Below are 121,493 nucleotides of genomic sequence, written 5' to 3' on the forward strand. Positions count from 1 at the left end.
AGCTTCCATTTCAGCAGAAGCAGAAGCCATCCAATGTCATGCAAGATCAGCTTTCTGCTGTAGAAGCTCAGTATGTTTTCAGGTAAGCTTAGCTTTCTGCTCCTCAACCAAGACCTGTAATTAAGAATTGAGTGATCATAGAGCCTGCTATCAGCCATTTTGTGCCATTAACCAGTATTCTTCTTGCTCACACTTCTTGGGCATACAATTCCAACATTTGCTAGAATTATTTAAGAAGTTGTAGGTTCAAGCCCAACTCTATGATTTAAGTACAAAAATCAAGGCTTACTTTCCAGTATTGAGGGAGTGATGCACCACTGGAATGTTGTCATTTGGATGTCCATTGACTGAAAAAGATACCATGGCACTTCTTTAAAAATATATTTTTATTGAAGATTTTTCCCATTTTTACAAACAACACAAATCCTCAAAGATTGGTGCAGTACAGCATAATCATTTTTGCACATATACATACAGAAAGAGACAAGAGGGCAACAATGTAATAGGTTTGGATTATTCATTATTCATTACAAATGGTGCCTCCAAGGATACAAACAATGAAAGGATGTTTCAGAGATGGGGGAAAACAGGATAATAAGATAAAGCCATGAATACATTGCATATCGATGCACGCCCTTGCTTATAGGATACTAGAGACAGAACCATGTAACTTACATTCCAGGATTTTTAAAGTAGGTATTGCATATTCAGCCAAGGAGACACAAGTATAGAAAAGGTTGATCAGCCGAAGATTCTCACACCATGCCTAAGCACACATCAAAGTATGCTGTAGAAGGGTTTAGACTAGGGATTACAGTGTGCCTTATGTATATCATAAAGAATCACAAAGTGCCTCATATATATTTTATATATTTATATATATTTTCCAAGGGTTTTGTCTGAATAGACACATATATAATCATTGGTAGTGAATTTTGAATAAGAATTGTAGATTTAAAATGTATTTTCAAATGTCTTGTTAACTTTGGCCAAGATGCAGCCTGTCCCAAAGCATAATGGGAAATGGGCAGAACTAGACAGGACACATTCTTTGGAAACAATAAGGTACAGAATATATTCTCTATTATCAGTAGGAAACCATGCAGCTGCAAGCTGCCAAGGTTTTAAAAAGAATGGAGGTATTTAGCTTCTAGTTGCAATGAATAGAAGCATTCAGCTTCTACTGATAAGGGATAGCTAGCAGGCAGAGGGAAATGACTCCCTTTCCGTTCCCATGGTTTGCAGGTGGTGAGGGCAATCCTTGAACCTACCAGATATACGTAGGTACGGTTGCTAGGCAATGGTGGGGCGGGGGGAGAACTTCTGGGTCCGGTTGATCAATTAATTCCCAATTCTGCGAGAAGGTAGAATGCTATTGGCCAAGATAAATAATGTACTGATGTAATTGGATCATCTAGTTTGGATGATAGGTTGGGCAGGAGAAAGAAACTTTCGAAAAAGTATATCTGTTTTACACATGTACTGTAACAGTGAAGTTGGAATCTCCCAGCTGTGTCTCTCCCAATGCATATTGGTCAATAAAGAACATCTTTAACTGCATACTATCTTTTGCAAGTCTTTGCATTAGCTGAGTTCAGCTCAATACATGACACCAGAGGGAAGCCCCTTCTTACAATACTTACCCATCTCCAGCTATATCAGGGGTGCCAATGATACAAAACAATGTATTTTCCCGGGATATGTGCTCTGTCTGCACCTTTACAGGGGTCCATCGGAGATTCTTCAACCCTCAAATTTACAAAAATACAGGAGCAAACTACATTACATCAATAGTTCTCGGGGTGGTGGGGGGTGGTCCTCACCAGCTATGAGGATTCATTGGGCCATAGCCACAACCTCTGCACCAAAACACCCACTCCCCACCCGCAGTGGTACTACTCATATTAACAAGATATAACAAGAATAAAGAATACCACATCATATATACCATTATAAATGCATGGATTACAAAAAAAACAGATAGATATGGTATAGCCCAAATGCCACACAACCTATCCAGTCTCTAACACCCTCAAGTTCTTTATGGATATTAAACCCCCATTTTGTGTCTATATAGTAGGATCAAATCTATGTCTTAAACTTGGAGTAATTAAAGGAATACACTGAGGGATGCATTCCATTATAAATTATAAATGACAAATGAATGTCCCTAGTTTTCAAAGGATAACAGGCAAAATTTTCCTCAGTATTCATATACTAGATCACCCTTATGAACATGATAAATAACATCACAAAATCATATAAGGAGTGTAACCACAAGGGATAAAGTCCAGATTAGCAATGAACTGCAGATTATGGCTGGTATTTTATGAGCTCGCTTGGCCAAGGCTCGTAAAATCCCGCCCAAGGCCAATGGAGAATTCTGTTCTGCGAGCCGCGCCTGCCCTGATTCTGGGGCGGGCGTGGTGATAACATTTTGGCCTATGACTCCAAACTATTGCCATCCACAGAGTTTAGAGAGGCCAAAGCCCCTGAGTCATTCAGTCATTCAGTGAGTAAAGAATCTGGGCAGGCAGATGCAAAAGGCAACTTATCAATCTGGGGTCAACATCTTCCTCAGTTGCTTCTACCTCCTCAGCTTTGGAAACTGCTGATTGCCTTGAGTCCACATTAACCGCAGGTATCCCTCGATCAGTATCTGGCTTACACAAGTCCACCGCAGGACACACCTGTTGGTCCTCTGTATCAAGCCCAACTCCTTTCCTCAAATGATTCACATGTTTTGTTGTACGGTGACCAACAACATATGAGACTGGTCCCGTTCTTTCTACAATTTTGCCAGTCATGCATTTCTGGTCAGAATTAAATCATCAACCTGGAACATTCTGTCCCCTTTTTTTCAAGTCATGGTTTTCTTTCTGGGAGGTTTACCCAGCCTCCACCTTCCCCGTCAAGTCTGAAAATACCAAATCCAAGCGGTTTGTAGGCGGTATTCCATTAATAATTCAGCTGGCATAACCCCTGTGGAAATGTTCCGCATGTTATTATTATACAATAACAAGAAACTTGCCAATCCTATCGAGTGACCTTTGAACTTACCTTTTCACGGCTGCTTTAAATGATTGCACAGCTCATTCTGCTAAGCCATTAGAAGCTGGATGGTCGGGGGCTGACCAAACATGGCGTGTTTGACCTGACAAATTTTTGAAATTTCTCCACTGTAAATGCTGTGTCATTGTCCGGCACTAAGACTTCCAGGATGCCATGGATGGCAACAATCTGCCAAAATTGTCAACCGTGGCTGCGGTCATTGTAGACATTATCAATTGGACATCCAGCCTTTATGAATTTGCATCAACCAAGATGAGGAACATATATGCCTCATGAATGGTCCTGCAAAGTCTATGTGCAAACTTCATCACTGTTGACTCAGCTACTTCGTGGAGATGCCGGCGTTGGACTGGGGTAAGCACACTAAGAAGTCTCACAACACCAGGTTAAAGTCCAACAGGTTTATATAAACCTGCTGGATTTTAACCTGGTGTTGTGAGACTTCTTACTCAGCCACTTCCACAGATGCATATTTGTCAGTGGCAGCAATGACTGCTGGGCTTCACAACTTGGACAATGGCTGACCATTCTTTTGATTTTTTTATCCATGCATGGCCACCAAATGTAACTTTGGACTAGTGCTTTAATCCTACTTCGTCTGGGGTGTGCATCATGCAATTTCTGTAATAAAAGTCATTGCCCCTGGGTGGCACTATAACATGAGTAGAATAACACATCATCCTCACATATCATCATCACCCTCCTAACTTTTGACAACACTGGGTACCGTGCGATTCAAGTTTTTGGTTGCGATCTTATCAGCTCGCCATCAGTCCATCAGCATGGTGAGCCAGTGAGATAGGGTGAGAGACGGAAAATTGGGTTAAATTTTTTTTGTGCATTCTGTCCTGCCTGCTTCATTCTGCACCATGCTTACAAATGACCCTTCCTCTTGCAGTGGAAATATGTGTAATTTATGCACCGGCAAGTTTCTCCCCCTCACCGCAATCAAGCTCCCATTCTTGGTGCTAGACTCCCCTTCTCAGGATCTGTTGTGCCTCACGCGGGCTGTTCTATGTAGAAGCTGCTTCCCACCACAAACAGATCACCTTGTTAGGCACGCCTTGTAGTTCAGTTACACATTGCTCAGTGCATTCAGTCACCTGGGCCATCTCTATAGCTATTTCCAGAAAAGATTTTAGGCTCAGCCAGCAGCTTCTTTTGTATTGTGAGGCTTTCGATTCCACAGACCAAACTGTGTCTTAACATGGCCCCCGAAGTGGGGCCAAATTTCCAGTGCTCTGCTATCCCTTTCATTCTGGCCATGAACCCAGAGATGGTATCTCCTGGGTTCCTGGCAGTGGAATGAAATTTATACCTCAACATGATGATTGGAGGTCGGGGCTTAAAATGATTTTTGACCAATTTCACTATCTGGTCAAAATGTCTGGAGCATCAGGTGATGTTAGGCTCCTCAATATACTGTACGTTTGTGGGCCACAGACTGTGTATGGTGTCACGTTTCATTTTCCCTCTGCTGTGATCTCATTAGCTACAAAGAAATAATGCAATCTTTTGTGTATTGACCCCCCAGCTCTCAACTTCTGGGTCAAATGGCTCAATCTTCTTGATTAAATACATTTTTACGGTATCTGTACCTTAGCTTTGATGAACACTCCACCCCCCCCCACCCACCAACCCCCCCCCCCACCCACCAACCCCCCCCCCCACCCACCAACCCCCCCCCACCCACCACCCACCACCCCCCCCCCCGCCCGCCCGCCACCCCACCTCCCCCCATTGAACTGCGATTTCCCGATGATTGACATAGATTTTCCTTGTCACCATCATAGTAAATTTGAAGACAACTCATTGTGGCTTCAACGGGAATGGTTTTGACTAATATTTGTGGCCCTCCTTGCCCCCTTAAAGGATTCACATTAGCACAATTATCACATTGCTCTTCATGGAAGCTTACTTTGTTCAAATTAGCTGCCACTTTTTCTACATTACAACAGAGGAGACTTGTCAAAAAAGCTCTTTATTATCTGCAAAGTGCTTGGGATGTCCTGTGGTTATGAAAATGCAAGCCTGTCTTTCTTTATCCTGGGTACCATGTTGATCAATGTCCTTTGCACCCTCTGAGTCTTCATCCTTAATTCCCAAGTCATCAACACTCTTCCTATTATGCTTCTCAGCGTAAAATGATAATGCATTGTCAAAAGATACATAATTGCTCCTTTAATGACCAGGTTAAAAGACTTCCAATATTTACAGCCAACTAGATTAGAAACATCTGTAATATGTTCAATATTGTGTATAAGATTTTGATGGGTATAGATAGAGTGAATGCAAGCAGGCTTTTTCCGCTGAGGCTAGGGGAGAAACAAAACCAGAGGGCATGGGTTAAGGGTGAAAGGAGAAAAGTTTAAAGGGAATATTAGGGGGGGCTTCTTCACGCAGAGAGTGGTGGGAGTGTGGAATGAGCTGCCGGATAAAGTGGTAAATGCGGGGTCACTTTTAACGTTTAAGAAAAACTTGGACGGGTTCATGGATGAGAGGGGTGTGGAGGGATATGGTCCAAGTGCAGGTCAGTGGGACTAGGCAAAAAGTGGTTCGGCACAGACAAGAAGGGCCAAAAGGCCTGTTTCTGAGCTGTAGTTTTCTATGGTTCTATGGTTCTATATGCCATTCATTATTTTCTATTTTGGATGGATGCAGGATGTGAGGGCGATCTTCCTGGCTCGTAACACTGATCAACATGGTGAGCCAGTAAGATTGTGCAAGAGGCGAAGAATCGGCTTTGCACCTGGTTTCTTGCCTCTCACGATCTTACTGGCCATGTTTTGCCGATGTAATCAGCCTTGCATCCAGGAATGGTGTGAGGCTGATTTTAATATTCATTTGGTAATTTAAATATTATTAGTGAGCGTAGGATGCAATCGTCTGGGCTCACTTTCCTTAACAGCCTCATTGGTAGAAGTTCCTCAATGAGGTCCAGATGTTATGGCCTCGCTGGTGGGACCAGAGGCCATTGAGACATGGAAGGTGGTCATGGGCGAGCTGGACAGGTGGCAACATGGCGCTGCCAACCTTGGATCATAGCACTGCCCACTGATCACACTGAGACTACCAGCCTGGCACCCTGGCAATGCCAACTGGGCAGTGGGCAGTGCCAAGGGGTGGGGCCTAATGGGAAGGACGGGGCAATGATGGGGGCAGGGCAATGACATGGAGGCAGGGACTACTCTGCATTAGGGATCAGCCAGTGCGAATATCGGGCTGCAATCGGTGGTGGGGGGGGGGTTAAAGGGGCAGCAATTGGCCATGGGGTGTATTGGGGCAGCAATCGGTCGGGGAGGCCAGCGATCGGCCAGGGAGGCCAGCGATTGGGGAGGGGGGGTGATGTCCGATGGTGTGGGAGGATGATATCTGGGGGAGGGGGGTGCAGGGAATGACAGATCTCTCAGTGACTGTGTACATTTTACATAGTATATTGAGAGATCAAGGTGCATGTGGAATTGCGCACCTCGCAGCCAGCAGCCTGCTTCCTGGCAAGAATCCATCCACTCCCTCTACTCGCATGAAACAAACTTTGCCTGTTGTTTTGTACTAAGTGCCATACGATTGCGTCTGGGAGCTCACATTCACTCACATTTTCACTCACATTTTCATGCTTATTTGGCACTTAGAGGTTTTTTGGTAAGATCCACCCTTATATCTATAAAAGAATAGAAAAGTACCACTAAACATGAACATGTTCTTGCAGCATGTGCTAGGTCAGGTTCAGTTTCCAATTTGTTCTTCACAAGTTGAAACAACACAGACTAGGCCGTGTAGCTAGTATGAAAAACTAATGTTCCTGCACGAGCTTTGTATCAATTAAGGTCTCAGTGTGCATCAATAGTGTGTTATAGATTGGGGAAGGGTGAATTTAAAACAGCCTTGATTTATCTTGTGACCACCCACCTGTAAACAGAAAGTTGTTTTTGATTTTTGATTTCCTCCTTTTTAAGCAGTGATCTATTTTCCCCTCCCACTGGCACGGGTCTCCCCTATGCATCCTAACCCGACTGCCGCTCCTCACCCCTGCATTCCTAACCCGAATCAAACCGATCTGACCCGCCCCTCAGGCCCAACCCAAGCTAAAGCCTACCTTCCGACAGGCCCAATACCCCCCTACCCATCCCAACACCCCGCCCCCCCCCATCCTGACCCAATCCACCCGCCACAACCACCACCCTCCCTACCCAACCCCACCCCACCCCCACTAACTTTAAGCTCAACCTGACCTGAGCACCTTTAAACCCCATGAGCACCTTTAAATTTATCTGGTTTATAGCAGCTAGTGTCATAAAAAAGGGGACATGTCCTTCATTCTAACAGAGCTTGATGTCGATGCTGTGCCGAGAGAACAGCTGTCCTGCTGGGATCCTGCCCGGTCTGAATTCAAAATCTGGTGAGACAAGCATGGAAAAAGATCCACAGAGCTAATTGGGCACAGAGTGGCAATCTGATGTTGATTTGCACTCCAAGTTAAAGTCCATATTTACTTCCATGTCTGCTCGGCATGACTCGCCCCCACCATTGGAGAAAAAAAATGAATTCTATTTAATTTTTTTGGTATGTGATCTGATGAAAGAAAAACAGGAAGTGAAAAAAATATACATGCATTCTCTCATTCATACTGGCACATCAGACACACCATTATCATACAATCATAGAATCTCTACAGTACAGAAGGAGGTCATTCTGCACATCGAGTCTGTACCGACCACAATCCCACTGAGGCCCTATTCCCATAACCCTTATTTACCCTGCTAATCCCCCTGACATTAGGGTCAATTTAGCATCGCCAATCAACTAACCCACACATCTTTGGACATCTCAGCAGGGGAAATGGCAGTTCCCTGCTGCATGTTTTTGTGGGATAAACCCTGGATAGGACATCGGCAAGGATATTGTCTGGTCCTGGGATTTAGGAAAGTTTAAGTGATTTGGGAGGATTTGAAATTGATCTGTTTGGGGGAAGTCTATTTGCACTGCAGTTCTGACTCCCTTCAGTTGGGGGTTAGGCATTCCAATCTCATGATTAAATATCCTTGAAAGGTTTGGGGGTTTCACAGGGTGGTTATCTGGGGGCAAGTGATGGCCAAGCTGCTCTGAGCGATCTGCAAGAGAATACTGGGCATCTCATTCTGTGGGTGTCAGGCCCTGGGACCATAGAGCTGAGCTGCCCTCCTCCAGCTTAGCTCCTGCCTGTTCACTTTGCTAACCTCGGGCTTCAGCTGTGGGTAAAGTGAGGATCAGGTGAGTCAGGTGTTTTAAAGGGATCGTGGCCTCTTTAGGGGCTTGCAATTCAGAGTCCGGCTCAGACGCTCGCATAACTGGAGTGTTCCAGCTTCTGTTGCTAGGTGTTTTGGGTTGGTACGGCAACAGGCCAGCAGTTGGCTCCTAAAATTGGGCCAACCTTTCTCAGCCTGGATGGTAGGAAGATGGCCTTCTGGCAGGGCCTCTCCCACATCCAACCGGATAAGTCAACAGTGCTGTAGCCTTGTTGGGGTTAATGGATCATTGCAAATAGGGTAGTTAACCCTGTCCAGTCACCTTGCAATTCTGCATTATGGTGGGTGAATATGGGGTTCAGTCTGGTTGAGGTCCTTCTGCTCATCAGTTGGGGTTAGGTTTTGATCTTTTGGGATACCACTGCCCTCTGCTGGACGGTCAGTTCTTGCTGTAACTCCCAGAGTTTCTCCAACTAAATAAGGCATCCCCTTACTTTTTCTGGACCAATTTGGGAACTTTTCTAGTCCACATTTTAATTTGCCATAAAGCTACTGGTTAGGTCAACAAATAGCTTGTGAGTGGTGTTCTCCTACCTTGTTCCATGTCCCTTGGAACACTTCTACCCTCAAGTGGAGGGGCAGTTCCACTTGCACTTCTTGGTTGCTTTTCAGTTGAGGGAGGCCTCTCACTCCCAATGTGCTCACCTACCTGAGAACTCCCCCGTGGTCCCTATTAACCATCAGAAAGAAAGTTTCTGCTAGCCATACATCGGACAAATCCTTTTCAGGCTTAATAACCGCCCTTCTCTCAAGCTCTTTGGCAAATGGGGTATCTCCCTCACTATATCTCCCCCTGCTGCATGACTTCTCTGGTCCCTATTTAATCGGGGTTACTTGGGGAATTTATTTTAGATTCTAGGGGCCTTTTCCGGACCCCTTTAAATTTTACTGGCTTGGCTATGGCCTTGCAACCTATGAGCTCGAGGTCTATGAGTGCTATTCCTTTTGTGCCTTGGGACCATCCCCAACTTTCTGCCCCTCTGCAGATTTCTGCTGGTTGGCATTGGCTTCTCTTCTTTCGCTGGCTAGCATCTTGCTGCCAGCCAGCCCATTTCCAAGAGGAAATCGATTCCTGCTAATGGTAGTTTAGGACTACTGTCACAGGGCCTGAAATAAGGTCACATTCTAGGTGGACCTTATGGAGGGGTGCAAACGGGACCTTCCTCCCACTGCAATGATCAGTGCTTTGGCCTTCAGGAAACTCACGGCGGGTAGTTAAAGTTTCTTTTTAAGATTAAGGATTGAGTGGCCTCTATGTGCCAGAGCAGTACCATGGACCTCCTCACGTTTGGGATGGGTAAGGGGACACTGTTACTGAAAGGACAAAACTTCAGAAGTTCACTGGGAGTTTGTGCAGCTCAGACAAAACACAGTACCATGTCTTCCAAAGGGTAAGTCTCTGCAGCAAGTGCCCCTACCTGCTCTGTGGCGCCACCCATTGGGGCATCCTTCAAGGACTACTCATATGAAGCCCAACTAGATGAACTAGCTTGCACACAGTGTCCAGCATTCAGGTCTAGAGTGGCCTATTTTGTTGTAATGCGAACACCGCGGCCTCCGGGTGTTGTCTTTTCAGGGTGCCTGGGGATTTCTCGCACTCTTTCATGTGTTATTTTCTGGGTGGGAAGGCCTTTTCTATCTAGGTCGCCCTACTTATTTTTCCAATTTTCATGGGAATGGTTTGGAAAGAATCTGCCCAAGTTTCCAGACCTATGGGTAAGATCATAGCTGTCCACCATGATGGCTGCATTCCTGGCTGTGAGGATTCTCTGTTCCTTTAGGTGTATTCACCGGTTGGTGGGTAGGCAATTTTTGAATTTCTCTAACAGTATTAGCTCACAAAATCCATCGTCAGTGCCTCAGAGTTTTGAGGATGTTATCCATTGGTTGCCATTTGTTTTAGCCATTCAAACTCAATGGAGGTTTGGGTTGGCTTTTGATGAGCATTATGGTAGTGTGCCTCTGGGCTAACTCTTGGGCACTGTGGATGACAGCCTCGGTCCATGTCTAATTCAGGGACACATTGGGAGGCAGAGGCAGCTTGGAGTAGAACTCTTGGGCTTTCCCTGACAGTAGCCCATGAATTTAAAAAGGCTCTGCTATCTGAAGGCCATTTTAGCTGTATTGCCACTTTCTCAAAAGTGGCAAAAACTGATTCCATGTCACTCTCTTCAAATTTGGGAATAAATCTAGCATACTTGAGGGTGTCAGAGAGTGGTTCCTGGTTAGAGGGATAAGGGGTGCTACTGAAAGGGATTTTCCTTCACGCTTCTAATTGCCTGCTCTCTCCATCTTTGAGCTGTGAGTTCCATTTCCAATTTTCAGAGCTGGAGTTCTCCTTCCCTTTCCTGTTCCCTTCTTCACTCCCTTTCTCTTTCCTTCCTGAGCTTCCCTTTTCTTCTCTCTATTATCCCCTCCTGACATCCTAGCTGTAACCTGAGCTTTCTCATCTTGAAATTGGCTCGGGGAGGGATTCAGGGTCACGATTGTGCTCTGCATCAAAGTGCTCTACTGGTAACATGAGATTCAAATTTCTACCAATGACTGGATCTGTTCACATCTTCTGACTTTGCTGGGTAATTTTAACTGCCTCTCTGTAGCTACAGCTTTCAACTATTCTGTGCCAAGGGCTGCCAAAGAGGGGAATTCTCCCGTCCCGCCCGCCACGGGAATCGTAGCGGGCGGGGAGTAGACCACGCAAAGGTCATTGACCTCGGGCGGGATGGTGACACAATGGTTAGCACTGCTGCCTCACAGCGCTAGGGACCCCGGGTTTAATTCCTGGCTTGGGTCACTGGCTGTGTGGAGTTTGCACGTTCTCCACATGTCTGCGTGGGTTTCCTCCGAGTGCTCCGGTTTCCTCCCACAGTCTGAAAGACGTGCTGGTTAAGTGCATTGACCCGAACAGGTGCCGGAGTGTGGCAACTAGAGGATTTTCACAGTAACTTAATTGCCTTACTTGTGACTAATAAAATAGACTTTTTTGATTCTCCAGTTTTGGGGTGAGTGTGGCTGGAGAATCCCACCCAAAATGTCACCGTTTGAATTTCCTGGCTGAACAAATACCCGGGCATCAAACATTGCCATTTTCAGGTAAAAAGGAATTTGCTGTGGTAAGTTTCTTTTATTTTATAATTTGTTCCAGCCACCAAGTTTTCCTCTTAGCTTCCAATTAGCTCTTTTATATCGGATTTGGCTGGTCTCATAACTTGGACTCTGGTCAAACTGAAATAGGATTTTCCCAGACTTGAGCTCTCAATTTCTGTTACAGACAAGAGGAGATTTGATTTTAAACAGACCTGATTCAACTGTGATCACCTGTCAGTGAGCAGAAAGGTGTCTTGGACTTTTGATTTCCTCTATTATAAGTGATGGTGTATTTTCCCCAATCCTTCCGTTTCGTAGTGATCCAAACCTCTATTAATAATCCCACAGCAAACTCGAGATAGGGTTCATATATTTTACGCACATTCAAAATGCCTTTTTTTTTGCATTCATTCAATCATTGAGGGGAAAGGGAAATGAAGAGTTACAGGGCAAAGACCAGACAAAGTAAGAGTTATTGTTTCACATGAGTCCAGAATCAATAGTCCAACGGTGTATTCCTTCAGAGAGATTAGCAGGCTGATGCTGATGTAAGGTAATGCATTTATCCAGTAGTGCTGACTACCATGATAGAAGCACATAAAGATAGATTAGTCTTTAAGTAAGCACTGCTACAGAAGTTTAGGTGTTCTCAAAGAAACAGTGTATACGTGGGCCAAGCAATATAAACCTGGACAGTCCTTTAGTTCTGCCGTTGTTTTGTTGATGAAAGATGGTAGACTGACTCTTTCAGCTTCACAAGGCAATATTACAGGTTCTAGCAGCTTGGTGGATCATGTGATACAACTCCCACTTCTTCCCCTTCATTTAAGCAAAGGATATATATTCTTGGTCCAGATTAATTGAATAGAATCATCATAGAATCCCTACAGTGCAGGAGAAGACCATTCGGCCCAGCAAGTCTGCTCTGACTACAGTCCCACCCAGGCCCTATTCCTGTAACCCCTCACATTTACCCTGCTAATCTCCCTGACATTAGGGTCAATTTAGCATGGAAAATCAACCTAACCCGCATATTTTTGGACTGTGGGAGGAAACTGGAGCACCCGAAGGAAACCCACGCAGACACGGGGAGAATGTGCAAACTTCACACAGACAGTGACCCAAGCTGGGTATCAAATCCAGTTCTTGGCGCTGTGAGGCAGCAGTGCTAACCACTGTACCACCTCTTGAGATGGTGAAATTTTCATCCATTAATGTACTTACCAGAGGTTTCAGGGTCCTTTTGTCCTCACAGGTGGGTCCATTGGCCAGGGCTTTACCTCAGAAATGCAAAAAGGGCCTTTGTGCATCCTTGGAATTTCTTTTTGACAGTCACAGGGGGAACTGGCACATCTTTAGAGATAGCAATGATATGGCTTTTTGAAGGCTAGAAATTCCTTTGGTGTGAGTCGTAGCCAGTCATGGCTTCAGTCAGTGTAAAATCTTTGTGCATTATGTTAAAAAAATATAAAGTACCCAGGATGATACAGATGCATATATTTTCTTTCAAGTCTTCTTGGTATAACACATGTGAGGTCACATCTGTGATAAATATATACACATTTGTTTTGAAATTTTCGCACAGTAGCACAGTGGTTAGCACTGCTGCCTCACAGCGCCAGGGACCCAGGTTTGATTCCTGGCTTGGGTCACTGGCTGTGTGGAGTTTACATGGTCTCGCCGTGTCTGCATGGGTTTCCTCTGGGTGCTCCAGTTTCCTCCCACATTCTGAAAGACATGCTGGTTAGTTGCACTGACCCGAACCGGCGTCGGACTGTGGCGACTAGGGGAATTTCGCAGTAACTTCATTGCAATGTTAAGCCTTACTTGTGACTAATAAATAAACTTTACGTTACTTCTGCAACTGTTAAAATATTGGCTAGTAAAAATTATTGATTCACTAAAATTTTTTGACTCGTCATATTATACAACCCACATAATGTGGGAAGATGGAATTGAGGTAGAAGACCAGCCATGATTTGGTTAAATGGCAGAGGGGCTGAATGGCCTATTCCTGATCCTATGTTCCTACATTTTCCATCCCCGTAACTTTGTTGTGCTCCCACTCTGCACATTCCTGAATTCAGTTTGAATGTACGGCCAAGTATATTGGATGACTTAATTGCCCATTTTACACCATAATGCATTTTTCATAATCCATTCCGTATAGTTGTAGAAAATGAACAGAACCTATAACATGATAGGTTATGGACTTATTTTTAATTGTATTACATTGATCTATTAAAAATGTAACTATTTTCTGGACGCTCAGAAAATGAAAAGAAGTAGTGTTCTTGACTATCTGGGAACCCAGTTAACATCAGCCTTGAAATAATAACAAAGGAGTACTTTTTAAGTGGTCAGAAACAATTAACAAAGAGTTGTATCTGGCGACCTGGAGTGTGGGGGAGGCTTGCTAACAGCATGTAAATGATGCATTATGAATCTGCAAAGAATGCAGTTTAAATATTAATAAAATGTTTGCAATCAGGCAGCAGTAACCTTGACTTTTATGATGGATATTATTTCAAACATTCCATAGGTTGGTGTATAATGTGTTAAGTCTTTTGTTGTTCCCTTGCTGCTCTAGATCGTCAAACATTTTGGGGCAGAGTCCATTTTGGGTGCAATTGGATTATTGCGGACAAAATATGTTTTAAATTTCAGTGGTTATGCTAGGTGAGCGGTTTTCCATTAAAATTCATTTGTATAATCAAAAACATAAATCTTAAATGAATCAATGCAATTGGGCAGCATAATTGGGTATAGTTTTTTCATTTAGTTTACTTCCATTGAAGTACATTCATTGATTAATTTGAGACTGGTAACCTGGTGCAGTTTTATTAATAGAGGTTTATCACCAAAGTAAGTATTGTAATAAGAATGTTTACTACTTCATCAGTGAGTAACCTGATTTTAAATAACTGAAGATGACTTTAAAAAACATATATTCAATCATTTAATAGTTTCATTGCTGTACCCGCTCGTTCCTTAGTGTAAGGGGGAAAAATCCTAATAGGTTTTTTTTCCCTTACACTTAGTAAATTAAATGTTTTGGATACAAATAAACATGTGCGCTTAAGATAATGAAAGCAATTTGAAGAGTCTTCCCGAGCTTCAGCAATAAGTGGAATCTTACAATTTTGCTTTCACATACCCTAAGGTTAGGGCTTCCCATGGACAGATCTTTCACCCTCAGTCACAGCAATGTAACCTCAGTCATTGGAGATAAGCTTCACTAACATAGTGTAAATGGAAAGTAGGCCTCAGCTGCATAGTGCTCATATCTCAAGCACTGTCGGTCATACTTAATGAAAAGGAAGGTAAGGAACTGTCCACTTTGTTCCCTTCAGCCTCCATAATAGAATGGAAAAAGCTTCAATTACAAGGGCAAGTTAAAAGTTTATTTAAAAATATTGAAATTGTGTTGGTAAAGTTGACATGAAAAAATCATCAAAATGTAACTGAAACAAAGGACTGAACCTCAACTCCCAAAAACGGATTGGTTGGGGTTGACTCTGATGTTAAAACTAAAACTCTGAAACCGAACCCTAGTTCACCCACCTCTGGGTTTAAAGGAGGCTGGACAAGGGATGGCCAGCCAACCCACTACCAGAAGGCCAGATTCCCAATTAAATATTTCAATGGGGCAGGCGCTTAGCCCCATTTTATCTCAATGAATCAGCTTACATTATGATGAAGCCTGTTCTTATTCACAAGTTGCTGCAATTGGAATGCTTTGTAAAATCCCATGTTTGGGATGTTTGACTGAAGCTTTGATTTGTCCCAGTAACTTTCCAATCCTGGAATTTGTGATGTAATGGCAGTAATTTTGAATCTTGCCATCTGAATACTAACCTGGCAGAGTGAATTACCTACCCTTTTCCAATTTCATTCTGTTCAAAACAATTTGGGGACGATCTGTTTCATCAGATTACTGTCCAGGTGCCCAAGTTGAAAATAACCTCCCGTATTTACTGATATTATATTCTTCCCTGGATACATGTGAAATTACAATGGAATCTCATGTGACATAAATTAAGCTGTTGCATTCGGGGAGATAATTGTTATCTTTGCCACTGAAGATGGGAAGAGGTAATATTTCGCCCCTTATTCAGCCTGTTTGTAAATCTTCTGGTTTCCAGAGCATCGGAAGTTTCCTAGAATCTGTGCCACAGGAACCCTTAGAAGTCCCAATGCAATGTCTCGATGAGAATTTCCCAGGAAGTCTGAACTTCTGATGGGCAATTCCCCTGCTCCCTGGGACCCTCTGAAAAAGTATACAACTCTGATTTAGAGTCAGAGACTTCAGATGGTTGTGACTTAGTTACCTGAATAGTTACCCAGGAACTGTTAGACAGGAGAATCCCAGTGTAACTCCCAAGTAACTATATAACTGATCTCTCCTCCCCCCATCCCTGCTCCCTGCCAACTGATCTGACTTTCCCTCTTCTGCCCTCCCACTGCCCCCCCCCCTCCCCCTCCCCCCCCCCCCCCACCATTTCCCATCATCCTGCCGGACGTCCCCCTGACCTGACCAAATTCTCCATTCTAACTTGCAATGGGGCAGTCACGCATGAGATCGGAGAATCCCGCCCATAGGCTCTAAATGGCAATGGAAAAGTCAAGATTGGAAGCACCGCAATGGAGTCAGTGGACAATTTCAAGTACCATGGCTCCATGATAAACACCAAAGTTACATCCATGAATGATATCCAGGTTAGATCATCGACAGCAAGTGGCGTGAGCATTGATTAAGTGGCATCTGGAAGTTCAAAGCATCAGCATGAAGCTGAAAAAGTCATGAGTGTGGAGTGTTGATACCATGGATGCAAGTGTGAAACTGTAAAGAAAGAGGATGAGAGAAAGTTAAAAGCTTTGGAAATGTGGGAATGATGGAGGGTGCTCAGTCAACTGATAGACAGAAAGACAAATAATTGTGTTTGGTCAAGAGTAAAAGTTTAGGAATTGAAAGGATCGCTAAGCATAGTTAGAGGGAAAAAGACAGCCACGTACGGACACTGGAAACAACAACTTGACAGTCTGGGCCTGGCTACAACTGTAGGAGAAATTAAGTGCAAATAGAGAAGTGGAAGAAAGAAAAACAGATCATGGATAACACTGAGATGTGGACTGAAGGATGGCAGCCACCCACCGCTGCTGAGACAACAGAGGGCTGGCAGCTCAGCAGACTCATGGTGCCACGGTTAGTGTTGACCATTGCTGAGGTTGCAGGAGCAGGAAGAGGGTGCGTTGATAGTCAGGCCCCTTGAAGTGGTGTCTGGAGACACTAGGGCCATGCATGGAGGTGCTGGTGATCAACTGTTGGAGTTGTTGATGGTAGGCAGAGACATTGCAATAGGGATGGCCATTGCTGCCAGCGGAGTCCCTCCATGAGCCATGAAGTAACCAAAGGAAGGGCCCCCCACTCCCTGAAGCTCAATAGGACGGTACCAGGTTCACTCGATGGTTCCCCCATGCAGTGATGGGCACCCCGCCACTGGCAAATGCCCACAAAGATTGGGGGAGGCTCTTAAATGGCTACTATACAGCTCAATAGGGCGTCCTAGATGATAGCACTTTTGCCAGCTTTCCTGCTGCTGGCAAATGGCATGGCAGCAGGAAGACATTTGGCATGGCTCCCCACACCACCACCCCAATGCCTCGCTGTGCCATTTTGCCAACCTTTCTTTCTCCCAGCCAACGACCAAGGGGCTGGTAAAATTTCAACAAATAATTCTTGCCTACTCCATGTCTCATTTCTACAGGGCATCACGCCACTGCCAATGGATCAGCTACCACCGGCACCTCTTTCCACATCTTCAACCAGAATATACGTTCACTTGTGAACAAAGCCCTTCCCACCCATGAGGCTATCATGGAAAACTGCATCATTATCAAAGCTTTGATGAAACTTGGTTGAGTAACGATGACAGCTTGCCCCTAAATTAAACCTTTCCAACTGGCTATACCTTCCATCAATTGCCCTACTGAGACCATCACACCTTGCTCTATCTCCTGACTCTTCAGATCTGGGATAGACTGTATAAGTCACAACTGGGTCCTGCTCTCGTCTGCCAAAACTGTTCACTAAGATTTCCCAGGATGTTGCCTAGTATGGAGAGAATTAGCTATGAGGAGAGGTTGGAGAAACTTGGTTTGTTCTCACTGAAACGACAGAGGTTGAGGTGACCTGTTAGAAGTCTACAAGATTATGAGGGGCGAGGACAGAGTGGATAGTCAGAAGTTTTTTCCCCGAGTGGAAGAGTCAATTACTCGGGGGCACAGGTTTAAGGTGCGAAGAGAAAGGTTTAAAGGAGATGTACGAGGCAAGTTTTTTTACACAGAGGGTGGTGGGTGCCTGGAACTCACTGCCGGGGGAAGTAGTGGAAGCAGATACAATAGTGACTTTTAGGGGGCGTCTGGACAAATACATGAATAGGATGGGAATAGAGGGATACGGTCTCTGGAAGGAGGGGGTTTTAGTTCAGAAAGGCAGCATGGTCAGTGCAGGCTTGGAGGGCCGAAGGCCTGTTCCTGTGCTGTAATTTTCTTTGTTCTTTTATTCCAGGATCATCCAGGAATGCAGAAAGCTCCTAACCACATTTTCTCCAGTGCACACCATCTCCTGAAACCAATCTACTCCTTTCATCCAAGTGTGAGAAGCTTGCAGACTTCTCTGTCATTAATATTGAGGTCATGATGTGGAGATGCCGGCGTTGGACTGGGGTAAACACAGTAAGAAGTTTAACAACACCAGGTTAAAGTCCAACAGGTTTATTTGGTAGCAAAAGCCACACAAGCTTTCGGAGCTGCAAGCCCCTTCTTCAGGCGAGTGGGCCCCCACTCGCCTGAAGAAGGGGCTTGCAGCTCCGAAAGCTTGTGTGGCTTTTGCTACCAAATAAACCTGTTGGACTTTAACCTGGTGTTGTTAAACTTCTTACTATTAATATTGAGACCTACTGATCAGCTGCCTCTATTACTTCTCTTTCTTCCACTAGTACACTGACCATTCTTCTTCTTAGGCTTCCCTCACCCTTGTCCTGAACTTGTATCTTTCTCTAGTTTCCCTTCTCATGCTCTTCCAAGCTCATCTTGTTCATGGGACCCATCTTCTGCTCCCTTGAATATTTTCCCATTAAATTACTGACCACCACGCTTCCCTTCCTGGCTCCTCTATTAGCTGAGATTGTTAATGGTGTTCTCTCCTCAGGTATTGATGCACAGAGAAACAGGTTTGCAGGAAGAACTGGAGGCGGTGATACACACCAGTGATACACACCAGTGAGTCAGTGTACTGAGAAGCACTTGTAGTCTGTGAATGAAGAGCTAAGTAAGAAGTCTCACAACACCAGGTTAAAGTCCAACAGGTTGGACTTTAACCTAGTGTTGTGAGACTTCTTACTGTGCTTACCCCAGTCCAACGCCGGCATCTCCACATAATGAAGAGCTCAGCCAGGGAGCATTTGGATTGGCCAGGAAACCTTCCCAGTCCAGTACAACTTCACCCAGTGGGAGAAACTGAAGGATGGTGGACGAGGCACCAGTAAAGGGTGTGGTTACATTGGCCAGTCTTGAGCTGTAAAGACATCTATCTGTAAGAGTTCCAGCCAGAAAAAAATTGTTGAGATAAGGTAGGCAATGCAACAGGCATTGTTTTGATGGCTTGGATGTGAGGTTTAAAGCTCAACTCGGGTTCAGATTAAAGGAATAACCGAAAAAAGGGGATAAAATCAGTGGCAGTATTTGGTATGTTTGTGAAGGTGGTGGAAGCTGAGTGGTGACACAGATACAACAATTTTGCTCTTTCTAATGCTGTCCTGGAGGATGTTTTAACTCATCTAAGACGTCATGTATGCACGGCACAGTGGCACAATGATTAGCACTGCTGCCTCACAGCGCCAGTGACCCAGGTTCAATTCCTGGCTTGGGTCACTGTCTATGCAGAGTCTGCATGTTCTCCCCATGTCTGCACGGGTTTCCTTTGGATGCTCCAGTTTCCTCCCACTGTCTGAAAGACGTGCTGTTTCGGTGGATTGGCCATGCTAAATTCTCCCTCAGTGTACCCAAGCAGGCGCCGGAGTGTGGCGACTAGGGGATTTTTACAATAACTTCATTGCAGTGTTAATGTAAGCCTACTTGTGACACAGATAAATTAACTTAAATTTAAACATGATAGGCAGTCAGACAGCAGGAAGCAATTTAGAGAAATGGCAGGGTGGTAGGGGTAATTTTTGTCTCACTGTCACTCTATTTGTGCCTAAATATGGGGTAGTGGAGGGACCAAAATTACACTGAAAACAACAATGTTCATCCATTGGGAATTTTGCGAAGGTTTCAATCTAGGTGATTAAAACTGCTGCTCAACGTCAGCAAGGTCCTACTGAATGCATGCTCATTTGCCCATGTTGCTGCCAAAAGTTCTTTCCCCAGCTACAAGCCATTGTAAGTAACATGGAGATTGTCCACAATTATTAAATGGAATCGTAGAACCCCTACAGTGCAGAAAGGCCATTTCGCCCATCGAGCCTGCACCGACAACAATCCCATCCAGGCCCTATTCCTGTAACCCCCTGTATTTACCCTGTTAATCTCTCTGACACTAAGGGGCAATTTAGCATGGCCAATCAAACTAACCCGCACACCTTTGGAGTGTGGAAGGAAACCGAAGCACCCGGAAGAAACCCACGCAGGCACAGGGAGAACGTGCTAACTCAACACAGAGAGTGGCCCGAGGCCAGAATTGAACCCGAATCCCTGGCGCTGTGAGGCAGCAGTGCTAACCACTGTGCCAACATGCCGCCCTTGCAGATTCTTAATGGATTCCTATCTGCTCTTAACTAAAAGAAGTGAATATTTTGGGATACATGTTGCCTGAATTACAGTATAGTTTTTGCTACTTGAAATGATTTCAAATGTGGTATAATATTCTAAGGTTTTAAGGGTTTTCTGGCAATGCAATCTTTTCTTCATGGGAGTCCAACCTGGCAAGAGGCTTAGGAACAACATCTGCAGGAAGAAGGAGAAAATAGCATTATGGCTGCAATAAAAGCAAATAAAAAGAGTGCTTGTAGAAAACCTTCCCTTCTTATCAAGTTTTATAGGCCGAGGTTAACATACCTATCTTTGATGAATTGCATGTCTCCAGGGATCTATAATCAAATTTTATCACTTCCTGCAGTCAACTATCACAGTTAGTAGAACATTGCGTGTTGCAGGCGAGGCCACTGCAGTTGTGAACTTCTTGGCCTCATTGCTGGGTCTATTGGTAACATCAGTTAGTCTGTAGTTCATGCTTGCATTAAGCAGGGAAATAAGGTCCTGTTTACCAGAGGAAAAGCTTTAATCATTTTCAACTGTAATACTTCTCCAGAATTTTTGACATTTTAGAATATGAGTTTGCCCTCCAGTTGCCTGTTTTCTGGGCTGTCCCATCCACAGCATTTGGTCCTTCTTCCCTGAATCAGTGTATCACCCAGGTAAGACCCTCCTAACTCACTTTCCATGCCACCTGGGGTGCTGATATTTCTGCTGATGCTCGCAAGTGTCAGAGAAAGTAGCACTGTATCTTTGAGAGGTTCTTGCTTTCAGTCTGTGTGACGGCAATTTTCAAGTTATCTGAAGATTCTTGAAAAAAAGGAGGCAAAGTTAATCATGAGTTTGTCATACTGAGTTTGCAATTAAGTGAGTGAGAGAGTTAAGTAGAGAGGCTGGAGGATGCTCAAACACAGTATTTGGTCTCCAGCTGGCATCTCCAATGAAGTCTGCCTCTGTCTGTCACTGATGTCAGTGGTACCCTCATCCATCAGCCCTGGCGCCTATACAGAGGTAGGACCTCCTGCTGTCCTCACATGCTTCCTTCCTTTGTGTGGCAGCTCTTCCTGCAAGGAGGAAGTGTTGTTAATCTGTGCCCTGTTTTCAAATGCTTTGAGTTGTCCCGAGGTCATGAAAGTCATTATATAAAAGCAAGTCCTTCTTTATTAGCACTGGCACTCGCTGATTGAATTTCAATGAAAATGGCCAAGACACTCTGCCAACTCCATCAGATACGCAGGGTGCACCCCACATAACCACTGCACACCACATTTGGAAAGCACCAGCAAACATTTCCAGCCTATTCTCCATTTGAAGCAAGCCAGATTGGCGACATCCTGAAGACTGACACTTTGTGTGACACCTTTGAAAGACCTCACTTCAACGTGGTTCCGTGGGATAACTCCAGCACCAGATAGTTTGACAATGTTGAATAGAGGTTGAACATGCATTGCCCAAGGCAGTTCAGGATGTCCCGCCTTATTTGGTGCTGGAAGACATTTCACATTCACTGTATGGTCACTGCACTTGTCGTTTATCGTTATCTTTCAGGAGGAGAGAAAATAAATCATTCCATGTTGAAAGTGGTGAAGAGGGTTTAAGTGAGACCCAGCGGAAGGCGCCCAAAGAGGAAAAACAAGAGCAAAGAAGATTAATCGACTGGGTGTTAAGTCTATCCGGGTGTTGCTAATATTTTGGTGCAGACAAGAGTTGGGAGAATGTTGTCTGTCGCCGCAGCAGCAGTGGCAGGAGCAATCGCCTTGTTGGTCCTCCTGAATCTCAGCTTTCCCTCTCTGTGTGACGATGTCCGCTTCATGCTCAGAGCCAGCAAGTTCGGCATGAAGTTTTTCAAAGTTTACCTCACCAAGCGGGTGCCGACGGTGCTGGACCGCTTCGCGCAGCGGGTGGAGGCCACCCCGCACAAAACCTTCCTGCTGTTCGAGGGCCGCCCGCACACTTACCGCGAAGTGGATGCTCGGAGCAACCGGGTGGCTCAGGTCTTCCTGGAGCGGCAGCCCGGCCTCAGGGCGGGAGACACGGTGGCGCTGCTCATGAACAACGAGCCCGACTTCGTGTGCGTCTGGTTCGGCTTATCCAAGCTGGGCTGCGCCGTGGCTTTCCTCAACACCAACCTCCGCACACGCTCTCTCTTGCACTGCCTGGCCAGCTCCGGGGCCAAGACCCTGGTCGTGGGCGCAGGTAAGGAAGGATTTTATTTAAATATAAAAGCAAATTACTGCGGATGCTGGAATCTGAAACAGAAAATGCTGCAAAATCTCAGCGTGTCTGACAGCATCTGTGGGGAAAGGATAGACATGATGTGGAGATGTCGGCGTTGGACTGGGGTAAACACAGTAAGAAGTTTAAACCAGGTTAAAGTCCAACAGGTTTATTTGGTAGCAAAAGCCACACAAGCTTTCAGAGCTCCAAGCCCCTTCTTAGGTGAGTGCCAAGGTTTCGAGTCAGGATGACTCTTCCTCAGCGCACAAAGAAGGATTTTTTGTTCCTTTCTGGCACCTCTAGCCTCCTCAGAATGGCCCAAAGTTGTTGACAGTTTAAAGTTCTTTAAAGTTTATTTATTAGTGGCACAAGTATTCTTACATTAACACTGCAGTGAAGTTACTATGAAAATCTCCTAGTCGCCACACTCTGGCGCCTGTTCAGCTATACTGGCCAATGCATCTAACCAACACCTCTTTCAAACTGGGAGGAAACTGGAGAATCCGGAGGAAACACCACACAGACACAGGGAGAACCTGCAGACTTCGCACAGAAGTGACCCAAGCTGGGAATCGAACCCAGGTCCCTGGTGCTGGGAGGCAGCAGTGCTAACCACTGTGCCACTATGTTGCCAGTCAGTGAAGTACTTCAGTCTAGTCACTGTATTAATGTGGAGCCTGCAGCAGCTAATCTGCGCAGCATCTGGTCAATGACCACATCATGCCTTGTGTTGGACGAGGTATGAATGCTAGCCAGGATACTGGGGAGATCTCTGCTTTTCTTTGCATGTTGCCATTGAACCTTTGACATCTACCTGAGCTGAGAAACAGGAACATCTTGTTCAAAAGATAAGGCTTCCCATCCATGTAGCAGTATCTCAGCATTGCACTGAAGTATCATACATTATGTGGTCATGTCCCTTGACTAAGGCTTGAACCCAAAACTCTTTGATTCAAACTGCTCCTCCTTCCTTTGCTTGTTCTTAAACATTGAAGAAGACAGTCAAAGCATCATCCTGTTTCCTACAGTCAGTTTCTTTCGGACTGGTGAGGGCACGTTTTGTTCAGATTGGTGATCCTGATTTTTTTCAGGTGAGACTTCTTCAGCAGCAGTTGGGCCTCAAGGGTCGGAGGTGCTTTCATGGAAGTTCTCCACCTGAGGAGGTTGACCCCGTATAAGGATGTCTAATTTACATTGTTTCAGAGTCACTTTTAAACTGTTTTTATATTGCTTCTATAAAAGCAAAATAACGTTTCAACGTTAACCGTGTTTCTCTCTCCACAGACGCTGACAGACCTGCTGAGTTAATCCAGCAGTTTCTGTTTTTATTTTATATCCCTTTTGCTGCCCACCATGAGATTGCTTCCCAGTTAGTAATGTCCCATAAAAGATTTTCCATCAGAGTGACTTCAGAAACTTCCACCACATGATCAAACCAATATTATTATGCCTTCATAATTAAGGCATCCCTTCCTGGTGTATTAGCTTTTGCTTTAAGAGCTTCAATGTCAGGAATCTTGGCTTACCATCTGATCTTCATTAGTTACCTCAAGCAGCTGAGGCAAAAGTGATTCTGTTGTTTAGTTTGACATTGTGTTAGTGTTGCATAGAATTTACTTTACAGAAATGTTCACGTTTCATAGACATAGAGCAGGATGATCAGATCAACAACCCTCTATACTTTGAGCTCGGTCTGCAGGCTGATGCCTTTCTTGTTCCTGGCTTCCCCAAAAGCTGAATTGGCTTTGGGGCTTCTGTTGGATGTTTCTGTATCAATATGCACTATTCTGGCCCAGGTGAATCTGTGCAAAGTCTTGAAGTGTGCAAGAATGTTCCCTATGGTGGGGGTGTCCAGAACTGGGGGTCATAGTTTGAGGAGAAACTGAGCTGAGGAGAACTTTCTTTACCCAGAGGCTGGTGAGTGTGTGGAATTCACTACCACCGATGTAGTTGAGGCCAAAACGTTGTCTGATTACAAGAAGAAATTAGATCTAGCTCTTTGAGATGAAGGGATATGGGAGGAAGGGGGAATCAGGAAATTGAATTCGATGATCAGCCATGATCAAAATAAATGGTGGAGCAGGCTCGAAGGGCTGGAAACCGGCGGGAAGGCAAGTAAGTAATTTGAATCTTTTTTAAATGGATAGTAAATATGTTTAGCAGTTCATTATCGGAAACTTTCAGGTCCTGATTGAATCTCCCACCCTGCCAGGAGTACTTCATTCCAGCGGGGTTTACACCAGATCTCCACAGGTGATCCCGCTGAAATGAAGGGGGGCAATCGGGGCCCCTCGGGCAGCGGGGGCGGTGGTGCCCCATGGGCATGGGCATGGGCACCCTGGCAGTGCCAGCCTATGCCCCCTGGCACTGCCCAAGGGATGAAGTGCCCATGCCCAGGGGGCACCTTGGCATTACCCATTGGCCAGTGCCAAGGGGGCAGGGCCCTATTGTGGGCGGGGCCGAGGGGCAATCAATGGGGGTGGGGGGTTCTGCTGCCACTCTGCATGGTGAATGGATTGGAGGGAGGCCAGCAACTGGGGTGAGCTGGGGAGCGGTGGTCTGCCGGGGGAGGGGGGAATCTGACCCCGGGGGGGGGGAGCGGGGTGAGGGGTGGTGGGGGGATCACCACTGCTGGGCAGATGGGCTGGACACCGGAGCGCTCCGAGATTGGGGGGGGGGGGTGGGGGGGGTGGTCAAGGCTGGCCAGGGAATTGTTGTGGGGGCTGCAATCGGGCCATGGTGGGGGGGGCTAGAGGGGCAGCACTGCGGGGGGTCCCGGGTTGGCCAGCGATTGAGCTGGCCAGCAAATGGGGAGACTGACATATCGTAGCCACTGCGCATGCGCAGAGTTCCAGAGCTGTCAGACTCCAGCGCGAATAGGCTCTGCCCCCCCTCCCCCCCCCCCCCCGGGGGTGGGGGAGGTGGGGGGGAGAATGATATTCACGACTGGGACCTCTGCAGTGCACAGAGTGTGGAGATTCGGGTGAGAAGCTGAACTGAGATAAATCGGGATTTAGAACAGTTTTCCCGCCAATTCAGCACTTTTGGGAGAATTGCGGCCTTTATTTCCCAGAAAGCTTTTGAGACTTGATTTAATTGAAATTTTCAAAATGCAATTGTTGGAGTAAAAGTGAGACGCTGCCAGAGGGAATCCCAAAATTAAAAAATACAAGATGGTTACCTGGTACAAAATGGACTCTGTGGAAAGACATTAAGCTGTGCTGACTTAGGCATAGACATTGCACAATGAGCTAAATCCTGTTATTGTCTAAATTACTGCAGGAAATAAACCAGACCTTGAGGTCCAAATGTTCACCTTAGCTTAAGATAAAGCAGAACCGAAACAATGAGTTTTGTTAACGAGATCAGTCGTTGATAGGGGGGCATAATCGGCTAACGATGTGATAACTGCTAATGCCTGTACTTGTCGACTCTTCGAAATGTATAATGATGTGATAACTGCTAATGTCTGTACTTGTCGATTCTTTGAAAAGTATAAAAGAAGCTCAGCTGCCATTTTAAAATTGAGAAGGTGACTGCGAGCCCTGCGGAGAGCCCAGCGCTTCTCCCAAAGCTTTGTCCGATAAACTGCATGTTGAATCTTTAAATCTGACTCCGAGTGGTGATTTTCCCACAACACAATCAATAGATTTTTATCAGTCCAGAGTACTAAAAGTTTCAGAAATAAGGCAGTAGATGGACTTACGATTCAGATCAACCTTGATGTAACTAAAAGGCAGAGCGGGCTTGAGGGGATGAATGGTTTCCTCCTGTCCATATGTTCTTCACACGATTTAGAAATGTATATCTCTTACTTTCTTTGACATGTTTGTAGAGAATGTATATTTTTGTTGCTGATGCCAACATTGGACAACTTAGATCCTAGATTTAACTTGACTTAGTAGATCCTAACTTTGTTTTGTTTTAGAAACCGTGGAGGAAAGTTTCTGGACACATGCATTGGAGTGCTGATGAATTTTTAACATAGAAAATAAAATATTCATCAAAACTAGAAACAAAACGTTGGAAAGATCTCAGTACAAACACAAGAAGATGATTTGTGTTATGCCAAATCAGCAATATCTTTACAATTTCCCAAAAAATGGCAGTGTCAGGTTCTGACTAAAAACCAGCATGTTTCTCCCCAGAGAAACAAACAGTTTTTCTCTCCAAATCTTCTGACACTTTGTCAAAACAAAAGCAAGGAGCGTGTTTTGCACTGTCATTCTTGAGGGGTGAGGCCTATGTATATATATGTGTGGGGGGCAGCATGGTGGCACAGTGGTTAGCACTGCTGCCTCACAGCAGCAGGGACTGGGTTCAATTCCAGCCTCGGGTGACTGTGTGGAGTTTGCTCTTTCTTCTCGTATCTGCGTGGGTTTCCTCTGGTTTCCCCCCACACTCCAAAGATGTGTGGGTTAGGTTGATTGGCCATGGTTAATTACCCCTTAGTGTCAAGGGTCAGCAGGGTAAATACCTGGGGTAACGGGGATAGGGCCTGGGTGGATTGTTGTCGGTCCAGGTTCGATGGACCGAATGGCCTCCTTATGCACTGTTGGGATTCTATGATTCTAATTCAATTTAAAAACTATGCATTGTTTTTCACAATGTGTCATTTTTTCAGACAAGATATGTATGTAAAAGGTTTGAACGTAGTGCTCACAATATGCTTTAAAATCCTATTTTGTTAGAAGTAATTGTATCAATTAATGTAAACCTAGAATCAGAACTTTTTGGCAGTTCATGGGATCAACAGCTTAAACTTTGTTTAGTCAAACAAAGTTAGTTGTAAATTCCTTTTTAACTTGAAATAATAATTTATCCAAAAAAAGAATAGCTACATGCCGGTCCGATAGAGCCAGTCGTTTTATAATGACACAAAGAAGGTGGACAAAGTTAAATTTTCAACAGAAATTCAGTGATGTACAGGGATTAATTGTCCAAAGGTCATTGTCCAGGCAAAGGTTTTCAGCTGGCAGTTCTTGTTTGTCAAGTAGTCACAAATTTCTGCCTTGCTGTGCCATTTCCTCCCACCACACCAACCCCACCTCAACTTTCCCCGAAAGGAACAGATCCACTTATACATATTCAAATCATATATTTGTAGGATATATTGTCTTTGATAAGACAATATATCCTCATGCTAACTTGTTTTTCCAATGTAATCTGCAAGACTGTTTTTTACTATATTGTGCTAATGTACTGAAGGGAAAATTGAACGTGTCAGTTTACTTTAATGTACTAATATCTTAAGTCATGCTCCTCAAATTTAGAAATCTGCTTTCAGGCGCCCCCATACGCTCTCAGCCATCTTCAGTCCCATTTGCGCTGTGGGCGGGGCTTAGCGCGGCCGAAATGATCGGAGCTCTGAACTGCGCATGCGCAGTTGGAAAAAAATTTGAAAAAGCACACCCGTGTCAGATCGCTTCCAGGCCGCAGAAAGCGGAGAAAGCGACCCGGGAGCGACAAGCAGGAGCGATGGTGCACACACACACATCACTGTCCCCCTTATCCACCCCCCCCACTACCCACACACATCACTGTCCCCCTTATCAACCCCCCCACTACCCACATACATCACTGTCCCCCTTATCCACTCCCCCCACTACCCATACACATCACTGTCCCCCTTATCCACCCCCCCCCACTACCCACACATATCACTGTCCCCCTTATCCAACCCCCACTACCCACACACATCACTGTCCCCTTTATCAACCCCCCCACTACCCACACACATCACTGTCCCCTTTATCAACCCCCCGCTACCCACACACATCACTGTCCCCCTTATCAACCCATCCCACTACCCAGACCGATCGCCACCCCTGCCCACCTCCCCCCCCCCCCCCCCCCACCGATCACCCGCAGAGTGGCAGTGGACCCCCTGCCCCCCCACCAGAGATCCATCTGCCCCCCCCACCAGAGATCCATCTGCCCCCCCCACCAGAGATCCATCTGCCCCCCCCCCCCCCCGCGCCTGAGATACATCTTACCTGTCTCCCTCCTCCCCCCTCCCCGACAATGATCTGGCCTCACTCATCCCCCCCCCCCAGAGAATGGTCTGGCTTCACTCACCCCCCCCCTCCCCCAAACAACGATCTGGCCTCACTCCCCTCTCTGCCCCCAACCAGACAATGATCAAGCCCACCTCCCTCCCCCCGCCCCCACCACTGATGTGAGTCAGAGAGCCGTTGGAAGCACTGAACGCGCTCTTCAGCAGCTGGAGCGCCCGATTCAGACTTTTATTTAGCAGGTCCATTAGAGCGCGGTTCCGGATCGGCAAGCGCGATGGTAAAGGGGGAAATGCTGATAAAGTTGGGCGGGCAGTTCATTAATTCAATTTAAATGCATGCAAATGCATTTAAATCGCCGTTGCACCCATTTTGGGCGCGAATCGAATTGCCGCCATTCCCGGGTTTCGGTAAAGTGGCAATCTGCGTGGACGCGGGTGCGGATCGCGTTAATGGCCTCTCACCCGACTTTACCACGTTTTCGCACCTGAAAACGGGCGCGACGCAATGGTAAAATCGGGCCCTTTATCAGAGGTTGATGCATCATCCAGACTTGAAACATTAGCTCTGTTCTTTCTCCAGCATTGACCTGTTGGGCTGAATGATTCTGTGCTCTAACTACTATATACAAACCAATTCATAATTTTCATTCTTGCTGCTATGTCTCCCTTTAGGCTATTACAATTAATATTGCAAAAGTGATATCAATTTATCAATTTTCCACATGGATTTATCAAAATCACTTTTGAAATATAATTACACTACTAATGGTAGTAAAGTATTACTGATCAACATGTGAAACTTTCATACTATGTTAATTTGATCTATAAGAGGCACCCATCAATTTGATTACAGATTGGGTTATGAATGTGGATAGTATTTGGAGCTGTCATATCACATGTTTATCACTGATACAAGTCAGATCTGCATTACGCCCAGATTCAGCACTTAGAATGAAAATGGTAAAATCGGGCCCAAAGAGTCATCCAGACTTGAAACTTTAGCTCTGTTCTCTCTCCACAGATGCTGTCAGACCTGCTGAGATTTTCCAGCATTTTCTGTTTCTGTTCCAGTTTCCAGCATCCACAGTATTATACTTTTAGCTTAAGTTAGTGTTGGTATTTATGAGTCTTTTCCCACCCTTCTACAATTAATCCAACCAACATAAGCATGGTGGCACAGTGGTTTACACTGCTGCCTTACAGTGTCTGGGTTCGATTCCCAGCTTGGTGACTGTGTGGAGTTGCACATTCTCCCCGTGTCTGTGTGGGTTCCCTTCAGGTGCTCCGGTTTCCTCCCACAGTCCGAAACACGTACTGGTTAGGTGTATTAGCCATGCTAAATTCTCCCTCAGTGTACACAAACAGCTGCTGGAGTGTGGCGACTGGAAATTTACAGTAACTTCATTGCAGTGTTAATGCAAGCCTACTTGTGACACTAATAAACAAACTATACTTTTGTTTCTTGTGTCTTCATGTATTTATCTAGCTTCTCTTTAAATGCATCAATGTAAGTCAGCTCAGCTACTCCTTGTGGAATGAGTTCCACAGTCCAGTTTTCTCTGGGTAAAGAAGTTTCTTTTGAACTCCCTATTCAATTTATTGGTGACCACCTTGTATTCATGGGCCAGATCTGGCCTCCCCCACAAGTGGCAATATCTTCTCTACAGCTATGCAATAATACCGTTTCAGGTCATCCCTCTCTTTTTTGAAGTAAAAAGAGCTCCAGCCAGTTCAATCTTTCCTGATAGGTTTAACACTCAGTTTCGGTATAATTCCAGTAAATCTTGTTCATCGGACTCCTCTACAGTCTCACCAAGGTTCTATACAAGTTAAACCTAACTCCCTGCTTTACAGTTCTACAAGGATGCTTCTTCGCCAGCTTGGGGTAAACACAACTCATTTATGTACAGGTTAAATCTATACAGCTCCCAAGATGATTCTGGGTTCTCTAGGTCATGTGACCCTTACTCTGCAGATTGATCCTTAATGGGACAATCACCAAATCCCTCCCCCTCTAAGTCATTTCACAAAAATCTCAATACCCAATTTACAAAGTCCCAGATAAGTAAACATTTAGTACATTAATTTAGTCAATTATAAATTAAGTCTTTCAGGCATTTCCATACCCTTGTGAAGTGGTGTAACTCCTCTGCCTGGGGTGCTTTCACAAGTTTGCTGAAACCACAATGACAGGCGCCTCTTCAGACACAGGCAATTCAGTTCTATCTGTTTCCATGGAGACAACGGTTGTGCCTGCCTCAGGATGATCAGGTATTTCAGTGCTAAAACAGTTGGCAACATTTCCTGATGGCAATATACTTCCTGATGGGAAAACTGGCTGCTGGGGCATCTCTCTTTTTCTCAAAGGATTTATGTGTTTTCAGATGATCCTTCTATGTCCACTTGATAAGAAAGGGTCCAGTTTGAAAGACAACAATTCCAGGGACCTAATTCAACCCACGACCAAAATTCCTCACAAACGCGATATCATCCACCTTAAACGACCATTTTGACCAACATGAATCAGGTCTTGCCTTCTGACAGCTTTGGTTGACCTCTACCTTCCCTGGCGCATTTGGAAACAAGAGCTCAGTCTCATTCTGAGATGACAGTTCATTAACGACTCTGCTGGGGGGACTCCCATTGTTGCATGTGGAGTGTTCCAGTAGCCAAGAAGGAAGCCCGAGATTCTGGTCTCCAAGGTTCCTCCTGACTGCTTTTAGGTCAGACTTAAATGTTCGGATAGCTCACTCAGCTAGTCCGTTGGATGCTGGGTGGTAAGGCCCAGATCTAACGTGCTTTATACCATTGAGTGTGGTGCAGTTTTGAAACTCAGCACTTATGAATACTGTTCCATTGTCAGACGGCTATGACTTCAGCTATTCCGTGGGTGGACAAACATTGGTGTAATCTTTCAATGGTAGCATGTGATGTAGGAAACTTCACCTCAAAAGTGGGTGGGGGGGGGTGGGTGGGGGGTGGATTTGGGGGTGGGGTGGGGGGGGGGATGTGGGGGGGGGTTGGGGGGGGGGGGTGGGGGGGTTTGGGGGGGGTGGGGGGGCCGGGGGGGGGGGGGGGACAGGGACGGAGTGGGGGGATGCCCCTCTTTTATGAGGGGTTGATGATGCTCTCCTGGACCCTCGGGGTCCAGCATGCCACATCCTTCCTTGTGATTAGCAACACCAAAGCCCACCTGGTGCTGCTCTCGCTGGGTGGCGGGTGCATGGCAGAGAGCTGGTGAATGGACCGTCAAACCTGCTAATTGTAATTAGTGGATTTGCATAATTATTGGTTGCTGCTGGCTGTGGGTATCCCAATTTTTGGCTGACTCCCTATTCTGCAGCGCATTGGGATTCCCATTGGCTGACTTACAAGGCTGGAGAACCTTGCCCACTGATCTAGAATCATAGAAATTTGCAGCACAAAGAAGGATTATTCAATCTCCGTGACTGTTCAGTTTTTAAAAATCTATCCAATTAATTTCAATTCCTTGCTCCCTCCCCAAACCTGTAAATCTTTACTTTTCAAGTATATATTTGACTCCCTTGAAAGTTACTATATGCTTCCACCAGCCTTTCAGCCAATGTGTCCCAGATCATAATGTCAAGTGAAAGACACAAGTGAAGGAGGGCATTGTTTCATTGCCAGTGTGGTGGCTCCTCAAATGGAATAATTCATTCTAATTTCATTAATGTACCTTGTCCCAAAATCCTTTCTTAAAAAGCTATCCAGTTCTGTTTTAAATTACATTAGTCTCCACATTAAATTCCCCTCTCATAATTGTTGTGATACTTATATCTGTATGTTTATTTTTATTTGAAATTTGTTTATAGTTTTTAAATTGCCAAATGTTATTTTTACACATTTTGTTTATGCATGTATCATTTGTACATAAACTTAATCTAGCCATGTATCAGTTCAACTTGTCTTTGAGCACCTTCATTGCTATTTGAATACAACCACCCAAATCTTGCTAGCATTTACATAGGAGCGATCTTATGGTCCCGCTGATGGTGCACCCCCACCATGGGATTCCCGGCGGTGAGGGGTGCGTTCAGTGGGAAACCTCATTGACAACGGTGGGACTATACGATCCCGCTGCCAGCGAGCAGCATGCTACCTCTCGCCACCACCAAGCGAACTGTGGAGAGGGAGAAAAATAAAGCCTCTCATTTCTGATAGATTTTGTTTTGTTAATGGCCCTCTCTCTAACAATCTCCTGCTGTGGTAATGGGCTATAATTCCCAAAGCATAACTAAAAGCCCGGGGATCCAATGGAACAAAGAGGAAAATTTCACCTACCCAGTCACAAATTAATGACCCTAGAGATTTCACTGTGGATTAATTGAGGATAGAATGGTCATCTGAATTTTTAAAAAAGCATGCAAGTGCAGTTTAATCAGGTCACCCTCTGACTACCTTTATTTGACTTTGATGTTAGAGGTTTCTAAATAGAATTAACATCTGTTATTTGGCAATTCAAAATAAAATTAAGTCCAGTATATGGTGCTGCTATAGTCCCTGAAGAACTTTCTGTGCTCTAAGGCATCGTGCAATATTTATAATTGTTTAAAATACTTAATACAACAAAATATTTTAAAGTGCTTCACACCATTATTTACTTTGAAATGGAGTGATCATAGGCAAATAAATCAACCATTTTGTATTCAACAAAAAGTGATATGTTTAATATACAATTAATCTGTTTATTTTCTTCTAAGTTTCCACTGATATAAGTATCTGTTTTGCTTTTGTTGCATGAAAAATATTATGTCCATGTGGAAATTAGAAACACGTGATGTTTGAATAGATAAAAACAAAATACTGCGGATGCTGGAATCTAAATAAAACCAGAAGATGCTGGAAAATCTCAGCAGATCTGACAGCATCTGTGAAGAGAGAATAGAGCCAACGTTTCAAGTCAGGAAGAAACTGAAATTGACTCGAAATGTTGGCTTTGTTCTCTCTCCACAGATGCTGTCAGGCCCGCTGAGATTTTCCAGCATTTTCTGTTTTTGTGTGTGTGTGATATTTGAATAGGATGTCTAAACCAAAAGTGTTTTTTTTTCTCCAAAATGAACATATCATTTGTTAAAGGTGGTATTCATTTTTTTAGAAAACTATTAACCTGCTATTATGTCATCTGCCTCCACCAGCTTCATTCCCAAATTGTACGTGTGCAATTGTAATTATTATTCATTTATTGTAGTAAATGCTGCCTTTTCAAGCATTGAATATTTTTTCATAGATTTCGGTAATGCTCTTGACAACTTGGTACAAACTCGATAGAATGACAGTGCTGCTAGTCATTGGAACCTTTGCTTGGTTTCAATTCTACTCATTTCAGACTGTAAACGGAAGACAATTCAGTGTTGTTGTGCTTCCAGCGGATTTGTTCTTCGATTAATGCTGCATGGATATGCTGCCAAATAAAGAACAAAACATTGCCAGAGTAACGAGCAAATATGCTAACGGTCTTTAGTGATTTTTTTATATGACCCCTGTTATACAAAATCCTGCAGTAATTTTATATAAAAACTAAAGCAACGTCTGATGCAAGTCTATAACATTTTGCACATTCTCACAAGCATAGGCAGCAAGTGATTTCTTCTTCATCAGCTGCTAAACACTGGAAAGCTTTTAGAGGATTGGGTTAATGTGGATTCAAGGTTTTGTTTATTCTTTTACAAAGTTAGACGTCCGGTAGCTCTGACGTCCATCATTATGAAGTGCTTCAAAAGCTTAGTCATGGTATGAATCAATTCCGGCTTCCCACATTGCCTTGATCCACTACAATTCGCTACTGCCGCAACAGGTCCACAGCAGACACCATCTCCCTGGTCAACCCTGGAACACCGAGACAACAAAGACATCTATGTGAGACTTCTATTTATCAACTACAGTTCAGCCTTCAACACCATTATACTTACGAAACTCATCTCCAAACCCTGTGGCCTGGGGCTTGGCTCCTCCCTCTGCGACTGGATCCTGAACTTCCTAACTCACAGACCGCAATCAGTAAGGATAGGCAACAACACCTCCTCCATGAAGATCCTCAACACCGGTGCCCCACAAGGCTGTGTCCTCAGCCCCTTACTATATTCCTTATACACCTATGACTGTGTGGCCAAATTCCCCTCCAACTTGATTTTCAAGTTTGCTGATGATTACCACCGTAATGGGTCGGATTTCAAACAATGACGAGACACAGTACAGGAAAAAGATAGAGAATCTGATGAACTGGTGTGACGACAAAAGTCTCTCCCTTAATGTCAACAAAACGAAGAAGATAGTAATTGACTTCAGGAAGTGTAGTGAAGGAAATGCCCCTGTCTACATCATTGGAGTCGAAGTGGAAATGGTCGACAGCTTCAAGCTTCTCGGTGACCAGATCGTCAACAACCTGTTCTAATTCCCCTCATGCCGACACTATCGTTAAGAAAGCCCACCAACGCCTCTACTTTCTCAGAAGACTAAGGAAATTTGGCATGTCAGCTACGACTCTCTCCAACTTATACAGATGCACCATAGAAAGCATTCTTTCTGGTTGTATCACAGCTTGGTATGGCTCCTGCTCTGTCCAAGACCGCAAGAAATGACAAAAGGGTCGTGAACAAAGCCCAGCCCATCACTCAAACCAGCCTCCCATCCATTGACACTGTCTACTCCTCCTACTGCCAAGGAAAAGTAGCCAGCATAATTAAGGACACAATGCACCCCGGACATTCTCTCTTCCACCTTGTTCCTTCGGGAAAAAGATACAAATGTTTGAGAACCCGTAACAACCGACTCAAGAATAGCTTCTTTCCTGCAGCCGTTAGACTTTTGAATGGACCTTCCTCGCATTATGTTGATCTTTCTCTACTCCCTAGCAATGACTGTAACACTACATTCTGCACTCTCTCCTTTCCTCCTCTATGAACAGTATGCTTTGTCTGTATGGTGCGCAAGAAACAATACTTTTCACTGTATACTAATACATGTGACAATAAATCAAATCAAGACATGTATTGAGTATAACAAGGTCCATAGTTACTGATAAATCAGAAAGTGCTGGAAAAACTCAGCAGGTGTGGCAGCATCTGTGGAGAGAGAAATAGAGTTCCCATTTCGAGTCCAGTATGACAGTTTTTCAGAACTGCATTATGTAGAATAGAAGCTCCTGGAGTTCAATTTTCAGTCTGTTCTGAGTCAACTGATGTCAATGGAGCTGGTTGGACAGGATTACGGTTGACCTCTTACTCCTAAATATCATGCAGGGTTTCTTACTATTCATAGCTATGCAATGATCTCATTGGAAGACTGAATTTATGCAGAGATTGGTCAAGTGCAGGATCGAGTTTGGCACAGTTAAATTACTGTCAACATCTACATGTGAAAGGTAGCCACTTGGGCAAGATATGAAAGGGCAAGTGTAAGCAGTGTCTTTAGGAGAGAAGAGGAGGGAATGAGGAATAAGCAGCAAAAACCTCACCCAAAAAATTACATGGGTTAAAAAAAATCACAGCTGCTTTGTATCTAAATCTAGTTTTGGTATTCAGCTAACCTGTATGAACGATTTGGTCTTCATTTATCTTGGTTTAATGTTTGATAATCGCCTTCTGTTAGAGGTTTGTATTGTTCATGGAGTTATTACTTGGTACACAAATTAAGTTTGTACAAGGAAACATGGTAAGTTTATATCAGGAAATAATTATCTGTAATACGACTAGTTTGCCCAGAAATGGAATAAAACCACAAAATACGTTTAAGTTACATTGTGGATCAATCAGCAGTGATAGCAAGAAAATATGTTATTTTTTGGGTGTGAAACTTTCATTAGTTTCGGTGAAAAAGCTGCAGTTGGAATATTCATTTTTCCCAGGTCTAGATGCTGATGGACCAGTAATGTATTTAATCAAATTTTATTTCAAATTTCCAGTGTCCGTAGTTTGTTTTCTTTTTGTCTTTGGAATGGTTTCATGTAAGTGCGCAATTTGCTTTTGTTTAAAACTCAGAATATTTAAAGCCTCAATTAAACGATTGAATCACAGAAGAAAAAGAGATTTACATGTCTTCAAAACAATGCAGGCTCAAGAGCTAAATAGCCTATCCCTACTCCTATTTCTTATGCTCTTAATACAACACAGATCGTTCAAAGTATTTGGTGTCTGATGTGTGAATAGTGTTTGGTTTCATGTGCTGGTTTCTTTCTTTGCTGAACCGTGAGATTTAATTCTGTATTTCCCTCCCCTCCATCTGGGATTGAATGGAGTACTGTTTGAGGCAATGAACTTTCCCTTTCCCAAAGATATACAGATTTTAAAATTCAATTCATTTGGTGTCCACAGTAAAAGCCTCTCCTCAATTAAACTATTTAAACACCAGTTTAAATGCCCTGCTGTGTGACCAGATCTGGATAGCTGGGGGATGGGCCTTACAAAGGTAGAGCTCACTGAAATTAAAGTGTTTTAATGGGGTGGGTGGTGGGCTGAGGCGTGGTGGGTGACAAGTCTATGTAAAGTTGGTTTTATTGAATCGTCAACTACTCGGCTTTACTTCAGGGTTGATTGTGGTTGCATGACACTCACATTGGGAGCCACCAGGCCTATCACAATACAAAAACTGTTTCGGACAAATTCATTAGTGCAGACATAAAATTAAGTGATGCTGTAATATTTGTGCAGTAAAATGTGCTCTTCTAATTTAAAAGTGAGGTACGTTATTGGAGAAGTCAAGGAAAATCTTTTTTTTCATGCAACTTGTAATTGTGAGTGATTTCCAAAGTGATAATTGGGTTAAAAACTGCGCAACTCCCTTTCTTTAGCGTTGGTACTCTTGACTGAAATCACAAAATTCATCTTTCTCCACCTTAAATAAGTATGCATGTGGGTGCTGTCAGAGGCATATAGATATCAGGTGTGTATCATCCAAACAAATCTACGTACTTTTTATCTTTCTGTTCAAAGATTGATGGGTTTGCAATCAGACACTAAATCAGCTCTTGGAAAATTACTGTGCACCTCTCTTTGACCTTCTCACTGCAGGTATTGACTGTAACTCATACCTGACTCTGCTATCTTGCTCTTGGAATGGACTTTGTGCCATGAGAATTCTTGATCTCTTGATTAAAAAATCAATTGTGCCATTGGGAGCAGCTGTTGCGCAGCAAGTGGAAGAATATCTACAATAATAAGGGGCAGATTGGGAACTTAATGTCTTGGATATAAAGTATTCAGGAAAGATAGCAAAGTAAAAAAAGTGTGGCAATCAGAAAAAAACTATTAGAGCAGTGGAAAAAGATAATGCAGTTGAAGAGTCAAAGACTGAAAGTTAGAAATAAGGTACACTAGAGGAATTATTGCACAATTGTTGTATCCTATAGGACACCAAATAGTGGGCAAGCTTTTAAGTTTAAAGTTTATTTATTCATGTCACAGGTAGGCTTACATCAACACTGTAATGAAGTTAATGTGAAAATCCCCTAGTCGCCGCACTCCGGCACCTGTTCAGGTACACTGAGGGAAAATTTAGCATGGCCAATGTACCAAACCGGCACATCTTTCGGGCATGTGGGAAGAAACTGGAGCACCCGGAGGAAACCCACGCATACGCGGGGAGAACGTGCAGACTCTTCACAGACAGTGACTCAAGCCGGGAATCAAACCCAGGTACCTGGCACTGTGGGGCAGCAGTGCTAGCCATTGTGTCACCCTGAGGAGGATGCTTGTGGGCAAATTACAGAAAGATTAAGAATTACATAAAAGTAATAACTGGGGACATCTGCACGTAAGTGTAAAAATAGTTAATTGGTGGAGGGCTACTTTGTGCATAAACCTTTGAAGGTGGCATGGCAGGTTAACAATCATTTGATTTGATTTATTATTGTCACATGTATTAGCAAAGAGTCAAAAGTATTGTTTCTTAAAGACAGAGCATACTGTTCATAGAGAAGGAAACGAGAGAGTGCAGAATGTAGTGTTACAGTCACAGCTAGAGTGTAGAGAAAGATCAACTTAATACAAGGAAGGTCCATTCAAAAGTCTGATGGCAGCAGGGAAGAAACTGTTCTTGAGTCAGTTGGTACGTGACCTCACACATTTGTATCTATTTCCCGGTGGAAGAAGGTGGAAGAGAGAATGCCGAGGCAGCGGGAAGTGTAGACAGAGTCAACGGATGGGAGGCTGGTTTGCATGATGGATTTTGCTACATTCACAACCTTTTGTAGTTTCTTGCGGTCTTGGGCAGAGCAGGAGCCATACCAAGCTGTGATACAGCCAGACAGAATGCTTTCCATTGTACATATGTAAAAGTTGGTGAGAGTCAAAAGTTGGTGAGTGTTGCTGACATGCCAAATTTCCTTAGTCTTCTGAGAAAGTAGAGGCGCTGGTGGGGTTTCTCAATATAGTGTCAGCATGGGGGGACCAGGACAGGTTGTTGGTAATCTGGACACCTAAAAACTTGAAGCTCTCGACCCTTTCCACTTTGTCCCTGTTGATGTAGACAGGGGTGTGTTCTCCTCTACGCTTCCTGAAGTCGATGACAATCTCCTTCATTTTGTTGACATTGAGGGAGAGATTATTGTTGCTGCACCAGTTCCCCAGATTTTCTATCTCATTCCTGTACTGTCTCGTCATTGTTTGAGGTCTGACCCACTATGGTGGTGTCGCCAGCAAACTTGAAAACCAAGTTGGAGGGGAATGTGGCCAGTTAACAAAGCATATGCAATCTTGGGTTTAATAAGTCAAGCTGTAGAGTACAAAAGCCAGGAACTATGCCAAACTTTGATAAGCTATTGTAGTGAAATAGTTGTTTGAGTATTGTTGAAAAAAAAGACGTTTTTGATCGAAGCTTTTTACCTTGCATTGATCAGGTTGTTCTCCAGAATACAATGCAAGGGAAATCAACAATGTATACTGCATGAGAAGAGAATGCTAATTGGTAAAGGCATTGCCACAGATAATGAACCATTTACATAAGCATGATATGGAGATGCCAGGGTTGGACTAGGGTGGGCACAGTAAGAAGTCTCACAACACCAGGTTAAAGTCCAACAGGTTTATTTGGAATCACGAGCTTTCAGAGCGCTGTTCCTTCTCACCTGATGAAGGAGCGGTGCTCCAAAAGCTTGTGATTCCAAATAAACCTGTTGGACTTTAACCTGGTGTTGTGAGACTTCTTACTGCATTTAAATAAGAACTAGCAGCAGAAGTCTGTAATTCGGCCTCGAGTTTGCTGCGCCGTTCATGACGATCATGGCTGATCTCATCTCGGCCTCATCTCCACCTTCCTGCCTGTTCCCCATAACCATTCATCACTGTACTAATGAAAAATCTATCTATTTCCTCCTTAAAGTTGTTGAGTATTCCAGCATCCACTGTTCTTGGGGTAGAGAGTTTCGCAGCTTCATGATCCTTTGAGTGAAATAATTCCTTGTCACCTCTGCTTTAAATCTGCTATCCCTTAATTTGTCCACATGCCAATGTAATTACGTTGGTTTAATACCAGAGCACTCGGGTTTATTGCCCTCGAACTGAATTTGAAATTCAAGCATGCAACAATCATTCATCCCTAGAGGATCCTTTACTACAAGATCATAATTAATCCCATCTCATTGCAGTGTTGATGTAAGCCTGCTTGTGACACTAATAAATAAACTTTAATTTTAAAAAATATTAAATCAAAAATAGCTAGCTCTCTGGTGGGTTTGACAACATTTTGTTCCAGAAGACAATTTCCGATACAATTTCCCTCAAGACTATCCTTGCCAATTTAATTAATGCAGTTCATATGTATTTAAAAACATTCAGGATTATTGTCATATCTTTCTTATAAGCCCCCAGTATTTCCTGGTTTATACTGTGTCTTACTGTGGAACTACTATTAGGAGACCTATAGATTGCTCCCACTGAGGACTTCTTTTCCTTGCAATTTCTTATTTCTACCCAGACTGATTCTATGGGGCAAATTTTCGTGTTCCACCCGCCACGGGAATCATAGTAGGCCAGGGGCGGTCCATGGAAAAATCTGTTTACCTCGGGCGGGATTTTTCGGTTTCGGGGTGAGCGCGGCTGGAAAATCCCACCCTATGTCTTGGTCTCCAATATAATTTCTCACTACAGCATTGATCCAACACCACTCCTTTTCCTTTCTGTCTATCCTTCCAAAACACTGAGCCAAGCATTGTTTCAATGTAGCTTGACTTTGATTAGTCAAGATATTGCCCTGAGGGATGAACCAGCAGATAGTTGTCACTTATTTTGTTTAGCTGAAACATGTGCAATGTGTATACCTGGTCTTTCTGTCTGCAAAGAACAGGACCCTGTATTTAATGTATGTAGCTTCCAGTACACGTAAGTTCCTCACACTGCAAGTATGGCATTAAGCAACCCTAGCAAAATTGACCAATGGAAATTGGGAATGGGGTGGGGAGGAGCTCTAAGCTGGTTGGGCCTTACTTAGTATGTAGGATGATAGTTTTGGTTGTTGGAGGCCACCCAGTCCATTCCAACAAGATTATTGCAGGAATTTCTTAGGGCAGAGTCTTTATGCTATCAGCAAATGTCCCTACTTCTATCATGATGGTGGAGCAGTGAAGATGGTTGGACAAGAGTTCAGCGCCACTTGCAACTCCTCAGATATTGAAGCTGTCCTTGTGCACATGCAGCAAGACCGTGACAACAGTTGGGCTTAGGCTGTTAAGTGGCAAGTAACATTTAATTACAAAAGAAAATGTAACCATCTCCTTTTGACATTCATTATCATTACCATTGTTGAATCTCCCATTATCAACATTGTGGGGGTTACCATTGACTAGAAACTGAACTGGACCATCCCTAAAATAAACTGTGACTACCAGAGCAGGTCAGTGGCTGGGAATTCTGTGATGAGTAGCTCTCCTCTTAATTCTCCAAAGCCTGTACACCACCTGCAAGGCATACGTCAGGTGTATGATGGAAGTACAGCACCAACAATATGCAAGAATCTCAGCACCATCCAAGACAAAACAGCCCACTTGATCTGTACCCCATGACCACTTAAACATCACTCTCTCCACAACCACAATGGCAGAAGTGTGGACCCATCTGCAATGTGCACCACAGCAACTCACCAAGAGTCCTTCGACAGCACCTTCCAAACACACAATCTCTAGCATCTATTATGACAAGAGCAGCAGACTGTGCAAGGTCCCCTTCAAGTCACACACCATTCTGACTTGGATATATATCTTTGTTCCTTTACTGTCACAAGGGACATATTCTGGAATTCTCTTTGGTGTATCTACACCAAGTGGTTTGCAGCTACTTCAGAAGGCTTCTCAAGGGCATTTACAGATAGACAATAAATGCTGGTCTTGTCCACAACACTCGTATTCGAAAACCAAATTAGAAAAACAGCCTTCAAAAGATAAACAGTTGAAACAGAAATATTTCAGAGATATGGGGAAAGTACAGAGATATGGGGAAAGTACTGAGAAATGAGACAAGTTCCATTGCTCTATCGAAGAGCTGGCACAGATGTGGTGGGCTGAGTGACCTATTTCACTGTTGTATTATTCCGTAATTCTAAATTTGCTGCCTATGGACAATTATTATTTTGTAAATAAATAATGTTTTTTAAAGATTGTGATGTCTTATTTTCAACTTTATAAAATTGTGTTTTTTTTATAACTTGCAGATCTAGTTGATGTTATGGAGGACATTCTTGCCAATATCCAGGAGAATAATATATCTGTTTGGGTTATGGGGAAAAGTTGTACTGTCAATGGGGTGAATACCCTAGCAGATAAAGTAGAAGAAGCACCAGACACCCCTGTGCCGAGATCGTGGAAATCTGCAATCTCCTTAAGGTCAACCTTCGTCTATATATTCACTTCAGGCACAACAGGTATTCAGGATTCTGTTTCTTTTCTTCCTTGGCCTACTTCTGCTCTTACATCTTATGCTCTATGGCCTATGGTCTTATTTGTTCTGTAGAGATAACTTTATTTGAAGAATGTAAAACGATGTATCCTGTTCCGACATTACAGTACAATAACTTGCATTTGTAAAGCACCTTTGTCTTAAACAAAATGCCCCAAGAAATTTTCAAAAGAAGACAAAGATCAGTGGAAATGATTAAGGGAATAGAAACTAAGCCACGGATCAAGAAATTGGGAAGGTTAACAAATTGTTTGAGCAAAAAGTGAAGCTTCTCAATTCTGGGTAAGGAAAAGTGAAGAGATGTAAGGAGGGAATTCCAGAGAAGACAAAGGTGCTTTAAGGTCCTGCCACTACAGTTGTGATGAAAGGCATGGGAGGATTGGTGGGGGGAAATGCACTGAAGGTATTGGCTGGGATTCTCCCAAAAAAATTCTAAGAGTCGAATTCGCATGAAAACTGGAGTAACTCACGTGGTTTTTTCAGTGTGAGTTCAGAGAAGAATCTCCCACGCTCTGTGCACTGCTGAGTGCACCAGTGTAAATCACTGCATAGGGCCTATTCCCGCTGGAGAGCTTGGCAGCATTGCACTGAGCGGGCCACTGCGCATGTGCCGATTTGTCAGCACCGAGGTCACTGGCCACCCCCGATCCTGCACCGCCCAGCCCTGACACCCACACACCCCCCCCCCCCCCCCCCCCACACCCCCCCAACCCTAGCCCCGATCGCTAGCGTCCCTCCCTCTGCTTGCGATCCAAAGTGCAGATTGGCAGCGAGATACCCCACCCCCACCGATTTCCCCCCTATTATGCCCTGCCCCCATCAGGTACCACTCCCTATTAGGCCCCACCCCGTTGGTACTGCCCCATGCCCGATGGGCAGTGCCAAGGTGCCCCCTGGACACTGGCACTCCGCTCCTTGGGAAGAGTCAGGGGGCACCTTGGCTCCTAACTTTAGTGTGGAGCTGACAGTGTCTGTAATCCAGCACTGGGAGACACGCTTGGGGCCAGATGCCCAGCACAGATTGTGCTAATCCAGCCCCACTGAAATGTCCTGGGAGAATCGTCCCCATCATGATGGGCTAAAGCTGGAAGAGGTCAGCAAGATTAGTGGGGCAAGACTGTGGACAGAATGTGGCCCCCTAGCCATCTTTATATTGACAGCTTCAGGGAAGGAGATGCTGGAGATAAACCGAGTTTCTGCTTAGAGGGAAGTTGGCAGAATTAACTATCACACACCCACATACCACACAACACTCAGTCATGATGCTTAGATGTCAGCAAGCACTGAAGCAAGGCAATGTGCTTAATGGTGACTTTTGCTTGATCAGTTCTAACTCGTGTCTCATTCAGAACCACATAGTCTGCCATATAGTCTGATGGTTGAATCTGCCAACATTCAGGTGTAGCATGTCTATGGAAAGACCCTCAAGATCTAGAGAACATTGGGCCATGAACATTTGAGCAGTCAGCCAGAACATATATATCCTGCATCTATCCATGCTAAAACCATAGGGGTAGTGCTATGTGGAAGTAATCCAAAGGAATTGTAGTTGCACAATGTTTTTTTAATTATTTGTTTGTTCACAGAATGTGACTGTCACTGGCCAGGCCAGCATTTATTACCCATCCTAATGCTATTGAGAAGGTGATTGTGAGCTGCCTTCTTGAATTGCTGCAGTCCATGTAGTGTAGGTACACCCTGTTTTGAGTTGAAAATTTTGACTCCGTGACAGTGAAGGAATGATGATATAGTTGCAAGTCAGGATGGTATGTGACTTGGAAGGGAAATTTCAGGTAGTGGTGTTTCCATGTATCTGCTACCCTTATCCTCTTGGTGGTAGTGGTCATGGGTTTGGAAGGTGCTGACAAAGGAGCCTTGGTTAGTTGCTGCAGTGCATCTTGTAGATGGTACACCATTGCTTCTTTGTAATGGTAAGCACGTTGCTTTTTAACACAGTTAGCTTGTTTATTTACTGTTCATTTTTCCCATATGATAAAATCCATTTGTTAACTTCATCTTCCTTATTGCCCTGGCTGTTGACCTCTATCTTGTAAGGACTGGCAAGACAAGAGTTAAAGTCATCAATGGGTGTCTGTGAAGGGAATGAATTGGTGATTTGGGGAATGCTTTGAGCTGGAGATTAGGAGTGGGGGTTGAGGGGAGGGCAAGTGGATTCTGAATTAGGCAGCCTGATGGGTGCACTATCTCATTCTAAGTGAACCTGCCTAAATGAAGACATCCTGACTACCTTGTGCAGTTATTTTTACAGTTGCTGGTGCTCTCACGCAGTCATGCTCATTCTCCTCCTGTTCCTCCAGTTGTTTCTCCTCCTTTGAAGAGGCAGGGTGCTCATCATCTTTCTCTCCCTAGAACTCCTAGGTCCTGTTGCTCTGCCATGTTGTGCAAGATGCAGCAGAGCACTATCGTTCTGGCTACCTAGATTAGTGCATACTGAAGGGTTCCCCAGATCTGTCCAGGCACCTCAAGTACATCTTCAGCATCCCGACTGCATGCTGTATCGCAGCTCTGGTGGTCATGTGGCTGCTATTTGTACTTCTCCTGGGTATCATTGACTGAGCTCCTCAGTGGTGACATTAACTTGGTCTTTGGAGGGTAGCCTTTATTTCCAAGGAGCCATCTGTTAGCTTTGAGGCAAGTCGGTCTCAGGGAGGCTTGACACTTGCAGAATGAAAACTTCATGACAGGACCCTGGGAATCTCATGCAAACATACCTGTGATCTTTCTGTGGGTGGATTTGAGCTGAACATTGACAGAGTGGAAGTGCTTTCTGCTGACAGAGTTGTTGGTGATCTAGGGACACCTTGATCTCCATGTGTGTAGTCAATGACTCCCTGGACCAATGGGAAGCCGGCCAGAGTGGCAAATCCAAGTGTCCAATCAGTCTACCTGGTCTCATCAATTGAGAAATGCAAGTCAATGTTCCCACTAAACTGAGGTGTACGAGTGGCCACACAGCCTGGAACCTACAATGCAAGCCTTATCCTTGTGATAAATACTGCAAAAATATTTAAAGATACTTTGCATTGAAAGACTGACCAGACAAAAAAAAAACAATTTTAAAACTTGACAAACATGACGTTGGTCACCTTTCAGGGCAATAGATTGAGAGATTCTACAAATATCACTTACAAATCCCTGGAAGAAGCTAGAGGCCAAAAAAGGAAATTAGCACAGTGATGACTTTGAGCACTTGGTTTGCTTGGCCAGTGCTCTTCTCTTAGGGGGCTGCAAATGTCAGCAAAGGAGGACCAAGGGATTGGTTAAGAAGGGGAAAACAGAGCATGAGAATAAGCTTGCAGGGAACATAAAAACTGACTGTAAAGGTTTCTATAGGTAGGTGAAGAGAAAAAGGTTGGTGAAGACAAATGTAGATCCCTTACAATCAGAATTGTGGGAATTTATAATGGAGACATAGAAATGGCTGACCAACTAAATACATACTTTTGTTCTGTCTTCACAAAAGAGGACACAAATAACGTACCAGAAATGTTGAGGACCACAGGGTTTTGTGAGAGGGAGGAACTAAAGGAAATCAGCATTAGTAGAGAAATGGTGTTGGGGAAATTGATGGGATTGAAGGCCGATAAATCCCCTGGGCCTGATAATCTGCCTCAAGGAAGTGGCCTTGGAAATAGTGGATGCATTGGTGGTCATCTTTCAAGATTCTATAGACTCTGGAACAGCTCCTTCAGATTGGAGGGTAGCTAATGTAATTTCTCTATTTAAAAAGGAGGTAGAGAGAAAACAGGGAATTATAGACCAGTCAGCCTGACATCAGTAGTTGGTAAAATTCTAGAATCCATTATCAAGGATTTTATAGCAAAACATTTGGAAAACTGTGAATTGTGAAGAGTCAGCATGGATTTATGAAAGGGAAATCATGCTTAACAAATCTACTGGAATTCTTTGTGGATGTAACGAGTAGAGTTGATGAGAGGAAGCCAGTAGACGTAGCTTATCTGGACTTTAAGAAAGCTTTTGATAGAGTCTCACATAAAAGATTAGGATGTAAAGTTAAAGCGCATGGAATTGAGGTAGTGTATTGAGATGGATAGAAAACTTGTTGGCAGGTAGGAAACAAAGAGTTTATGAAAGGCAGGTAGCGGCTAGTGGGATACCGCAGGGATCAATGCTGGGACCCCAGCTATTCACAATATATATTAATGATTTAGATGAGCAAACTAAATGCAATATCTCCAGATTTGCAGATGACATAAAGCTGGGTGGGAGGGTGAGCTGTGAGGAGGATGCAGAGGAGCTTCAGTGTAATTTGGACAAGCTGAGTGAGTGAGCAAGTGCATGGCAGATGCAATATAATGTGGATAAATGTGAGGTTATCCACTTTAGTAGCAGAAACAGAAGGCAGATTATTATCTGAATAGCCACAGATGGAGAGAAGGCCATGTGCAATGAGACCTGGGTGTCCTTGCACACTAGTTGCTGAAAGTAAGCATGCAGGAGCATTAGGCAATGAAGTAGGCATACGGAGTGTTGGCCGTCAAAGCGAGAGGGCTTGAGTACAGGAGCAAGGATGTCTTTCTGCAATTATCCAGAGCTTTAGTGAGACAACATCTGGAATATTGTCTGCAATTCTGCTCCACTTATCTGAGGAAGGATGTTCTGGCTCTGGAGGGAGTGCAACAACAATTGACCTGACGGATTCCTGGGATGGTGGAATTGATGTATGAGGAGAGATTGAATCTGTTAGGATTATATTCACTGGAATTCAAGATGGGGGCGGGGGGATGGTCTCATGGAAACCTATAAAATTCTAACAGGACTCAACAGGGTAGATGCAAGAAGATGTTTGCAGTGGGGAGGTGGGTGTTGGGGGGAGGGGGGGGGGTCCAGAAGCAGGGGTCATAGTCTAAGGATAAGGGGTAACCTTTTAGGACTGAGATGAGAAGAAATTTCCTCACCCAGAAAGTGATGGGCCTATGAATTCTACCACAGAAAGCAGTTGAGGCCAAAACATTGTATTTTTTCAAGAAGGAGTTGGATATAACTCTTGGGGCAAAAGGGAACAAAAGATGTGGGGGCGGGGGGAGCAGCAGGATCAGGCTATTGTGTTGGATGATCAGCCATGAGCATACTGAATGATGGAACAAGCTCAAAGGGCCGAGTGGCTTACTTCCGCTTCTAATTTCTGTGTTTCTTTGCATGGAAGAGAGCAGGGGAGTGGGACTAATTGCAAAGAATTATCACAGACATGATGGACTAAATGGCCTTGTTCTGCGCTGTATGATTTTATATTGACATCATGCACACTATTCAACAAGTCACGGTGAGATAGATTAAAGGATAATCACGACAATTACTTTTTTTAGACTGCTGTCTCTAGCACTAGAACTGTGTATAATGTAAAAAAGTCCTTACATAAATGCACAGATTAACCCAAGTCTTGCTGTTAATGGTAGGAAGATACAAAGCTCTATAGCTATGCAAGAAAACAGCCAGTTGTTTTTATGTTTACAAAAGGCAAAATGTGAGAGATGAAAGGGTATATGTGCCACTGTGATGTAAATGCAATGCAGTAGGTGTCTGAGCAGAAGACAGGAGATTTAGTGAAAGGTTAAGATAGATGCATCAGCCTTGTTCAAAGTTATGAGAGACTTTGCGAGTGAATAGTTATTCCACCCAAAGAATCAGCACCAAATGCACAAAATTAAGGCTTAATATTCAAAGCAAAAAGGGAGGGCAAGACTCATTACAGGTGGGATAGAAAATTCGGAGAGTTAGTCAAACGTCCATTGACTTTGGGTGGGAATTTCAAGGGGATTGGAAGATCCTGGCCGGAGAAATTTTCATGGAAAGGGATGATTAGTCTATGGGAATGTATGACCACAAGTGACAGTTAACGTTGATTCATTCACAGTGTTTAAGAGAGATTTAGATAAATGCTGCAAAAGTGTTAAAACCGTACAGGGAAAGAGCAGGAAACTGGGAGAAAATATGACTCCAGTATGGAATGGGTGCAAACTACTGATCAGAATTGAAAACTAGGTGATTTAATTTCTGTAATTCTATTCATTCATTTTTGAGTTTTAGGCAAAGAGGGGGAATGAAGTTTTATGCAAATACAATATTCTTTAACATGCTTATTGACCGAGACTTTTAGTTCCATTCACAACTCCTCAGTAATGAACCATACCATGCCTGCATGCACAACATGGACAACATCCAAGCTTAGACTGGTAAGTAACAAGTAACATTCACTCTGCAAGGTGGCAGGTAATGATTATCTCAAACAGTGCTGAGCCTAATCACTTCCCGTTGTCATTAATATCAAACCCCCCAACTTCAGTGTCTTGAGGGGGTCATCATTAACCACAAACTGAACTGGATAAGCTACAGATATACTGTGGTTACAAGAGCTGATCAGATCCTGTGAATCCTGTGGCACGTGATTCACCTCTTGACCATCGCCTACAGGGAACAGCTTGATAGAATACTCACCATTTTCCTCGAAGGTTGCAGCTCCAAGAAACTTGACAGGGCAAGACATTTGCTTGATTAGCACCCTATCCACCACTTTATCATCTTCTCTCCTCACCATTGATGCAATGTGACAGCAGTGTGTACCATTTACAAAATGCACTGCAGCAATTCACCAAGGTTTCTTCGACAGCTGCTTACAAACCTGTCAGCTCTGCCACCTAATAGGGTAAAATCCTTCAAGTTTCCCTCCAAGTCACGCCCATTCAGATTTGGAATGATATTAACATTCCTTCACTGTCACTGAGTCAAAATCCTGGGCTACCTGCACCAAACAGACTTCAGCAGTTCAGGACAGCGCTCCAACAGCTTCTTTAAGGGAAATGAAGGATGTGGAATAAATGCCGAGCTTGTCTGTGAAGTCCACATCCAATGACTGAATAAATATTGAACTTTTACCAAAAAAAAACTGGTATGACCAAAACTAAATCTGACATGAAAGATGGGAAAATAATTGAAATTGAGGCCATCCCTGTTATAAATCGGGCACATTTTATGCTTATGAAGAACTCTGTGCTATGTGTGCGAGCCTTGAATCCACTTTAGATGTCTGGAGAAGAAATTTCCTCCGGGTTAATGCAATATTGTAGTATTTCAATTTGTTAATTTGTTACTTTTTCTTTCATGTAAAGTTGAATGGTCTTTCAGCATAATGTAATCCTTAAATTTTCCAGGGTTACCTAAGGCTGCAGTGATCACTCAGCTACAATCCTTAAGAGCGAGTGCTGGCTTTTGGATGTTTGGAGTCACCACGGATGACATAATCTATGTTCCACTTCCTTTATATCACGGTGCAGCATCTCTTTTAGGCATCTGTGGTTGCATTGAGATAGGTACGTTTTCTTCCGAATTAAATGACAATTACTGTTTAAGTTTTAAGTTTATTTATTAGTGTCACAAGTAGGCTTACATTAACACTGCAATGAAGTTACTGTGAAAATCCCCAAGTCGCCACACTCCGGTGCCTGTTCGGGTACACTGAGGGAGAATTTAGCATGGCCAATGTACCCAACCAGCACATCTTTCAGACTGTGGGAGGAAACCGGAGCACCCAAATGAAACCCACACAGACACAGCGAGAACACGCAGACTCCGCACAGACAGTGACCCAAGCTGGAAATCGAACCTGGGTCCCTGGCGCTGTGAGGCATCAGGCCAACCAGGCAGGCTAGTTTGTGTCAGGAGCCTGCACTCCCAGCCTGGCTGGCTCAGTCATGGGGATAGGCATGTTTTAGTGCTTGGCAATTTTCATGGAGTTGGGCCAGCTTATCAAAGAGTCGTGGTTCACGGCACCTCAGGTCTCGGGAACCATAGACTGCATGAGGGAACCGTTTAGACGTTAAGTTCAAAAGATCCTACTAATGCCAAGGTATGCCTCCCATCTACCCCTTATTTCCCCTCATGCCTCCTGTAGCCCCATGCATGCTATGCCCCCCACCCCTCCTTGACACCTCATGCCCCCAGGCCAACCTATTTCCTCCCACACACCCCTTCCCATGGCCACCCATGTCCCCTATGCCAAAATATAACCCCTCCAAACAAATCCCCATAGCTCCTCATGTCCAACATGCCTATCTTTGGCACTTCTCTGCCCATTCACCCACTATATATTATAAAGAACCAATGAAATCTGCTGTGACAAGAGGATGTACTAAAAAAAAGCTTTATTAAAAAAAGTAATTAATTGATAACTATCCACTTTCCTAAAATCTATTATTTTTACAATAACCCAGTAAAAGCGTCAAACATCCAGATCCTTTAATGTATCATAGCTGAAACTGCAAGCACTTGAAATTTATTCTTTTTTGTGTAAATAAACATTGTGCAATTGACAGCATAGATTGGAAAGCCAGAACTGTCAATCAAGCAACATTTTCCTTGGAACTTGGGTATTTCAACAGTCCAATGGAGGCTTTTAGCCAAGTCTCATTATATATTCTTGGCATGCAGGGCCAGAGGAGATGGGGAGGGGGAATACCTTGGCATGGGGGTATGAGCGGCCATGGGTAGTGGTTTTGGTCACGAGGTGGCATGGATGGGGCATGGTGAGTGTATGGGGGACGAATGGGTGCAAGCTGGAGGTCTTTCTTCTTCTATCGTAATTGGGATGAAGGCACCAAGATGGGCCTTTTAAACAATGATTGGCTGTTCCAACTGCGGCCTGCACCCATCAACCACCACCCATCTTCCCCCACCCCACCCCAGAATTAAAAATTTAAATCCCATCCTTCCTGGCACTTTCTTCTGAGATGGGTAGGTCAAACTGGGTATTTTTCCACTACCCATCTCTAAAATGAAAATGCAGCCCAAAGTAGCAAGTTACTCTAAAACTATTGAGCACCAGGCTAAATCATATATGTTTATTTTTAAACGTGTTTATTTGTTGCAATTGACAATATTAACCTTTGGGTCATAAGATTTTGAGTCTCGTCCTTAACCAAGAGCTGTGCTCATAAGTTTGATTGATATTCAAATACAGAATTCTGGAGAAGGTGCCGACCTATTCTCTTGGTTCAAATGAATGTGAAAGACTCATGGAAGATGGCACAAACAGTAAATTGATTGAGAGTAGCTCTATGATTTTAAAACATTTTTTGTCTGTGAAACACCTTCAAATATTGTCACTCTCCCAGGATGACATAAAGCCCTTAACCTTTAAAAGTTAGTTGTGCATCCAAAGGCAGCTTGCTACCAGCATTCCAATTTTTGGCCACCTCCCTCCCTGCACCTAAGGTAAATCTAGACAGGAAATGTTCTCCTTGCCATCATCTGCATGTGCACTTCCCAGGAAGGAGTGGATAACAATCAAGAAGGGGCATTAGTTGATATAGTTCCTCTCTAACTATTGTTGCGAGTGAAACCAGGGTAAAGCCTTCAGCACTACTCAGATTGGGATCAAATAATCAAACATAGATTAAAGATCAAGGCCGGAATTTTACCAGCCACTGGATTCGGAGTGGGTGAGGGGCAGAACAACCCTTTGACCTCGGGTGGAATTTTGCAATTTCACTTTGAGCGAGGCCGTAAAATCTCGCCCCAAATATTAGACACTATTGGTCTTTACCCCTTACTAGAAGCAAGAACCATACACACTCTTGAATAATCATTGAATAATGATAACTTGGGTAAGGTATTATAGGGTAACTGGCACCCAGTGAACCTTATGTCAACAAGAATTGAGCATTTTCAGGAGAAAGGGAGAAAGTTAGTGAGGAAAAAGAAGGAAGAAACAAGTTATGATCTGAAATAAAACCCAAAGTTGGAAGTAAATTCTTCAACATCTAAAAAGAGAAGAGATGGGTTAACATTTTGGATTGAAATAATCGCAACCTGAAAAATGCTAATCTCGCTTCTTTTTCAGATTCTGAAAAGCTGCCATGTCTTCCAATATTTTCTGTTTTAAGTTTGGTGTGACTCAATCCATGTATTAGTTGGCGCATTTACACACTAAGCTATCTGATGGTCCCAAATTTTAACTTGAAAATTACACTCTGAAATTCTGTGGCTATATTTCTACCCACCCATATGTGTTAATATATTCTGCTGCTGACCCTTGTAATCGTAATTGCCACAGAAGCTCAAGTTTATTCACAGTACTTGATTAGGAGAACATTTATTTTGTAACTGCGCAAAATGTTTGAAAGGTACATTTTTGTGTTTAGGTGCAACATTGGTGCTAAAGAAGAAATTCTCAGCTAGCCAGTTCTGGAATGACTGTCGAAAGTACAATGTTACAGTATTCCAATACATTGGAGAACTCTGCCGCTATCTGTGTAATCAGCCAAAGGTAATACTTATTTGACAGAATTCTTTCCCAGCCATAATTTTAGCTGTTGCGGGGGGTTATATAATATTTTTTATATTATAATTTTAAAAAATTTATATTATAATTAATATAATTTATTTATATTATAGGAACATAGAAAAACTACAGCACAAAACAGGCCCTTCGGCCCCACAAGTTGTGCCAAACATATCCCTACCTTCTAGGCCTACCTATAACCCTCCATCCTATTACGCTCCATGTACTCATCCAGGAGTCTCTTAAAAGGCCCTATTGAGTTTGCTTCCACCACCACTGACGGCAGCCGATTCCACTCGCCCACCACCCTCTGTGTGAAAAACTTACCCCTAACATCTCCCCTGTACCTACCCCCCAGCACCTTAAACCTGTGTCCTCTCGTAGCAGCCATTTCCACCCTGGGAAAAAGCCTCTGAGAATCCACCCAATCTATGCCTCTCAACATCTTATATACCTCTATTAGGTCTCCTCTCATCCTACGTCTCTCCAAGGAGAAAAGACCGAGCTCCCTCAGCCTATCCTCATAAGGCATGCCACTCAATCCAGGCAACATCCTTGTAAATCTCCTCTGCACCCTTTCAATCTTTTCCACATCCTTCCTGTAATGAGGTGACCAGAACTGAGCACAGTACTCCAAGTGGGGTCTGACGAGGGTCTTATATAGCTGCACCATTACCCCCGGACTCCTAAACTCAATCCCTCAATTGATAAAGGCCCGCACACCATACGCCTTCTTAACCCCCTCCTCCACCTGCGAGGCCGATTTTAGAGTCCTATGGACCTGGACCTCAAGGTCCTTCTGATCCTCTACAGTACTAAGAGTCTTTCCCTTTATATTGTATTCCTTCATCCCATTTGACCTGCCAAAATGGACCACTACGCATTTATCTGGGTTGAAGTCCATCTGCCACTTGTCCGCCCAGTCTTGCATCCTATCTATGTCCCTCTGTAACTTCTGACATCCCTCCAGACTATCCACAACCCCACCAACCTTCGTGTCGTCGGCAAACTTACCAACCCATCCCTCCGCTTCCTCATCCAGGTCATTTATGAAAATGACAAACAGCAAGGGTCCCAGAACAGATCCCTGGGCACACCACTGGTGACCGACCTCCATTTAGAAAAAGACCCATCTATACCCACTCTCTGCCTCCTTTGGGCAAGCCAGTTCTGGATCCACAGGGCAGCAGTCCCTTGGATCCCATGCCCCCTCACGTTTTCTAGAAGCCTTGCATGGGGGACCTTATCGAACGCCTTGCTAAAATCCATATAAACCACATCTACCGCTTTCCCTTCATCAATGTGTTTAGTCACGTTTTCGAAGAACTCCACCAGGCTCGAAAGGCACAATCTGCCTTTGACAAAGCCATGCTCAGTATTCTTATGCATACTAAACCTCTCTAAATGCTCATAAATCTTGTCCCTCAGGATCTTCTCCTATAATTAATTGAAATGAGGATCTCAGGCTTCCTGGATAGGATCCTCATTATGTCAGTGGCGGGGGTATGGGGAAATCTGAAAACAAGATCTCATCAGTGAGATTCTCCTTTTCCAGCTCTCGCGGGATTTTTCACCGCGTTGCCTTTTGCACTCACGGCCAACGCAGGCACAGAATTCCAGCCACAATATTTATATAACTAATCCAGTTCGGTTTCTGGTCAATGGTAGCCCCCAAGATGATGATAGTGGGGGAATTCAGCAATGGTAATGCCATTGAATATCAAGGAGAGATTCTCTCTTGTTGGAGATGGTCACTGACTAGCAATTGTGCAGCTTGCCACTTATCAGTCCAAGCCTGAATGTTGTCCAGCTCTTTCATATGGACACGGCCTGCTTCAGTATCTGAGGAGTTGCGAATAGTACTGAACATTGTGCAATCATCAGCAACATCCCCACTTCTGACCTTATGATTGAGGGAACTATTTGCATTTAGCTTTGTGTATTGATGATGACCCGATTTCTGCTATCCGGTGGAACTTTGAAATATGAAGGATTCAATTTTACATAAATTCTGCTGCTAACAGTAATGCCATTCATTGTAAGTTAAGACCAGTTGGCAATAATGGTACAGTGGATTGCTTGCTGAATAACTGTTGGCCATTGTAGAAATACTGTCTGAATGTAAATTTCTTTTGCCCCTCAAATTCAGTACTTCAGGTTAGTGTAATTATCTTAAATGTGCAGCTCAAGGCACACATGCATTTGAGACCCCATAGGTTAGCCTTGAGTCCAACTATAGTAGATATTACTCATCTTTTTGATCATTTTTAAGTGGAAATTTATGAAAGTTATAGGCTAAAAGTTGCCAGGATCCTCCACAGTATAATTTCCCTCTATAATAGCACAAATTCAGACAATTCTACATCAGTATTTTTGATTCAAGATTACAGAGAGGCAACAAGATACGGCTCCATTGTTGTATAGGGTCGATGGCTTCCTGTGATTTAGGAGGTGCCGTGGATGGCACTCACATTGCTTTATAGATATCCACAGGATGCCTAGTCAATGATGTCAACAGCAAAATTCTCTCAATGTTTAGATTACATGAGGCAATAATGAGGATCCTGCACATCAACACCCAACATGCAGGAAGTAATCGTGATACCTTCAATATTCATAGTCCAGCATTCCAGGATCTCTTGATGGAAGAGAATCAAATCAATGGATGTGTTCTGGGTGACAAAGCCTATCCTATGCTCCCATGTCTAATGATGCCTGAGCAACAGTAGAAGAGTCCAACAATGAGACATATCCCTCTGCTACACTCGTCATTGAGAGGCCATGAGAGTGTTAAGACCATTCTTCCTGGACTGACATTGCGATTGGTTGGGGCCTTGAGAGTAGTTTTAGCCTGCCTTCAGAAAGGGCTGCAATTTGAGGTGAGTGCACAGGTGGAACCAGAATTGAATGGAGCAGGCCACCATGATGATCAAAATTCAAAGGGTTAATACCAGGGACCTGATGAACACACGGCATCTCTGAAAACTTTCCATTTGTATGCCTTTGGCACCATAGCCTGTCCCCATTCTCCCCAAGTTACAAACAAAGGGATATTCCTTCAATCCACAAACACCTTATCACATGACAACACATCAAATCTCTTTGATTTCACAAGACTGCGCCTGTAATCAATTTTTGAGTGAATAATCTAGCACCAAAATGCACCCTTTCCTTATATGAATAACTTCCATGGATTTCAAAGCACCATGATAAAGACAGTCTATTTTAATACAATAATTTCAAAGTGAAAATAATCACCATATTCTTTCTTAACATCATTTTCCCTTGGATACCTATGCGTTCTTTCCATCAATTATTTTCAAGCTTCTCGCAAATGTGATTTCAGAACCAGACTTGCAGAAAGTTGTTGACCCCTCATGCTTTCTTGAGGGCTGATGTGGTTCTCAGCTCATGCCAACTTGCTGCTAGGCAGCTTTTGTGTCACCTCCCATGTTCCACTGTCATAATGCTGTGGGAGGCCTGACAGATGCATTGTTATGGGTGGTCTAACCTTCATCATTCCCTCCATTTCATTATCATCCTACTGCTCCTCTAGCAGCTACTGCTTATGGATCTCAGGAAAAGAGGGTATAGGCCAAGATTTGGCAAACATTATCTCATTTGAACCAGGATTAAGGAGATGGAGAAGTAGATCAAAGATTTAGCAGTCTGATACTTCACAGCAATGCCAGAGTGACGGGGCATGTGCTCAGTAAGCAACCGGATGCTGGTCATTTCCCATTGCCTCCTCCTCAAGAGGGATAAGGTACTTAAATGTGGGGATGCCCCCTCTAGTGCTCTACCTGTGGCAGGCATTGGGCACCAATCTGTTCGCAAGAATATAAAGTAAATGAGGGCAAGGCAATCTTGAGCAATGTATGCTCAAGATTGAAGAACTAAATTCAATTTATTTGAATTGAAGATTCAAATCAGTCTGGTCCTATGAACCACAGGAATCACCACAGGCAGGACTGGAAAATTTGGCAGACCATTTAAAGGTCCGTTGACCTCAGTTGGGAATTTTCGGCCTTGGGGAAGCGCGACTGGGAAATCCTGCCCACTAGTCTTAAGCATAGTTATTGTACATTGTAATTGCTTTAAGAGGTTGCGTGTCAATGCTCTGAAGAGTCATTGAACCTCCTTCTTCCCACAACTTTCACAAGTTAAGAGTATGCTCAATTCCGACTTTGGATGTGGAGTTTGCACGTTCTCCCCATGTCTGCGTGGGTTTCCTCCGGGTGCTCCTGTTTCCTCCCACAGTCCAAATATATGCAGATGGGGTAGATTGGCCATGCTAAATTGCCCCTTAGTGTTCCAAGATGTGTAGGTTAGATGAATTAGCCATGGTAAATGTGTGGGGTTATGAGGATAGGGCGGGGGAGAGGGCCTGAGTAAGATACTCGTTCAGAGAGTCGGTACAGACTCAATGGGTCAAATGGCGCCTTCTGCACTGTATGGATTCTGTGATGCGATGTTATGGACAGAGAAACCGCGACTCAGACTTTCTGGAGGAGCTTTTCAGTATTTTAGGTGGCATATTACATGTACCGTGTTAATGACTAATGTAGTATCTCAACTTCTTGCAGTGAATTACACTAAACTGACTGACACTGTAACTTGCAGATTCTCGTCATGTATTAGATGTTCCTGTTATTAGATGAGTTCCAGTGGTTCCTCCTCCTTCAGGTGCTTGTAGGCCCCTGGATCACTTTGTGAGATGGAGGGGCAGGTGGAGTGAGCAACTGAAGCCTCAACATCATCTGGCACTGCCAGTCCTGGAGCCCCCCTTTGTCTGCACCTTGGTGTTGAACCCCTTAGCCATGATCCTCAGGGACTGAGTCATGCTTCAGAGTTCTCCAGTCATGGATCTGATATCTTGCCCCAAGCTTTCCACTGCGAACACCATCCCTGTAGTGTTGGCCTGGGTGCCATGGATTGCCAGCACCATCTCCTGCAACAGAAGGCTTTAGGAGTCCTCCGTTTGACCTTGCAGTTGCAGGAGTGTCACTGACATGCCCTCCTGGTATTCACGGCTCTGCTGTTGCACCTTAAGCAGTTGAGGAGAAAACGTTTCCAGAGGCAGGGAACTGGCTGGGGCACAGCAGTGTCATGCGATCCAGCAGATTTCCAACTGTGCGATCTCTGGGATATTCTTATCTCCACCTGATGGGTATCAGAAATAGTGTGGTGCTGACCAGGTAGTAACCCAGAGGTCTGCCTGTTAATTTTGCCCACCGAGGTGTGTGCCTCTACGATGGTGAATAATGCGGATGAGAGCTGTGATGCTTCATCTGTTTCCTCTTCCGAGATCTCCTCCAAGGTGCTGTCGAGGGTGGTTGGTGGGACACTGCTGGTAGACGGACCAGGCTCTTCAGTTGACATTCCTGCAAGGCAAGTGACATGGCTGCACAAGGATTTGGACAACACAGAACTCACTTGAGACTGGTCATCTGGATGAAGATGCAGTGGCTCTTCACTTTTCTCCCGCAGGCCCACCTCACTCTCAGCACAGACCTGATTCTGCTCCTCCCCTGTGTGCTCTATGGCCCTTTCCTCATACGGTGTCAGGATCCTTAGCTCAGGCATCCCATCACCTGTCGTCTCTCTCTGTTGGCATTTGTGGGTGATCTTCACCTGCAAGGAAACAAAAGGGGATAATGTGAACTGGGCGCCTGGTGGGTCAGAGGTTGATGACAACTGGCATGTGTGGGCTCTGCACTGAAACGGGAAGGGGTTCTGATGAGGAGTGTCGTGAGGTGTTTGAGGGTGTTGCTGGGAGGTCGAGTGCTGGGGAACTGCATGTGGGTTCCAGGTGACATTCTGGGGGTGGAGTGCCAAGAGGAGACTGGGAGCACTTACCCTTGCTGATCATGGTAGATCATTCATCTTTTTCCTACATTGCTCTCCCATCCTTTTGGTCAAGTTGCTAGCACTGACCAATGCCACCACTGTCTCCCAGGCGGAATTTGTGACCTTGCTGGAGGGTCTCCTGTCAGCCCTAGGGTATATTGTGCCCCCCACCCCCCACCTTCATGGCATCCAGCAAATGAGGGTCCCCTCTATAAATCTAGGAGCTGATTTCATTGCTGCCACTCTCCTGGCTTGAATCAGATCAAGTGTTATGGAGATGTTAAATGTAGCGTCCGCTTCATTGAAGTGCTCAGATGACCCTGGGGAGGTGGGGGGGGGGGGGGGCGAATCAGACACTTTGTGCCTCAGGCACGATGTTTTTCATGTATGAAAAACATTTTTTCAAAATGCCTGAAGATTACGATCCAGATTATACTACCAGGGCTGGCGGGAATTGCACTGATTTTCTCTCCGAAAATGACACTCTGGTCGGGATTTTCCGGCCGCGCTCGCCCCAAGACCGGAAAATCTCACCCGAGCTCAACGGACCTTTGCATGGTCTATGTCCCGCCCGCTACAATTCCCGTGGCGGGCAGGATGGGAAAACTCCGCTCTGTTATTTTTTGGGAAAATTCCACCCATGAGATTTGAAAATTCCTCTGTCCTGTTTGAGGTACAACTTAGCAGGATTCTCATAAAAGTATCTTTTTGGTCACGTTATCAGTACCCAGACTGGTCATCGTATATCTGTCAGTGAGATTAAGATCTGCTCAATTTTATCTCTCGACCACAATCCTTGTTTCCACAGTAGTTGTCATGTTGACCAGCTGTGTGATTAGTACACAACTGATCATGCCAGAATTTTTCATTACTCAACATTGACTGAATTGACTCACATAGAGACATTGCAATTAACTTTCTGATCCCATTCCAATTCTTGCTGCTTGGTCGGGTTAAGCTGAACCTGATGCTGTATAACCTCATTGTCCATTTTGAGCTTCGAAAGCTTGAAGGCTCAGGAGCAGGGCTGTGCAGTCTGTGTTCAGCTCTAAGCTGATGGGTTACTGAGGCTGGATCACATGATGCACTTCCCTCAAAGTGATAAAGACATATTACAACACTGTTAGGGTCATCATAATTATTCAAATGATAAACATCCTGACATATACCATTGATAAAGTGATGATAAACAAGGTGATTGCTGGGATACTGGATGCTATTAAAAATAATATACAAGAGCCAGCAAGTTATGTTTCACTAATGTAATTAAAATTGATTGACAACAGTGATGGTGGATAAGGACAGTGCAGTTGATGTTGTGTATGTGTGCTTCCATTTCATTAAGAACCAGAATTTATGCTTGTTAGCAGAATTGAAGCTCTTGGTGTTAAATGAGCAGTTGCAGAATGGATAGAAGATTGGCTAAGAGTTAGAGGGCTGGATTTAATGTTCTTAGTGTTGGTCCTGCCCAATAGTTGGTGAGAAACCAATGCCATTTCCATATGGGAGGCCTGAGGAAATTAAGTGCCTCTCAGGCACTTAACTGCCAGCACTGGGCCTTCCCAGGGATTTAGGACCCTGACTGTGGAAGTATTGCCCATCAAGAACTGCTGACCAATCAGAGACCAGCAGCTCTCCATTGCTAGCAGTGCCACTGGGAGCAGTGTGTTTGCTTTCGATAATGCTGCCGGGACATCACCAGAGATCGCCGCTGAATCCTTGGATTCAGATGAGTGGGGGCAGGATGAGGGTCATGGGAAAGAGCTCACAAGATTCTCCCCAAAGCCTTTATAACATTTTATAGGTTTTTAAAAACTATAAACAAAATACAGAAACATTTACCACACCAGGCAGTTATCTCTCTGGCATTGCTTCTGAGGTAGAACAAAACAACTGTTTTTTTCAAAGCAGACTTTCTTCACACACACGGCTTGCTGGGAATTAAACAGTTATTCCTGCTGTTCGTCATGGCCTCACACAGCTACCCTTGTACATGTTGAATGCTTCTGATATGCAGTTTTTCCCTTTTGATCTTCCCTTATCTGAACTAGCCTATTCAGCAATCAAACATAATTACCTTCATTTCATGAATCTACCTTTTAGAATGTGTATTCAAAGTTCACACCTTATCTCCTCCTTTGAACCTCTTAAAATCTTATTCAAACCTTTATGCTCTGTTCTCCACTCAATCCAGCTTGCATTGAGTAGACATCGGTTTGCAGTATTGCTCGGCTCATCAGCATATCAAAAGCACTAATTCCATTGACACAACCAAATTGTCCCAGCCTTTAAGTAGCCCAAAATTCTAATAGTTTAAAAAATATAAATAACCAGCAGAAAACATTCCAATGTATTGGATCTCCCTGATATTTTCATTTTAGCTCTATTTTTCCTGATGGTTAGGCCATTATAGTCGTTTCTGAAGAATGTGATAAATGATCTTGTTGGGATACTCAACATGGATTTATGAATGGGAAATCAGGTTTGATGCACCTGTTGGAGTTGTTTGAAGATATATTAACAGAATTGATATAGGAGAGTCAGTGGACTTAATGTACTTGGATTTTCAGAAGACTTTTGATGAAGTTGCTCATTGGAAGTTGGATAGCAAAATTAAAGCACATGGGACGGAAGATAATATACTGGTATAGATTAAGATTGGTTAACAGGCAGAAAGCAGGAATGAAGGGTCATTCTCGCATTGGGAGGATGTGATGAGTGTTGTACCACAAGGATCAGTACTTGGGCCCAACTGTTCACAGTATACAATATGGATGTTGGAACCAAATGTAATATTTCCAAATTCATCGATGAAACATAGCTAGGTGGGAATGTGTGTTGTGTGGAAGTTGCATTGTGGCTTCAAGGAGATTTGAACAGATTAATGAATGGAACATGGCAGATGGAATGTAATGTGGGAAAATGTGAGGTTATCCACTTTCGTAGGAGGAATGGATGCACAAAAGTATTTCTTAAATGATAAGAAATCAGAAAGTGTAGATGTGCAAATGGGCCTAGGTGTCCTCATCAATAAGTCACTGAATGCTACTGTTTGAGTATAGGAGTAGAAAGTCTTGCTTCAATTGTATCCTTAGATAGACCAAACCTGGATTATGGTGTGAAGTTTTGGTCCCTTTACCTTAGAAAGAATATTAGAATGTTAGAATATTAGACGTGCATGCCGGGAACGCATGCACGTCTCCCAGAGCCAACGAACAGTCGCAGGCCAGACCACGCTGGAAACCGGCAGGAAGGCAGGTAAGTAATTTGAACCTTTTAAAAATATGTTTTAAATGTATTTTATATTTCATTATCGGGAACTTATCGGTCCTGATTGAATCTCCCACCCCGCCAGGAGTACTTCATTCCGGCGGGGTTTAGAATAGCTCCCCACATTCGGGGAACTAGCGGGAGACCCTGCCGGAATGAAGGGAGGGCAATCGGGGGCCCCCAGGAGGTCGAGCGCTGGGGGGGGGGGGGGGGAGGTGCCCCCGGGCATGGGCACCCTGGCAGTGCCAGCCTGTGCCCCTGGAACTGCCCAAGGGGCAAAGTGCCCATGCCCAGGGGGCACCATGGCACTGCCCATCGGACATCGGGCAGTGCCAAGGGGGCGGGACATTTGGGTGGGGTCTATGAGCGATCGGTGGGGTTGGGGATCCCGCTGCCACTTTGCATGGTGATCGGTCTGGGATGGAGGGCAGTGGCTGGGGCAGGCTGGGGGGTTGGTGTGCTTGTGTGGGGGGGGGGGGAGGTCCTGCCTCCCAAGGGGCAGGTCTGACCCTGGGGGGAGGGGGGAGGTCAGCTGGGTGGGTGGGGGGTGGTCTGCCGGGGTGGGATTGCCGCTGCTGGGAGGAGTGGGATGGATATCGGGGCGCTCTGGGGCAGGCAGGGTCAGGGCTGGCCAGGGAATTGTTGTGGGGCCACGATTGGGCCATGGAGGTGCAGCACTGCGGGGTCCCCAGCTGGCCAGCGATCGGGCTGGCCAGCAAACGGTGAGTCTGACAGGTCAAGACCACTGCGCATGCGCAGAGTTCCGGAACTATCAGACTCCGGCGTGAATAGGCCACTGGGTTTTTAATGAGATTCCTGATTGGGACCTCTGCAGCGCACAGAGTGCGGAGATTCGAGTGAGAAGCTGAACTGACAAAAACAGTCGGGATCTAGAACAGTTTTCCCACCAATTCAGCGCTTTTGGGAGAATCATGGCCCACATTTCTAGGACAAATAAGAAACAGAAAAGTACTGTTGTAAAGTGAGAAGGAATTGAAAGATACTGGGGAAAAATGGATTGTTGAGTTCAGTCAGTGGAAAGGAGATTTGTTTCAGGAGAATTAAATGTTAAAATATTAAACTATTGAATTTTGAGTATTTGTGCTTTACATTCTTTTACGGTTCATACTAAATGTCTATTTACAACCTTCATACATCATTGTGGTTGTCTGTTCTGACGTTTTTATGGGCTAGCACAAAGAAAGATGGGCCTTTTAAAAGATTATGGAAGACTGCCTTTGCAATGGTTACAATTTATGAAATGAACTGTGTTAGAAAGTGGTTTTTCTTCCTCCCTGTGGATTCTGGTATATGACTATTGGAGTTTGAAAACCTTTCCAGGAATGATGAAGACTTGACCTGTTGTGGGAAATGTAATGCTGTCCTCGATTACAATTATTCAACAGTTCGTAAATCTAGCAGTGCTTTATTTTTTATAGTTATTGAAATTTGAGAAGAGTTTTGAATATTATGGCAGCAAATTCTAAATCTAGCTAATTATAACATTGATATGACATAAATAGATTTAAACTTAACTTATTTGTTTAATTTTTTATCATGTTTTAGATTGGTTGTAAATAGGGAAGTGCAGTGTTCCTTTGTCATCCCTTTCCTATGTTCCCAGCAGGCTAACCCATCTCCAGGATCATGCAATTTTTGTATAAGGAATCTATTGCATTTGCTCACAATTCAGTCTTGTTAGCATAAAGGATAATACAATGCTTGGAATTTTAATGCCCTGCCCACCACATGAATCAGAGCAGGGCAGACAATGGAAAGGTCCATTGACCTCGGGTGGGATTTTACGGTTTCAGGATGAGCGAGGCCATAAAATTCCGCCCAATATCCTAATGCCATTAAATAGTCCTATTGTTTTAAAGAAATACAAGAAGGGTGAAGGTAAATTAATTCAACAAAAAACGCATGTTACTTCTTTTAAAGTTCTACTGAAGTCACTTATTCATAAAATTAGGACCATAGAATTTTTACAGTGCAGAAGGAAGCCATTCGGCCCATCGAGTCTGCACCAACTCTCCGACAGAGCGTGTTCTCCAGGCCTTCGCCCCAGAACCCCACATATTTACCCCACTAACCGACACATCTTGGGATACTGAGGGGCAATTAAGCATGGCCAATCAAGCTAACCTGCACATCTTTAGAGTGTGGGAGGAAACTGGAGAACCCGGAGGAAACCCACGCAGCCACGCACTCTAGGGAACGAATAGACATTACTTTTAAAACAAAAGCCACACTGTTGTTTGTGGTGGCTGCTTTTTCACTGCTACTTCATGACTGTACATGTATATTTAGCTTGAACTCTTTTTGTTTTACAGATAGAAGGAGAAAATAATCACCAGGTGCGCATGGCTGTTGGAAATGGTATAAGGTCTGAGGTCTGGAAAGAATTTCTAGAGCGATTTGGCAATATTAAGATGTGTGAGTTTTATGGTGCAACAGAAGGAAATGTTTTCTTTATGAATTACACAGGCAAGTTGGGAGCTGTGGGACGCACCAGTTACCTATATAAGGTGAGTAAAAATTGAGTGTGTAGGAATGAAAGTTGGAAATTATTCGGATGGCCTGGTTTAATCTCTGCCTCTGAGAATCCTAATTATTTTGGGAGTAAACTTGATTGTGTTGGATGTTTGGAACAGGGAGTGATTTCCACTTTCTGGCTTTCTGATGTAATGTCCTGGTCCCTGCTTACCCATCGATGGTTGCAAATTTGACGATGGAGGGAATCTGTAATGTAAGAAACTAACTGGAGTTTTATTTATCTAGATCGTACATTGGTGAGTTAATCCTTACGCCTGTTTGTTTGATGCTGTTAATATGTTTGCATTTCTGCATTCTTATGGAAAATGGTTATATTTACTAGTAATGCAGAAATTTAAAAAAATAAACTACTATTTGCAACTGGGGAAACTAGAAGCAAGGAATTAAATTTCATTTATAAAACAGAAAATGGTACTTAGCTTTGCCGCTGTTCTTTACTTTGTTCCAGCTTTTTTGAAAAATCATTAGTTAAAATTTATGTTGCCTCATCTTTCAGACTACTTGCGGTCCGCATATTTGTGCAAGTGAACTAGAACTACATTTGTATAATAGTCGATCATACTCCAAAATCCTTCATGAACATGGTAACTTTTTGAAATGTAATCACTACTGTTACGTCAACAAGAGGCAGCTCTATATGGTGAAGCAGCTGCTGAAAAGATGGCACAAGCAATCGCCAAGGGTATTTAAATCCCAACCAAATCCTTCAGGGGGGATTGACTGTTATATTCAGAAGAACAGTTAAGGTCACTGGAGACCAGTGTTCGAATAGGTGAGAGTTACTGGTGTGATGAGGAGGTCTTGTGGTGCAACTCCCTGCCTCTGAGCCAGGAGCTCCAGGTTCAAGTCTCACTCCAGGACTGCTGTAAGATGTTGGATACCGTTTGGTAGGGCTTACTGAAGTCTTTGTTGTCTTAAGTGGGTTAACTGTATGCATTTATTAACTACTAGAACTATGTACATATTTACAGTAAAGGGTTCAAGATAAGAGCTGCCTCCACGTTATCTTGTACACATAGCTCTGCCCAACTCCAGACTGCTGTGATAGGTAGTTGGTAATTTAGCTCATTTTTTTCTCAGGCTGGATGTATGCTGTGTTCATCTCCATTGCATTTTCCCTCACTCACTGGTCATGCTGCTTGCAGTGATGTATATGGAAATTCGCATTTCAGCAATGGAACCCTCAGACCCACCTGTTTCATAATTTTACCAAATATTTGATTGCTTTCTGCTTTCCCAATGTTGTTTGAGTCCCATTTTAACCTTATATGTACCAGACCCTTATATCTCACAAACTTAATGGCCAAAGAAGGCCAAACAGATTATCTACCAGCAAACTTTTCCAACACAATGGCAGACAGTAAGAGTGGGAGAAATTCCTAGTTAGCCATGCGATGGAAAGAACATTGGAACCTCTACCATCACTAGCCATAGCTCCAGACTACAACATACATGTAAAAGGGCATGTTGCCATAACAACTCAGACTTCCTGAATGATCTGTAACACAACAACACCATTTTGGTGGGAATAATGTAGGGAGGAGCTACACGATAAATGGAAGAACCATAAAGGGTGTAGAGACGCAGAGGGACCTGGGTGTGCAAGTCCACAGATCTTTGAAGGTGACGTCACAGGTGGAGAAGGTGGTGAAGAAGGCATATGGCATGCTTGCCTTTATAGGACGGGGCATAGAGTATAAAAGTTGGGGTCTGATGTTGCAGATGTATAGAACGTTGGTTCGGCCGCATTTGGAATACTGCGTCCAGTTCTGGTCGCCACACTACCAGAAGGACGTGGAGGCTTTGGAGAGAGTACAGAGGAGGTTTACCAGGATGTTGCCTGGTATGGAGGGGCTTGGTTATGAGGAGAGATTGGGGAAACTGGGGTTGTTCTCCTTGGAAAGACGGAGGATGAGGGGAGACTTAATAGAGGTGTATAAAATTATGAAAGGCATAGATAGGGTGAATGGTGGGAAGCTTTTCCCCGGGTCGGTGGTGACGTTCACGAGGGGTCATAGGTTCAAGGTGAAGGGGGGGAGGTTTAACACAGATATCAGAAGGACATATTTTACACAGAGGGTCGTGGGGGCCTGGAATGGGTTGCCGGGCAAGGTGGTGGAGGCGGACACACTGGGAACGTTTAAGACTTATCTAGACAGCTATATGAACGGAGTGGGAATGGAGGGATACAAAAGAGTGGTCTAGTTTGGACCAGGGAGCGGCGCGGGCTAATTGTTCTTTGTTTCTCGTTTCAAGGCTTCATTCTATGATCATCTTGCTGGTGCCAGTACAGAGCGAGACTGCGGATAGTTGGGAACCTGTCTCGGGGGCAGGGAATTCATATGGTGTTCGTGGAAGTGGAAATGAATAGGGTTGGGAAGCATTTTCAGATCAGGGCCAGTGTGATCTCCTGGACTCGTTTCGATCGCCTCAGGGGGTCGGAGAGGAATTTCCCAGATTTTCTTTTCCCCATATTGGCCCTGGTGTTTTCACTCTGGGTTTTCGCCTCTCCCTGGAGATCACATGGTCTGGAATGGGGGGGTAGGGGTGAGTTTATAGGTTGTGATGAACAAAGCATCATAGCTGTGAGGGACAGCTCGGTGGATAGGATATTAGTATGTAGATAGGCTGGAAAATTGGGCGGGGATCCTGGATTCAGGATTCAATCCTGGACTGGGGAGCGGCGCGGGTTTGGAGGGCCGAAGGGCCTGTTCCTGTGCTGTATTGTTCTTTGTTCTTTGATGGGATGAATGAACCAGCTCAGGCAATCTGTTCATGCATTGTCTGGTGTAGTATTGAGATAATTAAATTTTGTCTTTAATTTAGGAACTATTTTAAACAGCACTTAATTGTATTGTCAATTATTTAACATCACTGGATATTTTATTTAATTTAATCAGCAAATTATTTCTTGAGGTCGGACCACAAATTTTCCTTGTTTATTAAACTCCATACAAACACACAAATTCAGATGCTGTGTGTGGACTGGTATTACTGACTGTACTCACAAATAGCATGTTGATCCAAAATATGCAAGAAAAATAACAGCTAGTTTCATGTAAATGCCTTTATTGGTGTGGAAATCATTCAGCAACTCAGTTTGAGGAAGAGAGGGCCGTGAATTGCCACAAACTGCTGGATGATTTGCGTCACTCTGCCTTTAGCCTTGTGAAAATAGCAGCTCGTGATCAACCACGTGAGGCTCAAGAAATTGTTGCATTTCACAATTAAACTCACCACAGAAAACTCAGGCTTGTTAACAGTGTAACAATGTGCTTTTTTGTTTCTGCGAAGCCTTACACTCTCCTCAGCCCAGAAAGTAAACAGTTAAAACTGTGAAGTCTCATTCCTGCAAATGGTTCTTAGAAATCTTTACAATTCAATTTTGTTCTTTAATTTTCCATCTTGTCTCTTTTTTTTCTCCTTAATTAAATTTTTCCAACTCTTTATTTCTCTCTTTAACACTGGTTTGATTTTATTTCACTCCATTACCTGCTCCATCATTCTTCTGTACCTTTCTTCATTGTAACTACCTTCTTGTTGGTGCAGACTCGAAGGGCCTTTTCTGCCCTGCATGACTCGATGTATGACTTTATGTCCGGCTTCCGAGAGATGGAGATGGTAAGAATTTCTCCTGGGGTGTCAGAACTAAGAGCATCTCTTTTGTCCTGTGGAGTAAAGATTTGAGTTGCGCACTCATTATTTATCATTATTAGCATTATCGTGTAACATCTAGTCATCGATGAGTATGTGACTCTAACTGGAAAGGAATATGAAAAACCAGAATCTATCGTATTGGATATTGAGGTGGCTTACATAGGTGTGGGGTGCTGTGGAATTTTAACTTCATACTTTGTGTCATTTGACATCAACAGCTTCCCTGCTGGTAAAGTGAAATCTTAAAACGTTGGAAAGCATGGGGATAATTTAAGTTTAATTTTTCAACTTTTTTAATGTTTGCAAAGAGCAGATTTAACACTGCTCGCTTCTTTGTTGGCCTGCTGCAATTTTAAACAAAAGGACACCCAACTGCAGTCTGCTGTGCCGCTAGGCCTTTGTGTCCATTTTGATTTTTCAAACTTAAGCTGAAAGCCATGCTGCAGTTTGAAAATAATGTGAAACCTGGTGCAGTTGAGTCAACTGATGGCAAGAGAATAATCTTGCATATTTTGTTCTTCCACTTGCACCAGGAATGACTTGAGTACTGTGTCGTGTGATAGGGAACTATAAAGAGCTTATTGTTCACAGCTGTTTGCTTCGGTTTGTGCTATGCTTCCTGTTTTTGGCTCAAAACCCCAACTAAGACAAATATTCATTTGAGAGAAGATTTTACAACACATTAGGATCAATTTCAAGCAAGGACAGGCAAGAGTTGGGGATGGGAGGAACTACAGAGAGTTCACTTTGAGGCACAGGCCATTTTAACTCCAGTGCTACAATTAAATTTTCCGCCATTCTCTGCTGTCTAAAGGAAATGAAATTGAAGCCAGGGGTGGCCAGAAGGCACAACAAAGATTTTGGTCAGATGTATGAGAAAAGACTCCAAAGAAGTGAAGCACATGTCTGTGGGGCTTGTTCTCGCTTAGAGTTAACCAGAAACTGGTTTGGCCACTGGGGAAACAATCTGGACTGTTGAGGTGAAGCAGAGGGAGGTGTGATGTTTGGGTAAATTGACTCTGTGTATGAGGTTTCAGCTTGTTGGGGGTGAGCGGATGGGTGATGTGGTGGTGGTGGAAAGAGTGCAATAGTGGACTTGGGGAGTCAGGGGCAGATGGGACTGTGCAAGAGACGGGATTGTGTTTGGGGATGGAGTTACAAAAGGAGAGAGTGGGGTCAGTCATGGACGGTTGTGGTTTGGGCAAAGAGGCTAGACTAAGAAAGAGCAATATGGTGGGTATGGAGCAGAGCTGGCAGTAGTCTCAACAACATGGTGGGTGGGAGTGATGGCAATAAAATGGTAAACATTTGGGATGAATTAAACTTGTGGACTTCGTTATATGTTAAAAGTGAAATATAATCTAAAAGAGATTGAAAGTATTAAAGGTAAATATTTGAGAAAAAAAAGTGGCAGGAGGAATGGCTTTACATAAGAGAAAATGGAGGCACTGGAGGCCAAATGGTGTTCTCCTGTGTGAAATTTTTATTATTCATTGTTGAATGCAAACCTAGAGAGTTATTTTAAAAAGCTGATTCTGAGCCTAATCCGCTCGATGTGACCCGTAAACACTCTTGTGCAAGAGATTTACACAATCTCTTGGTTTCTTGCCCTATGCAACATTTGGAAGTCCAAGTTAAGTTTGGCTCTTAATGAGATTTCCAGTTGAGTGCTCACCTTTGTACAGGTACTGAACAGAGTCCGTGGAGAAAGTGAGACATAAGTGTTGTGTATTTGGATAATGACATTCAGGAACACTCAGTAAACAAACATAACTTTATTGTGGTGTGTTTTCTCTCATGCCTGTACTTCGCTGTTTCCCACTGTACATTATATTACATCCGTTCCTTGCATACATTACTACAGCAAGGCTCTATGATGAGGCAAGAGGGACAAATATATAACATTTCCTCACCCCTTAATTTAAATGCCTCCATCACTAGGTTAGATAAGTCACTACAATAGATTCAGGCAATCTGAGGGTCATTGCTCTCGGAACAGTTCTTGGCAAACCTCTGGCATTTTCATCTTCACACTGACATCGGTGGTGGTTGGTTTAACCGGCGTTGACATGGGAACTGGAAGTTATCTCTGTGCCTGTAAAGTGGGAAGTTTAACAACACCAGGTTAAAGTCCAACAGGTTTATTTGGTAGCAAAAGCCACACAAGCTTTCGGAGCTCCAAGCCAAACTTGGAGCTCCGAAAGCTTGTGTGGCTTTTGCTACCAAATAAACCTGTTGGACTTTAACCTGGTGTTGTTAAACTTCTTACTGTGTTTACCCCAGTCCAACGCCGGCATCTCCACATCCTGTAAAGTGGGTCATTCCGAGTGCATTTTTTTACTTGCTTAGAAATGACTGGTGTGTTCTCCTCTTGTTAAAGTAGAAAATATTTCCTTAAGGAAATGTGTTTGAGTTTCCTTAGGAGCAGTTTGAAGAACTGACAGATAATGGAAATCTTGAGAGTCCATCCGTTTTACCATGTAAACTAGACTGGTGGTATTTAATGTTGTAGGTATGTGCAAACAGGAGCAATGCCCAGCTTTGCATCCAACTTGCAGCGAGTTCCCGTGTATGATCCAAAAATGGTAGTGAGTGTACCATGGTCCATCAGCAATGTAAACTCTCCCATACAGGAACTGATGGAATTTCTTGACACTGAAAATGGTCCCTAATGCATCCCATTCAATTTGGGCATAGTTGCTCTGAGCTTTGCTTGAGGTTTAAGAAGCAAAATAAATAGGTCCTTCTTCACCCAATGGCATGATGTGGGAAACCACCACTCCTACACCATAAGGAGATGCATCACAAGCAAATTGTAAGAGTAAAGTAGGATAAAAGTGCGTGAGAGTTTCAGACTTGAGTAACGCTTCTTTGGCCTTCAAGAAGGCGTTATTACATTGGTCTGACCACTTTCATGTCTTATTCTGGCATAAGAGGTTATGTAATGGTTTCCGAATCGGCCTCTGTGATGGCCTTAATCTTAGAAAGCGATTTGTGAAGGCTAGTGGCATCTATCACATGTCCCAGGATTGGCAGGACTCACAGTTGTCCCTATGGATTCTCAGACCATAGTCTTCCAATCTCTGGAGAATGGCATCCAAGTTTCGAAGATGTTTCTCTTTATCTCTTCCAGTGACTAGGGCAGTGGTTCCCAAACGGTGCGGCACGCCACACTGGTGCGGCAAGAGAGGATGGCAAGTGTGGCGGGAAGATTCAAGGACAATCAAAGAAACATTTAAACATGGATAGATATTTTTCCAAAGTGAGAGCAAGAGCATCAAGTGATGCTGAGGACGATCCGAGTCCACGTTGTGATCCAGAATCGCCGTTCGAACAGAGTGCTGAAGAAGAGTCGTTTAATTCTACACCAGTAGCAGGCCCAAGCAAACCTCCAAAAAAGAAAGTTTGTCGACAAAATAGGGACAGCTATCTGAGTCTCGGTTTCACATGGACTGGAGATGAAAACGTACCTCAGCCTATGTGCTTGATCTGTGGTGAGAAGCTTTCCAATTCCAATATGGTCCCAAGAAAGATGAAAAGACATCTGTTGTCAAAACATGGAAATCTGGCAAACAAGGATGTTCAATATTTTGAAAGGCTTTTGGAACAGCAGCAATGCCAATGATCATATTTCGAAAAACGAATGACAGTCTCAGATAAGATGCAGATTGTATCTTACCAAGTGGCTGAATTGATTGCTCAACAGACAAAACCACATACAACCACATACGGTAGCACAGTGGTTAGCACTGCTGCCTCACAGCTCCAGGGACCTGGGTTCGATTCCCGGCTTGGGTCACTGTCTGTGTGGAGTTTGCACATTCTCCTTGTGTCTGCGTGGGTTTCCTCCGGGTGCTCCGGTTTCCTCCCACAGTCCAAAGATGTGCGGGTTAGGTTGATTGGCCATGCTAAAAATTGCCCTTAGTGTCCTGAGATGCGTAGGTTGGAGGGATTAGTGGGTAAATATGTAGGGATATGGGGGGTAGGGCCTGGGTGGGATTGTGGTCGGTGCAGACTCGATGGGCCGAATGGCCACTTTCTGTACTGTAGGGTTTCTATGATTTCTATGAATAGCTGAAAAATTGATTCAGCCTGCCTGCAGCTTGATTGTGAAAACTTTGTTTGGTGATGATGCTGAGCGAGAAGTTATGGAAATTCCTTTGTCTGATAATACAATTCGCAGAAAAATCATAGAAAAATCATAGAAACCCTACAGTGCAGAAGGAGGCCATTTGGCCCATCGAGTCTGCACCGACCACAATCCCACCCAGGCCCTACCCCCACATATTTACCCGCTAATCCCTCTAACTACGCATCTCAGGGACAATTTGTAACCTGGCCAATCAACCTAACCCGCACATCTTTGGACTGTGGGAGGAAACCGGAGCACCCGGAGGAAACCCACGCAGACACGAGGAGAATGTGCAAACTCCACACAGACAGTGACCCGAGCCAGGAATCGAACCCAGGACCCTGGAGCTGTGAAGCAGCAGTGCTAACCACTGTGCTACCATGCCGCCCTTCTATCCTCCCAATTCCATTCGTCCAATCCCAACCCCTCAATCCCAATCCCATTCACCCAATCCAAAAACCTGCAATCCCAATCACCCAATCCCATCCTCCCAATCCCAACCCCTCAGCCCCAACCTCTCAATCCCAACATCCCAATTCCATTCACCCAATCCCAACCTCTGAATCCCATTCACCCAATTCCAATCACCCAATTCTACCCTCCAAATCCCATCTACCTAATCCCAACTGTCCAATCCCAATCTTCAAATCCCATTTACCCAATTCCAACCCCTCAATCCCAATTGTCCAATCCCAACATCCCAATCCTATTCTCCCAATCCAATTATCCCAATCCCAACTGTCCAATCCCATTCTCCCAATCCCAACTGTCCAATCCCATTCTCCCAATCCCAACTGTCCAATCCCATTCTCCCAATCTCATTCTCCAATCCCAACATCCCAATCCCATTCATCCAATCCCAACCTCTGAATCTCAATCACCCAGTTCTACCCTCTGAATCCCATCTACCTAATCCCAACTGTCCAATCCCAATCTTCAAATCCCATTTACCCAATTCCAACCCCTCAATCCCATTCTCCCAATCCCAAGAAGAATAGTTGATATGTCAGCTAATATTGGGAAGCGTGTTTCCGAAAGTATGAAGAATTCTAAATTTGCCATTCAAGTTGATGAATCGACCGATATTAGTGGAAAAGCACAGTTGCTTGCCTATATCAGATTCATTCACAATGACGAAGTAATCACACAGTTTCGATTTTGCAAGGAACTTGAAAAACGTACCAGAGGACAAGATAATTTCCAAACCTTGTCTGAGTATTTAGAAAAAGTTGAGATTTCATGGGATTCTTGTATTGGAATTTGTACAGATGGAGCGCCATGTATGATAGGGAATGTGAGAGGCTTGGCGGCACTCATCAAACAGAAAAATACAGATGTAATATCAATTCACTGTTTTTTACACAGAGAGGCATTAATCACCAAGACCCTTGTAGCTGATTTGAAGTTGGTTCTAGATCAGACTGTGCGCATTGTGAACTTCATCAAAGCAAAACCACTAAAGGCGCAGTTATTTGCTCAACTCTGCAAAGACATAGAATCAAAACATCAATGCCTAATTCTGCACTCAGAGGTTCGCTGGATGCCCCGCGGAAATGTTTTAATTCGGGTGTTGGAACTGAAGAACAAATTAAGAGAATTTTTGGAACAAGATTGTATGGAAACTGGTGGTACAACCCATTGTACCACCAACTGGATGACAATGACTGGTGTGCAAAGCTGGCATATTTGTTCGATATCTTTTCCCGGTTGAATGTGCTCAATGCCAGTATGCAAGGCCGCGATCACAATATCCTCACAACTACAGACAAACTAACTGCATTCAAAAAAAAGCTTCAGCTCCAGCTCGGAAGAGCAATGCAGCATAACCTCAATGTTCCCACTGGTAAAATGTTTTTAAAAAAGCAAAGGAGCATCCGGAACAAGGTAGATGAACTTGGGGCGTGGATTGGTACTTGGGACTACGATGTTGTGGCCATTACGGAGGCGTGGATAGAACAAGGACAGGAATGGTTGTTGGACGTTCCGGGGTATAGATGTTTCAGTAAGTGTAGGGAAGCTGGTAAAAGAGGTGGAGGAGTAGCATTGTTAATCAAGGATAGTTTAACGGCTGCGGAAAGGCACTTCGAGGGGGATCTGCACACTGAGGTAATATGGGCTGAGGTTAGAAATAGGAAAGGAGTGGTCACGTTGTTAGGAGTTTACTATAGGCCCCCAAATAGTAATAGAGATGTGGAGGAAGAAATTGCTAAACAGATTATGGATATGTGTGGGGGTCACAGGGTAGTTGTCATGGGAGACTTTAACTTTCCAAATATTGATTGGAACCTTTGTAGGTCAAATAGTTCGGATGGGGCAGTTTTTGTGCAGTGTGTGCAGGAGGGTTTCCTGACGCAATATGTGGATAGGCCAACAAGAGGTGAGGCCACATTGGATTTGGTACTGGGAAATGAACCGGGCCAAGTGTTAGATTTGGTTGTGGGAGAGCACTTTGGAGATAGTGACCACAATTCGGTGTCTTTTGTTATTGCAATGGAGAGGGATAGGGCCGTACGGCAGGGCAAGGTTTACAATTGGGGGAGAGGTCATTATGATTCGATTAGGCAAGAATTAGAGGGCATAGGTTGGGAACAGAAACTGTCAGGGAAAGGCACTAATGAAAAGTGGAACTTTTTCAAGGAACAAATACTGGGTGTCCTTGATAGGTATGTCCCTGTCAGGCAGGGAGGAAATGGCCGAGTGAGGGAACCATGGTTCACGAAAGAGGTGGAATGTCTTGTGAAAAGGAAGAGGGAAGCTTATGTAGGGATGAGGAAACAAGGTTCAGGTGGCTCGATTGAGGGTTACAAGTTAGCAAGGAACGAGCTGAAAAAGGGGCTTACGAGAGCTAGGAGGGGACATGAGAAGTCCTTGGCGGGTCGGATCAAGGAAAACCCCAAGGCTTTTTACTCTTGTGTGAGGAATAAAAGAATGACCAGGGTGAGGTTAGGGCCGGTCAAGGACAGTAGTGGGAACTTGTGTATGGAGTCAGTAGAGATAGGCGAGGTGATGAATGAATACTTTTCTTCAGTGTTCACCAAGGAGAGGGGCCATGTTTTTGAGGAAGAGGTGTTACAGGCTAATAGGCTGGAGGAAATAGATGTTCGGAGGGAGGATGTCCTGGCAACTTTGAATAAACTGAAGGTCGATAAGTCCCCTGGGCCTGATGAAATGTATCCTAGGATTCTTTGGGAGGCAAGGGATGAGATTGCAGAGCCTTTGGCTTTGATCTTTGGGTCCTCGCTGTCCACGGGGATGGTGCCAGAGGACTGGAGAATGACGAATGTTGTTCCTCTGTTTAAGAAAGGGAATAGAAATGACCCTGGTAATTATAGACCGGTTAGTCTTACTTCGGTGGTTGGTAAATTGATGGAAAAGGTCCTTAGGGATGGGATTTACAACCATTTAGAAAGATGCAGATTAATCCGGGATAGTCAGCTCGGATTCGTGAAGGGCAAGTCGTGCCTCACAAATTTGATTGAATTTTTTGAGGAGGTAACTAAGTGTGTTGGTGAAGGTAGGGCAGTTGATGTCATATACATGGATTTTAGTAAGGCGTTTGATAAGGTCCCCCATGGTCGGCTTATGATGAAAGTGAGGTGGTGTGGGATAGAGGGAAAGTTGGCCGATTGGATAGGTAACTGGCTGTCTGATCGATCACTCACCTGAAGAAGGGGCTTGCAGCTCCGAAAGCTTGTGTGGCTTTTGCTACCAAATAAACCTGTTGGACTTTAACCTGGTGTTGTTAAACTTCTTACTGTGTTTACCCCAGTCCAACGCCGGCATCTCCACATCATGTCTGATCGAAGACAGAGGGTGGTGGTGGATGGAAAATTTTCGGATTGGAGGCGGGTTACGAGCGGAGTGCCACAGGGATCAGTGCTTGGCCCTCTGCTCTTTGTGATTTTTATTAATGACTTAGAGGAGGGGGCTGAAGGGTGGGTCAGTAAATTTGCTGATGACACCAAGATTGGTGGAGTAGTGGATGAGGTGGAGGGCTGTTGTAGGCTGCAAAGAGACATAGATAGGATGCAAAGCTGGGCTGAAAAATGGCAAATGGAGTTTAACCCTGATAAATGTGAGGTGATTCATTTTGATAGGACTAATTTAAATGTGGATTACAGGGTCAAAGGTAGGGTTCTGAAGACTATGGAGGAACAGAGAGATCTTGGGGTCCATATCCACAGATCTCTAAAGGTTGCCACTCAAGTGGATAGAGCTGTGAAGAAGGCCTATAGTGTGTTAGCTTTTATTAACAGGGTGTTGGAGTTTAAGAGCCGTGGGGTTATGCTGCAACTGTACAGGACCTTGGTGAGACCACATTTGGAATATTGTGTGCAGTTCTGGTCACCTCACTATAAGAAGGATGTGGAAGCGCTGGAAAGAGTGCAGAGGAGATTTAGCAGGATGCTGCCTGGTTTGGAGGGTAGGTCTTATGAGGAAAGGTTGAGGGAGCTAGGGCTGTTCTCTCTGGAGCGGAGGAGGCTGAGGGGAGACTTAATAGAGGTTTATAAAATGATGAAGGGGATAGATAGAGTGAACGTTCGAAGACTATTTCCTCAGGTGGATGGAGCTATTACAAGGGGGCATAACTATAGGGTTCGTGGTGGGAGATATAGGAAGGATATCAGAGGTAAGTTCTTTACGCAGAGAGTGGTTGGGGTGTGGAATGGACTGCCTGCAGTGATAGTGGAGTCAGACACTTTAGGAACATTTAAGCGGTTATTGGATAGGCACATGGAGCACACCAGGATGATCGGGAGTGGGATAGCTTGATCTTGGTTTCAGATAAAGCTCGGCACAACATCGTGGGCCGAAGGGCCTGTTCTGTGCTGTACTGTTCTATGTTCTATGTTCAATGAATTGTACGGCCTCATACAGCTTGCAACACTGGTAGAAAATATTGATCATTACTTCCCATCGTTGTCTCCAGAAAAATTCGACTGGGTTAGAGACCCCTTTGCGAATTCCAGCTGTTCAGGTCTGACGTTGGATGAGGAGGAGGAAATAGCCTGCATTTCGAGTGATCTCACCTTGAAAATGAAACACGGGAGTATGCCACTGGACTCTTTTTGGATATACAACCAGAAACAGTATCCACGCATCTCTTCAAGAGCATTAGCTATTCTTCTACAGTTCTCCCCGACATATTGTTGTGAACAGGGATTTTCAGCTCTGACAAATATCAAAGACCAGAAAAGAGAAAGGCTTCTTTGTGTTGATGAGGAGATGAGAGTTTGTCTCAAATTAGACCTAATATAAATGAGATTACCCAGCAAAAACAAGCTCACACCTCTCATTGAGTTTGTATACTTACTTAAGGTTACTTATGTAAGAGGCTCGTCTAGAAGTATATTTTGGGAATGAGTCATGTTTTTATGCAGCTGCATTGTTTTATACTTTCTGGACATCCTATGATATTATAAAGTAGACCAAGTCCAACTTGGTTGGATATAAGTTTCAAGGAGATTACTACATCTGGGAAACCAACCATAGTGAAAAGAAGCTTGTATTGGCAACACTTCTCTCACATTCCATGGCAGATGTGCCCCTACTTATGAATGTGATTTGCATGGGCAACGTTGGGTGCAGCTACTCTGCCTCTGGAGCAGCCTTGGATCCTTTGTCATCTTGTTTTCATCTGAACATTGCACAGAATTCGAGGAATCCCCTTTGGAAGATAATGTCAAAGTTATAATCGCAGGGACTAAAAACCTGACAGTCAAAAATCTGGGATAATATTCCAGAACACGGATGAGGGGATATACATTTTGAAATATTATCCCAGATTTTTGACTGTCAGGTTTTTAGTCCCTGCGATTATAACTTCGACATTATCTTCCAAACGGGATTCCTCTAATTCTGTGCAATGTTCAGATGAAAACAAGATGAAAGAAAGGATCCAAGGCTGCTCCAGAGGCAGAGTAGCTGCACCCAATGTTGCCCATGCAAGTCACATTCATAAGTAGTGGCACATCTGCCATGGAACGTGAGAGAAGAGTTGCCAATACAAACTTCTTTTCACTATGGTTGGTTTCCCAAATGTAGTAATCTCCTTGAATCTTATTTCCAACCAAGTTCCACCACGGGGACAATTCTGCCAAGTTCACCATAGGACTCTGAAGATTTGAGCATCAACAATCCAGTCACAGCCCCCCCATGCCCCCCAGTCCCCCCAGCCACATGCAGCACACAGTCACAGCCCCCCCATGCCCCCCAGCCCCGCCAGCCACATGCTGCACACAGCCCCCCCCATGCCCCCCAGTCCTCCCAGCCACATGCAGCACACAGTCACAGCCCCTGGTAACATTGGCAGGCTGCAGCAGTGCTATCTGCACTGTGTGCACATCTTCAGCTTGAAGTGAGCTGCCGTGCTAGGATCCAGCTGCACTGCAGGACCCGAGGTCCGTGCAGCCACACGGACATCGGAGTTCATGCACAGCAACAGCACCCCCTCCCCGCCCCCCCACACACACTCACAGAGATGCCACGGACCCGGGACAGCGGAATGGCCGCGACTCAAGACATACGTGAGTGCCGGGGAGCCTCCGAACGCAACGCGCCTACCTCCTCGCCAACCCTCACTGAAGAAGCGCCGGCTTCCGACTTTCATTTACCAGGTCATTAAAAACGCGGACGCGGATTGGGCCCCACAGTGGTAAAGTGGGATTTGGTGGTAGAGTTGGGCGCGCGCTTCATTAAGTCGATCTAATTGCATGCAAATACATTTAAATCGGCGGGCCGCCCGATCCGGGCACGGGCCCGGCCTGCGCCCGAAACGGGTGTTGGTAAAGCCGTGCTCTGCTAGGAATCGGGTGCGCACTGCGTTAAAGGCCCGACGCCCAACTTTACCGCGATTTCGCGCCCGGGAAGTTTTGGTAAAATCGGACCCAATATATTTACCTCATTGTTTTGTTCCTGCTTATCTACTTTTCCACAAAATTACTTATTTTCTTCTCTTAACTTCTCAACTAACTCTCTCATAATTTCTAACATCTTTTAACTTCATTTTCTCTGACTTCTCACTCTGTAACTCTTCTAAACCAATAATCACACTAACTTTACTCAGTTTCAACAAACATTTTCCTTTATCTCTGTTTCTCTCATTAAAACATCTCTGACTCACGGATCCCAGATCCAAAAACTCACTGTAGTATTCTACCCATTTCTCTAGGCGTAGGCCCAGGAGAACAAGAAGTGACTGTAAGGGTACAGTGCCTGCTAATTTACCAATCAGTCCCTCTCAGTCAGTTGGTATCAAGGGTATGATGAACACCCCCACTCTACTCCAGAGTTAGGTTTGAGCCTTGCCTCATGGTCGACAATAGAGTTTACCCTTCCCCTTGACTAACCTTACTTCAAAATCTCACTTCTAGATTAATTAAGGAAGGCGCTTAGCCCAGGAGCAATGCTCACGCTATCCTCCTTGTTAGTAACAATACATGCACAATACACATTTTCCCGAAAGCAGTTATTTGTCCAATAAGGAGTTTACACCTGTCAGCTCTGAATTTTAAATAACCATTCAATATAGATTCTGTGGGGTTCGCTATCGGAGCAACAAAGTTACTTCTTATCGAGCCCACCCAGGGACGCCAATTGTTGTGCCTGCCGCAGTCTGTTTTAACCCTTATACGGTGGACAAATAACTACGAGTAGATATCTTATCAGTACAGCCAATATTTACTTAAACCTACACAATCAATAATCACCCACCCAACCAGCGATAAGTTATCTTACAGGAAAATACTAAAGTTCAAGTCCAATACCTTGACTTAACTTTGCGTGACTGGCAAGTACCCAAGCAGATATTGGCCTGTATCTGTGCGCTGGTCTCGGTAGTCGTCTGCGTAGTCTGGTCCTTTGGTCTGGTCTGGCATTCTGGCTCTGGTCTTCCTTCCTTCCTTCTCCGGGTGTGGTGGCTCTCCTCGTGCTGGTCGTCGCTGGCAATGTTCACTGTTCATGGGGTCAGAGAGAGAGAGCGAGAGAGAGAGAGAGATTTCTGGTTGCGCAGCACCCTTTATACCCCGTTGGGTTTCGCGCCCCTTTTGGCCATTGCCAATCAATCGATCAGGACTTGATCACCCTGATCGATAAGAGTCCAATCAGGTGCTGCCACACCGGTCTCTGGGTGTGTACCCAACGGCCACGTCTGTAGGTGCTGGAGGCACATAGAGTTCACACCTTCCCCCCAAACAAGGGGCCACGGGGTCCTCATGCCTGGTACACAACCCAGTGTGACCAGAAAGTCTCTTTCATCCTGGAGATGAAACAACCCAGTGTGACCATAAAGTCTCTTTCATCCTGGAGATGAAACATATCCTGTTTATTCACTCGTCAGGATTGCAGTCTGTTTGTCTCTGTCTTTTAAACTGCAGTCTGTCATTTTAGTTCTTGCCCAATTGTCCCAGAGTGCTTTACAAATCGCCATTTTAGATGGCCCATTTGGCCACACCACTCAGAATCTGATCCATTACCCTTTGAAACAATGCAGGAGCAGACCAAATTGCAATGTTCAGTACTGGAACAAGCCGTTTTGTGTGAAGATTGTCAGAGGTTCCTGTGGCTTCTTGTCCACATTCATCTGCAAGTAGGCCGGGCTCAAGTTAATTTTACTGAAATTTGGCCTCCCATCAATCCCACAGACAGATCCTCAATGTGAGGTACTGAGTACTTTTCAGCACATAACACTGGATTTATGGTAACCTTAAAGTCCCCACAAATCCTCAGGGAGCCATCTTTCTTGGTGACTGGAACAATAGGCATGGCCCATGAGCTGATACTGAAAATTCAAATCTCCAGTCTTCACAAGCCGCTCCAAGTCCGCCTCCACCTTCTGCCTAATAGCATATGGTACAAACCTTGCCTTCAAACACTTTGCTTGGCTTCCACCTTTTATTTTTAGTTTGACTGTAATGCCCTTCATGCTCCCTAATTCTCTATTGAAAACAACAGTGAGCTTTTTAAATTTTCTGTCAAGCTTGATTCTCCACTGGCCATCATGTGGACTTCAACTCAGTGCAGCTAATCTTCTCCAGCCACGCACGACCCATCAACACTGGATAGTTTCCCTTCACTACGTGTAGAGGCAAATCTGCTGTTTATCCATTAAGTTGCACAGCCACTTCAGTGTGGTCCTTCAGGGGAATCATTTCTCCCATGTATGTCTTCAATGCTGTCCTTGATGGTCTTAAGGAAATGTGTTTGCGTTTCTCATTGTAGATAGTCTCTGGCACCAATGTGACTGCTGCCCCATGTCAACTTCCATTCTTACAGGTTGTCCTTCCAGCAGTGGAGTGACCCAGCATCTGTGTGTAGTACCGGCAATGGCTAGCACATGTACTGACAGCTCCTCCTCTAACTGTGTGTCATTTCACTCTTCTCGATCCTGTTGTACAGCATGGACATTTTTCTTTTTATGTTGTTTAAATGTTCCTGTTTTTTATTTTTATTTATAGTTAGCTCTTTGTTCTCCCAAGCATGCTACATCCCATGTATCCTTTTGTTCCACAGCTTCAACATTTCATGTCTTTACACGAGCATCCAGCAGCAGAGTGTCCTGGCTTTGCACACTAGTAACATGTATGGGTCCCGGTGACTTTAGGTTTCAATTCAGCGTACATTTTGTGCGCCTGAGTTGATCAACACAGTTGCTGGGCTTCATTTGCAGCCAGCTCCATAGAAACTGTGATTTCAATGGTTTTCTGCAGAGTAAGATTACTTTTTTTAAATTTACGGGATATGAGCATCACTGACTGGACCTGCATTTATTGTCCATCCCTAACTGCCCTCCATCTCAAGAGGGCATTTGAGAGTCAACCATATTTCCATGGATCTGGAGTCATGTGTTGGCTAGACCAGTTAAGGACAGCAAATTTCCTTCCTGTGATGAAAGTATGCAAATGACATATGTATGTATTGTGTGGCTTTTTAGATTACAAAAGAAAGTTTTAAAGTTCAGCTTTTTTCTACAGGTAGTCAGTATGTCTGTAAGGAATACAACTCAGTGATAATTAAGCTGTGTTACGAATAAAACTTGTTTTAATAAAGATCCCTAAGTTGTCAGTGGAATTACTCCTGGAGCGAAGCATCCTTTCTTTACAGTTATGCCAAAATAGAAAAATTATTGGGTGTAGTCTTGCTTTGTAATATACTTTTGAGGTTCTAGTCCGGGATCCTAGCTTTCCCTTAAGGACATTAGTGGACCAGGTGGGTTTTTACAACAATCGACAATGGTTTCATGGTCATCGTTATCAACTTTTAATTTCAGATTTTTATTGAATTCAAATTTCACAATCTGCCATGGTGTGGTTCAAACCCAGGTCCCTTCGAACCCAGGTCTCCACATCTTGCCCTGGGTCTCTAGATTACTCGTCCATTGACAATACCTCTTCGCCACATTTTTATAGTGCTTCACTGCATAGATCACAAACAAGTCTGTCACAAATGGTGTCATTAAGCACATCTCTAAATTCACAATATTCTGCAAGTCTTTTAAGTGCTGCAACAAATTTTGTGATTAATTTCCCCCTCCTCTTGGTTTCTTTATGGAATCTAAAGTGATCTGCAAACACTATTGATTTTGATGAAAAATGTGCTTGCAAAATTTGTACAACTTGCTTGTCCATTTCTTATTAAGTTGCACAAGAATGCAGAAGAGATTAAACAATTTTCCTCCCATCATGTTCAGGAAAATTGGCACCATAATGTCTTCAACTATTTTGTACACCAATGCAACATAATTAAAATGCTTAGTGTAAGAATTCCACTGCTTCACATTCTCATCAAAAGCTCCAACGATGCCGAAAACTCCTGCCGTTTTTACTCATACAAATTTCCTGTATGCATATTTTGCAACCATATTTCCAGCCGCTACTTTGGTTTTCTTATTTACACAAGGCATTAATTTGAACTTCAGTCTATCATTTACTACAGCCAGCTCTAGAATCTATTTTCATAGTTTTTTTACTCACATCCATGCTAGCCAATTGACTTTCCCCGTAGACAGCAATCCCTTTCTCTGACTCTCCTTTGTTTAACTTCTTCCATGTGATTTAGCAAGTGCTTGTCCGTTATCCTCATCACCAGTTTTGTTGTATATTTTGGGAATGAGACTTAGGAATACTCGATAAATTAACAGAACTTTATTGTGTTGTGTTTTCTCTCATATTCTGGTTCTGTTTCCCTCTCTACAATGCATTGCGTCGCTTCTTTACATACATTACCACAGCACGGCTCCACGGTGAGCCAAAAGGGACAAATATATAACAATAAGGGGTCTATTAAAAGTAGCTTCAACTAGACTCCCTGACCAAACATTGTGATAGCTTCTAGCTGTAGTTAAAAGGTGAATATCAACACATTTATGGAATTACCAATAGTACAATAATGACATTGATTACAACCAGATACATATGAACTACCAGTGAGTTATTCCATTACTATTAGCTATGAATGGAATTTGAATATTGTTAGTATTAATATAGTTATCGTGCAATTTCAGTTAATTACTATTGGTTACTCGTGGAATCAAGGACACACTTCTGATTTTTACTCTGTGAACCACACTACCACCATTAGTTGTCTCTTTACCACCCATGGTTTCCCTTCTCTCGCTGAGGAAGGCTTCCTGGTTCTTGGAACATCTGCAGAATAGTGGTTGGTGTAAAACTATGAACAGAGATAGACAACTGCAGGAGGACTGACCTTTATAAGGTACATGCAATAACAAATGTTGCTGCCTCAGAGCGCCAGGCACCTGAGTTCGATCCCCAGCTGTGTGTGGAGTCTGCACGTTCTCCCCGTGTCTGCGTGGGTTTCCTTGGGTGCTCCGGTTTCCTCCCACAATCCGAAAGATGCGCTGGTTAGGTGCATTGGCCATGCTAAGTTCTCCCTCAGTGTACCCGAACAGGTGTTGGAGTGTGGTGACTAGGGGATTTTCACAGTAACTTCATTGCAATGTTAATATAAGCCTACTGTGACACTAATAAATAAACTTAAACTTTAAAAAAATGCAGACGCCACATAATCTGATATCACAAGGCCAAAGTGTCACATAATCAATCTCCGCCAATAACTCAACCACAGTTGACCACTCTACTCCTCACGGGACCTGAAGAGTAATCCCTGAACAATTACTGCTCTTGTTCACCGGCCATGATACCACTCCTATTCCCAGTTTCAGGAGGTGACAGATAAGTGCTACGCAAATTGAGACACTTGAGTTAAAATGTCCCAAGTCTCTCACTGAATTCTATGCAATGATTTTTTTGCCCGCCCTAGTTAAAATCAGGGAACTTAAGTATGGTTATCAAAAAATTTGGTCTGAAACTTTTTACCCAAGAATCCATTCAGGATTAACGGAAGACAGCAATGCTGGGTATAGCGGAATAGCAGATTTCTACATATTTTGGTCAATTTCCATATGTTTATGCCAGTCTCTGGACATGGATAAAATTAAAATCAAGAAGTATAGAAGTGAAATCTGAATTTCTGTTCATTTTTAATGGATACCAGTTTTTTTTCCCTTCCCTCACCTTTGCAGCAGAAACAGAAAAAAACTGTTCTGTCAGTGCCACAAGGCTGACAAACTTCCAACTCCTTAAAATATGACCTAAATCTGTATGTCTGAGGATCCTCAGATCCAACCTTAAGATGTTGCAATTTTCAAGTTCTCGGTGTAAAATGTTTTACAAAATCTTGGGTGAGCAATATTAGGCGAGTCCATTTTTCAAGCCTCTGGTTACGTGACATAAAGCAGGCATTGCGGCCTAACCTATTATCAATACCTGTTCTAGGACCTGTCAGAAAATTTGGGCTGAACCGAATGGAAGTGGAATAGGATCAGGCCTGTTCATCTGCTTTTTTTAAAAACAGGTGTGGATATGGCTGCTGCCAAAAATGTAATTTGATATGAGGCCCAGTAAAGGAGGAGCACTCTTCTTGACTTCATTCCCACCCTGGGGAACCCAATTTACTTCCAATTTTGCTCAGCATTGTAAGTCCTGCCATCAATCGTATCACAAAATCACAGAATTGATGCAATGCAGGAGGTGGCTATTCAGCCCAAAGTGTCTGCACCAGCTCTCTGAACGAGCAATTCACCCAGCACCATCTTCCCCATAACCCAGCACAATCCTCCTTTTCAAATAACAGTCAAATTTGCTTTTGAATGCTTCACTTGAACCTGTATCTCCCACACTGTCAAACAGTGCTTTCCAGGCCTTAACCCTCACTGTGTGAAAAAAGGTTTTTCTTGTCTTGCTTTTGCTTCTTATGCCAATTATATTAAATTTGTTCCCTTTTGTTCTCAACCCTTTCATGTGTAGGAACAGTTTCTGCCTATCTACTCTGTCCAGACCCCTCATGGATTTGAAAACATCTATCAATCTCCTCTTTGACTCTGTTCTCCAAACTTCTCCAATCGACCTTCATAACTGACGTACCTGGTCTTTGGGAAACATTCCTGGAACCAATCAGCCGAACATTCATTGTTAAACCTTCCAACCTTTCCAGTGAAAGGTTGCCGATCTGAAACATTAACTTTGTTTCCCTCTCCAAAGCACGGCCAGTTGAGTATTTCCAACATTTTCTGTTGTGCATTAGGCAAACTGCCTGTCACGAGAGAAACCAGTGACTTATCCAAATAATATTAATGAGGCCCAATTCCAGAACAGCCTCAGGCCTCCCATGCACTCAGGGTTGCAGCTCCAGGCCTGAAATATTTTAGATTTATCCTTTGCCTTCCCTTTACCTTTTTCCACTCGGAAAGTCTTAATGAGATGCAGGTCAATTTTTCACCCAATCACAGGTAATGGACAGAAAAATCTAGCCGACAGCCCTGGCAACAATCATCTAATTGACCACTCTTTAATTTGTGACCCTGGACAAGCTCTTTGGCCATGATGATTATGGTCACGGGGAGAGATACAGAGAGATGAGTGGGAGTTGAAAATGATTGAAAAACCCACCATCGCAGGAACTCTTATCAGTTTTTAGATCTAATTCCCACCAGACAGTGACCAAATCAACATTCTGATTGGAACCAGTGACAAGAAGGCAAAGCTGAGATCTTTTGAGATGGTCCACAGCAATCTGGTAGCAGGGGAAGCCAGCGATTGATACTTCCAGGATAGATCAGCCATCGCAGCAAGAGAGAGAGGAAAAGAGTTTGGAAAGTGCTATCAAAGAGGGCTTGCTGAGTTGCTGCAGCACATCTTGTATGTGGTATACATTTGTACCACTGTATACTGACAGTGGAGGGAGTGAATGTTTAAGATGATGAGTGTGCTGCCCATCAAGTAGGCTGTTTTACTATGGATGATAAGCTTTGAACTATACTCATTCAAGTGGGGAGTATTCCATCACACTACTTACTTGTGTCTTGTGGATGGGGGCAGGCTTTGTGGAGTCAGGAGGTTGCCACATAATTCCCAGCCTCTGACTTACTCTTGTAATCCTTGTATTTATATATTGATCCAGTTAATTTTCTCACTGATGGGGTTGTGATATGATGTGCATGAATCTTTAAGGGAGCATATCTTAAATTACATCACGACCATCTCAAGGATATGATGTATTAGTTCCATGACTTGTTAGGCAGGCTGTGAGCAGCAGAATTTGGAGTAAGATATATTATACTTAGATTCTAGTGAACATTCCCTGTGTATAGTCTTATCTTCAAATAATGAATCCCCATTATTGTTTCACCCATCCTCACGTATAATTGATATAATTAGATGTAAATGTATTACTGGTAACAGTGGTACATCATCCATAACACAGTGGCAGTAATGGAAGCATGTTTTTGAAAATTTAATTAAGCAGAATAAAAGCTTCAATCCTTCACATGCATCCAAAGAAATCAACTGGTGTCAAAGTGAAACAACTTTCGAGCCTCATCATGGGTAAGGATTCTGTAGCTATGCAGGGACTCTAAACACACCGTACCTCCATTCTGGGATCACACCTCACTCTAGCCAGCAGGAATCAGGTCCCAGTAAGATTGTTCAAATCTTAATTAGTGAAAGTCTAACTGCTACAAAGTTTAATCAGGAACAGAAATTAAATAACAGAGTCAAGAGTGAGACCTCACTTTAAGTAGAACTCCACAGACAGGGGAATTAATTACTCTTGAAGGTAAATACTGTAGATTGGGCTGGAAAGAAGATTCTATCCAGTAACAACTCTAAATAGCTTGAAGATGCCTGCAAAAAAAAATTCACTGTTTAAATTTACTTCAGAAGCCCCGTGATCATATTCACGCCAAAATCACTGTTTTGTGGAAGGAGATTCAGTAAAACGGGGAGAAAAATTCTGAAACAGCTCAACAGCAACACCTTTGCAGTCAAGCAATAAGTTATGACCAGTAATGGTAGTGGCCACTAAAGTATTGCATCTCAGAGCCAAATTGATTCTAAAAACATTGGATGAAACCTAGTAGCTGTCAAAAGCTCCAGATGGAATTAAAGATCCTGCAAAAATGTGAAAGGCAACCACAACATTTCCAATACTCAGTTGGAATGCAACCGAGCTTCAGAATACACTGTCTAGAATTCACGTCTTTCAGGCAACAATCAACAGAGACCATTGACCAAATTATAAGTAAATGCAGAGACAAAGGTCATGATTGTCATATCAAGGCAGCAGAGCTAGCCAACAGAATAATTGAGCTTATGGTAGCATCTACTCCAATGGAAGCATTCCAAGAAAGACATCTTGGACAGACCCAAAGGTTACACTGTGGAAACACTACTACAAAGTGAGCGCAAGTGTGACGCCACATTCACAGATAGACAGAGTCTCCAGGCTATGTGCAATTCATCCACCAGGCACGATAGCCAGTATAGGTAAGCCTAGTAAATAATGTGGGTGGTGCAGCCTCATCCATGCGCAAAATAATTACTTGGCTTTCAATGCTAGATGCAAGGCACATGGCACCACAGGACATTGGAAGCTCCAGTGTAGAAAGCAAGGGCCTAAAAAAGTGATTCGACATCAGGTGAAGCCACAATGAGAAGCCAGACAGGTGGCATGGTGGCACAGTGGTTAGCACTGTTGCCTCACAGCGACAGGAACCTGGGTTCGATTCCTGGTTTGGGTCACTGTCTGTGAGGTGTCTGCATGTTCTCCCCATGTCTGCATGGGTTTCCTCTGGGTGCCCCGGTTCCCTCTGAGTGCCCCAGTTTCCTCCCACATTCGGAAAGTATTGCTGGTTAGGTGCATTGCCCATTCTCCTTCAGTGTACCCGAACAGCCACCGGAGTGTGACCACTAAGGGATTTTCACAGTAACTTCATTGCCGTGTTAATGTAAGCCTACTTGTGACACTAATAAACTTAAACTATGGCATTCTAACCAACCAAGAGCATGTGCCAAACAACGTAAAGACAAGATCCAAAGAATGTCTAGCCAAGCTATATGGTCAGATGATAAGGATTGCCAGACCATCAATACACAAAGTTAGCTGATGTTCAGCACCAGGAACATCAAAATATGTATTGGCACAGTGGTAGCAACAGAAATTTGACCACCATCCAGATTATATGCCCACAAATGCAGAGTTAGCCTAATCTCTATGCAAACTGGATACCGGTGCAAGTGCACAGATCCTTCCATGTTGCATACTATATGACTGACATATTTTTGATAGTTGGCTTTAATCAGTAAGTGCAATAGCTGCACAAATCTGTCTTATGGCTAAAGGCTAACCAGCAAAGCATAATGAGTAAGACTGCTCACAAAATGCTCAAAGTGATTATAGCTTTTGCACATGCTGCAAGTATGTTTGCAAAAGGAGAAGTGAGATAATGCTGCTGAGTGTCTAAGTCTTTTAAGTTGAGCTGTGTGTAAGGCAAAGGTTAAGTGATATCTTTCTTAATATTTGATTTAATATTAGGATTTTCTGCACTAATAAAAACATTGAAGTAACTAGGAGGAAACTTAAGCAGTGTTAAGAATACAAATAGGATAAGATATATCCCTATTTGTCAATGTGTGAACTCAGAAGGGATCTTGACCTTTGAGTAAAAGTTGGAAAATGTTTTTTCTCATTTCATGGTTGCACTTGCGATAGTAATAAAAATGACAAAATGTCAGATTACAAAAAATGGGCGATGCAGCAGACATGTGAGTCTTAGGTAGTCTACAGGTTGGGGACTGACAGGAAACATCTGTGGGAAGGCTTATGTGTTGACCCAAGGCATGACCATGGATGAACAATGAGGTAATTCAGGCCCAATTATGCTGACCAGAGGCAACTTTAGTCTAACAGTGCGATGGAACAGTCTCTGGGCAGAATAAAAGGGAGAGAATCTTAGACATCAAGAGAAAACAAGACCACGGTCAATAGAATACTTGGATAACAAGATTACAGTCAACAGAACATAACCTAGAAGATGATGCCGCTGTGACATTTGAGAGCAAGGACCAGAGGTTGCTGTCACAAGAGGCCTAAGAGGCCTACAGACCACAAGGAGCACCATTCGAAAACCTGTGCTTACACTGGGAGAATATCACCTATCCAGCCAACAGGCTACACAACACTGTTCGAACTGAATATGTATACCCATTTCAAACCTGCTAAACTTCCTACTGTGGATCTAACTCAGAATTGATATTCAGGAGCCATCACTCATAATTTTTCCCAGGAGTATGTGATGTGCTACTCAAAAAATAGGGGAAGAAATGCCCAAAACTATTATGTGGGTAATGAATTACCCAATCTGAACACCAGACAGAAAGCTTGAGTGCAACATCCAACTGATGGCACCTGGAATTCAACAGAAATCATCAGCACATGCCCAGAACCAAGATCATATTGAGTACAAACACCAAATATGTGATGAAACAGATGCCTAATCAGGATAATACCAAAACCAAGCAACCCAGCTGTGGCTAGAACACAGTCTAAGGTGCAACAGAAACAAAGCACTCCTGACCAGCATTCTGAAAACATACAGCAGCCTCCAGCAAATATCCTCATAACTAAAGCTGGATGGACAAGCAAATAAGCAATCCATTTCAAAAACTCATAAATTTATTTATCTGTGTTAAATTATATTTGGAAACAACATTATTTGCCTTCATCATGTAAATAGTTTGCTTCTTGAAGGGTGAACCTTTTGATTAGCAAAAGGGGGGATGTTGTGATATGATCTGCGTGCACTTTTACAAAGACATATCTTAAACTACAGTCAATCACAACCCACCTCAACAGGATGTGATGTATTAATCCCATGACTTGGTACGCAGTCACTGAACACTATACTTAGTGTACTATACTATACTCCCAGTGAATATTCTCTCTATTTAGTTTTATCTTCAAGTTAAGAACCCACATGATTAGATCCTATCTTGTTGGACATGGTCATTGCTTGGCATTTAAATGTTCTTGGTCACTTATTAGCTGGATGTTATCCTAGTTGTGTTGCATGCAGGCAAAAACCATTTCATTATCTGAGGAGTTCTGTGGTAAGATGGTTGCAAATACTTTAGTCTTGTTTTTGGCACTGACGGATGAGCACCCCCACCATCATTAAACTTTTGCATTTTTGTGGAGCTTACCCCTCCAGTTAGTTTTATTGCCGACCACCTTCATGATTGAATGTGGCAGGGCTACAGAATTTTGATCCAATTCATTGCTTAGCTCTGTTTATATATCCTTGATTACCCGTTATCTAGTTGTCAGGTTTCTTATGGTCCTTTGCTGTAAATGCAACTGAAAATTACACCCCTCCTCAACCACAAAACAATTTGAAGAAGTTTGTGGAAATTTTTGATTAAAGGGCTATCGTTTAAAGCATCTTAAGCCAAGTTAGCTGGATGGTGTTTATCTATTTTCTATTACCTCAGTGGCTAGAAAGAAATCCTGGTATTGGTCCATCCCAATGGGGAATCATATTATCTAGAAAGCAAGATACTGTCTTGGTTGTAACTATATTTCGTGAGGTTATATGCAGCATGCTTTGCTGCTAGAGTTACATTTCTAGCCACTTCCCGAAACTATGAAGGACTTTGCCATGCATACCATAGCCTCTTGAATATTGTGCTGAATATTTGGACTTTCATTTATGCATGTGGGAAATTGTATATCCAATAAGAAGCTCTCTATTAATCTTTTTCAGTTTAATGCAGTACATTTTCACAATTTTCTGTTTATTCCTATTATCTTTGATGTTTGGTTGGAAAGTCTATTAATGTAAAAGAACACACCGTAAAAAGTTTAACAACACCAGGTTAAAGTCCAACAGGTTTATTTGGTAGCAAAAGCCACACAAGCTTTCGGAGCTCCAAGCCCCTTCTTCAGGTGAGTGGGAATTCTGTTCACAAACAGGGCATATAAAGACACAGACTCAATTTACATGAATAATGGTTGGAATGTGAAACTGTCTGTCTTGTCTGGAGACAATACACATCTTTTTAGCCTGTCTTGATGCTCTCTCCACTCCCATTGTTTTGTTTCTTAAAGACTGGATTAGTTGTAAGTATTCGCATTCCAACCATTATTCATGTAAATTGAGTCTGTGTCTTTATAAGTTCTGTTTGTGAACAGAATTCCCACTCACCTGAAGAAGGGGCTCAGAGCCTCGAAAGCTTGTGTGGCTTTTGCTACCAAATAAACCTGTTGGACTTTAACCTGGTGTTGTTAAACTTCTTACTGTGTTTACCCCAGTCCAACGCCGGCATCTCCACAAAAGAACACACCACCAGACAAATTTGTTTAAATAAGTTTCTGTAATGTGAATCCATTTGCAAGAAAGTGAAGCACATTAATAGGCTATGTTATGGCAAACATGTGAAGTGCTTTTCTCGACAGTTTGTCGTGCAGGTTCCGAGAATAATACATTTTCTTTTGTAAAGTGTTCTTGATAACAGTTCCTAATGGCAATGCACAGCTTGATTGGCCTCAGTGTTGAGAACTTCTGCCTCTTTTTTTTAATGTGGCTTTAGGATATCTCTTGTATGTAGGATGAACAGAAGTGGAGAACAATAAATGGCTTACCCAAGCTGGAGTTTTCAATCTTTAAATGTAGTTTATCTAGCACGTTCAAATATTTCCTTTCAGTTTTGGAGCTAGTTATAGTTGAAGCTTATTCACATGATCAGATTCTGTTAAGAACATAGAACAGTACAGCACAGAACAGGCCCTTCGGCCCACGATGTTGTGCCGAGCTTTATCTGAAACCAAGATCAAACTATCCCACTCCCTATCATCCTGGTGTGCTCCATGTGCCTATCCAATAACTGCTTAAATGTTCCTAAAGTGTCTGACTCCACTATCACTGCAGGCAGTCCATTCCACACCACAACCACTCTCTGCGCAAAGAACCTACCTCTGATATCCTTCCTGTATCTCCCACCACGAACCCTATAGTTATGCCCCCTTGTAATAGCTCCATCCACCCGAGGAAATAGTCTTTGAACGTTCACTCTATCTATCCCCTTCATCATTTTATAAACCTCTATTAAGTCTCCCCTCAGCCTCCTCCGCTGTTCTCCAACAGAATCAAAATGATGTTCAAAAAGGCTTATACGCTTCAGAGGAAGAGAAGAGCTGCTTTTCAAAATTACACAAAGGTTTCAAACATGCAGTGCCCAAGGTGATTGGTGAAGGTGCATTCATAGAATGAGGAGTGCGATACCAATAATAGGTGATCCAATGTTTACAAGACTGAATTCCCATTTTTAAGAGGATTTTTATGAACTCTACAGAACCAATTATGCAATTGTGGAATAGTTATTTTTGCTTTTGCATCAGATGTAATTATATTGAAAGTAATTCTTTCCAAATCTTTTCATTCTTCAGACATTTCTACCATATAAACTGGTGAAATATGATGCTCAAAAGGAGACACCTATAAGGAATGAACAAGGGCGATGTGAAAAGGTTGGCAAAGGTATGTTTAGAGGGAATTCTACAAAATAATAACAATTTATTCCGTGCTATTAAAGTAGAAAAATGTCCCAAGTGCTCCATAAAGATGCAAGTGCAAATGCATTTAAAAAACACAGTCAAAGGCCAAGTCATCATAGCCCTGCTTCACCAGCAGTTTCTGTTTTTTTTAAATGTGGGATGTGGGCAGCTCAGGCAAAGGCAGTATTTCTTATTGATCCCTAAGTGCTCTTGAGGAGGTGATGACACGCCATCCTCTTGAACCTCTTCAGTTTGTGTTGTATAGGTACATCCACAGTGCAGTTAAGTGAGGAGTTCAAGGATGAGAAATTGCCTTGCTACAAGTAACCCCGTCCTATGCAATACATGCAGTGTTCTGGAGATTAATGACATACACAGTTCGATTCCTCGTGGAATGCTCTGTTTTGGCACTATTCTAACATCACACAGCTGCACTGGCTAATATAACAAATTTGGGTAACGAATGTGCGGGCAGAATCTGCATTATTTATTGAAGGAAAAAGAAGTGGGAGGCTGCAAAAAGGATCCTCCAGTAATGTTATTTAAAGGGTCAGACATCCTGTTTACAGGTAAGTCCAATGTTTGGAACTTTTTCTATTGCAAAGTGTGTGGAGAAACTTGGAGTCTTTTTAGGGGTGTTGTGGTGATTTCCTGGATTTGCCACATCGCCTTTTGCCAGAGGAGTTGGCGACCTGTTCACACACAGACTTCTACAGTATTCAGGGAAATATTGACCTTTGGATCTGTAGCCCAACAGGAAAATGGAGCAGGGGTGCGAAATGGGCAGGAGACTGTCTAGTAGGCCAAGCCATGCACTCTGCATCTCGCTGTGCATGTCCTTTCAGTACTGTCCTGTATGCTGCCCCATCAAGGTCCTCATTTGAGTTCTCTGCAACAGTACTCATTTTCCACCTCACCTTCTGGTGAGCTAGCAACCAAACAATCAACTACCCCTCATTTGACAATAGGTCACTCTTGCCCACATTGCTTGCTGATCCCAACTCTATACTAACTTACATGGCATATGTACAGTAAGAAGTCTCACAACACCAGGTTAAAGTCCAACAGGTTTATTTGGTAGTATGAGTCTCATCTGATGAAGGAGCAATGCTCCGAATGCTTGTGCTACCAAATAAACCTGTTGGACTTTAACCTGGTGTTGTGAGACTTCTTACTGTGCCTGCCGCAGTCCAACGCCGGCATCTCCACATCTTGGCACATGTAGGTAGCAGTATCTGAGTTGGTAGTTGTGAGTTTTAGATCAAGTGAAGGGTCCTTGTTGTTAATGCTGGATTGTGTGCTGTTGCTCTCTTCCTCCTGCTGGAGCTACTGCAACCAGGCAGGTGACAGTTCCTGGGTATCTCAAAGCAGGAACTCAAAAAGGGAAGACTGGAGCAAGGGAAGGAGTGTGGGTGACGAGCAAGACATCCATAATGACACCATCTGCAGCTTGCTCATCATTCTGGATATTAGATTGAGAACATGTTGGGAGTTCAGAAGACGCGTAAGGCAGGACGATGTCATCACCTTCAGTTCTCAGCGATGACGGATGCCACAGGCCCATCGCAGCCAGCACCATGATGCAGAGAACCATGTCACCATGTCCTCTGTAGGGCTAAGGAGATGCAGCTGCCCTTGTTCCCTGCCTATTCTAGTCTGCTCCCTTGTGTTATGTTCCACCTTGTCCTGCAAGAGAGAGCACACAATATCATAGAACATAGAAAACCTACAGCACAAACAGGCCCTTCAGCCCACAAGTTGTGCCGAACACATCCCTACCTTCTAGACCTACCTATAACCCTCCATCCTATTACGCTCCATGTACTCATCCAGGAGTCTCTTAAAAGACCCTATTGAGTTCGCCTCCACCACCACTGACGGCAGCCGATTCCACTCGCCCACCACCCTCTGTGTGAAAAACTTACCCCTAACATCTCTCCTGTACCTACCCCCCAGCACCCTAAACCTGTGTTCTCTCATAGCAGACATTTCCACCCTGGGAAAAAGCCTCTGAGAGTCCACCCGATCTATGCCTCTCAACATCTTATACACCTCTATTGTGTCTCCTCTCATCCTTCGTCTCTCCAAGGAGAAAAGACCGAGCTCCCTCAGCCTATCCTCATAAGGCATGCCACTCAATCCAGGCAACATCCTTGTAAATCTCCTCTGCACCCTTTCAATCTTTTCCACATCCTTCCTATAGTGAGGCGACCAGAACTGAGCACAGTACTCCAAGTGGGGTCTGACGAGGGTCTTATATAGCTGCATCATTATCCCCGGACTCCTAAACTCAATCCCTCGATTGATAAAGGCCAGCACACCATACGCCTTCTTAACCACCTCCTCCACCTGCGGGGCTGATTTCAGAGTCCTATGGACCCGGACCCCAAGGTCCTTCTGATCCTCTACAGTACTAAGAGTCTTTCCCTTTATATTGTACTCCTTCATCCCATTTGACCTGCCAAAATGGACCACGACGCATTTATCTGGGTTGAAGTCCATCTGCCACTTGCCCGCCCAGTCTTGCATCCTATCTATGTCCCTCTGTAACTTCTGACATCCCTCCAGACTATCCACAATCCCACCAACCTTTGTGTCGTCGGCAAACTTACCAACCCATCCCTCCGCTTCCTCATCCAGGTCATTTATGAAAATGACAAACAGCAAGGGTCCCAGAAACAAACAGCAAGGGTCCCAGAATATAATCAGTGATTATATTGCACTGCGTTTGCACTACATACCTGCCATACCTGAAAGCTGGCGGTATATGAAAGCAATGAGAGGTGGGTTTAAGACTTATAGCCTTGGTGGGTGAAACAGAGATGGAGTATCCAGATGTTAGGCATGGGTATTGTCTGCCAGGGGAGTGCTGCTGGGTTAGCGATGAGAATGTGGTACACTGAGCAGCATGAGAGGCTGACAGTGTGATGGGTAGATGTCATGTGAAGACCTAATGTTGACTACTCACATGAAATCATGAGACCTCTTGTGGCATTACTGCCAGGTCATCAGTTCCAGGCTCTGGGAGTTGAAATTCTTGACAACTTGCTCCCACTTCCTTCCGAGGGTGGTCTTTGAGGGTCTTCTGGCCACTTACATACCAAAGGTGCCACTGCTTCTTGTCCACTGCACCACCACTGCCTCCAGTGCTGAATGCATCACTGTGGATCCCTCTGTCTGCCCTGGTATTCACTGTGCAATGATTTACATTTCAGGAGCTTCCTAAGATATAGCCTTCCTAAGATATTTCAGGCTGACTCTACCAGTGGTCCATAAAAAATACTGCTGCATCATTCTACTGCGTGCGGGTTCCAATAGGCAATGTTCAGGTGTGGACTGCAGCGTGCAAGTCACTTGAGTTAATGCTGCAATCATTCAGGTGAGGTGGCTGCAAGAAGTTTGCATCTTTCCCACCTTGGACATGTAGGATATTGTGACTCAAGTGCCCCAAAAATGGGACTAACTGAATTTCAGCCTCCAGAATTCTGACCAGATGTGCAGCTAGTTCTGCATCACTTTAGCACTGTAGCTGCTTTGTTATGGCCCAAAGCCTTTTGTTGTATCCAATGCATTCATTGGTATCAGGCACAGTGGATCAATTGGCTGAAGACAGGATTCTGCTATGGGAACTTCACGAGGAAGTTGAGCGATCATCCACTTGGCATTTCCGGCTGAAAGTGGTTGCAAATGCTTCAGCCTTACCTTTTATACTTTGTGAGCTCTACCATCATTGACCATAGGAATGTTCATGGAGCCACCACCCCTTGTTAATTAGTTAACTGTCCACAACATTTGGGTATGAACTGCTTCAGTATCTGAGAAGGTGCTGAACCCTGTGAAATCATCAGCAAACACCTCCCCTGTCTGACCTTATAATGGAGGGAAGGCTAATGATGAAGGAGCTGAAGATGGTTATGCCTTGGGCACTGCTCTGAGGAACTCCGGTGGCGATGTCGTGAGACTGAGATGACTAACCTCCAACAATCATAATCACCTTCCTTTGGACTAGATATGACTCCAACAATAGAGAGTGTTTTCTCCCTGATTCCCATTGAGTTCAATTTTGCCAGGTCCACCTTGACGACACACTCGTTCAAATGTTACCTTGATATCAAGGGCAATCACTGTCACCTGCCCTGTTGAGTTCAGCTCTTTTGTTCATGTCTGGACCAGTGCTGTAATGAGGTCAGGAGCTCAATGGCCCTGGCGGAATCCAAACTGAGCATTGGTGAACAGGTTATTATTGAATAACTGTTGCTTGATTACACTCTTGATGACCCCTTCTATTATTTTGCTGATGATCGAGAGCAGACTGATGGGGCAGTAATTGGCTGAATTGGATTTGTCCTGTTTTTTGTGGACAGGACATACCTGGGCAATGTTCCACATTGTTAGTTAGATGCCAGTGCTGTCCCTGTACTGGAACAGCTTGGCTTGGGGTATGGCTAGTTCTGGAACACAAGTCTTTAGTAGTATTGCCAAAATGTTGTCAGAACCCATAGTCTTTGCAGGATCTGTGCCTTCAGCCATTTCTTGATGTCGAATGGAATTGAATTGGTTGAAAACTGGCATCTGTGATGCTGGAGACCTCAGGAGAAGGCTTATTCACATGACACTTCTGACTGAAGATGAATGCAAATGCCTCAGCCTTGTCTTTTGCACTGATGTGCTGGCTCCCCAGTGATTGAACATGGGGATATTTGTGGAGCTTCCTCTTCCAGTTAGTTGTTTAATTGTCCACCAACATTCATGGCTGAATTTGACAGGATTGCAAAGCATAGACCTGATCTGTTGGTTGTGGGATCAGTTAGCTGCTTCTGCTTTTGGCATGCAATTAGTCCTGTTTTGTAGCTTCAAGAAGGAGCCACTTCATTTTTAGGTATGTTCAGTACTGCTCTGGCATGCCTTCCTGTACTCTTCATTGAACCAGAGTTGCTCCCCTGGATTGAAGGTGATGGTAGAGTGGGAGATATGCTGGGCCATGAGGTTACAGATAATGCTTGAATACAATTTTACTGCTGCCGATGGACCACCGTGTCTCATGGATGTCTAGTCTTGAGTTGCTAGATCTGTTCAAAATCTATCCCATTTACATGGTAGTAATGCCGGAGATTACGGTGAATGATGGGACTTTGTCTCCACAAGGATTGTGAGGTGTCACTCCTGCCAATACTCTGGTGAGCAGATGTATCTGTGGCAAGCAGGTTGGTGAGGATAATATCAAGGATATTTTTCCCTCATTGGTTCCCTCACCATCTGCCACAGATCAAGTATAGCAGCTATGTCCTTTGAGACTCAGCCAACTTAGTCCATAGTGGTACCACTGAGCCGCTCTTGGTGATGGACGCTGGTACCATGAGACTTTATAGAGTCCAGAACCAAAGTTGAGGACTTCCAGCGCTGTTCCCTCCCCACTGTATACCACTGTGCCATTACCTCTGGTGGGTATGTCCTGCGATGGGATAAGACATTCCCTGGGATGGTGATGGTGGTCTCTGGAACATTGGATCATTCTATGACTTTGAATAAGTCAGGCTGTTACTTGACTAGTCTGTGGGACAACTCTCGCAATTTTGGCATAAGCCCCCTAGGTGTTAGTAAGGAGGACTTTGCAGAGTCAATAGGATTAGGTTTGCCATTGTTGTTTTTTGGTTCTGAGGTTGATGCCAGGTGGTCCAGTGACATTGGCACTAAGCCACAACCTCACCTTGTTGCTATATCAAGCTAATCCGTAAAGAATATTTGTTCATGAGAATTATCTATTCTTACCTGATATTTTATTAAATAAAAATAATCAGTATTGTTATAGGATCTCAATTGATTTTAAAGGATGTGTCTTAAGTGATTCTTAGTGTTCATCAGTTCAGGTTATTGTCATGTTTTGTAATGTAAAAGTTACACTCAGAGTCCTGTCAGTCAGTACTTTGTAAATGTACCATTATTAATGGACAGTCTTTTCTTTTTCCATCTGTGGGTCCTCACTGCGTCTAAATAAGTTGCCATATTTTCTACATTACAACAGCAACTACACTGAAAACAAACCTAATTGGATGTGAAGCACTTTGGGACATCCTGAGGTTGTGAAAGGCTGTATACCAATACAAGTTCTCTCTTTCTTATTTACCACGTGAAGACCAAACACAGTGGGAGTTTGGATTGTGCACAGTGCAGGCACAATGTTGTCCATTATAGCCCAAATTTTGGCTGCATAGTTATTATGTTATTTTGTAAACTGGTATTATCAGTCTATTCTCCTCCTACGGTAGGTGAGACTGGCCTCCTCATATCTCCAGTGACTAAATGGAACCCGTTCAGTGGTTATGCTGGAAGCAAGAAGTTTTCACAACAGAAGCTACTGGAAGATGTTTTTAAAAAGGGGGACCTGTATTTCAACACTGGGGATCTGATGTCTGAGAGCCAGGATGGCTTTATTTACTTCCGTGATCGGATTGGGGACACCTTTAGGTAAGCAATATTAAACGTGAAACCCCTCCATCCTTTATTCCATTGAGGATGAAAAATGGGGTTCATTTGAATCCAAGGTGGCAAATGTTTCTGATTTTCTCTTGAAATCCTCAAGATCAAATTGTTGATTTCAAATTAATTTGTGATTTTACTTTAGCTAAGCTATTAGGTGTCAGCAGTATTGATTCTGACTTGTATGGACTTCACTGCAAACAGAATTGATGTGATGTTTAGTGAACAACAAAAGTACCCATGCAGGCACCTTTAATAGCAGCAGCATACTTACTGAGTGCTCTATGCCAGACCGAAAGGCCACATCAGGTGTCACCTGCCGACAGATTAGAAAATGGGTTCTAACTATTTTTATTACACAAGGGAGAAATTAGCTTAAATGCTTCAGTCAGAAAGCACCTTATTTCTACTGAGCCAAGCTCTGCCTTTAAAGAATTATACATACTCACAATTTACAGAAACATAACTACTTTAAATGCATGCTCAGTACTTCAACCAGAAAACAAGCATCAGCCATGAAACTGTTCTCTTTAAGAGTAAGTACGTAAACCTTTCCCATGTTGGTGATATAACCATTGGTCTAAATGTTTTTGTTTTTAGATGGAAAGGGGAAAATGTTGCAACCACAGAGGTGGCTGAAATTATCGGAATGCTGGACTTTGTAGAAGAAGCCAATGTCTATGGAGTAGCCATCGAAGGTGAAGAATGGCTGTGTAATAGCAGCCTTTCATTAATTTTAGACTTTAAAAAAATGAGTTGGTCTTCTAATTATGGCATTTGTGTCTGGCTTGCACATTATCTAATTATGCCACATTTCTCAAGCATATAATGGGTGCAAGAAAGATGAGCACCAGGCAAGAGCTGAAACAGAAATTGAAAGTTGGGAGCCCATTGCACAGTTGTGGAGAACCTTTTGAAGGGTTTTGAAAGCACAGAATGAATAGAACTCCAGGGGGGTGTGGAGAAAATTTTGGAGAACGCGGGGTTGAATTTCATTGAGGTTCATTCACAGGAATCCTGGGAAAATGGCAAGTGAAAATGAGAGGCTGTTGAGAGGAGAGTTGAAGTAACCTGGCCTGGAGTTTAATACTACTTTTCTGATTTTTCTCTCATTATTCTCAATATTGTATTGCTCATCTTTTCCTCTCTATCATTACATTTTTACTCATTTTTAATGTTTGACTTTGTTCTCTAAATTCAATCTTTCTTAAAAGCAAATTATGGCAGATGCTAGAATCTGAATGGACATCCAGACTCATTAGCTCTATTGTGTCAGAGCTGCTGAGATTTTCCGGCATTTTCTGTTTTTGTTTCAATCTTTCTTAATTCTGGTGCATAGGATTGCATCTACCTTTACAACATGGAAACAGGACCTTTGGTCCAACCATGTTCATTGTTTTCACATTTTTTCTTTTCTTCCTCATCAGTATTGTTCATACTAATTTTTTCCTGTTTTTTGATCTAATTTTGGCTGTTATCCTGAAATCAGCCCATCTTCACCTTCATGTGTTTGAGCAAAGTGTCATTAAGATCACTGAGGGGCAAAGGCAATCTTAATAATCTTGAGAAATTCGTCTTACATGCAGGGCAAAAATTACACATTCTTTAGAAAACCGGGCTGAATCTTTAACAGGAAGCTTCTAATTCAGTAGGAAAACTAGTAGAGGCATCTGAAAATGAGTGGGTAAGAAGCACTTGGGCAAGTCAGGAAATCAATACTTATGACATATAAATACATAAGAAATTAGAACAGGAGGAGGCCATTTGGTCCCTTGAGTTTTGTTCCGTCCGTCAGTAAGAGCATAGCTAATCTGCATTAACTCTACTTTCCTACCTCTCCCCAATCGTCTGACTCCCTGATAAATTAAAATTTTGCCTAACTTGAACCCTGAATATAGTTAATGACCCAGCCTCTATTGCTCTCTGTAAAGTACTGGTGAATACCAAAGATTAACAACCCCCTAAGAAGAAATTCCTCCTCTTCACCATCTTAAATGGGAGACCCCTTATTTTTAAACTGTGCCCCCTAGTTCTAGATTCCCCCTTGAAGGGAAAAATCTTCTCAGCATCTAACCTGCTAGGTCCTCTTGGAATCTTAGATATTTCAATAAGCTCTCTTCTAATTCTTCTAAAATCCAGTGAGTCTAGGCTCAACCTTTCCAACGAAGACAATCCTTTTATCCCAGGATAATACAAAGGCTATGGACCCTGACAACAACCTGGCAGACTTGTGCTCCAGACTACTGCACCCCTAATTGAACTGTTCCCCTACAACAACATCAGTGGCATCTACCTGACAATATGGAAAATTGCCGAGGTATGGCCTGTCCATGAAAGAAGTTTAACAACACCAGGTTAAAGTCCAACAGGTTTATTTGGTAGCAAAAGCCACACAAGCTTTCGGAGCTCCAAGCCCCTTCTTCAGGTGAGTGGGAATTCTGTTCACAAACAGGGCATATAAAGACACAGACTCAATTTACATGAATAATGGTTGGAATGTGAATACTTACGGCTAATCAAGCTGTAAGTATTCGCATTCCAACCATTATTCATGTAAATAGAGTCTGTGTCTTTATATGCCCTGTTTGTGAACAGAATTCCCACTCACCTGAAGAAGGGGCTTGGAGCTCCGAAAGCTTGTGTGGCTTTTGCTACCAAATAAACCTGTTGGACTTTAACCTGGTGTTGTTAAACTTCTTACTGTGTTTACCCCAGTCCAATGCCGGCATCTCCACATCATGACTGTCCATGAAAAGCAGGAGAAATCCAGCCTGGTCAGTTACCACCCCATAAGTCTACACTTGATCATTAGCAAAGTGATGGAATGTGTCAATGTCAGTGCAATCAAATGGCATTTGCACAGCAATGATACTCTAACTGACACTGACCTGGGCATCAGGCAGCATTTGACCACATGTAGGATCAAGGAACATTAACAAAATTATAGTCAATAGGAATTAGGGAAAGTTCTCTGGTTGGAGTCACAAAGAAGGCTGTGGTTATTGGATACAGTCAATCTTAGTCCCAGCACACCATGGCAGGACTTCCTCAGGGTAGGGTCCGAGGCCCAACTGTCTGCAGCTGCTTCATCAATGACCTCCCCCATCATAAGATCATAAGTTGGGATGTTGGAATTGCACAATGTTGCACCATTTGCAACTTTTCAGATACTGAACCAGTCCTTATCTATATGAGGAAAGAATCCTGGACAACATTTAGGCTAGGGCTGATAAGTGGCACCCCCTTCCCTTAAGTGCCAGGCAAAGATCTCCAACAAAAGAAAACCGAACCGCCTCCCCTTAACATTCATTGGCATTACCATCGCTGTATCACTAGTAACATCTTCGGGGTTACCATTGACCAGAATCTGAACTGGGTCAGCCATATACTATATGAGACTATATGAGCATGTCAGAGGCTCGGAATTCTATGTCGTGTAATTCACCTCCTGTCTCCTCAAATCCTCTCCACCAACGACAAGGCACAAGTCAGAAGTGTGATGAAATACTCTCCACTTGCCTGGATGATTGCAGCTTTAACATTATTCAAGAAGCTCGACACTATCATGTCAAAGCAGCCTGCTTTATCAGCATCCCATTAAATATTCACTCCCTTTACCACCGATGCATAGTGGCAGCAGTGTGTACTATATACAAGATGCAGTGCAGCAACTCACCACGCTTCCTTCAACAGCACCTTCCAAACCTTCAATCTCTACCACCTAGAAGAAAAAGGGCAACAAACACAAGGTAACATCACAAGCTGAACGTTCCCGTCCAGCCACACGCCATCCTGACTTGGAACTGGATCAACATTCCTTCACTGTTGCTGGATCAAAATCCTGGAACTCCTTTCCTAACAACACTGTGGGTGTACTTTCACCAGATGGACTGTGGTGGTTCAGGAAAGGGGCCCTCCACCACTGTCTCAAGGGCAATTAGGAATAAGCAATAGATATCGGCCTTGCCAGCAATGCCCACACCCATGAAAGAATAAAAGCGAAGGAATAAACCTAGCGTACCTTCTCTGAACTGTTTCCCAAACAAGTAATAAGGAGACAAAAACCATATGTAGTGCTCCAGATGTAGCCTCATCAATACCCAGCACAATTGTAACAAGACTCCCCAACTTCTATGCTCCATTTCCCTTTGTTAAAGACAAACATTCCATTTGTCTTCGTAGTTTCTGCATGTGAACATTTTTGTGACTTGTGTACGAAGCCACCAAAATCTTTCTATACCACAGCATTCTGCAGTCTCTCTCCATTCAAATAATATTCTGCCTTTCTGTTCTTCCCACCCAAATGTACAACTTCACGTTTTCCCACATTTATTCTCCACCTGCAAAGTTTTTGCTCACTCACATAACCTAGAAATATCCAATTGCAAACTTTTTGTATCCTCCTCATGACATATTTCCTACCTACCATCAGCAAATTTAGCTACAGTACACTTGCTGCCATCATCTGAATCATTAACATAGTTTGTAAATAAGTTGAGGCATGGCATTGATCCTTGTGGTACCTCCTCAGTTACAGTTGGCCAACCATTTATCCTGCCCCACTGTTTCCTGTTAGTTAGGTAGTTCATAACATCTTAATGGGGGATGAGAAAGAATTAAAAGAGGTTTATACAAGAAACGTGCATCCAAAAGCTTTGAGGAATATGATTACTTTCTTATTTATGAATGGGAATTGTTTCAAAGATAATTAAATGCACTGTGTTTATGTTTACAACAACTGAAATTTGAGCAACTCATTATTTGTGTAATAAATCTATATGAAGCAACGCTTAATGTATATTTATTTCAATTTCTAACTTTGTCAGACAAATTTTAATTAAGCATTTTTATGTTTTGTGCCCAGGGTATGAAGGTCGGATAGGAATGGCAGCTATCATCCTGAAACCAGTTCAAGAGTTTGATGGAAAAGAATTATACAGTCATGTTGTGAAATATCTGCCGAGCTATGCCTACCCACGCTTTATAAGGATCCAGGTCAATATTTACAATTTCTTTAATCAATTTAACACATTTATGAAGTTTAAGTTCTTATTAAAGAGGTAGTTGGACTTGGTAAACATGAATATGGCATACTTTGCCAGAGCAAAGTTGCACAGGTAAACTATCATCTTCAGTTCAAAAATATGACATTCTATTAAAAATGAAAGCTTAAAGAGCACTCCGATCAAGTGCAGAAAAATATTTAGGAGCCAAGCAAGACCACCACTGATGGGAGTGTTTCGCAATAATATATTTTCCATTATTACACATAGTCAAGTCATAGTCAAATATATTGAAATAGCTGTATCTGATCATGATTGTTGCTCTATTAATTCATTAGCTCAACTTTATACAATCTATATCAATGTCCTAGACAAGGGGAGCAAAGGCATGGCAGCTGAATTTGCAGATGACACAAAGATGGTCGGAAGAATATGGAAGAGGACATAAGGAGGTTTCAGACGCAGATAGATAGGTTGAGTGCGAGGGCAAAATTTGGCAGATGATATATAATGTGGAAATGTTGTTCACTTTGACAGGAAGAATAAAAAAACAAGGTATTACATAAATGGAGAATGGCTGCAGAATTCCAAGGTGCAGAGGGATTTGGGGGTTCTAGTTGTTACAATCCCAGTCGTTATAACTGGACGGGGAGATTCCAGAATGGAATCTCAAAAGAATAACTTTTACCTTTTTTTTGTAAAACATAGAAGAACAGAATTACAGGACCACTAGCTAGTTTTAACAATGAGGAAAAAACATTTTTAAAATATGAAATAATCACATTATGATACAATATTCCTTTACTCCCTCCTCAGTTTAACAATTACACACAGATTTTAAGATTAACATGGATAAGGACAAGAGTGGCCCTCTGGTGAGGATGTTTAATTGGGTGAGGGCCACCTACATTCAAATTAGACAGGAACTGGGGAATGTGGATTGGGAGTGGCTAATTGAGGGAAAATCCACATCCGGCATGTCGGAGGCTTTTAAAGGCCAGTTGTTTGAACTACGGGTCAGGCATGTCACGATAGAAATGGCAAGATTCGGGAACCATGGATGACAAGGGAAATTGTAAGCTTAGTCAAATAGAGAAAGGAAGCATACGATAGGTCTAGGCATCTAAAAACTGAGGGAGCCTTTGAGGAGTATTGTGAAAGTAGGAAGGAACATAAATGTGAAATTTGGAGGGCTAAAAGGGGCCATGAAATGTCTTTAGCAAACAGGGTCAAATCCCAAAACTTTTTATGCATATATTAGGAGCAAGAGGGTAGCAAGAGAAAGAGTAGGCCCACTCAAGGACAATGGAGCGAAGTTATGTGTGGAGCCACAGGAAGTGGTGAGATCCTTTATGAGTACTTTAAATCGGTGTTCACTAAAGAGAAAGACATAATGGATGTTGAGTTCAGGGATACGTGTGAACACTCTAGAGAATGTTAATATATCGAAGGAGGAAGTGTTGGGTTTACTAAATTGCATTAAGGCAGACAAGTCCCCAGGGCCAGATGGGATCTATCCCAGGTTACTGTGGGAGGCAAGAGGAGAAACATCTGGGGCCGTAACAGATATCTTCACATCCTCGTTAACCACAGGTGCGGTTCCAGTGGACTGGAGAATAGCCAATGTTGTTTTCTTGTTTAAGGAAGGAAGCAGGGATAATTGTTTTTGCTGCTAGTGCACTGCACGTGACATTAAGAGTCAATTATATAGCCTGACACTGGACATAGAAACATGGAAAATAGAAACAGGAGTAGGCCATTTGGCCCTTTGAGCTTGCTCCACCACTCATTATGATCATGGCTGATCATCCAACTCAGTAGCTTGATCCTATATCATTTATATCTATCACAGCCAATAAGTGACCTAGCACCAGTCCCTGTGGTACGCCACTGGACACTGGCCTCCAGTCACACAAACAGCCTTCTACTATCACCCTCTGTCTCCCACCACTAAGCCAGTTTTGGATCTAACTTGCCAAATTACCCTGGATACCATGTGCTTTTTTTTACCTTCTTTACAAGTCTCCACGTGGGACCTTGTCAAAGGCTTTGCTGAAATCCATATAAATTACATCAACTACACACCCAATCACTTCCTCGCACTGATTTATCTCTACCACCCTTCCACATGGTAATCCTTTGCCAATATTTGTTATTCCATCAGGAATAAGGAAGTTTAGATGTAGTTGTTAAATATATTCTGTCATAAGTAAGTGGCATTTTCATTTACATTCTTAAATTCAGATTTAAAATGGACTAGATCCTATTTTTGGCGCATGTCCTAAGTATGTATGAAAGTATAGGTCAGAATGTTGATGGCTTTGATCAAGAAGACAATGAGACTAATGCATTACCAGAGCAAAAAACATATATTAGTAGAAAATAATTTCTGAGACTTCCCTCCAGAAATGCTTAACTTAAAACTAATTGTATTTGTTTCATCACAACTTAGGAATCCATGGAGATGACTGGAACCTTCAAGAGGAAAAAAATAAATTTGGTGCAAGAAGCATTTAATCCCACAATAATAACGGAGCCATTGTATTTCCTGGATCCTTCTGTGAAATCTTGCATTTCAATGACAGAACAAATTTACAACCAAATTTTGTCATTCAAGATAAAATTATGAGCCATTGTTTGTGATTTGAACAGTTTACTATATGTCTATGGGAATCCAACATGATCACTTTTTCAGCACATAATTTTAGAGCATTAATTTTAATAGCAATTATGTTTTATTAGTACATTCTATTTGAAGGTCTATTTTTTGCAGGAAATATTTTTTAATTTGCCTTGTAAATAATTTTAATTTGTATCTCTGTAACAAAAACATGATTGATATATGTATATATAAAAACACATGTTAAAAGTAGCTATACTTTCTAAGCTGTTAAGAAAACCTGTATTTTCCCTTTAATTGACTTTTTAATTGAACAAGGTAGCATGATAAAAATGCTCCCACTCTGTTTAATTATCCTTTGTATTCCATTTATTATGTTCAGAATTGGAATGCTGCCCTTTTTACCAGGCACATTTGATTTTTTAATTTCCTACAGTAAGACCCACAATAATCTTTTTTAATTGCATAGGCATAATGTTCAGCGCAGTATCTATTTCAATCCTATAATTAATCATTTTGGTCCTGTTTACTGACCACATTCATTTTCTAATGCTCACTAGGCTAGAGCTGCCTAGTCTCTGGCAGGGTTCAAAGTAATTTTTTCTCGACATTTGATTATTCGGGAGCATTCCCTATGGGCATCTATGCTCGTGGCTCCACCTGAAAGACAGATTGTTCAGTGTGATTGGCTTCTCATGCTGGTTATGGGAGTGAGGTGGTCTCTTGCCTCCTGACATGCTGTTAATGCTGGCCGAATCTAAGGAAGATGCCCCCCCGGATAACTTGTCTACGCCTTCAACTGGTGAGGATCTCTAATGGAAAAGTCACTGAAGGCCTGACATGTGCTGCTGTCTTGAGGGCCAGTCTATCATACTGGGAAAGTAGAAGATCAGAATGGGTGAAAATCGTACCCTTGGAATTAAGAAGATGGAAGGGACTGGAAGGTTGCGTCTGTATGCAGCATGCTTCACATGGATGCCAGAGTGGCAGTGCAGGTGTTCAGTGAACAACCTCTGTGCAAAAGCTGAGTACTGCCTCACAAGCTGGCTTTGCGTTCATATGTGATGAGGAGATTAATAGGAAGGGAATTAAAGTGGTTAAGCAGAAAATTAAAAGAGCTTTCTTCGCATAGATCTTTTCTTTTTCAAGAAGGGACTGATCCTACACCATCTGCTCAATTTGGCAGGTTTGAAAAGGCACAGGGAGATGGACTTCCTCAGTGCAACTGACAAGGTATGAAGGCTTTGATCAGTTACACTGGGGATATGCAGGTATGGCCAGATGAGTGGCTGCTTTGAAAAGTACTTCTTCAGTCAGAGAGTCCCATCAATGCATATCAGGGCATTGCCAGTTCATTGGAAGACACTTCACCTGAACGACACTTCACCTATTATCTACCAGCCTTAATGGTGACATGGGAACAGCTTATACAGTTACATCATCCACCTCCACTGAGGCTCTGGGACAACAATTTACCACAGCTAAATGCTCCAATAGCAGCAGGAACAACACCAGAAGCAGCAACAGGCCTTTCCAAATGGGAAAGCTGATGGTCAACAAGATGCTGGAAGAAGGTGAGACCCCCCAGCAGAGGGTCGAAGGCAGAAGACCCACATCGTGAAAACCAATGCCTCAGGAGGATAGGGTCTGTCACAGTAGGTTACAACTAACACCTGCATGTTCATGGTGTTAGAAAGCCTTCCCAGCAGGTTAGGCAGGCATTCATTGGCAGTGACCGACAAGGTGCCTGTCATTGGAGGCCCTTCTCTCTTCTATAAGGAGCGAAAGCAGGGAGGTGTGAATGGTTGTAATGGCTACAGTGCAATGAAGGTGCCCATTGTGGAGGGCAAGTCTGAGGCATGAGGGAAACAGGGTGAGGGTGAGTGCGTGTGTTGACTGTTCAGATGGAGATGTGAGATGTATGGAAGGGGAGGAGCGAGTTGAGCTATCTGGTGGAGTGCTGTGTAGGAAAATGCTTTGAAAGTCAGAATGTGGAACTTGGCAGCTAAAGATGCTATGCCACTCACTTGTCATGTCCTTGTGAGGTCTTGGATTCCCATGGTACACAGTCTCCAGGTTGGAGAGGACACGCTGTTCTCATTTTCTCAGCCACTTTCATTTATACTTACTTGGTTGGAGAGGTTGTTCCTTTCCTCTGATCTTTGGGAGAGCTCACTTTTCTAAGGCCTCTAGGTAATAGCAGGAGACCTTGAGAGTGGCTATTCTCCATTTCTGTGGATGCTGCAGTATGGGAAGATGAACTTCTCTGTAACATACTATAATCCCTGTAAGGGATGTCGTAGAGCCTCGGTGGAGGTGGATGATGGAACTGTATAAGCTGTTCCCCAATAAAATGCTCACGTCATTAAACCCACTCTCCCTAATTTGTTGGACAAGCCCAGGGCTAGGCTGAGGTGGGGGAGATTGTGGCGTATTGATATTATCACTGGACTAGTTATCCAGATACCCAGGGTAAAGCTCTGGGGATCCAGGTTCGAATACCATGATGGCAGATCGTGAAATTTGAATTCAATTTTTTTTAAATCTGGAATTAAAAGTCTAATGATGACCATGAAACCATTGTTGTAAAATCTTATTGGGTTAGGGAATCTATCATCCTCACATGGATTGGCCTAACATGTGACTCCAAATCCACAGCAATGTGGTTGGCGCTTAAATGCCCTTCGAAATGGCCAAACAAGCCATTCAACAGCAATTATGGATGGGTAACAAATGCTAGCCCAGCCAGTGATGTTTACATCCCATGGATGTATTTTTAAAAAAGGTTGCCTTCTGGAATGAACAACTAGAAGGAGGGCCTGTTTGGCTTCCTGACCCAAAACAGAATCCTGAGATTCTGCAAAACATTATAAGATGCGGTCAATATGCAAAGAGATCAGTGAATGAGGGCTGACTTTCAACGAATATACAACCAATTGCTATGTGTTACAAATATGAAGGTAGTAAGATTGCTATGTTTTGGGACTGCCTCTTAATTTAGGGTAAGATTAAGGAATGAAGGGGGTTATGTGAACTGCTCTGAATTCTTGTCTAACAACAAACCTGGGATGTTAATAATGAAAAGAGGGCCCAGGATTTTTTTACTAAGAAGATACAAGGTATTCGCAACTGTAAACAATGACCAGGGCAGTTACACTGACGATGGTTAGACTGTTAGTCTCCAAATCCCAGGGAGGTGTTAGGAATTACAGGTTTTATGAAGGGGAATACTTTCAATTGTCTATTTAATTCCAAGATGGAATGAATGAAAGTCAATTCAGGGATTAGAAGTTATCTGGCTAGAAAAGAGCAAAGGAGGTAAGCCAGTGGGAGCTGAGAAGAGCTTTGGACCGGTTTCTGGAGAATGAACTAGCATAAAGTACAACCGTGGACAGGAATATTTCGAGATTTTTAAAAGTTAAATGGAGGATCTTTTCTGTAGGTTAGAATATGCCAACTGAATAGTACTTAGACAATCTTGCTTAAATTTATTAAAAGCAGATTACTGTGAATGTTGGAAGTTTGAAATAAAAACAGGAAGCGTTGGAAAATCTCAGCACATCTGGCAGCACCTGTAGAGAGAGAAAGTTTTAAGTTGAATATGACTTCAGAACTGAAAGGAGATAAATGTGAAGAGGTTTATGTTGTTGAAAGGGGTGAATGGGAAGTAGAATGAAAGGAAAGGTCTAGTATGAGTTAGAGGACAGGAGGGATTAAATAATGATGCCATGGAATTAATGGCAGAGTGGTAATGGTTGTAGTAAAGAAACAGAGCGTTGGTCCAGAGTGAAATACTTTTAGTTATTACAGTAAAAGTCTCTCAACTTGAAATATTTTGTGATCTTTTAAGTCAGTCACTGGAATTCAAATATCTTTGCTAAAAGTTATCAGTCTCTTTGGACATCCTAACACATGGGAGAGGGGAAGTAACAGACATAGTGGTATGAGTCTGTTGAAATGGAGGAAGGTGATGCTACTTGTACAATAATTGTTTTGAGTTGAGCTGGGTACCTATTGTGCAGAATAGGGAGATGGAGATGCTGAAACCAAGTGTTGAAACCCTGTTACATTCCAATGAGATAAATAGTCTGTCTGCATAACTATAAACTTTTGGTATCTTCCTCATTCATCTTCAGTGTACGTTTTCTGTACTTCTAATATTTATGTTCTAATAGCATGGCAAGAACTGCAACCAGTATTTCTCGATGCCTTGTGCAAATTCAACGTCACTTGCTTTTAATTTCATTGTTCCTGTGTATAAAACTATTTATCTTTTTAATAGACTTTTCATCTGCTACCACCTCTTCATTTACCCCATCTGTTAACATTCTTACCATTTAAGGTATACTTTCTTTTACTGCCCTATTTCTCTGGGTTGTGGGGAACACATACATGAATGACTTCCTCCTGTGTGTTTTCAAGGAATAAGGTTTTGTGACAGCAGTTCTCATTCAGGAAATTGGCTCAAAGTAAAAACAATGTATAGTTAATGTGAGCCTTAAAACCATGGTTAATTACTCTTCTGTGTCTTTCACAACCTCTGTCAACATTCTGAGATGTACATCATCTGGGCTTGGCAACTGTTTGATATTTGGTCTCATTAACTTTTTGTAACATGCAATTGAAGTTCATCGACTACACCAAGATTAAGAAAACATTCCTTTATCCCATTGGCATCAAAACTGTATAAATACTCAATGGAAAACGGAACTCCAAGAAGGAAACTATTTAGAAACAATATTCACCACCATGTTCCAGATCTCTGCCCCATTCATGGCCTCAGCTCCTCAACGCAGGGGTTCACCAGTTTTGTTCTGCTGCCCAGCTCTTGGCTGCAGTCCTGCTCCCTTCTCTCTCCATGAGGCTTCTTCAGACTCATGGGTGTTGTTAGTTGGACTGACTAGGTCTTCAACTCCCCTTTCTGGTTCCTTGAACCCATGAACGTGGGTTCATGTCACACTATTTGTAATCCCCACAGCTTGCCTGGACCTGCAGAGTCTCACTGTCTGGAGACAATACATGTCTCTTTAGCCTGTCTTGATGCTCTCTCCACTCACATTGTTTATATCTTAAAGACTTGATTAGCTGTAAGTATTCGCATTCCAACCATTATTCATGTAAATTGAGTCTGTGTCTTTATATGCCCTGTTTGTGAACAGAATTCCCACTCACCTGAAGAAGGGGCTTGGGGCTCCGAAAGCTTGTGTGGCTTTTGCTACCAAATAAACCTGTTGGACTTTAACCTGGTGTTGTTAAACTTCTTACTGTGTTTACCCCAGTCCAACGCCGGCATCTCCACATCATCCTTAGCCACTCGCAGGGGCTTTGAGGTGCCACACTGCCACTCACAACTCCTAGCCCTGTCCTTGCTGCTTTCTCCTTTGCCTCATGGAATCTGGCTCTGCCTTCAGCTTGCTATTGTCCCTCTGCAAAGAGAAGCACATGTGGGCCGACAAATTCCAATGCTTGGTGCAGTACTCCCACCATCGCCACCTGCTGCCAGAGTTCTTGTTACATTTTTGTAATTCTTTCTGAATGTTTTTAGTAGTGAAACCTCCGCATCTATCTCCGGGACCCTTACAATTTCATTTTCTTCTCCCTCTGCAAAAGCTGAGACAAGTTACTTGTGGTTATCTTTGCCATTCCATCACTTCCAAGTACAAGATACTTCCCTTCGTTTCCAAGTAATACCACACTTTATTTTGTAATCCTTTTCTCCTTAACAGGGTATTTTTTGGCTTTGCGTGGTAGTTTAAAATAGATATAGCGTGTGGCTAACCAGTTTCATATCTCCCAATTTTTATTTGCATTGAAAACAGACTCATTTCCAACTCTATCTGTTTTACTCTATTATTAACAACTGGCAACTGCCTAAAATTTCTCAATACCCAGCATTGTGAAAACAACCCACTCAGTCAATACATTTGTTCTGCCAGCTACATTAAATAGCTGTTGATCTTACTGTGGCAAATAGGAGCTCTGCTGCAAATCCTATATACAATCTTGAAGGCCAGAAAATTTCTTGGAGTGGCTCCTGTCCCAATACATTTCTTCACTGGAAGTGCAGTGGACATCCGTTTGTCATTGTGAATGATTGAAAACTCATATGTGCTACAGAAACCAATTATTTATTGAGAGAATTTGTATATATGATAACACATTTGGCTGTAATTGATATCCGCTCCCTTGCTATTATTCCTCTAAATAGTTATAAGCATAATATGACAATTTCAAATAAAGAAGATTAATGGCTGAATAAGAAATTTGAGGAGATTTTGAAACTGAGGAAATGTGAATCTAAAGAATTTGAAATAAGCATTTCATCAACTACATTGTGCATTAAAAATTGTGTGGGGTGCATTTATTTACTGAAAGCAGTAAATTTTTGGTACGCTATCAAGTTCATCTCAAAAGCAGAGCTGCTTCCAACTTCACATCATAATGTTCCTGGATGATATATTTCCATATAATGTTTAGCTTGGCCAAGCACTGCATACTTATAATGGAATGTTACTTCTGCATTCTGAAAAGAACTCTTTTATCTCAGGGGATGAGGCTAAGCAATTGTTTTCAAGGGAATTAAATAGAATTACAACATGGAAACATGACATTGTGCTTACCTAATCCTTGTTAGTGTTCATCCTCCACATGAATGGTAATCCTAATCTCATATACTTGCCCTGCTTATTTGCCATTGGTATAGGAGTAGACTATTCAGTCCTTGGAGCCTGCCTAACTTATTCTGAGATATTGACATGGTCCCTGCTTCAAACAGTAAGTCCGGTAATTGTTTTCACAGCCTCACAACATGATATTAAAATAGTTTCTATTGCTCAAAATGTCAGCCTTGGCTCAGTTGCTAGCACTCTTGCCTCGGAATTACAACATTCTGGATCTCAGTCCCACTCCAGGGCTTAAGTAGAAAATCACTCCAGTGTTGTACTGAGGGAGTGCTGCACTGTTGAATGAGATATTAAACCAAGGTCCCATCTGACTACTTGGGTAGATATAAAAAGTCCCATGGTACCATTTTGAAAAGAACAGGGGAATTATCACAAAACAAATTAGGTCATTATCACATTGCTGTTTATGGGAGTTTGCGGTTTTGCATATTGGCTGCTGTATTTTGAACATTACAACCGTTACTTTGTTGACTGTAAAGCGCTTTGAGGTGTCTGGTGGTCATGAAAAGTGCTGTACAAAAGCACTTTTTTTTCCTCAATTCTAATCTCTTATATTTATTTTATAACTGATCTCTTTTACTCTGCTGCTTAACCACAGCACATGGTCTGTTTCTATCTATCCTCTCCTTTCATAACATTAAAATATCTCCAAACATATCTCACTATTACCTCTCCTATCCTAATAAAAACAGTCCAAAGTTTTGAAGTCATGGCCATAAATATAACTTAACCAGATTAATCTTATTTGATTAACGTACACATGTTAAGACGATCATGTGTGTAAATGTCACACTTCTCCTAGACAGGGTTATGATTAAATGTTCATCTCAACCATTAAAATGGTTTTTAAAAATTCCAGAGGTAGGAAGTAATTTTATTCTAATTTATGTGAAAAATTGATGGGATCCGATTGGTGACCTATTTTATTTTCTGTTCAATTTTATTTTCCAATAAAATCAATGGAATGTAAAATGGGAATATAAAATGGATGATTGATCCAACCCTGTTGGTTTCCTGCTAAGCAGTTTAGACTAAAATTATTATCTTTCATTTCAACCCTGTCCCAGTAAAATATTCAATTGGATAACAAAATTGCTGCTCTACACTATCTGTCTCGTGTAATAGAATAATTATAATTTCTGCCCCATTCGTATAAAACTGCTCTGCAAGGCAACGAACAAGGTATTAAAAGTGCCCTTTAATCGGGATTAAATTGACCCTCTATGCTCTTAAACAGGAAGATATCATGCAGGCTTTTGGCCATTTTTGTTTCGGTGTCTCCAGGTAATGTCTAGGTTCCATCACATCAGGCAAGGCCATAAATCTCACCTACACACCAGTATTTCACCAGAAAAAACAGAACATGTTGGAAAAATTCAGCAGGTCAGGCAGCTTCTGCGGAGAGATAAAATTCAGTTAATGTTTTGAGTCCATATGACTCTTCTTCAGACTGTTGTAAATTGTTGTCAGTTGTAAATCGCACCGTTCTCGATTCACGCCAACTTGGCCTTGAATTTAATGTTCAGGGAGATTCTGGCATGTGGCCACAATAATGAGATGCAAATGTATGCTAATATGTTCAGCAGTAGGAAACATGGCCCACCATTGATGAGGGAGGGGTCAGTTGCTTCCTAGTTTTATATTGCTGGGAAACGCACCTCTGACTTCTCACAGTCTCACAAACAAACACGCCCATCCCGATCAGACACAGAAAATCCCAGCCTTAGAAATGCCTTGTGTTTGTGCTCTGCAAATAAATACTGGATTATATACTAGGCGTAACAGTTGCTATTTTTTTATTCATTCATTGCATATGGACATTACTGGCCGGGCCAGCATTTATTGCCTATCCCTGAGGGCATTTAAGAATCAACCACATTGCTGTGGCTCTGGAGTCACATGTAGGTCAGACCAGTAAGGATGACAGATTTCCTTCCCTAAAGGGCATTAGTGAACCAGATGGGTTTTTATGACAATCGACAATGGTTTCATGGTCATCATTAGACTTTTAATTCTAGATTTGTATTGAATTCAAATTTCACCATCTGCCATGGTGGGATTCCTACCCAAGTCCCCAGAACATTACTCCAGGTTTCTGGATTACTCCTGCGAGGGTGGCACGGTGGCACAATGGTTACCACTGCTGCCTCACAGTGCCAGGGACCTGATTTCTATTCCTGGCTTGGGTCACTGTCTGTGTGGAGTTTGTACATTCTCCCCATGGCTGTGTGGGTTTCCTCCAGATGCTCCAGTTTCCTCCCACAGTCCAAAAGACGTGCTGGTCTGGTGCGTTGGCCATGCTAAATTCTCCCTCAGTGTACCCGAACAGGCACCAGGGTGTGGCGACTAGAGGATTTTCACAGTAACTTCATTGCAGTAAGCCTACTTGTGACACTAATAATTAAACTTAAAACAATATCACTATGCTACTGCCTCCATTAAGTAATGTTACAAACAGTTAATATTCCATGTCAACATCAACATGAATTAAGAACATGAAGTATAATGATATTTGGTATCTGCATTTACATTCATGATTGGCAAATATGGGCAAAAAATGCTGCTCTTAATTTTTTTTTAAAAAGTAAAAGTATAAAATGAAAAACAATATTGTGGAGTGATATTAAAGCCTGTCATTTAATCTCCGGGTTCTTGCAACTAAACTGCTTAAAAAGCTTTATTGTAAGCTTGTCCCTCCTGTTAAGACTTTTGTATCATAATCTCCTACTTGCTATAATTCAGTGGTAATGAATTAAACATAAGAAACCTTATGTCTAAGTCTAAGGAAATGAAAAGTAAGACTCTTAGTTGAAACCTGAATAATGAACAAAGATAAAATACAATTCTGATTTAAAATAATTGTTTGACACTAACCTATTCCCACATCTACTCCCACCTTATAAAACATTTCTAAAAACTAATTAATGCAACCATCAATATGGTGTAAAATTGTAAACCAGCACACAAATTATAATTACGATGCTAAATCTATATTTTGTCACAATCTTAATAGGCCTCATTATAATAATTCTGTAGTCTAGGGCAGGTTGTTAAACATCGTTTAATTTTCTGTAAATAAACCATCCCCCTGATTCAATCAAGCAGCACATATAATAAGATATTGCATTCCAAAGAAGAGCAATTACCTAAGAACACAGTCTCTTTAAGAGTTTGTTGAGCTGTTTTCCACCCATGCTGTATTCACTCTTATTCTCGCTATTGCTGGTAGATTCTGATTTCCTCTCCCAAGACCAGCATCACAAATGTTCATAATCACCACTTCTGCTTTTTAGTAACCTCTTCTGCTGTGCCAGTATGGATATAAAGGAGATTTCTTCAAAGTTTAATTAAAATTCTCCAGCTGTATTTGCAGTTCGTCTGCAAAGCCTGGGCACCATTCACAACTTTTAACAAATGCCATTTTGACCAGTAATCTTCCTCCAGTTGGACTGATTCTGGTTGTTCACAGCTGTCAGTTCTTGGGTTTTATAATTTACACTTCGATATCTGTGTTCCATCAACAAGTATTTGGCCCATATTTATTTTGGGTAGCACTCACGTCCCTCCTATGAATTATATGGTAGAAGTAACCAACAGTATGAATATAATGGGGAAGGAGAAAGCTGAAAAATATTTTTACTCTGGGCAAAGAAGTACAATCAAGAACATCAACAGAAAAATATTTAAATATACAACTGTTTTGGAGGAGGAGGATGACAAGGGTTCTTCAGCCTTACCACATCTAGCATAAATAAAATCTCCTAGATAAAACAGACTAGTGATAATGTAACTGAAGGTACATCTGTGTCCAGAATAAATGAGCACCAGGATCATATAAGTGAGCATATAGACATGGATGGGATAATCAGCACAGATTTGTTACACTTTGCAAAGTTAATAAAGTCATTTGGTGAAGCTGTTGTTGAAATGGACGGTAAAGAAGAATAGAAAATTTACAGCTCAGAAGGTGGATATTTGGTCTATCATGTCTGTGTCAGCCATAATTGGACATTTTTTTTCTATTCATTCATGGCATGTGGCCTTCACTGGCTGGCCAGCATTTATTGCCCAACTCTAGTTGCACTTGGAGGGCAATTGAGAGTGAACCACATTGCTGTGGTTCTGGAGTCGCATATAGGCCAGACCAGGTAAGGATGGCAGATTTCCTTCCCTAAAGGACATTAGCGAACCAGATGGGTTTTTCCAACAATCGACAACATCCAGCTTAATTCCACTTTCCAGCTCTTGGTCTATAGCCCAGTACATTACAGTATTTTTTTTCAAGTACATATATAAATATTTTTAAAAATGCGATGCCAGTATCTGCCTCTATTTATGGCCACTCCCTCTAATCTTTCTTTGCTTTAAATTTTACATCCCCAGCTGTTGACTTCTCTGCTAAGGAAAACAGGTCTTGCCTATCTATTTTGTATAGGGTGGCACGATGGCACAGTAGTTCGCACTGCTGCTTCACAGTGCCAGGGACCCGGGTTTGATTCCCAGCTTGGGGCACTGTTGATGCAGAGTCTGCATGTTCTCCCCGTGTCTGCATGGATTCCCTCCGCATGCTCCAGTTTTCTCCCAAAGTCCAAAGAACGTGCTGGTTAGGTGCATTGGCCATGCTAAATTCTCCCTCAGTATACCCAAACAAGCGCCGGTGTGTGGCGAGTCGGGGATTTTAACAGTAACTTCATTGCATTAATGTAAGCCTACTTGTGACACTAATAAATAAACTTTAAATTTAAACTTCAATAGGCCCCTCAGAATCTTATACACCTCTATTGAATCTCCTTTCAGCTTCCTCTCCAATCTTTCCTCCTAACTAAAATTCTCCACTGCTGGCAACATTCTCATTAATCCTCCATATGCTTTCTAATGTGATCACATCCTTCCTGTAACGTGATGACCAGACCTGCATGCAGTACTCCAGCTATGGCATAACTAAATATTTTATACAATTCGAGCATAACTTTCCTGCTCTTATATTCAGTGCCTCAGCTAATAACGGAAATCCCAAATGCTTTCTGAACCACGTTATCTACTTTCCCTTTGAACTCCATTAGTCACTTTTCTGCACATCCGACCAGTTTATTGATAGCTTCCTGCAGTCCACAGCTTTCTTCCTCACCATCAATAACCTATTTTGGTATCACCTGAAGACTTATTTATGCAGTAGATGCAAAGCAAATGGATTTTCACAAAGCAGTTTCTAGGGTTCCTCACAGGAAACAAATTTAGACATATTGTATAAGACAAAATGAAGCAGTATTGGTAGAAAGTTGACTGACATCCAGCAAACAAAGAATTAGGATTGATGGATACTGGTTGGGTTGGAGAAGAGTTGGAAATGGTGTAACGCTGGTATGGACAGGAAGCCCACCCTTGTCCCAATTAAACACCTTAATTGGAAGCTTAATGGACCTATTCTCATCCAGCCTCAGGTTTTAAGCTGGGGACACAGATGATAAATTGAAGGTGGGGGGAAGAAACCCAAAATTGAACAAAGTTTAAATTCAGGCAAGAAGCCTCCTTCTGACCCTTTAGGACCTCAAGATCAACCCCTCTTACCACCACCACCCCCAAGTTGACCACTGATACCCCAATCGTCCCCCTCCCCCCCCCCCCCAACTCCGTGCAACCCTTCCCTGACCTTTGAGATTGGGCACAGACTTCTAGCCCATGCTAGGTTACCCCCACCCACCTGATTAGTAAAACAGTCAGACCAATTTAGTCCCACAGAGACTATCTAGCTACCTCTGGAAATGTTACAATTTTTGAGGATCAATTTCGGGAAATCCATGAGTTTAATCTTCGGATATGTGGTTCGGTCTGTTGCTAACCAATTTCTACTTACCCGTTCTATATTCGGAGAAGATAAAGAACACAGCTTTGTGATATAGATACATGTTTCAGAAGAAAAATACAAGAGGAATGACTAACCTTTGTTGATTGCTTACAAGTGTTTTAAGACAATGTTATCTATCAATGTTAGATAAATGATTAATATTGTTTAGCAGGTTATTAATTGATTAAATGTATTTTTAGCTTTTGGTTCTTGATACATGCATGATTGTGCTAATTAATAGAAAACAGCAGTGACAGCCGCTGTGATGGCAAAATCCTACGGACAAAATTCTTACAATTTTGGTTTGTCCTCCCAATCTTGTGTCTTTGAAATCTACATGTTTACCAGTTTTAATTACATGGAGATTACAACACAGCAACAGACCGTTCCGTTCAATCAGTCCATTTGAGCCCATATACCTGCTCTGTTCCCATAACCCTTTCCCCTTTCTTTCAACTTTTTATCTTACATATTTTTAAATGTTAACCGAGGCTGAAATTTTCCACTCCAGAGACCAAGTATAGTGATGGGCAGGATTAGCGGCGAGATTTCCACTGAACAAAGGGTTGGGTTCTCATGCCCGATCCTCTGTTTGAAACCTCCTTAATTATGCATAGAAGAGCTTCTCACTCAATCATGAGTTGCAGCAGACACTGATTTATTCACTGCCATCGCCTCATGGGCTTGAAGTTCCTTGCACCATATTTAAATGGCACCCAAACATATACATTGCTCTCTGCAGCCCAGCTGTGTGGTCAGAAGTTGCAGCGATGGCCCTAAGGAACAAGAAGCGTGTAGCCATGGATCACTGGAAGCTTTAATTAGATATGTCCGTCAGCACTAGGAGATTCTTTTTCACAGGGATGGATCCAAGAACTCCACCAACCTCACCTCACGAAGGAGGTCAGCTCCATAGGTAACCGCCAGAGAAATGCCATTCAGTGTGGGAAGAGGATGAATGATCTCATCCGCACCACAAGGGTAAGTCAACCTTCAGCTCACTCCAAACTCATACACTCCTTATGGCATTGTGCAATCAAAGCGTCACACGGCTCAGGGATCTCGCACAATGTTGGTGGGGGAGATATCAGCATTGAAAGCCTATTCACCAGCACCTCATCTATTGTCCAGCACACATTCCATCCTCAGCCCTTACTGGGGAGGGCTCAGCACACACAGTAGCCAGGCATGCTTCCCAACCTCTGCTCTAACTTGTCTCATCACATCCCATCTATTTGTCTTCCTGCAGGCCAAGCTTGCCCACAATGAAAGGGAGAGATTCCAGACTAGAGAAGGGATGGTTGACCCGGGAGTTCTCCAAATTCAAGGAGGATGATGCAAAATTGGCTGGATTGGATAGAAATCACGCTCACCTCTCTCACACATATTCCACCTCTCTCTCACGCACACATACACATTCCTACCTCTCTCTATCTCACACACATTCAGGCTCTCACCTCGCTCTCATCTCACACATATTCCCACCTCTCTCACACATACACACCCTCTGTTTCACACACACGACTCTTTCTTTCCCACGCATGCACAGTCAGACTCTTGGCTCTCTCTTACACAGACACACACATTCCTCGTCCCCACACCCCTATAATCCCTCACCCGCTAACCCACTCTCCCATTCACACTTACTTCTCTCGCGCTCACACACACACACATTCTTTCAACTCGCTCTCTCCCTTGCCCCATAGTCACTGCCTCTCCCACCCCATAGCCACTGCCACTCCATTGTCCACTCCCCTCTTCGCTCTTGCCCTGGCCT

At 43.2% G+C, this 121,493-nt stretch overlaps 1 protein-coding gene across 1 annotated transcript; it reads left to right on the plus strand.

Annotated features, from left to right (window-relative positions):
- Positions 1-21,734: 21,734 nt before the first annotated feature.
- On the plus strand, positions 21,735-109,761 carry slc27a6 (solute carrier family 27 member 6). The gene is made up of 11 exons (XM_078214344.1): positions 21,735-22,457; positions 42,151-42,360; positions 49,586-49,744; positions 52,574-52,698; positions 64,167-64,361; positions 92,981-93,071; positions 99,355-99,553; positions 100,166-100,263; positions 104,430-104,560; positions 107,021-108,597; positions 109,505-109,761. Exons 1-10 carry the CDS (start codon positions 21,977-21,979, stop codon positions 107,195-107,197), a joined length of 1,866 nt encoding a protein of 621 aa, XP_078070470.1. The 5' UTR covers positions 21,735-21,976; the 3' UTR covers positions 107,198-108,597; positions 109,505-109,761.
- Positions 109,762-121,493: the final 11,732 nt, after the last annotated feature.

The sequence above is a fragment of the Mustelus asterias genome, chromosome 6 (genome assembly GCF_964213995.1).
Source record: "Mustelus asterias chromosome 6, sMusAst1.hap1.1, whole genome shotgun sequence".
In the NCBI taxonomy this organism is placed as follows: Eukaryota; Metazoa; Chordata; class Chondrichthyes; order Carcharhiniformes; family Triakidae; genus Mustelus; species Mustelus asterias.

Bases quoted from the DNA above. Each gene is read 5' to 3' on its own strand.
- slc27a6 (XM_078214344.1), top strand. From the start codon at position 21,977: ATGTTGTCTGTCGCCGCAGCAGCAGTGGCAGGAGCAATCGCCTTGTTG. The intron at 22,458-42,150 runs GTAAGGAAGGAT...TATAACTTGCAG, and splicing joins GACCCTGGTCGTGGGCGCAG to ATCTAGTTGATGTTATGGAG. The intron at 42,361-49,585 runs GTATTCAGGATT...TAAATTTTCCAG, and splicing joins ATTCACTTCAGGCACAACAG to GGTTACCTAAGGCTGCAGTG.